We start from the raw sequence: 144,179 nt of genomic DNA, 5'->3' as shown, positions 1-144,179 counted from the left end.
GCTCTACCGAGAGGCAACCGTAATCCCGCAACTGAATGGTTGGCGGGGGGTGGCAATACCGGTCTGCTCAGGAGTGCGACAAGGGTGCCCGCTAAGTGCGCTCCTTTATGTGCTGGCCCTTGACCCCGCTTTAGCACTGGTCGAAGCATCAGGGTTGGTGGGCTTCTCGGCACAACCGCCAGTACCCCGCCCACTGTTAAGGGAAGAGTGCCCAGGGACGGTGTCAGGGTCGACACAAGAGCCGCTGCAAGAAAGACCAACAGAAACTACAGCGGCTTGGGTGGGACTGGTGGCGCATGCGGACGATGTCACCGTCCTCATTCGGAACCGCACTGAAGTGAATGGTGTTCTAGAGGCCCTTCGTGCCTATGGGTGTGGCTCAGGTGCTAAGGTCAACCTGCACAAGAGCTTCGCCGTAGGGTGGACCTGTGAGGGAGCCGGTGAGCCACCTGACCTGACCGTGCAGCCTCTGACGGCCATTCTAGCGGATGAAGTGGGAGAGGTGACCGAGGGACCGAAAGAGTTGCCGGCCAGAGTGGAGACGGTGGTGGAGGATGTCTCTATATTGGGAGTTAGATACTCACTGGCTCACGGGGGCAACGGCTTTCGAGAGTGGGAGCGCTGGGTGCAGGCCGTCGATGCTCGATTGGAACTGTGGCGGCACTGGCGATTAGGCATCTTCCAAAAAGTCATCTTCCTAAAGACCTACCTGTACCCTATCGCCATGGCCCTAGCTAGAGTTTACCCTATCCCGGAAATTCTGCTCCGGCGAGTAGATCGCTTGGTGCTTCGCTTTCTCTGGGGGACGGTCCATTTCCCTCAGAGCCGAGCGGTAGCCTCCCGCCCGCACGAACAAGGCGGCCTGGCGCTCCCAGCGCTAGGTCCAGCCTGCTTGGCAGAGTTTCTCGCCCAAAACTTTGGGGCCTGGCGGGATTGGGAAGAAGCCACGGGAGCAATTGCGCAAGGAAGGGGAGTGATGTCACCACCGCCGCCAGCCTGGGTGGCCGCTTTTGCCTCGGGATGGCGAGATACGGCATGGGCGGAGAAATGGTGGGACACGGACCAGCTAGCCTTTCGCGTGTCGCCTGCTTGGCGGGCGACCGTGCCAGCCTATCTTATTCCGGTGCTCTCAGCAGTAAAACAATGGGTAGCACACGCCCCATGGGTCAGGAATAATTCGCTCTCCGGCCGCCACTTGCGTCGTCATCTGTACTGGCGCATGGTGGAGGAACGCCTGTTTCACCCTGAGGCAGAACGTCGGGCCGCCCGAGTTGACCAGTCCCCATATCTACGGGAGAGCCGGTACCCGATCCCCCTCTTTCGAGAACGACGGGTCCCACTCTACCTGTGGGATATTCGTTGGCGGTGGTATCACCAGGTAGCGGATATAGCGACGGCCCGTCCGTGGCTATCGGAGGAAGCCCAATTATGCAGACGGCTCCGATGTGTCACTGAACGCCGAGGGGCGGGGATGGTGTTGGTGGGCGGGGAACCTCGAGAGACCGTGCAACATGTAGTGTCCACCTGCCCTGCCTCCCGATGTGTATGGGAAGGGCTGGCTCAGGCGCTGCGCTGGCCGAGCCTGGCCCATCAGCACTGGGAAGCGGTGATCTCTGGGGAAGAGCAACCGGGGCTCCGGGGTCCCGAGCGGCCAAGGGGGGCCCGGGGTCAAGAGTGTTGGCCGGTTCCACCCTCCACCCTCCGCCTTGTCAATCTCACTGTTAATCTCACTGTTCTGAAGGGCCTATGGGGGGCGCGCCATTGGGAACGGATTACGCAGAAAGAAAGCAGGTCAGAGGGCACGGTACGCTACATCGTGGCATCCCTACGGCGATTAGCAGGCTATGAACGGGGGCGGATGCCATCGGGGCGTTGGGCCCGCCTTTGGCCCTGGATGACGGACACCCCCCCACCTATTACTTGAACTATGGCCTATAAGCCTTCTGGCCCCATTCTTTTGGACTTTAGGTTTTGGTTTGTGGACTCTGACCTTCGGGTCCTGGACATTGTATGGACATTATATGATTTCCTGTATTTCCTGGATTTCCTGTGTTTCCTGTATATATTTCTGTATATATTTCTGTATTACTTGTTGTTGGTTTTATTATTATTATTGTTCTTGAATTTCTTACTGTTATTGGATTTGGATATTCAATATCAACTTCCGGATTCTGGACTTTGGACTGCTGCCTCTGGATCTTGGCTTCTGGACTGGACTTTGGCTCTTGGAATTTACATCCTGGTTTCTGGACTTGGACTTGGACTTGGATGCTGTTCCTGTGCTGAGTACTTTTGGGGGTACCTTGAGGAGTTAATGATGTTGTTGTTGCCTTTGGTTTCGGGTTTGTTGGTCTTCAGCCGTATATGTAATGGCTGAGTACCTTTTTTGTAGTATGGCTTATATCTAATAAAAAAATTTGATACCTAAAAAAAAAAAAAAATTTGATACCTAACCCTAACCCTAACCCTAACCCTAACCCTAACCCTAACCCTAACCCTAACCCTAACCCTAACCCTAACCCTAACCCTAACCCTAACCCTAACCCTAACCCTAACCCTAACCCTAACCCTAACCCTAACCCTAACCCTAACCCTAACCCTAACCCTAACCCTAACCCTAACCCTAACCCTAACCCTAACCCTAACCCTAACCCTAACCCTAACCCTAACCCTAACCCTAACCCTAACCCTAACCCTAACCCTAACCCTAACCCTAACCCTAACCCTAACCCTAACCCTAACCCTAACCCTAACCCTAACCCTAACCCTAACCCTAACCCTAACCCTAACCCTAACCCTAACCCTAACCCTAACCCTAAACCCTAACCCTAACCCTAACCCTAACCCTAACCCTAACCCTAACCCTAACCCTAACCCTAACCCTAACCCTAACCCTAACCCTAACCCTAACCCTAACCCTAACCCTAACCCTAACCTTGGGGAGTTAATGATGTTGTTGTTGCCTTTGGTTTCGGGTTTGTTGGTCTTCAGCCGTATATGTAATGGCTGAGTACCTTTTTTGTAGTATGGCTTATATCTAATAAAAAAATTTGATACCTAAAAAAAAAAATTTGATACCTAACCCTAACCCTAACCCTAACCCTAACCCTAACCCTAACCCTAACCCTAACCCTAACCCTAACCCTAACCCTAACCTAACCCTAACCCTAACCCTAACCCTAACCCTAACCCTAACCCTAACCCTAACCCTAACCCTAACCCTAACCCTAACCCTAACTCTGTTTTCAACGAGGAAGGACGTGTTTTTCCAGAGCTCCTGCGAGTTTCTTGGGTGAGCGCGATTTACCCCCCTGGGGGGGACTGGACTTCTCCAGATTTAGTATCTTAACGTTCCTAAGACTGTGGGGATTCTTTTAAGACCACTTGAGGACCTGGGGGACTCTCGGGGGGGGAGCTATAGGGTTCCCCCCCAACGGGGCCTAATCAAGCCCAGCAGCCTTTAGCTGTAATTAGACCCAACAACACAGAAATGCTGGCTGCTACTGCAACAGCCACAGAGGATGAAGACTATATGGAACAGGAGGGAACCCCCTTTCCAAGGCCTATGCGAGCCCAGGAGGGTGTCCTACAGTCACCAGAAGATTTGAGACAAGAAGTAAAGGCCTGGGAGAACAAACAAACGAAGGCAGGAATTTCTGTAGGACTTGGGGAGCCTGCTGGTGCCCTATGTTTGAGAACCTCTGAAAACTACCTTCTTTCCCTTGTGGGGGGGGAAAAAGCAGGCCTAGCTATGTTGGAACAGTTTGAAAATCACCAGCAGCAACAGGGTGTGGCTGAGGCCTCTAGAGAGGCCTGTTTGCCTGCAGCAGCTCTGCCTGCAGCACCTCTACTAGATACAAATGTAGCAAATGCTGACCTGAGCTGCAAACAGCTTGCAAAAGCTTGCCTGGAGCAAAATGCTCCTGAGCAAATGTGTATGGAGATAGAAGAGGAGTTGGTGTCTGTTACTGAGGCAGCTGAAACAGGAGCGGCAGCAGGGAGTGGGGGTGCTCTATTTGGGGATGGTGGTGCAATCCCCTCCATTAACCCTCTCCCTGCCTCGCAAGTCCCACCCATGTCCCTCCCCTCGACAGCTATTGTAGAAGCCTTTCTTGCTGCCTCTTTTGAATCACAAAGAGGGCAGCTGCAAGGAGAAGGAGAGAATGAGACTAGGAAAGGGGAGAACCCCTCTTCCCCCTGGGATCATCGAGGACACTCCCCGATGAACCCCCCCTTACTTCCCCCCTCCATGAGGACTGTAGAAGCTGTCTTTGCCAATCCTGCCTGGTCAGAGCCAGGAGGAAGTGAGAGGAGTGCAAGCACCCTAAATCTTTCTAAGAATATGATAAGCGGTGGTGCCACGGTGCGCAAGGATGATGATCCAAAAGGGGGCAAACACACCCAGACTTCAGAGTGGAGAGCGCAGACATCTCCAAGAGAATTGCTTCAATCGGATTGGATCGCCCCAGCAGTCATGAAGGCGATGATAGAGTCCCAGAGCGAAACCTTAGTTTCTCCGACGCCCCCTGGGCCACTTAGTAACCCTGCTAATGAGGGGTTGAGCCCCTCCCCTGTGTGGCTAAGGGAAATGGAAGAGGAACAATCCGGAGGGCACTCTGAAGAACTTTTTCCAGTGGAGCCCCTACGACCCTTATCAACTGCTAAAGACACAATAGTTGACTCGTGGGTACAGCCCCCCCCCTCAGAGTCAACACCTGAATCTGAACACGTGATGAATAGTGAGAAAGATGGGGTTGCAGAGGGGCGACCTGCCCCTCCCCCGGCCCCTAGAGATGTAATAGAGAATTTAGAGAGCTCACAAGCTTCAGTGAGCTCCAGTGCTGAGTACAACACAGCTGATAGGGCTGGAGACATTGCAAACGCAGGAGATGACACCGGGAGTCTAGACTATGAGATGGAAGACTATGGCCCAGATGGGCCACTACCGGCCATCGGGAGACGAAGGGAGGCTCGCATCCTAGATCGCTGGCAAACCAACCTGCAGTGTGACTGGGGGTGGCTCCTGGCTGACCCGGGAAACCGCTTGGACATGCTCAAATTGTGGGGCTTCCTGGCTGCCCACCTTGCGGTCTTACCCGCACCTACGGGCCCATGCTTAGCCAAACTCAGTCGCGACAAAATCCTTGATTGGCTGGATCGAGCGCACCCTGCTGTACTTGCAGCACTACAAGGCAACATCCAAGGCACGATACAAACTCTGGCAATGCATAGATCAGTGACATTGGGTGTGGTGGAGCGGCTGCTTATAGGGCGCCGTGCACGCACATCCACACGAAGCCTACCGGACTGGCTGGAACCTGCTGCAATGGAGCGAATGGTCCAAGAACTAATTCGCATCTGGGAGGAGCCTACCTATGCCTCCCGCTACCCCCTCATTTGGACTGAGACGGGCAGACCGACCTCTACTCCACGGCGTCAGGACTTTGTGGACTGGCTATGGCGCCTCGTTGGGCACCTGAAATTTTGGCAGCGGAATGCACGACAGCAGAAGGCTACTACCCAGGGACAAAGTCGAATGCTGACCACAGAGACGACGACGACACCGATGGCCCCTCCGGCGAACCCTCCGGCGAATCCTTCGTCTGACAGAGCTGCGTCATTGGTGACTGGCACTTCTGGAACTGGACAACTCAGAGTGACAGCGGAGGAGCATAGTGGCAGAGCGGACAGTCGGGAGCGACGGACAGTGGTAACCGGGGTCGGGCGGCGATCGGCCGTACCCCCGGACCCAAACTTGGAAATGATGGCCCGGAATTCTTGCCAGGGGACTCCCCCGGAAGGGGGGCCCCCGCAAATGGGTGAGGAACAAGCGGGGAGCTATTCTCTTTCTCTTTCTCATTCTCTTTCTTTGCCTTTAAAACAACGTGTTCCTACTTCTCAGGAGAATGGTGGGCAGCGGGGAGGGAGAGTTGGGGAGGAGCTAATGGATGTGATGTGGGTGGAGGAACAAGGGCCAGTGGGAGGGATGAGGGGACTGGAGGAAGGGGTGGTTGGGGAGCCTCGGACTTCGCCACGGTTGCCCTCTCCTGCTGTGCCCTCTCCCCCCTTACAGTGTGCTGATACTCGGAATGCGGATCTCGCATCTGTGATTACATCTCAGAACTCAACCAATGAACACTTACCCAAGAAACCATGTCAAAAATACCCACAAAAGCAAGGACATCCACAACAGCCTTTCTCGACTGCAGATCCTCGCCTCCCTTTGCCATCGCAACAACAACAGCAACAATTGGTAGAGGTTGGTACCCAAGGACATCAGAATCCCCAGACTGTACTGCGAGCCGCGGACAGTGCCTTTAAAACCCCTGGCCCTCTATCAATAACCTCAGATAGAGACGTAGGTACCAATCCATCTGGAACCTGTATCGAACCATCGCCTAGCACTGCTTTAAATATCGGTCCTTGCCACGAGATTGGGGAGGGAGAACCATCAATAGGCATAGGAGGGCCTTCATCAGGAAGGGAGGCAAGAGTCACGATGCAAGGATTGGGAATGAGACAGGAGGTGGGAGGTGATTCAGTGGCAACTGATGCCCAGAAGGAAGTTCATGAGGGCAGCGGGAGGCCATCGCCTGGAATGGGAAACACAGCGGTCCGGGAGGAGGTGCCTCGGAAGGGTCCTGGAACTCCTTTACAACGCCGGCGAACTCTCAGTAGGGGGGAGGGGCAATGCCCATCACAGCCGCAGAGGCAAACTGCTGGGGAGCCAAGCTCGTTACCTAGAGAGGAAGAGGGGCGGCCTACTGCAAGTGGATCGGTGGGCCCACCCTCGGCAGATAGAGCAGCCAATAACACCGGTCAGAGAGCGCCAGAACCCGGTCGCACCTATGCAGCTGCGGCTGGTGGAGGAGCTCGAGCGATGCCGAGAGCTATAGGGGGGGGTGTCGGTGGCTCCACCCGCGGCACGGCGTCAGGTTCGAAATTTGGGTTTGGATTCGATCTGGAAGCGGAGATCCTTGAAGATGCCCGCTTTTTGGACGAATTCTATAGCAGGGTAACACGACACCCCGACCCCAGAGAGCGCTACGTAGTCCGTCTGCGCTACCGGGGGCCCGATCCCGCCCGTCTGACACGGGAATATGTGATCGAACAGGTGCTCCTCGGCCGCCTGGGGATGCAAAGGGATCAGTTTCTAGCGGTCATTACCCCCCCCGGACTGACGGAGGTTGATGTCTGTTTCGCCTCTGAACGCGCGTACCAAGCCTTCTGGGATCGTTGGCGGACATCCCGCCGGCTTGGTAACCGCTGTTTTGAAGACTTTGATGTCGTTCCACTCTTTCGGGGCGAAAATAAGGTGGTGAACATTGGGTTTCGCACCACTGGGGTTCCTCCTGAAGATGTAGCGATCTGGTTGCGGAGGCATTGCACAGTCCTCCTTGACCCTGAGCGGCGTATCGATGAGTATGGCATTTGGACTGGTGAATACCGAGCAGTAGTTGCCCTCCATAGGAGTGTAGAAGGAGGACAGGTACTTCATCTGCCGAAGTACTTTTTTATGGGTCCGGACCGCGGAGTGACCCGCTATAGTGGTCAACCCCCGGCCTGCTTTCTCTGTGGCTCTTTCGCTCACCGCCGCCGAGACTGCCGATCGGCCCTCTGTGCGAAATGCGGAGTACGGGGACACGCTACGGCTGCCTGCCAACGGCCGGTCACCTGTAGCCTGTGTCGGAATGAAGGCCATGCATACCGATGGTGCCCACAGGCATGGCTAAATCAGCAAGACCCAGATGGGTACCAAGATTCCCTACGGCAGGCGGTAGGACGTGCCTGGGCGGCCCAAACGGCAGAGCGCCAAGAATCGGCACCGGCAGCGAATAATGAGGCAGATAGAGAGGGGCGGGCAGCACCGCCACCACCACCGCAGGAAGCCAGATGGGGAGATGGTCAACCTGAAGAAGGGGCCAAAGCGGGCCCCTGGGAGACGGCGAGAGGAACGCAGCGACAACGTCGCAGGTCGCCTTTGGTAGCTCGCCCACAACTGCAACTACATCTAGGCAATCGCTTCCTAGTTTTGGAAGGAAGTGTAGATAATGAGGAGCAGGACAAGATTACTGAGAGTGCTCAGGGAGCCTCCGCCGGGAGGGTGGGGACAGCAAACGCTCTGCAACCTGAAAGATGCGGGCCACCAATAGGTACGGGAATACTAGGCAGAGGAGTGGCGCAAGGAGGGATGACGAACAATCGTCGCCGTGCTGCCAAGAGGCAGGTCTCGGAGGCGGCCGGATTTGGCGCTGCGCTCCCACGTAGCCCTCCAGGTGGAACCTCCGGAGGTATCCCAGGCAAACGCAGCAAACGCAGCAAAGGCCTATCAGAAGAGGAGAAGGCACGTGTTCTATTGCGTTCCCTTCAAGGGGTGTCTGTGGAAGAGCTCCGCAGATCCTTGGCGGACGAACGAATCGAGCTGGAGATTCTGATGCAGCGGGAAGAGCACTGCCGAGAAGGGTGCCTCGAGCGACCAACTGAAGATCGTCTGGCTGAGCTGACGGCGGTTCGCGCTCGTTGCGCGGAACGGCGTTGGCGCATTCAGACGGTGGAGGATCAGCTTGAGCGGGTAGCGAAAGAGGAGAGGAGCAGGGAGCAGGGCAACTCTCAGCGAGAGGAGGATGCCATCGATGAGAACACCCCACAAGAACCTACAGCTGAAGTAATCCAAATGGATACTACTGCTAGTCCAGCTGGAGAGGAGGTGACCATTCGGGCTGTGGAACTGCCGGGGGCACCGGCTGTGCCTCCCCCGGAGCCACCAGATGCTCTCTCATCGCGGTGGCTGTCGGGGGTGGCTACGGTGGGTGTCACCGACATTCCACCGACCATAACAAATAGTAGGCCTGCACCTGCTGCGCTTGGGGCGCAGGAGGGGGCAGGAAAGCAGAGATTGGCCTCCTCTGAGGCTGCTGATAAGGAGCAGAGGAGCGGGGGTCCAGAGTCACTCTAATGGAGTCACTCCGAGTCCTCACCTGGAACGTGCGTGGACTCCGTTCATGGGAGCGCCGCGCAGAGATTCTGGGAGCCCTTCAACAGCTTGGGTCACAGCTCATCATTCTGCAGGAAACATGGTTCGCCTCCGAACGTGAGCGTAGCCACGCGCAACGCCTCTGGAGTGTGGGCCCGTCTTTCTGGAGCTACGAGCCGGGAGAACGGTCGGGGGTCGGAGTACTCTTCGGAGAACCACCCCCGGGTTCAACTTGGCGAGTAGATAGGGTCCTGGAAGCCGTTCCTGGACGGCTGCTAGTTGTGGATTTTGCTCTGCTGCCGACGGCTGGAAGGGAGCTAGAGGCCCCGAGAGGCGCATACCGCCTCTGCGGAGTCTACGCACCGACGGAGAGAGGGGCGGCGGCGTTTATGGCCCCGCCTCTTCCTTCAGAGCCATACGCGACGCCAATTGCTGGTAGCGGGAGACTTTAATAACCGAGCCCGCCCAGAAGACCGCACAGTACCAGTGGGCAGAGAACCGCCGTCTCTGACAGCGGAGGAGAGAAGGCTGGCAGCTGGCCTGAAAGAGCGTGGCCTAAAGGATACAGCGCTCCAGATACCCAATGAACTAGCCTTCTGCCCACCCGGGCGTGGCAAGCCCTTTAGTGATGGCGAGCGATACGGAGTGGCTAGGGGAGTGGGGGTGTCGGCGCGCTTCACGTTTCACCATCCGCGGGTGGCCAGCCGCGTCGATCGCGTATGGGCACCGACGGGGTGGGAAGTGGAGCGATGCCGCGTCCTTGCCTCTGACTGGTCCGATCATGCTATGCTGGTAGTGACATTCAGTCTTGCTGGCAACCAACCAGCTGCAACGATGAGAAAGGTCGGGACTCAAGGCCGCCCGCTCTGGCGGCTACGTCCAGCCACCCTAGATAGCAGTGAGGAACTACGCCAACAACTAGAAGGCATGGTGGCTGTCTGGGCCGCCCAGGTTGAGGCTGGGGATCCCCTGGATCCGGACCTCTGGGACAGCTGGCAATGTCTGAAAAGACTATTGTCGGAGCGCTGCCGCGAACACTCGCGACGGGGAGCTCGTCGTGAGGTGCGTGGCTATCAAAATGCTGTCTATACCCTCCTACGCTGCCACCGGTGGCGTGACGAGGGGATATCTTTTCAACCGGAGGAACTTCTTGAGGCACAGGAGACTATTTCAGCCTTTCACCAGGGAGAACGGACACGGGCTAAGCGGCACCGTGTCTGTCGCAGCCGTGGCCCAATGGTCGAGGCTGGAGAGTGGGAACGGTCCCGCTTGGCACCGTCGACCACTGCTGCACCGATGTCCTGCACAGGCCTTCGTGATGCACCAGAGGATGTGATTCAGAGCACTCCTGAGGGGATGCTGGCGGTGATGGAGCGTCACTGGCACAAGGTATTTACCCGAAAGCCCATTCCTGAAGAGGAGATTCAAACCTTCCTTGATAGGGTAGAGGCGCAGGTTGGCTGGGGACCGGGGCTAACGAAAGAACAACGACTGATGTTAGAAGCCCCTGTCACGACAGAGGAGGTGCGGATAGCCATTGGCAGGGGGCGGGCGCGTTCCGCCCCTGGGCCAGATGGGCTACCCTGGCGCTTCTATCAATGTTATGTGGCGCTCCTAGCCGGACCGCTTGCGCGGCTTTTCAACTCGCTGCTACTCCGAGATCAAGGGCTCAGGGACTTCTCACAGGCGCTGTTAATCTTCTTTCCAAAAAAAGGGGACCTCTCCCTCCCTGTCAACTGGCGGCCCATTGCCCTTGCTAATGTAGACAATCGCATCCTGGCTAGAGTTCTTAACACCCGTCTGGCGAATGTTGCTGACCGTCTGGTACGCCCATGTCAGACCAGTGCAGTCCCGGGCCGGCGAATGACAGACTCGTTGTGCCTCTTGCGAGAGGTGTTTGCCACCACAGCAAGGGCGCCGGGGCTGGGGGGTGAAACAGAAGAAAGAGCGAAGAGTGTCACGAGTCGCGGTGGCGGAGAGGGCCTTTTCCTGCTCCAACTGGATCAGGAGAAGGCCTTTGATAACATCCACCACGACTACCTTTGGGAGACGCTCCACCGAAAAGGGATCCCTACTCGCTTTGTCTCCCATCTGCAGTGGCTCTACCGAGAGGCAACCGTAATCCCGCAACTGAATGGTTGGCGGGGGGTGGCAATACCGGTCTGCTCAGGAGTGCGACAAGGGTGCCCGCTAAGTGCGCTCCTTTATGTGCTGGCCCTTGACCCCGCTTTAGCACTGGTCGAAGCATCAGGGTTGGTGGGCTTCTCGGCACAACCGCCAGTACCCCGCCCACTGTTAAGGGAAGAGTGCCCAGGGACGGTGTCAGGGTCGACACAAGAGCCGCTGCAAGAAAGACCAACAGAAACTACAGCGGCTTGGGTGGGACTGGTGGCGCATGCGGACGATGTCACCGTCCTCATTCGGAACCGCACTGAAGTGAATGGTGTTCTAGAGGCCCTTCGTGCCTATGGGTGTGGCTCAGGTGCTAAGGTCAACCTGCACAAGAGCTTCGCCGTAGGGTGGACCTGTGAGGGAGCCGGTGAGCCACCTGACCTGACCGTGCAGCCTCTGACGGCCATTCTAGCGGATGAAGTGGGAGAGGTGACCGAGGGACCGAAAGAGTTGCCGGCCAGAGTGGAGACGGTGGTGGAGGATGTCTCTATATTGGGAGTTAGATACTCACTGGCTCACGGGGGCAACGGCTTTCGAGAGTGGGAGCGCTGGGTGCAGGCCGTCGATGCTCGATTGGAACTGTGGCGGCACTGGCGATTAGGCATCTTCCAAAAAGTCATCTTCCTAAAGACCTACCTGTACCCTATCGCCATGGCCCTAGCTAGAGTTTACCCTATCCCGGAAATTCTGCTCCGGCGAGTAGATCGCTTGGTGCTTCGCTTTCTCTGGGGGACAGTTCATTTCCCTCAGAGCCGAGCGGTAGCCTCCCGCCCGCACGAACAAGGCGGCCTGGCGCTCCCAGCGCTAGGTCCAGCCTGCTTGGCAGAGTTTCTCGCCCAAAACTTTGGGGCCTGGCGGGATTGGGAAGAAGCCACGGGAGCAATTGCGCAAGGAAGGGGAGTGATGTCACCACCGCCGCCAGCCTGGGTGGCCGCTTTTGCCTCGGGATGGCGAGATACGGCATGGGCAGAGAAATGGTGGGACACGGACCAGCTAGCCTTTCGCGTGTCGCCTGCTTGGCGGGCGACCGTGCCAGCGTATCTTATTCCGGTGCTCTCAGCAGTAAAACAATGGGTAGCACACGCCCCATGGGTCAGGAATAATTCGCTCTCCGGCCGCCACTTGCGTCGTCATCTGTACTGGCGCATGGTGGAGGAACGCCTGTTTCACCCTGAGGCAGAACGTCGGGCCGCCCGAGTTGACCAGTCCCCATATCTACGGGAGAGCCGGTACCCGATCCCCCTCTTTCGAGAACGACGGGTCCCACTCTACCTGTGGGATATTCGTTGGCGGTGGTATCACCAGGTAGCGGATATAGCGACGGCCCGTCCGTGGCTATCAGAGGAAGCCCAATTATGCAGACGGCTCCGATGTGTCACTGAACGCCGAGGGGCGGGGATGGTGTTGGTGGGCGGGGAACCTCGAGAGACCGTGCAACATGTAGTGTCCACCTGCCCTGCCTCCCGATGTGTATGGGAATGGGAAGGGCTGGCTCAGGCGCTGCGCTGGCCGAGCCTGGCCCATCAGCACTGGGAAGCGGTGATCTCTGGGGAAGAGCAACCGGGGCTCCGGGGTCCCGAGCGGCCAAGGGGGGCCCGGGGTCAAGAGTGTTGGCCGGTTCCACCCTCCACCCTCCGCCTTGTCAATCTCACTGTTCTGAAGGGCCTATGGGGGGCGCGCCATTGGGAACGGATTACGCAGAAAGAAAGCAGGTCAGAGGGCACGGTACGCTACATCGTGGCATCCCTACGGCGAGTAGCAGGCTATGAACGGGGGCGGATGCCATCGGGGCGTTGGGCCCGCCTTTGGCCCTGGATGACGGACACCCCCCCACCTATTACTTGAACTATGGCCTATAAGCCTTCTGGCCCCATTCTTTTGGACTTTAGGGTTTGGTTTGTGGACTCTGACCTTCGGGTCCTGGACATTGTATGGACATTATATGATTTCCTGTATTTCCTGGATTTCCTGTGTTTCCTGTATATATTTCTGTATATATTTCTGTATTACTTGTTGTTGGTTTTATTATTATTATTGTTCTTGAATTTCTTACTGTTATTGGATTTGGATATTCAATATCAACTTCCGGATTCTGGACTTTGGACTGCTGCCTCTGGATCTTGGCTTCTGGACTGGACTTTGGCTCTTGGAATTTACATCCTGGTTTCTGGACTTGGACTTGGACTTGGATGCTGTTCCTATGCTGAGTACTTTTGGGGGTACCTTGGGGAGTTAATGATGTTGTTGTTGCCTTTGGTTTCGGGTTTGTTGGTCTTCAGCCGTATATGTAATGGCTGAGTACCTTTTTTGTAGTATGGCTTATATCTAATAAAAAAATTTGATACCTAAAAAAATTTGATACCTAACCCTAACCCTAACCCTAACCCTAACCCTAACCCTAACCCTAACCCTAACCCTAACCCTAACCCTAACCCTAACCCTAACCCTAACCCTAACCCTAACCCTAACCCTAACCCTAACCCTAACCCTAACCCTAACCCTAACCCTAACCCTAACCCTAACCCTAACCCTAACCCTAACCCTAACCCTAACCCTAACCCTAACCCTAACCCTAACCCTAACCCTAACCCTAACCCTAACCCTAACCCTAACCCTAACCCTAACCCTAACCCTAACCCTAACCCTAACCCTAACCCTAACCCTAACCCTAACCCTAACCCTAACCCTAACCCTAACCCTAACCCTAACCCTAACCCTAACCCTAACCCTAACCCTAACCCTAACCCTAACCCTAACCCTAACCCTAACCCTAACCCTAACCCTAACCCTAACCCTAACCCTAACCCTAAACCCTAACCCTAACCCTAACCCTAACCCTAACCCTAACCCTAACCCTAACCCTAACCCTAACCCTAACCCTAACCCTAACCCTAACCCTAACCCTAACCCTAACCCTAACCCTAACCTTGGGGAGTTAATGATGTTGTTGTTGCCTTTGGTTTCGGGTTTGTTGGTCTTCAGCCGTATATGTAATGGCTGAGTACCTTTTTTGTAGTATGGCTTATATCTAATAAAAAAATTTGATACCTAAAAAAAAAAATTTGATACCTAACCCTAACCCTAACCCTAACCCTAACCCTAACCCTAACCCTAACCCTAACCCTAACCCTAACCCTAACCCTAACCTAACCCTAACCCTAACCCTAACCCTAACCCTAACCCTAACCCTAACCCTAACCCTAACCCTAACCCTAACCCTAACCCTAACCCTAACTCTGTTTTCAACGAGGAAGGACGTGTTTTTCCAGAGCTCCTGCGAGTTTCTTGGGTGAGCGCGATTTACCCCCCTGGGGGGGACTGGACTTCTCCAGATTTAGTATCTTAACGTTCCTAAGACTGTGGGGATTCTTTTAAGACCACTTGAGGACCTGGGGGACTCTCGGGGGGGGAGCTATAGGGTTCCCCCCCAACGGGGCCTAATCAAGCCCAGCAGCCTTTAGCTGTAATTAGACCCAACAACACAGAAATGCTGGCTGCTACTGCAACAGCCACAGAGGATGAAGACTATATGGAACAGGAGGGAACCCCCTTTCCAAGGCCTATGCGAGCCCAGGAGGGTGTCCTACAGTCACCAGAAGATTTGAGACAAGAAGTAAAGGCCTGGGAGAACAAACAAACGAAGGCAGGAATTTCTGTAGGACTTGGGGAGCCTGCTGGTGCCCTATGTTTGAGAACCTCTGAAAACTACCTTCTTTCCCTTGTGGGGGGGGAAAAAGCAGGCCTAGCTATGTTGGAACAGTTTGAAAATCACCAGCAGCAACAGGGTGTGGCTGAGGCCTCTAGAGAGGCCTGTTTGCCTGCAGCAGCTCTGCCTGCAGCACCTCTACTAGATACAAATGTAGCAAATGCTGACCTGAGCTGCAAACAGCTTGCAAAAGCTTGCCTGGAGCAAAATGCTCCTGAGCAAATGTGTATGGAGATAGAAGAGGAGTTGGTGTCTGTTACTGAGGCAGCTGAAACAGGAGCGGCAGCAGGGAGTGGGGGTGCTCTATTTGGGGATGGTGGTGCAATCCCCTCCATTAACCCTCTCCCTGCCTCGCAAGTCCCACCCATGTCCCTCCCCTCGACAGCTATTGTAGAAGCCTTTCTTGCTGCCTCTTTTGAATCACAAAGAGGGCAGCTGCAAGGAGAAGGAGAGAATGAGACTAGGAAAGGGGAGAACCCCTCTTCCCCCTGGGATCATCGAGGACACTCCCCGATGAACCCCCCCTTACTTCCCCCCTCCATGAGGACTGTAGAAGCTGTCTTTGCCAATCCTGCCTGGTCAGAGCCAGGAGGAAGTGAGAGGAGTGCAAGCACCCTAAATCTTTCTAAGAATATGATAAGCGGTGGTGCCACGGTGCGCAAGGATGATGATCCAAAAGGGGGCAAACACACCCAGACTTCAGAGTGGAGAGCGCAGACATCTCCAAGAGAATTGCTTCAATCGGATTGGATCGCCCCAGCAGTCATGAAGGCGATGATAGAGTCCCAGAGCGAAACCTTAGTTTCTCCGACGCCCCCTGGGCCACTTAGTAACCCTGCTAATGAGGGGTTGAGCCCCTCCCCTGTGTGGCTAAGGGAAATGGAAGAGGAACAATCCGGAGGGCACTCTGAAGAACTTTTTCCAGTGGAGCCCCTACGACCCTTATCAACTGCTAAAGACACAATAGTTGACTCGTGGGTACAGCCCCCCCCCTCAGAGTCAACACCTGAATCTGAACACGTGATGAATAGTGAGAAAGATGGGGTTGCAGAGGGGCGACCTGCCCCTCCCCCGGCCCCTAGAGATGTAATAGAGAATTTAGAGAGCTCACAAGCTTCAGTGAGCTCCAGTGCTGAGTACAACACAGCTGATAGGGCTGGAGACATTGCAAACGCAGGAGATGACACCGGGAGTCTAGACTATGAGATGGAAGACTATGGCCCAGATGGGCCACTACCGGCCATCGGGAGACGAAGGGAGGCTCGCATCCTAGATCGCTGGCAAACCAACCTGCAGTGTGACTGGGGGCGCTATGACACCTGGCTCCTGGCTGACCCGGGAAACCGCTTGGACATGCTCAAATTGTGGGGCTTCCTGGCTGCCCACCTTGCGGTCTTACCCGCACCTACGGGCCCATGCTTAGCCAAACTCAGTCGCGACAAAATCCTTGATTGGCTGGATCGAGCGCACCCTGCTGTACTTGCAGCACTACAAGGCAACATCCAAGGCACGATACAAACTCTGGCAATGCATAGATCAGTGACATTGGGTGTGGTGGAGCGGCTGCTTATAGGGCGCCGTGCACGCACATCCACACGAAGCCTACCGGACTGGCTGGAACCTGCTGCAATGGAGCGAATGGTCCAAGAACTAATTCGCATCTGGGAGGAGCCTACCTATGCCTCCCGCTACCCCCTCATTTGGACTGAGACGGGCAGACCGACCTCTACTCCACGGCGTCAGGACTTTGTGGACTGGCTATGGCGCCTCGTTGGGCACCTGAAATTTTGGCAGCGGAATGCACGACAGCAGAAGGCTACTACCCAGGGACAAAGTCGAATGCTGACCACAGAGACGACGACGACACCGATGGCCCCTCCGGCGAACCCTCCGGCGAATCCTTCGTCTGACAGAGCTGCGTCATTGGTGACTGGCACTTCTGGAACTGGACAACTCAGAGTGACAGCGGAGGAGCATAGTGGCAGAGCGGACAGTCGGGAGCGACGGACAGTGGTAACCGGGGTCGGGCGGCGATCGGCCGTACCCCCGGACCCAAACTTGGAAATGATGGCCCGGAATTCTTGCCAGGGGACTCCCCCGGAAGGGGGGCCCCCGCAAATGGGTGAGGAACAAGCGGGGAGCTATTCTCTTTCTCTTTCTCATTCTCTTTCTTTGCCTTTAAAACAACGTGTTCCTACTTCTCAGGAGAATGGTGGGCAGCGGGGAGGGAGAGTTGGGGAGGAGCTAATGGATGTGATGTGGGTGGAGGAACAAGGGCCAGTGGGAGGGATGAGGGGACTGGAGGAAGGGGTGGTTGGGGAGCCTCGGACTTCGCCACGGTTGCCCTCTCCTGCTGTGCCCTCTCCCCCCTTACAGTGTGCTGATACTCGGAATGCGGATCTCGCATCTGTGATTACATCTCAGAACTCAACCAATGAACACTTACCCAAGAAACCATGTCAAAAATACCCACAAAAGCAAGGACATCCACAACAGCCTTTCTCGACTGCAGATCCTCGCCTCCCTTTGCCATCGCAACAACAACAGCAACAATTGGTAGAGGTTGGTACCCAAGGACATCAGAATCCCCAGACTGTACTGCGAGCCGCGGACAGTGCCTTTAAAACCCCTGGCCCTCTATCAATAACCTCAGATAGAGACGTAGGTACCAATCCATCTGGAACCTGTATCGAACCATCGCCTAGCACTGCTTTAAATATCGGTCCTTGCCACGAGATTGGGGAGGGAGAACCATCAATAGGCATAGGAGGGCCTTCATCAGGAAGGGAGGCAAGAGTCACGATGCAAGGATTGGGAATGAGACAGGAGGTGGGAGGTGATTCAGTGGCAACTGATGCCCAGAAGGAAGTTCATGAGGGCAGCGGGAGGCCATCGCCTGGAATGGGAAACACAGCGGTCCGGGAGGAGGTGCCTCGGAAGGGTCCTGGAACTCCTTTACAACGCCGGCGAACTCTCAGTAGGGGGGAGGGGCAATGCCCATCACAGCCGCAGAGGCAAACTGCTGGGGAGCCAAGCTCGTTACCTAGAGAGGAAGAGGGGCGGCCTACTGCAAGTGGATCGGTGGGCCCACCCTCGGCAGATAGAGCAGCCAATAACACCGGTCAGAGAGCGCCAGAACCCGGTCGCACCTATGCAGCTGCGGCTGGTGGAGGAGCTCGAGCGATGCCGAGAGCTATAGGGGGGGGTGTCGGTGGCTCCACCCGCGGCACGGCGTCAGGTTCGAAATTTGGGTTTGGATTCGATCTGGAAGCGGAGATCCTTGAAGATGCCCGCTTTTTGGACGAATTCTATAGCAGGGTAACACGACACCCCGACCCCAGAGAGCGCTACGTAGTCCGTCTGCGCTACCGGGGGCCCGATCCCGCCCGTCTGACACGGGAATATGTGATCGAACAGGTGCTCCTCGGCCGCCTGGGGATGCAAAGGGATCAGTTTCTAGCGGTCATTACCCCCCCCGGACTGACGGAGGTTGATGTCTGTTTCGCCTCTGAACGCGCGTACCAAGCCTTCTGGGATCGTTGGCGGACATCCCGCCGGCTTGGTAACCGCTGTTTTGAAGACTTTGATGTCGTTCCACTCTTTCGGGGCGAAAATAAGGTGGTGAACATTGGGTTTCGCACCACTGGGGTTCCTCCTGAAGATGTAGCGATCTGGTTGCGGAGGCATTGCACAGTCCTCCTTGACCCTGAGCGGCGTATCGATGAGTATGGCATTTGGACTGGTGAATACCGAGCAGTAGTTGCCCTCCATAGGAGTGTAGAAGGAGGACAGGTACTTCATCTGCCGAAGTACTTTTTTATGGGTCCGGACCGCGGAGTGACCCGCTATAGTGGTCAACCCCCGGCCTGCTTTCTCTGTGGCTCTTTCGCTCACCGCCGCCGAGACTGCCGATCGGCCCTCTGTGCGAAATGCGGAGTACGGGGACACGCTACGGCTGCCTGCCAACGGCCGGTCACCTGTAGCCTGTGTCGGAATGAAGGCCATGCATACCGATGGTGCCCACAGGCATGGCTAAATCAGCAAGACCCAGATGGGTACCAAGATTCCCTACGGCAGGCGGTAGGACGTGCCTGGGCGGCCCAAACGGCAGAGCGCCAAGAATCGGCACCGGCAGCGAATAATGAGGCAGATAGAGAGGGGCGGGCAGCACCGCCACCACCACCGCAGGAAGCCAGATGGGGAGATGGTCAACCTGAAGAAGGGGCCAAAGCGGGCCCCTGGGAGACGGCGAGAGGAACGCAGCGACAACGTCGCAGGTCGCCTTTGGTAGCTCGCCCACAACTGCAACTACATCTAGGCAATCGCTTCCTAGTTTTGGAAGGAAGTGTAGATAATGAGGAGCAGGACAAGATTACTGAGAGTGCTCAGGGAGCCTCCGCCGGGAGGGTGGGGACAGCAAACGCTCTGCAACCTGAAAGATGCGGGCCACCAATAGGTACGGGAATACTAGGCAGAGGAGTGGCGCAAGGAGGGATGACGAACAATCGTCGCCGTGCTGCCAAGAGGCAGGTCTCGGAGGCGGCCGGATTTGGCGCTGCGCTCCCACGTAGCCCTCCAGGTGGAACCTCCGGAGGTATCCCAGGCAAACGCAGCAAACGCAGCAAAGGCCTATCAGAAGAGGAGAAGGCACGTGTTCTATTGCGTTCCCTTCAAGGGGTGTCTGTGGAAGAGCTCCGCAGATCCTTGGCGGACGAACGAATCGAGCTGGAGATTCTGATGCAGCGGGAAGAGCACTGCCGAGAAGGGTGCCTCGAGCGACCAACTGAAGATCGTCTGGCTGAGCTGACGGCGGTTCGCGCTCGTTGCGCGGAACGGCGTTGGCGCATTCAGACGGTGGAGGATCAGCTTGAGCGGGTAGCGAAAGAGGAGAGGAGCAGGGAGCAGGGCAACTCTCAGCGAGAGGAGGATGCCATCGATGAGAACACCCCACAAGAACCTACAGCTGAAGTAATCCAAATGGATACTACTGCTAGTCCAGCTGGAGAGGAGGTGACCATTCGGGCTGTGGAACTGCCGGGGGCACCGGCTGTGCCTCCCCCGGAGCCACCAGATGCTCTCTCATCGCGGTGGCTGTCGGGGGTGGCTACGGTGGGTGTCACCGACATTCCACCGACCATAACAAATAGTAGGCCTGCACCTGCTGCGCTTGGGGCGCAGGAGGGGGCAGGAAAGCAGAGATTGGCCTCCTCTGAGGCTGCTGATAAGGAGCAGAGGAGCGGGGGTCCAGAGTCACTCTAATGGAGTCACTCCGAGTCCTCACCTGGAACGTGCGTGGACTCCGTTCATGGGAGCGCCGCGCAGAGATTCTGGGAGCCCTTCAACAGCTTGGGTCACAGCTCATCATTCTGCAGGAAACATGGTTCGCCTCCGAACGTGAGCGTAGCCACGCGCAACGCCTCTGGAGTGTGGGCCCGTCTTTCTGGAGCTACGAGCCGGGAGAACGGTCGGGGGTCGGAGTACTCTTCGGAGAACCACCCCCGGGTTCAACTTGGCGAGTAGATAGGGTCCTGGAAGCCGTTCCTGGACGGCTGCTAGTTGTGGATTTTGCTCTGCTGCCGACGGCTGGAAGGGAGCTAGAGGCCCCGAGAGGCGCATACCGCCTCTGCGGAGTCTACGCACCGACGGAGAGAGGGGCGGCGGCGTTTATGGCCCCGCCTCTTCCTTCAGAGCCATACGCGACGCCAATTGCTGGTAGCGGGAGACTTTAATAACCGAGCCCGCCCAGAAGACCGCACAGTACCAGTGGGCAGAGAACCGCCGTCTCTGACAGCGGAGGAGAGAAGGCTGGCAGCTGGCCTGAAAGAGCGTGGCCTAAAGGATACAGCGCTCCAGATACCCAATGAACTAGCCTTCTGCCCACCCGGGCGTGGCAAGCCCTTTAGTGATGGCGAGCGATACGGAGTGGCTAGGGGAGTGGGGGTGTCGGCGCGCTTCACGTTTCACCATCCGCGGGTGGCCAGCCGCGTCGATCGCGTATGGGCACCGACGGGGTGGGAAGTGGAGCGATGCCGCGTCCTTGCCTCTGACTGGTCCGATCATGCTATGCTGGTAGTGACATTCAGTCTTGCTGGCAACCAACCAGCTGCAACGATGAGAAAGGTCGGGACTCAAGGCCGCCCGCTCTGGCGGCTACGTCCAGCCACCCTAGATAGCAGTGAGGAACTACGCCAACAACTAGAAGGCATGGTGGCTGTCTGGGCCGCCCAGGTTGAGGCTGGGGATCCCCTGGATCCGGACCTCTGGGACAGCTGGCAATGTCTGAAAAGACTATTGTCGGAGCGCTGCCGCGAACACTCGCGACGGGGAGCTCGTCGTGAGGTGCGTGGCTATCAAAATGCTGTCTATACCCTCCTACGCTGCCACCGGTGGCGTGACGAGGGGATATCTTTTCAACCGGAGGAACTTCTTGAGGCACAGGAGACTATTTCAGCCTTTCACCAGGGAGAACGGACACGGGCTAAGCGGCACCGTGTCTGTCGCAGCCGTGGCCCAATGGTCGAGGCTGGAGAGTGGGAACGGTCCCGCTTGGCACCGTCGACCACTGCTGCACCGATGTCCTGCACAGGCCTTCGTGATGCACCAGAGGATGTGATTCAGAGCACTCCTGAGGGGATGCTGGCGGTGATGGAGCGTCACTGGCACAAGGTATTTACCCGAAAGCCCATTCCTGAAGAGGAGATTCAAACCTTCCTTGATAGGGTAGAGGCGCAGGTTGGCTGGGGACCGGGGCTAACGAAAGAACAACGACTGATGTTAGAAGCCCCTGTCACGACAGAGGAGGTGCGGATAGCCATTGGCAGGGGGCGGGCGCGTTCCGCCCCTGGGCCAGATGGGCTACCCTGGCGCTTCTATCAATGTTATGTGGCGCTCCTAGCCGGACCGCTTGCGCGGCTTTTCAACTCGCTGCTACTCCGAGATCAAGGGCTCAGGGACTTCTCACAGGCGCTGTTAATCTTCTTTCCAAAAAAAGGGGACCTCTCCCTCCCTGTCAACTGGCGGCCCATTGCCCTTGCTAATGTAGACAATCGCATCCTGGCTAGAGTTCTTAACACCCGTCTGGCGAATGTTGCTGACCGTCTGGTACGCCCATGTCAGACCAGTGCAGTCCCGGGCCGGCGAATGACAGACTCGTTGTGCCTCTTGCGAGAGGTGTTTGCCACCACAGCAAGGGCGCCGGGGCTGGGGGGTGAAACAGAAGAAAGAGCGAAGAGTGTCACGAGTCGCGGTGGCGGAGAGGGCCTTTTCCTGCTCCAACTGGATCAGGAGAAGGCCTTTGATAACATCCACCACGACTACCTTTGGGAGACGCTCCACCGAAAAGGGATCCCTACTCGCTTTGTCTCCCATCTGCAGTGGCTCTACCGAGAGGCAACCGTAATCCCGCAACTGAATGGTTGGCGGGGGGTGGCAATACCGGTCTGCTCAGGAGTGCGACAAGGGTGCCCGCTAAGTGCGCTCCTTTATGTGCTGGCCCTTGACCCCGCTTTAGCACTGGTCGAAGCATCAGGGTTGGTGGGCTTCTCGGCACAACCGCCAGTACCCCGCCCACTGTTAAGGGAAGAGTGCCCAGGGACGGTGTCAGGGTCGACACAAGAGCCGCTGCAAGAAAGACCAACAGAAACTACAGCGGCTTGGGTGGGACTGGTGGCGCATGCGGACGATGTCACCGTCCTCATTCGGAACCGCACTGAAGTGAATGGTGTTCTAGAGGCCCTTCGTGCCTATGGGTGTGGCTCAGGTGCTAAGGTCAACCTGCACAAGAGCTTCGCCGTAGGGTGGACCTGTGAGGGAGCCGGTGAGCCACCTGACCTGACCGTGCAGCCTCTGACGGCCATTCTAGCGGATGAAGTGGGAGAGGTGACCGAGGGACCGAAAGAGTTGCCGGCCAGAGTGGAGACGGTGGTGGAGGATGTCTCTATATTGGGAGTTAGATACTCACTGGCTCACGGGGGCAACGGCTTTCGAGAGTGGGAGCGCTGGGTGCAGGCCGTCGATGCTCGATTGGAACTGTGGCGGCACTGGCGATTAGGCATCTTCCAAAAAGTCATCTTCCTAAAGACCTACCTGTACCCTATCGCCATGGCCCTAGCTAGAGTTTACCCTATCCCGGAAATTCTGCTCCGGCGAGTAGATCGCTTGGTGCTTCGCTTTCTCTGGGGGACAGTTCATTTCCCTCAGAGCCGAGCGGTAGCCTCCCGCCCGCACGAACAAGGCGGCCTGGCGCTCCCAGCGCTAGGTCCAGCCTGCTTGGCAGAGTTTCTCGCCCAAAACTTTGGGGCCTGGCGGGATTGGGAAGAAGCCACGGGAGCAATTGCGCAAGGAAGGGGAGTGATGTCACCACCGCCGCCAGCCTGGGTGGCCGCTTTTGCCTCGGGATGGCGAGATACGGCATGGGCAGAGAAATGGTGGGACACGGACCAGCTAGCCTTTCGCGTGTCGCCTGCTTGGCGGGCGACCGTGCCAGCGTATCTTATTCCGGTGCTCTCAGCAGTAAAACAATGGGTAGCACACGCCCCATGGGTCAGGAATAATTCGCTCTCCGGCCGCCACTTGCGTCGTCATCTGTACTGGCGCATGGTGGAGGAACGCCTGTTTCACCCTGAGGCAGAACGTCGGGCCGCCCGAGTTGACCAGTCCCCATATCTACGGGAGAGCCGGTACCCGATCCCCCTCTTTCGAGAACGACGGGTCCCACTCTACCTGTGGGATATTCGTTGGCGGTGGTATCACCAGGTAGCGGATATAGCGACGGCCCGTCCGTGGCTATCAGAGGAAGCCCAATTATGCAGACGGCTCCGATGTGTCACTGAACGCCGAGGGGCGGGGATGGTGTTGGTGGGCGGGGAACCTCGAGAGACCGTGCAACATGTAGTGTCCACCTGCCCTGCCTCCCGATGTGTATGGGAAGGGCTGGCTCAGGCGCTGCGCTGGCCGAGCCTGGCCCATCAGCACTGGGAAGCGGTGATCTCTGGGGAAGAGCAACCGGGGCTCCGGGGTCCCGAGCGGCCAAGGGGGGCCCGGGGTCAAGAGTGTTGGCCGGTTCCACCCTCCACCCTCCGCCTTGTCAATCTCACTGTTCTGAAGGGCCTATGGGGGGCGCGCCATTGGGAACGGATTACGCAGAAAGAAAGCAGGTCAGAGGGCACGGTACGCTACATCGTGGCATCCCTACGGCGATTAGCAGGCTATGAACGGGGGCGGATGCCATCGGGGCGTTGGGCCCGCCTTTGGCCCTGGATGACGGACACCCCCCCACCTATTACTTGAACTATGGCCTATAAGCCTTCTGGCCCCATTCTTTTGGACTTTAGGTTTTGGTTTGTGGACTCTGACCTTCGGGTCCTGGACATTGTATGGACATTATATGATTTCCTGGATTTCCTGTGTTTCCTGTATATATTTCTGTATATATTTCTGTATTACTTGTTGTTGGTTTTATTATTATTATTGTTCTTGAATTTCTTACTGTTATTGGATTTGGATATTCAATATCAACTTCCGGATTCTGGACTTTGGACTGCTGCCTCTGGATCTTGGCTTCTGGACTGGACTTTGGCTCTTGGAATTTACATCCTGGTTTCTGGACTTGGACTTGGACTTGGATGCTGTTCCTGTGCTGAGTACTTTTGGGGGTACCTTGGGGAGTTAATGATGTTGTTGTTGCCTTTGGTTTCGGGTTTGTTGGTCTTCAGCCGTATATGTAATGGCTGAGTACCTTTTTTGTAGTATGGCTTATATCTAATAAAAAAATTTGATACCTAAAAAAAAAAAAAAATTTGATACCTAACCCTAACCCTAACCCTAACCCTAACCCTAACCCTAACCCTAACCCTAACCCTAGCCCTAGCCCTAGCCCTAGCCCTAGCCCTAGCCCTAGCCCTAGCCCTAGCCCTAACCCTAACCCTAACCCTAACCCTAACCCTAACCCTAACCCTAACCCTAACCCTAACCCTCACCCTAACCCTAACCCTCACCCTCACCCTCACCCTCACCCTCACCCTCACCCTCACCCTAACCCTCACCCTAACCCTAACCCTCACCCTCACCCTAACCCTCACCCTAACCCTAACCCTAACCCTCACCCTAACCCTCACCCTCACCCTAACCCTCACCCTCACCCTCACCCTCACCCTCACCCTCACCCTCACCCTAACCCTCACCCTAACCCTAACCCTAACCCTAACCCTAACCCTAACCCTCACCCTCACCCTCACCCTAACCCTCACCCTCACCCTAACCCTCACCCTCACCCTCACCCTCACCCTCACCCTAACCCTAACCCTAACCCTAACCCTAACCCATGTCATACCAGCGCGGTCCCGGGCCGGAGGATGACAAACTCGCTGTACCTCCTGCCGGAGGTGTTTGCGACCACGGCGAGGGCGCTGGGGCTCAGGAGAGGGGCAGAAGAAGAAGGGGCGAGCAGTGTAGCGAGTGGCGGTGCTGGAGGGGGCCTTTTTCTCCTCCAATTAGATCAGAAGAAGGCTTTTGACAACATCCACCACAACTATCTCTGGGATACGCTCCGCCGAAAAGGGATCCCTGCCCGCTTCGTCTCCCATCTACGGTGGCTTTACCGGAAGGCAACCATAATCCTGCAATTGAATGGCTTGCGAGGGGCGGCGCTGCCGGTATGCTCGGGAGTGCGGCAAGGGTGCCCGCTAAGCACGCTCCTTTACGTGCTGGCACTTGACCCCGCACTGGCACTGATCGAGGCGTCGGGGTTGGTAGGCTTCTCGGCACGGCTGCCGATGCCTTGATCACTGTCAAGCGTAGACTGCCCAGAGATGGCCTTTGGATCGACCCAGGAAGGACCGCAAGAAAGGCCGACAGCTACAATGGCGGCTTGGGTGGGAATGGTAGCGCATGCGGACGATGTCACTGTCCTCATTTGGAACCGCACTGAGGTGAATAGCGTCTTAGAGGCCCTCCGTGCCTATGGGCTGGGAGCGGATTACAATGAAGGAAAGCATACCGGAAGGCACGGTACGCTATATTGTGGCCTCTCTGCGGCGATTGGCAGGCTATGAACGGGGGCAGATGTCATTGGGGCATTGGAACCATCTGTGGCCCTGGATGACGGACGCCCCCCCCATCACTTGAACTATGGCCTATAAGCCTCCTGGCCCCCATTTCTGGACTTGGGCTTCTGCTTTGTGGACTCTAGCCATCAGGCACTGGACATTGTATATCTTTCTGCACATATTGTATATATTTCTGCATTTCTTGTTGGATTTATTTCTGTTATTGGATTCATTTCTGTTGTTGGATTTGGACATTAAATATCACCTCCTGGATTATGGACTTTGGACTGCTGCCTTTGGACTGCTGCCTCTGGCCTTCAGACTCAGTGCCCACCTTGGGCTGCTGGATATCGGTTCCTGGACTGGACCTTTGCCCTTGGACTTTACATCCTGGACTCTGGCCTTGGATGCTGTTCCTGTGCTGAGTACTTTTGGGGGGTACCTTGGGGGGTTAATGTTGTTGATTTTGGTTTTCTTCTTGTTGGTCTTAAGCTGCATGTGTAGTGGCTGAGTACCTCTCTTGTAGTATGGCTTATATTCAATAAAAAAACCATACCTAAAAAAAAATTAAAAAAAAATCATACCTAACTCTAACCCTAACCCTAACCCTAACCCTAACCCTAACCCTAACCCTAACCCTGACCCTCACCCTCACCCTCACCCTCACCCTAACCCTCACCCTGCCCCACCTGTGCCCTGGATGACGGATGCCCCCCACCCATCACTTGAACTATGGCCTGGAAGCCTCCTGGCCCCCATTTCTGGACTTGGGCTTTTGCTTTGTGGACTCTGGCCATCAGGTCATGGACATTGTACATATTTCTGGACTTCCTTTTGGATTTATTTCTGTTCCTGGAGTTGGCTATTAAAGATCGGTTCCCGGATTGTGGACCTTGGACTGCTGCCTCTGGCCCTCGGACTCAGTGCCTGCCTTGGGCTGCTGGACATCGGCTCCTGGACTGGACCTTGGTCCTTGGACTTTGCATCCTGGACTCTGGTTTTGGATGCTGTTCCTGTGCTGGGTACTTTGGGGGGTTAACATTGTTATTGTTGTTTATTTTGTTTTTGTTCTTGTTGGTCGTAAGCTGCATATGTAGTGGCTGAGTAACATTTTTGTAGAATTGCTTATCTTCAATAAAAAATTTCATACCTAAAAAAAAATTTTTTTTATACCTAACCCTAACCCTAGCCCTCGCCCTCGCCCTCGCCCTAAACCCTCACCCTCACCCTCACCCTAACCCTAACCCTCTTCTGCTTCAACTCACTGTTGTTCTTCCACCTCCTGTATTTCTTTTTGGTGTTGTTGTTCCAGCATTTTGTTTAAGAAGTCTTCATCTTCTCTTATATTCCTGTGGCCACCTGCAGGCCCAGTAGATCTAAAAAGTTGGTGGACCCCCATAGGGCTCAAGCATTTGCATAATGGTCTAGTGGGCTTCAAGTATCATGGGGTTTAGGTTCTAAAGGGGCACATCATTTATTTATTTAAAATATTTATATTCTGCCCTTCTACCCTACAATAGGGCACTCAGGGCAGCTCACAATAAAATCATACACAAAAAAACAAAACAAAAATTAAAATAAATAAAAATGCAAAGAATACAGTCAACAAATGTAGAGGAGTGATATTAAAAGGGACTAAAGAGGTAAAACTAAAAAGGGGGAAATAAAGTCAATTTCAGTCTCTACCTTGCAATTAATAACTCTAATTTAGCCTTTCTGTTGAACTTGTAATAACATCATTTCAGTTTGTCACAGTGTTTCTGTCCATATAAGTAGAATCTCCACATATTCTGCTGGAATGTCGCCCAGAGTGACTGGTTAGCCAGCCAGATGGGCGACTAAGAAATCCAAGAAATAAATAAATAATGTCCTCTAGAAACATTATCGGGGTCCAGAGAATCCACATATGGGCTGTAATTTCCCCACCTGGACTCGTTTCTCCATGAATTTTGGAGGACTCAATAAGGGAAATATGAGCAGCATACATTTGTTTACAGATACCCAGACATGAATGCTGTTGATGTGAAATAAGCGGGAAATACCCTTTAAGAGTTTTCTTTGATAAGCAGGACATCATAGCAAATATTTAGGGAATCCAGATGGTGAGCTCCATCTGCACTCTGAAAACAGATGGTCACTTCTCCCAACCCCTGCTGAGATATCCTGAACCACAGAATTGGCCATTGTGTTCTATGTTGCAATCATAGAAAAATAATAATGCAAGAGTCCTCTAAATTTAAAGTGCTGGAAATTCCAACCTTTTATTAACTACATTTTTGTGACTATATAAATGCTGAACCATTTTAGCAGTGAAAAGCATGATGACATCATCATTTGCTTCTTTTTTTGCTTAGCAAACACCGTCAATGATATTGTAAGTCATAAAGTGAGATCAGTAGCAAAGCTTAAAAATGAACATAAAGAAATCTAAAAACAGTGCAGAAGGTACACAGAAACAATTCAAAATAATGCCTAGTACATTATCATTTTCTTTTCTACAGACATATAAATATAGGAACAAATGCTTGACAAAAGAGGGAAAAGAGTAATTAGGGTCAATAACCTAACAGTCATTAACAGTAATTAGAGACAATAACCATATAGAAATTGAAATGCAGCAGCAATTCATAAGTGACCATCATTTTCTATAAAGAAAAGAAACAGCTTATTCTTACTTTTTTAAAAAAACTTGTTTTTCATTGTTGTGGAAGAACATTATCTAATTCAGGGGAAATACCCTAGGATTGCCTGATACTATAGCTGTTGATTGTCTTTTGGCTTCCTCTATATATTTCAAACAATCAAGCTAACTTGAACATGGAAACCAATTTGTAGAGAAACAAATAAACATTGGTTATTATATACAAGTTGTCAAGCTGCTGTGATTTAACAAACACATACAAATCATAATTTAAATTTACAACATATATTTAAAAAATAGGAACATATTTGTATTTGTACCCTGTGAAAAGGACATGGCCAATTCAACAAAAAGTCTTCAAACAAGGGAGAAGAATCCCTTTCTTATACTATTCAGTGACAGAAACAAAAGCAGCTGCCTTTCATCAACATTCTAAACCTATTTTGAAGAAAGATCTTCGATGGGTTATTGAGTAGTTCTGGCAAAATGGAGGGGGGAAATCCCAGTTCAAGGAAAACAACCCATACAAAGAAATCAAACCTTCAGAATAAATAAAATATAACTTTTTAAATAAACTTGACAATTAGCAAACTAGTAACTTCTGCCTTAGAGCATAGACTCTCTATACATCCCTAATGATTTATTATTATGAGGTATTTGAAGGAACTGGTAAAATAAGGCACGGCCTGTCTAAGTAGAGGACTCAAGCTACTTGCAAGGGAACAGAAGAAGAAACCTTCAGTTTGCCAGCAAGGAAGAGGAAATCAAAACAATATTTTCCCTTTGGTATCATAGCAAGGTTCATTGCATGATAGCATGGCAAAAAGCACCACGGTGAAGAATTATTTTTTATTTTTAATTAGTGGCCTTACTATTAGGCTGAGGTATTCAAAGAGGATCTATAGGGTGAGATATAAAGAGGTCAAGAGCGGTTTAACACTTTGGTTCAAGCAAGGCACTCATCCTAGTTTATAAAGTTTGCAACATGTTTGCCTGGAGCTTTATTGTCACGGTTGCCGTAGTGGTTGTGATAGCCAGTGTGATTATTATGGTTATGAAGACAAATTTACATACTGAATAAATGGAAATGGAAGTTTTAGCAGAATGAGTTCCTTTTCAGATGCAGGCCGTGCATGAAAAATCTTTGGTATTCTTTGGTTTCATCAATGTGATCAAAATCACCAATGGTAATTGAGTGAGGTAGCATCTTTGGTTCACACTATAAATAGTAGAGCTTTGCACACTTTTCCCTCTTTTCTTTTTTGTGAAACTATTCCTTACTTTCTGCTTTTTTTGTTTAAAGGAAATAGTTACAAAATGTATTGTAAATTAACCCACAATTAATAACCCATAAGGCCAAAGAAAGTCTGCTAATCAGCTTCTAGTGCCATTGAATGCCTCCTACACACAACTAGATAGAAAGGGGCAATTGGTTTCTCTTTGTTTGTTAAATGCATAGTGCTCACATCCAAAGGAGGAAGAAATGGGGAAATGGGTCTAACCCCTTGTGAAGAACAGGTACGTTCAACACCAGTGAAGGACTGCCTGAGGACTCTCATATAGCAAAGGAAATCATTGGGCGAGATGTTCATGTACACTCAAAACAGATTCTGCAATCTTTAAGGCCAGTCAGGCTGACACTGAACAATACATAAACACCTGACATGCCCTAGAGAACTGAATGTCATGGAAGTTTTCTTTGCCATCAGTGGGCCATTCATAATGTGAAGCCAATGTGCTATGTGGGCAGGTCCATGAGATGCAGCTGCACGGAGGTTACTCCATGCTGCAATCACATTTTTAAAATAAAGATGAAATTTTGTTATTCATTTTGCATAATGCATTAAGAAAAATGAATGCCTGTCTTCTTGCTTCATTGTTCAAAGTATGACACAATTAGCATTTGTATGGATTGAGAAAATTTGAGTTAAGAAGAGCCTGCTGGATCAGGCCAGTGGCACATCTAGTCCAGCATCCTGTTCTCACAGTGCCCAACCAGGTGCCTAGGCGAAGCCTGCAAGCAGGACCTGAGTGCAAGAACACTCTTCCCTCCTGAGGCTTCCGGCAACTGGTTTTCAGAAGCATACTGCCTCTGACTAGGGTGGCAGAGCACAACCAGAGTTAAATATAGGAGACGGTTTCACATTCTGATCATCACTCAATTAATCTAATTAAACCAGCAGTCTTTGCTAGTCAATTCTACATTGTTTTTAGGTTTTTATGATTTCACCAAAGTTATCACATAAGAACATGAGAAAACCAAAGTTCTGTCGAATCCAGCATTTCATTCCCCACAGGGAATATGAGAAGCCCCAATTGTTGTTCCCAGCAGCTAGCATTCAGAGGCATTTTGAAGTAGGTGTTTTAATGTTCCCATCTATATCAACTTTAACCAGTTTAGATGTTTTGGTATTGGCAGAGGTGCCTGGTATTTGTCTTCACAGAAACTCCAAGATGATAAGAAACTGGACATGCAACGTTATATGTATATATATATATATAAAATGCTAATTGTGTCATGCAACACTATAGGAGGAGAGCATACCAGCAGCCCACAGCAGGTTGACTGTAAAGATTTTTTGAGAGGGTAAAATGAGATAACTAACCTGATCTGCATGCCACTTAAACTATTTTCAGTTAAATTCTGGTTTGATGTTTGGCTTTACTAAAGATCCTTGACTGACCTGAAAGATTGCAAACAAACATGAATATTCAAAGTGCACTATCACAAATTATCCTGGGGGAAATGAAAAAATGTACAATTAAATGGGCCTGATCCATAGACTTGTGAAATGTGTTGTTTGGTAAGAGAGGAAGCCAGGTGCAATAGCAGCTTCTTTCACAGGATTATGTGCATGCAATCCAGCTACTGGATAGGGGTTAGGAAATGATGTGTGCAGAGCCCACGTACACAGGCTATTTCCTATCGGACAGGATTTGCATTCGGAAACTTCACTTTCACATGAATAACTGAGACCCAGTTGGCTCAGGGGCAAGTGTGTGTGAAAAGCTGTAAACTACATGGCCTGTGTTTTCAAAAGACACTTTCTTATAAATACAAGTAGCCCTGACATCTTCCAGTTATACATTTACATGGATAAGGAGATGCAGCTGGCAGCAATTTCTGACACTGTAACATCATTTTCCAGTTGTTATAAATCTGCAAATTGCTGCTGGCTGCTTCCATGCTTGCCCAGTTCACATATTACATTTGTCCATATGAGGACTGCCATGATTGCTTGTATCTTGAACAGAACATTTTGAGTGAATCAAATGATGTCTTGTGAAATCTTAAAAAAAAAAAATTACATCCAGCAAGAGACGCTGAAATTGCATAATTAGGTAAAAAGTGTATGCTGGTATTAGTTCTCTTTGGTTTTAGCATGTCTCAAAATACATTATGGTGGAAATAAGCCAATGGTAATGTAGTTTTAAAATTCTTGCATTTTTGAATTCTCAAGCTGTAACAAAAACAAGTCTGATTTTAGTAAATTGTAAAATTGGAAATGGAAATATTCACAAATCATACCATAAGTGAAAATTGGCTTGCCTATTTTTGAAATGAATCCAACAGAGGAACAGATTTAGAAATATTTGGAACTAAGATATCTACATTCAGGTTAAGTTTAGGTCCAATTGCCTGAGTTAGCTTTCAATTACTACAAACCCTGAAATATGTCCAGTCTCAACTATTATATGTTGGGTACTATATTTTAAAGCATTTATATAAGAGCTGAAGCAAAATGTTTACCCATCTGCCACCGCTGTACCCAGGCCAGTGTGTATTGAGTTGCAGTCTTAATGTCTTGATTGCAGTCCTAAACTCTGTTTAGCATAAAGTGGAAACTCTCATCCTGTTTCTTCTACATAGTTAATGGGCAATCCAGATATTTTGGAACAAAGTGAAAACATATTTTTGAAAATAAGTTAGACTAGAATCGTAAGTGCTGCCAGTAAGCAGCATCTTTAGGGGAAAAGGAGAATTGCAGTGGAGAATTTGGCTGAATTCCATAGCCAAGAGCTTTTCAAAATGTTCAAGTGCTCCTCAATCTCTATAGAGGTATACTACCCTTATAAAATGTTTAGCATTGTTATGTGGCTTAATTTCCCAGACTCGAATGAGGACAGATGCTTTGTCACTTTATGATTAGTGGCCCTGGATTATTCAAATATATCATTCAAAGTTACTTGTGAGTGGGTGAGACTTATTACATACATTCAAATAAGCTGTGTGTATTAACCTGCTATTGCAAGATTGGGACACTTATATTTAGTACCATCAATTGATACTTTTGTATTGCTTGTTCCCCAGTGCATGATCACTTGGTGAATCAGGATGCACGTAGGAACGTGGATGACATCATCTACCTACACTGGATTGCTTCCAATGGGCATTCTCACTCACATTGAAGTTTACTTTGGTTTTTGAAAATAACAAACCATGCATTTAATATGACAGTTTTTGTAGCTTGGTCCTGTACGGATCCTAACTCTAACCTTGATTTTCTAAAACAAATATGTTCCATAATGAAATTCCAGGATTTAAGAAATACATGTGCACATTTATATATCTATTGTCCTGTGTGTAAGAGATTTCAAGCCTCTTAATGTAAATACCATTGCTTCCATTACATAGAAAATGAAATTTTCATTATATGCTGAACATCTACTTACAATCATGTATTGGAAGCATTTCATTCACAAAATGACAATCCTGTTAAATAATATATATAGGACTGAAAGGCAGTATAATTTCTCAATTAAATAATAAAAGATGTGCAAGTTCCAACACAGCAATGGGCTTGATGCAGATCTAAATTATACCTACAAGAACTTTGTTCTTGGTTTCCACGAGATTAGGAATATATAATTTCCAAACAACAGGCTGAATGGCTTATTTGGGCTTCAATACAAATATACAATCTGATGCAGAACCAAGCTGCATAAAGTAGCTCGCAGTGATGCCATGACATTATTACTGCAACGCAAGGGTGAAATCATGGTGTTATTTACATTGTTCATGCCACTTACATTGTAAACAATAGTTCCAGTAGATCTGAGTTTAACTTGGGTTAAGTTTTCATGTAGTTGGTAGCACTCCAAGCTGCCGTTCCCTCTATAATCCTAAGGTGACACCTTATGAGGCTGACTTCCTAAGGGAAGCAACAGGGGTTTCTTCATTTACTTTCACTATAATAGAATTTAGTCTAAAAAGACTATTTCCCTAATCATAACCACATTTACTTAGATATATTTCCCCTGATTGCAAAATAGCTTACTTCCATTGGTTTAAGATCATGGACCGTGATCCCACACTAAGGTAAGTAAAAGCCACAACTCTGTGTTGCATTGTGGTTCACATTAGCAGGAACAGAAAATTTGCTGCCTGAATTTTAAACAATTAATTTAAATTTTGTGAGCAAAAATATATACATAAATAAAATGCACACGCTATTTGTGTGTGTGTGTGTGTGTGTGTGTGTATGCTCGTATACATATAACATTGATACTGTTTTGAAGCAATACATGGGGGCACTTCTCCATAATTTCTGGTAACAGAAAAATGATTGTTTGAGGCACATGGTCATCCTGAATTTCAGTGGGACATGCCTCTTTTATGACTTGAAGGCAGCCAACAAGTATTCATACTGGAGCTCAGGGATTTCAAATCAGCAAACGTAGGATCCTACCCAAAGTCTATTTTATCATCATATTAGCTCTATGCTAGTGTTTCATACCAGTTCAGTGGAAAAAAATGGTCACATTTGAAATAACAGTTGGTCTTGCTTACACCTTGATGCCTTACATAATTATATGTTTATAGCTACAGTTCTACATAAAATTTTGTGTAAAAATAGCTTTGGAGTATTAAAAACATTGCAACAAAATGCGTGCAATATAATTTAAAATGTCTTCTTTGGTACCTATTTGATATTTTTGCAATAAAATTGTGTTTTTTTAAAAAAATGGACATACTTCTTAACAAACAAAGAGAATGCAATTGGTTCAGGAAACATTAAAATTTCTTTGCCTTATTTGAACTTTTATCCAGGTATTGCTCCGGTAAAGAAAAATCACGCTATAAAAACAAACTCATGTACTCAATGTTGTTATGGTTGTACTTTCTGAGACCAGCCTTGGATAGGTTCTTCGCTACTGGTGTGTACATAGGAATGTTATGTACACCATTCACCTCAGTGGTGTTGCTGTAGAAATGAAGAGCTGTATCTGTTATCATTGATAAGAAGTAATCACCATGCTCCAGATCACTAACCAGCTATGTATGGCAGAAAACATTTTAGATGAAGGTGTAAAACCAGTGGCTGACTTCTTTATTCTTTTTCAGTCTTTTTCTTTTGCAAGCCATCATCCTACTAAAGTGTGTTTCTTAGAGCAAAGTCATAATCAGCTGAAATAAGTCTTTGGTTTCTTTGGACTTAATAAATAACATGTTAAAAACATTTTAAATATAAACCTACTTCACTGAAGTCCTGCTCATTTATTTTAAAGCTTTTCCACCGAAGATTAGTTTGTGGTCAATTCTTTATGCTTTGGTACAAGTGCTTGATGAAGATGATGAGCTGCCTGAATTAGAGCTGCCCTCATCTTGCCATTTATCTAGACTTCTCCTCCGTGCATTCATGAAAAAGTTACTGACAGTGCTGAGCTCCAGACCCAATTGCTGTGAAATTGTGATTTGCAAATCTTTGGAAGGGCGCTTATTTTCCTTGAATATTGCATGTAGAGTTCGACGCTGGACATCTGTAAAGACCAGCCTGGGTTTCTTGGCAGTGTTAGCTCTGTCCTTCCCATGTTCTTGCTCTTTCCGTTTGCAAGCTGAAATAAGAGAACACACCATGGCTTGACTTCAGTGCAAAGGATATGACACCTCTGTATCTATTGTGGGAAATATCAGAAATGTGATAATTGATGATATTTGCAATAGTTTTTGGACCTTTTAGGGTTTTTTTAAGGAATCTATTTTACCAATAAATCTGAAAACCATCATGCATGTTCAATAACTGATCTATTCTTATCTTCATTTCAATAGTTTATCACTAAATATCATTTATCAATTCCCACTGGTAAATATAGGTTTAGGTTCATTAAATTTATACTTTGTTTCTCACTAACAAAGTCCAGAAGTGATTTACAGCCAAAGTAAAAGAAATACAATAATTAAATCACATGAACATATTAAAAACAGATTGAACAGTAGAATATCATGTCATTGGTGCTATCTAAATGCCAAAAAAGAAAAAAAATATTGGTCTCTTGCAAGCACATAAACCCCAGCTGGAATCCAGATCCACAAGATGAGGTTTTAGCATGTCTGACAGGAAAAGGGGAATCCATTAATATAAAGAAACCCTTCACACCTCAGCAGGTGTCCACCCCATCTTACCTGTGAAACATGACTTGTGATCTGATTGAATGACAGCTGGCCCTGTAAAACTAAGCTATGGTATGCAGTCCTTTGTCTCTGGTTTGCCCACCCCAGAGACTGCTCCTCAGCTGACCATCAGAGAACTGGCATCATCATCTAAGTCATGTTACTCATGAGGAGACCTGAATTTAAGTAGCTGCTTAGGATCAGGTAGTTAGATGAGCTAAACAGCTTTTTATTTCAAAGTTCTTCTCTGTGCATTTGTCCTACTTCTGCCTCTTTTGTTCTTAATAAATGTTGTATAAATTGGGACAGTTGGGTCTGTGCTTGATTGGTTGGTGTTCTGCCTCCCTCACGCACCTAAGGCTCTTGGGATCACTGCTACCAGATAAAAGGATCTGGGGATGCTAAATAAAAGCAGACTCTTCAGATTGCTGGGAGTGACAGAGAGAGAGTTGGGTGCTGGCTTTAGCCCTCACAGTAAATTACAGAGGGATAATTATTTGTAATTGTTTTTATATATGCAATTGTTTTACCTGTTTATGTGTGTAACTGTTTTATATATGTTGTTATATTGTAAATTTCTTTGATATGCCTCATGGGAAGTGATTCATAAATGAATAAAATAAATAAATATACTTTAACCATATTATGTAAGATTCTTGCCCCCAAACAGCAGTGTCCTCCTAACATCCCATGTTAGAGTTCCATACATTTATAATCCAGAGCATTAACATAATATTTTATATTCAGCTTAGTTTTAATATTTGCATTGCCTTGTTAGCAGGGGTGGGGCAGGCATAGTGCTGCCTTGGGCTCCTCCTGGGAGGCAGGGTGGGATATTGAAATCTTTGCTCTGCAGACCTCCATGTTAAAAATACCTCCCCTATTCAACAGCCCTCCTATAAATCAACAACTGTGATGGTATAAAGGCAGGTAATGCTTCTTGGTCCTTCATGGGGCAAAGAGGGAGTGTTATTAAACTATTTTTTAGCCATGGGAAAGTCCCAGAATGCTCCAAAAAGAGCACCAGACCCACAGAAAGCAATGTGAGGTGCTGAATCTGAGTCTGAGTCCTCAATGAGGAAAGAGCTACTCTTGCAGTTTCAAACCTTCAAAAAGCAAACCATAGGCAGCTAGGCTGATTTATTGAAGCCCTTGCAGGAAAAAGTAAATGCTTTAGGATCTCATTTTGTGGAAGTTGTCCCTACTGCTTCAGAAGCATTTGATCTGAGTTTAGCTAGTGAAGAGAAAATAAAATAAAGATATATGCTTAACACTTGACAAACCTGAAAACAGGAGCCATAAAACTAATCTGCACTTTAGAAGGTGTCCTGAGGGGGGCTAAGGAAGGGTCTGTGAAGGAATTTATAGTGAAATGGCCCATAGAGTTACTACCTCATTTTGAATTCAGAATGATGGGCATTGAAAGAGCTCACTGTGCCTATCAGCAAAGACAAAAGACTCAGCCCCCTCACACCTGGGTCATTATTGTTTGCTTCTTTAGATTTGTGAAAAAAGAGAAGTTGCTGTCTATATTGCAGGGATTAAAAGAAGTGTAATATGAAGGCAACCTGGTCATGATTTTACAGAACTGGTGTTGGGGAAATTATATACAAACAATAAGCAAAAGATATTATTTTATAAAGCTATAAAGGTTTATAACATTTTAATAGTTTGGTTTAACATTTAATAAGTTTAATAGCCAACCAGAACACTTTTCTTCTTGGAGCTGTCTTCCTTGACTGTTTTGGTTTGTATGGAACAGCTAGAACTCTAAACAATTATGATAACACTGAAAAGACACTGAACATCTCTGAACATCCTTGTGCTCTCCAAGACGTAGGAAGGATTGCATTAGCTGGAATGCTTAGCTCACAGTGAAAATGTACTTTTATGTGAAGTACTGAACATTGCTAAATTCACCAGAACATGATGCAGAAAGTACAGTACCTGTGCAAGCCTACACAATACCTGTGCAGATGCCTGTGTAATACTGTAATGCCTATGTCATACTAATGTGTAACCTCCTAACTGGTAGATGCTAAAGTCTTTGTCCTGAAATGTATAAAAAACCCAGGCAGCCAGTGCCATGTTGCAGTTCTCCACTCACTCAGAGGGAGACTGATCAAGTGTATGCTTGTCATCCAATAAAGGTCTACCTTTTTGATGCAAGCCTGTGTTCTTTGATTTTACTCAAGGACCCCTAGTCCAATGAACTACAAAATTCCCCATCACTGGTCTCCTGAAACACTTAGAAAGTGACGTGAATTTAGACCAGCTGTTGTGACTCTGCAAGAGGCTAGCATAAGATATAGGTAGGCCTTCCCCTTTAGATTGGTAGTAACATATAGATAGATCACACACACACACACACACACAGCTACAAGTATGAGAATTTGGAGCAGCTGATACAGAGGATGAAGACAAGGAAGAGGACAACAACAGACCTAGATAAGGATGGCAGCAAAGGGGTACATCTGTCCCTAAAAGACTAGGTCCGTAGTCTGGGGGTTATTCTTGACTCTCAGCTATCTATGGAGGCTCAGGTTTCTGCTGTAAGTCAGGCAGCGCTATAGCAACTCCATCTGAATTCAAATTAATTTTTGAAGTTGTCTTTTGAAGCTGATAAACTGCTGAAATATGTATTCAGAATTTCTCTATATACTTTAATTAAGGAGATGTATTATTTTGTATATTTTGTATGTTCTATATAAAACATTGTTCTGTTATGATGGTGGGGGAAATTTTCATTATGTTCAAATGAATCTTCTTGGAGGGAAGCAGAGCAAAGGTGCTTTTACTGACATATTTGGAGCCTATCTCCAGTGATAAAGAAGGGAGTTTTTATTTATTTGGTCTTTGTGATTTGCACAAACACATTGCACAGTCCTAGTATCAGCAGCAGCCCCTTACCTGCAGAGTGTAATCATGAGTATATAAGGGGAAATAGGGAATACACTTTGAAACAGGCCTGTGGAGCTGCTAGTTCTGGGGTTTCTCTCTCTCTTACTTTTTAAGAAAGGGGAGAAGCATGTGCAGACATAAGTGCATCTATGCACAAAGAAAACAGCCAAAGTATGTACAAAAAATAAGTTGCATTGTTCAATATTCATGCCTCTAGCTAAATTCTTCAGGGCATTAATTCTAGCATGGTTTGCATGAACAAGCCTTCTATGTCAAAGACTGATGCAGCTCTGTCCAGCATTTGCTTGCACAGGGTGTTTAAAATTCAGCTCAAACATTCTAACTCTCAATGTAGCAGTACACCATTTCTCTTCACCATGATTGCCAACCCGGGGTGTAGTTGGCCAGGGTCATGGGGGGGGGATCGTAGACCTGTTACTTTTTTGGGAGCAGGGCCCCAGCCAGATCCCTCTGTACACAGCCAATCAGTATGAAAAGGGAGCATGTTAGCCACTGAGAAGGATCCTTGTCCTTTCATGCTGATTGGAGCCAAACAGAGCCCAAGGAGGCTAGCCAGCCACTGAGAAGATTCTTTTCTTCAGCTAAAACACAGCCTCCCCTTTCATGCTGATGGGCTCCTGGGGTCTGTTGAAGTGGAGTGTGGACTTGCAAGATGACAGGGAGAGCAAAGTAGATGAGGAAAAGTGGAAAATGGAGCATGCCTGTGAGGGGGTGTGGCATGATAATGAATTTGCCACCACATGGCTGTTGACAACACAACTATTCTTGGAAAAACAAATTTCTCTTCCCTTTTTTCACAATTTTAGATATACTTCAAATGTCATCCCTAAATTCCAAAATGTAGAGGACATTTTTAAAATAAACCACTTTAGCGCCATCTGGTGTTTCACAGAGCAACACTCTCCTGCTTTTAAAATAAGTTATCTCTTTCCTGGGTCTTCTTGAACAGTCCCTTTGAAGATGATTGGGTTAATTACAGTTAAAGTATGCTTGTTCTCTCAGGCTTGCAGTATGAAACATGAGCTCTGGATTATTTCTCCTCCTTTGCCTGCCAGCTCTCCCTGGAACTGTTTGCTTTTTCACAGTAATCATCCTCTTTTCTATTACATGCTTCTTTTAAGCATGCAATAGTCTAATCCAAGTTTTTATCTTGCTGTTCTAACACAGAGACAATAGTTTTGTAACTTTAAGATAAACTGCTTAATAAGAATAGCCACTTGTTCATCAGGGTTTATATTCTTCCTTGATAGTCTTAAATGTCTAAGAAGAGTCAGAAATCTATTAAAATGTTCTTCAACATTTTGATATGAAGTTATCTGCCAGTTAAAGAGACTTCCTTTCAGAAACATCACATGACTCTTACAGCATTTGTCATGTGTGTCCCTTAAGTTTCTGCCAGATATCCTTTGCATTTAAACTGTCAGCAATTAAGTTCCATTAGTTATCACCTGGAGAACAAATAAAAAAGGTCCACAGGTTTCTTGTGCTTTTGTTTCCATTGTTTGGTGAGTGGAGGAGCATCCTCTGTAACCACTTCAAAGAGTTCTCCTTGTTTCAGCCTGGATTTTGTTCTGCTAGTCCAAATCACCTATTTTTCTTTAGTCAGCTTGATCACTGGGACTTTGATTAGTTCAACCATCTCCCTTACTCTCTAGGTTTTCTCAATTTTTGGTTTCTAAGTCTTTTATGTAAATCGCTTACAGTTCTCACTCACTGCCTTTGTGTGATCACCCACAGTCTGTTTAGCTGCTAAGTTCCCACAGCCTGTTAGCAGCTAGGACCAGGGGCGTCACTAGGGTTGGTGTCACCCGGTGCGGTAACTCATGGTGTCACCCCCATGGACCTCCTCCCATACCAGACCATACAGAATCCTTAGTAATGTTTTTTGTACTAATGTTACTCGTAAATTGTAATTCCCATATATCACTGAATGCAATGGCAATAGTAGTGACACAAACAACTAGCAAAATTAAAATTACACCTTTAAATTACAATATCATACACACAGCCCAAATTCTTGCTGTTATCACTAATGGGAGTTAATTATCTTGCATATGCCCATAGTAAATTTTCAGATACTTTCAGACCCTCAGCAATTTTCAAGTGGTCTACGGAGAAGAAAAGTTTGGGAACCCCTGGTATAAGACATCTCAATCAATATTTATTTGTGTGTGGCCATAGGTCGTTGCACCATAATATATATATATAACCATTTTAAAAACTGACAAACATGATTTGGTTCTATAAAAATACAGGAAATACTTTTTAAAACCAGGAAACTTAAAATTAAAAAACATTTCCAGTTTGGAGACATAGCGAATTTAAATAGATTGCTCTAAGCTTTTTAGTGGCAAGGGCGAAGTTAGCCACGGCAGTTGTAGTCTGTTATTATCCATTAATAACTCGATTGCTAGTTTTTTGTGGGAGAGTTCCCTGGCAGAACGCAGAAAAGGGGCTAGAAACTTTTCTCTGGGATGTTGGTATAAGGGACATAAAAACATATAATGTACTAGGTCTTCAGGCATTTTATAGCCAAAAATGCAGAGACATTCTGCAAACGGGATGCCCTTATATCTGCCCTCTAAATTGGCTGTGGGCATGGATTGAAACCGCAAATCTGTAAAAGCTCTGCGCAACGGGGCACAGGTCAAACTAGTAAAATACGCAGCCGGGGCATGGTTAAGTTTAAATTTTGGGAACCATGGGAAAAAGGAGGCCGCAACAATTGATGCTCTGTCTTGGTATGCATCATGGTTGAAAATCCATTTTCGTAAATCAGAGGGATTAAGATTCAGTAGTTTGCTTAGGGAAAGATCATAGGTTGTTAATAGCTCTGTACATTTTGAGGCCCAATCATCCGCCCTCGAATGGTCTTGCCAGCAACATTTAACGAGGGAGGGACCCTCTGTAAGAGATACCCTTTTCCAATAACGCAGGAAGGCTAAATCAATCCTGGCTGCCAGGGAGGGTAAACCAAGTTCTGCTCTTAGATGGGCTGAAGGAGTACCTTTGGGGAGACCAGTTATCTGTTTCATAAATAAATTTTGGAGGACTTCAATTCTGACTTTTGCTGAAAGTCCCCAAAGCTCTGAACCATATAAAATTTTGGGAAGAAGTTTGGCCACATAGATTTTTAACATTGGGTTGATGAGTTGGCCTCCACGGGAATAAAAAAATTTCCTTAATTGGCCACTGGATCTTGGCGGCCATCAGCTTAGTCATCTCCAAATGTGGACTCCAACAAAGCTGATTATCAAAGCATATACCCAGATACTTAAAGGTGTTGACCTGAGCAAGTAGTTGATCATTTAAGGACCAAATAGATTTTGATCTACTATATTTCCCGCATATCATTATTTTAGTTTTTGAATAATTGACATGTAGATGTTGGGCCTCACAATATTCTTCTAACCGTACCAACATTCTTTTCAACCCAATTTTGTTTAAGGACAGCAGAACCAGGTCGTCTGCATAAAGTAGGGAGGCTATCTTCCTGGAACCCACTGAAAGGGGAAAGAAGTTAGTGGAGGCCATTGTGGGGATAAGGTCATTAATAAAAAAATTAAACAAGAAAGGAGCCAATAGGCAATCTTGTTTCAAACCTCTTCTAACTGGGATTTCACAAGAGAGAGCTCCATTCAAACCAAGGCGGACCCTTAGCCGGTTGTCTTGGTGGAGAGACTGGATCAGCCACAACAGTCTCTTGTCAATTCCTGCCTGGTATAATTTGTGCCACAGTAAGTCCAATTAGGTCAAAAGCTGAGGAGAAGTCATTGAATGCTAAATAAAGGGATTTATACACCCCGGATTTAGTCTTCTTTATAAGATGGTGTAAGACAAGTCATGGTCTAGAGTGCTTCTGCCTGTTCTAAATCCTGCTTGCTCCACGTGAATAAGGGAATGTTTAAGGTCCCAGTCTAACAATTTGTTTAGGAGAAAGCGTCCATACAGTTTAGATACTACATCTAACAGGCTAATAGACCTGTAGTTGGATGGATCAGAAGGATCGCCTTTCTTATAAATGGGCACCACTATACTTGTGCGCCAACCCGGGGGAATTTTACCAGTGGCATTTATATTGGAAAAGAGTATCGCTAGAATTGGACACCACCAGGAAAGGTCAGAAAGAAACAATTCAGGGGGCAACATATCTTCCCCAGGAGCTTTACCGGGGCGGAGAGTGGATATTAATTCCCCAATGTCTGAACTATTAACTGGTGGCCAAGGAGGGAGGGAAGAGGGAGAATCACTAATGAATGGGAGTGTGGAACTTGAGGTCTCAAAAATAGAGCGAAAATGCGAGACCCAAGATTCCGGTAAAACGGGGGGAACTTGGACGGAGAAATTCTGTGTAAGACCTCCTTGAAACAACCTCCAAAACTTTGAGTCGTTACCTTGAAGTACAGCCAGCCCCAAGGAACGCCAACTATTTGCAAAGAAAGCATGTTTTTTCTCGTTTAAGAGCTTCTTATATGACTTTTTGGATGAGAGCAGGCGAAGCATAGCTGCTTCAGAGTGTTCATATCTAGTAGCTCTGGTATGGGCACGTAGCTCTCTTTTCTTAATTTCACAATCCTTATCATACCATAGTTTACGGCCTTTACGGGGTCTATTTATGATTCTAGATGTCACTAGAGGTTTGAGAGCAATAATAGTGTCCTCGTAGGTCCTGTGTATGGTCTCTGGGGATGCTAGGGCCGTGTTACGTAGATCGACCAGCACTGGCAAAGACAGCAATTGCCTTACATCAGATGCCATGATTTCGGACCATTTAAGTCGTCTACACCCTTGAAGGTCACTGAGCAGAGATGTTGTTGTACATGAATTTGCATGGTGAAAAGGGTCCTGGAAAGATAGCCTCAGCGGAAGGTGGTCATTATCTGCTCTATCTTCCACAGAAAACTCCCTGACGAGAGTAGCTAGGGAGGGCGACCCCAGGATATAGTCCACCACGCTGGCTCCCCTATCTGAAATGAAAGTAAAATATCCCTTGGAGGAGTCTAAATAAGTGCCATTAAGGCAAAAAATGTGAAATTTAATCAACAGTTGAAACAGGGCGTGGCCACTTTTGTTTATAGTTTTATCCCTCGATTGCCAAGATAGTATGGCTGTCTCACACAGCGGGAAGGAGAGACTGTTAGAGATTTTGGGGTAGCTGTCTCCCATTCTAGCATTAAAATCACCGCTAATGAGCAAAAGGCATGAGGGATATACACAAGTGAGGTTATCTAAGAACCCATTAAAGTCCAGCCAGGCTAGCTTTGTTACATTAGGATGGGAAGGGGGGAAATACACATTTACACAAATAAAGGGTAGAGAATCGGGAGTTGATAATTTTAGGGCCAAGCAGGTGTCAGGGACTGGTTCTGGTAGTTCCACAACACGAATATCCAAGGTAGTGGCAATCAGGGTTGCTAAACCACCACTGCCATGCCCCATATTTGTTGTTCTCTTAGCCTGCTTGGACCAGATCTTGAAACCCTCAATGAAAAGAGAATTGGTATCAAGGAGCCAGGTCTCTTGAAGGCAAATTATATCAAATTTTTGGAGGTAGGAATTAAACTCCAGATCAGCCAATTTATTTTTCCATCCGGCTATGTTCCATGCCGAGGCTACTTTAGCTGGGGCGGCTCAGGACTTCATGGACTCCATGACAACCATGGGGCTGTCCCAATATGTTACTGGCCCAACACATACATCAGGGCATACTCTAGATGTTATTTTTGCTACTGGACATGGGGATGGTGATCTGGATGTGGGGAGTTTTACATCTCTCCCTTTGTCATGGACAGATCACCGCTTGCTGAGGTTTAGACTTTCAATGGCTTTTCCCCTCTGCAAGGGTGGGGGACCTATTAAATTGGTCCGCCCATGGAGACTAATAGATCCTCAAGGTTTCCAAAGGGCTCTTGGGGCTTTTCCGGCTGAGAAGACTGATGCTCCTGTCGAAGCCCTGGTCGAACTGTAGAATGCAGAGATGACCAGAGCTGTTGACACGATCGCTCCTGTGCGCCCTCTCCCCTGTAGAGTTCATACAGCTCCATGGTATACCCCGGAGCTGAGAACGATGAAACAAGATAGGAGACGGCTTGAGCGGAAGTGGAGGCGAACTCCCGATAGATGCAATTATGATTTGGTAAGTGCTTCAACCAGACTGTATTCAAAGGCGGTGCAGGCGGCAAAAGAACAACATTATGCAGCCATTATTAGGTCATCTCTCTGCCGCCCAGCGGAACTTTTCAGAATTGTCCGAGGGCTACTGTATCCTGTCCCTCAGGACATGTCTGAGTCATCGGTGGCCCGCTGTGAAGAGTTTGGTGGACACTTCCAAAATAAGATCTCTTGCATCCGTCGGGACTTAGACTCCCAGTTTATAGCAGCTGATCCAAATGAGGTGTCTGGAGCACAGTCTTGTCATGTTTTATTGCATGAGTTTCAGTTTGTTCAGCTCGAGGACATGGACAAGGTGCTTGGACAGGTACGGGCAACCACTTCGATACTGGATCCTTGCCCCTCTTGGCTAATAAAATCTAGCAGGGATGGAACAGCTAGTTTGGGCCAAGGAGGTGATAAATGCCTCTTTACGAGAGGGAGTGGTACCTGGTTCTCTGAAAGAAGCAGCAGTGAGACCACTCCTGAAAAAACCTTCCTTGGACCCAGATAATTTCAACAGCTACAGACCAGTAGCGAATGTTCCATTCCTGGGCAAGATCTTGGAACGAGTGGTTGCTGGCCAGCTCCAGGCACTGTTGGATGAAACCGATTTTCTAGATCCATTTCAATCGGGTTTCAGGCCTGGTTTCGGCACTGAGACAGCCTTGGGCGCCCTGTACGATGACCTATGTCGGGAGAGGGATGGAGGGAGTGTAACTCTGTTGATTCTCCTAGATCTCTCAGCGGCTTTTGATACCATCGACCATGGTATCCTTCTGGAGAGGCTCACGGAGTTGGGAGTTGGGGGTACTGCTTGGCAGTGGTTCCGCTCCTACTTGGCGGGTTGTCTCCAGAAGGTAGTGCTTGGGGAACATTGCTTGACACCGTGGGCTCTCCAATGTGGAGTCCCGCAGGGGTCGGTCTTGTCTCCAATGCTTTTCAACATCTACATGAAGCCGTTGGGTGCGGTCATCAGGAGTTTTGGAGTGCGTTGTCATCAGTATGCTGATGACACGCAACTCTACTTCTCCTTTTCATCTTCTGCAGGTGAGGCTGTCGATGTGCTAAACCATTGCCTGACCTCAATAATGGACTGGATGAGAGCTAACAAACTCAGACTCAATCCTGACAAGACTGAGATGCTGTTGGTGAGGGGTTTCTCTGATCAGATGGTGGATATATACCCTGTCCTGGATGGGGTTACACTCCCCCTAAAGGACCGGGTTCGGAGCTTGGGAGTTCTTTTAGATCCTTCCTTGTCACTAGAGGATCAAGTAGCCTCGGTGGCACGGAATGCGTTCTACCATCTTCGGTTGGTAGCCCAGCTACGTCCCTATCTGAGCAGAGAGGACCTTACATCAGTGGTACATGCTCTGGTAACCTCGCGACTGGACTACTGCAATGCACTCTACGTAGGGCTGCCTTTGAAGACAGTTCGGAAGCTTCAGCTAGTGCAAAACGTGGCTGCCAGACTGATAACAAGAACTAAGCGGTCCAAACACATAACACCTGTTCTGGCCCGCTTGCACTGGCTTCCAATTTGCTTCCGGGCTAAATTCAAAGTGCTGGTTTTGACCTATAAAGCCTTATACAGCGTGGGACCACAATACCTGTTGGAACGCCTCTCCCAATATGAACCTTCCCGTACACTGCACTCTTCATCAAAGGCCCTCCTCCGAGTTCCGTCCCACAGGGAGGCTCAGAGGGTGGTAACAAGAACTAGGGCCTTTTCGGTGGTGGCCCCCGAACTGTGGAACAGTCTCCCTGATGAGGTACGCCTGGCGCCGATGCTGCTGTCTTTTCGGCGCCAGGTTAAAACCTTCCTCTTTTCCAGGGCTTTTAATCTAACTTAATTCTGTTTTAAATTGTATTGTAATTGTTTTTAGATCTCCCATTCTCTGTACTTTGTGGTTCGTTTTATTGGATTTTATTGTATTTTGTATTAATCTGTTGTTCACCGCCCAGAGAGCTATGCTAGTTGGGCGGTATATAAATTTAATAAATAAATAAATAAATAATAAATAAATATTAGATTTATAGGGGATGGTGGTGTAGTTAAACCCCTCTCTAAAGATGGTTTAGGAAGAACAGATGGACCCAGAGGGACTGTTAGTAATGGGATTTTATCTTTGAAATTTTTATCATGTCAAATCGGGGAGTTCCCCAGGAATGAAATTTGATCTAAGTTGGAGTCCTGAATACACCCGTTAAAAGATATTTGTCTGTTGTTGTGTAGCGGATTGCTAGAGGGACATGTAGACTTAATGGGGGAGTCTAGTTCCTCAGGGTCTAAAAAGCATGCGGCTATCCAGGATGGGCCATTTAGGGGCTTAGGTTTATCAAGTAAGGGCCTAGTTATGGCTGCAATTTCAACATTCGGAACTGCATTAGTAGGTGAGGTCTGGTTTATTTCTGCTATTACTTGTCTGGTAGTACTCATCGGACAAGGTGGGTTGAACGGGTGGAGGGGCTTGTCCAGATGTGAAGCCCAATCAACAGACTTAGCCAGCATGGACTGCTCTCCATTCTTAGCTTGGTTGGAGTTGTTAATCTGAAGGTTGGACAGTCGCTCTTTAAGACGGTCCAATCTTCGTATTATTGTGGATTGTTCAATCTTAGGAAGATCACCGAAAGCTTCCAACAACTGGACATCTTCCGGTTCAAGAGGATCTTCTGAGGAGGTTATCAAGGAATCCATCGAGGAGTCTTTATCAAGGACATGATCATCCTGTAAAGAAGTAATATATGGCGACTGTAAAGTGCAGGCTGCAAGGCTGGCCTGAGGGCCAGCAATGATAGGAACCGCCCTATGTCTAGAAACTGAGGGGATAGGGTAAAAGGATTGTAGGGGGTGGGGAGGGGCCACATTCTCAAAATACCTCGTGACATAAATTCCAAATTTGGCTAGCAAGTTTCCCATGCCATACACCTTTCTCGCAAAGGATGGCTTTATAAAAGTAACAATAGCGCGCACAGTCTGGTATAAGACATCTGCTTATGTCCCTATGCTGCTATCACCCCTCATTTAGGTGCCTGGGATGCATGCGTGTGGACATACCTCCTTACAATTATGGAAAGTGATTCTTAATAAGTCTCCAGACACAAAGTTACATAGGTATTTATCAGTTGTTTAGTAGAAAATTCAGAAGTGCAGAGTCCCTTCATGATAGTTGCAGCCATATACACCCTTTTTTGCTCCTGGATTAAGAATGAGATCTTTGTTAATGCATTCTCTCACAACAAACATCTCTAGGACCCAATCAGCATGTAAGTGGAGAGCGTTAGCAACTGAGAAGAGTCTTTTCAGTGGCTGACTCACCTCCTTTCACTCTGATTGGCTCCAATCAGCAGGAAAGGCAAGGAAGCATGTTAGAAGACTCTTCTCAGTGACTAACACACACCCTTTTCATGCTGACTGTAGGATGCTTGGAGACATAGGGACCCTGCTTCCAAAAAAGCAGAGGGACTAAGACCCCCTGGGCAACTACACTCCTGGTGCTTATGGACATGACTGTAATATATTTTGTGACGTGCAAGTTCGATATTATTTATTAAATGTGTTTAGGATTACACTGATGGCATTCCCAAATATGTACTTTCACACAGACTTTGGTTTTCCATAACACAATGTTTGTCCAAGCCTCCACACTTGGGGGGCACTACTTGCACACCCCTTCCATAAGCACATCAAAGTTGGATACACACCTGAACAAGACCCAGACAAAAGGGCACTCAAAACAAAAAGGTAATTACAATGGCTGAGTAGATCTTGTACAGTGGTTATACTGACTGGGCAACCACTGTCCTTCATATTTTACAAAATAATTTTTCCTATACAAAGATTAAATTTCTGTGTATGAAAAAGTAATATATGAAGTGGTCTCAATAGTGAGAAAAGTAAACAAGTGAATGGTGATCCAAATGTTTTTCATTCTCACGTTATGAAGCTAGCTGCCAGATGATGTATCACCTTCCCCACGCATGCAGCGTAGACTGAAAAAACAGCACCCAAGCCACCATTCAATACGTGCACATGTTCTTTCCAACATGAATCTACAGGTCTCAAAAAGTAATGGGTGACAAAGTTGTCAAACACCTTATAACATGCCTCAAACATGGTCTCTTGTTCTTCCAGCATGCCTTCACACCATCACTTTGCCAAAACATAAGGATAGGTAAATTGCTTTTAGGGAAGTTCACAATTATGATTTCCTATCTATTTAATCTAAAAATATTTAAAATACATAAAAACAGCCAGGGGAAGATATTGGAGAAATATAAAATAAATACAAATAAAAAAAAGGGGGGGGAGGTGAAGAGACCTTAAATGTGCTACTCACCATCTCTCAGCCTATCCTACCCTCAGGATGAAAACAATGGAGAACCATGACCACCCCCAGGAAGAAGGGCACACTTAAAATATAGAGGAAAAAATAATCTACAACCATAGTGTGAAATCAAATACTTATTGGGACACAGTATGAAGAAATATTTATATAAACATGACTGTCAAATATGTTTATGAATTACACAATCTGTAAATATATTTATAGTGCAATCCGATGTTTGTTTACTCAGAAGCAAGTCCCAATGTATTCAATGGGGCGTACTCAAACTGGGAAGTGTGCAGAGAACTACAGCCTCAAGTGATAAGGAACTTGTTCTTTCAACTTGTTCTTTTAAATTGAGACCTTATCCCAATCTGAGTCTGTGGTGGAATTGTTTTTTAATGTTTTTAAGCCTTTTCTTTTTTTAAAAAAGATGTTTTTTAAAGCTTTTAAAAATATTTTCAAAGATGTTTTAATATATTTTAAAGTCTGTTTTTATGATGTTTTAAAGTGCTTTTAGTGCTTTTGTTTGCTGCCCTGGGCTCCTACTGGGAGGAAGGGCGGGATATAAATCAAATAATAAATAAATAAACTTGATTCACCCAACCCAAAATTCAGAATCATGCCTCTTTAGGCTGTTTTCCAACTGTTTATTCTTGCTTTATGGTTATTGGATTTTAAAGGGATTGTTGGAAAGACTCCATACACACACTGCAGATGTATAAATACATACAGCCCATATAATAGTTTATTGTCAAACCAGTTGGTCATTGCAGAAAAATCAGTATTAGTTTTTTAAAAAACAGTATTAGTTTCCTACAGAATAAAAACAGTAATACCTGCTTACTTGCTTTAAAATAGGACTGGAGGTGGGACAGAAATAGAACACAAACACAATTCTTTTTTACATTCACTCAAAAGTCCCATTAATTAACAGCACATTCATAACCATGTCTACTCAAAAGTAAATCCTATTGAATTCAGTGGGATTTACTCTGGGCATATGGGATTAGCATGCTTTTACCCCCACAAAAGCAAGTATTGGGAAGGTTTTGAAAACACTACCCAGGATCTGACTCCTGCATACAAGAGGAAAAAAAACTGAAATATATATACTTACCCAATTTATGAGATTTTCAGATAAACAGGGAGGGGGGAACCACCATTTTCATTTTCTAGACACTGCCCAGGTCAACCAAACTGCAAAGCCCAGGATGGTTGGTATGGGAGAAGGCACTCTGACAAATAGCTGGGCCCAGGGAAGGGCTGCATGAAATTAGGCGTAGGGCTGCATGAACCCTCAAGTCCACAGGCTATTCACTTCTAGAGGTCTTGTTGTCAGGGGTCTTGGGGGTCTTAGACTCCTTACTTCTTTGGGAGCAGGGTCTCAGCAGGGTCCCTATGTCTCCAGGGTCCTATGAGCCAATCAGCATGAAGAGGGGATGTGTTAGCCACTGAGAAGACTCTTCTAACATGCTTCCTTGTCCTTTCCTGCCGACTGGAGCCAATCAGAATGAAAGGAAGTGAGTCAGCCACTGAGAAGACTCTTTCCAGTAGCAAACACTCTCTCCTTTCGTGCTTATTTGATCCTTCTGTTGTTGTGGGAGAAGGCTTTAAGCCAGCAGCAAAAAAGAGGGGAGGGGCATGGCTGTGTCTATCGAGAAGGGACCCTGCACTTCTGATTTTACTTAACTCCCTTTGACAAAACATGATTTCAGCATCCCGGACATCAATCCACCTAACAAAGGAAAAGGAGGACTGTAACTCAGCAACAGAGCATCTGCCTTGCACGCAGAAGGTCCCAGGCTCAGTCCCCGGTGTCTCCACGTGGGGCTGGAAAAGCTCCTGCCTGAAACCCTGGAGAGATGCTGTCAGTCAGACTAGACAAGACTAATCTAGATGGCCTAACGGCTTCGTGCAAGGCAGCTTCCTTTGTTCCTAACAAGAAGGAACTACTGCAGGAGATCCCACCCCTTATTGCATCGAGCTCCTACCCTTCCTCCAAGGAGCTCATGGGAGCTTGCACTGGTTTGCAGGGTGGGGGTCCATAGCTCAGTGCCAGAGCACCAGTTTTGCATGCCGAAAGCCCCAGGTTCAATCCCCAGCATCTCCAGGTAGGACTGGGAATGTCCACTGTCTGAAGCCCTGGAGAGCTGCTGCCGGTCAGTGTGAAGAGTACTGAGCTAGATGGTATGAACCAATGGTCTGAGTATAAGGTAGTTTCCTGTGTCCCTCAGGGCACACACACCACAGGCAGGACTGTTTAGCAGGCCACAAAGGGCCACACTACCACAAGTGTGAGGCCACTTTGTTTCACCCAAGGGTGGCTTCATCAGCTGGGCAACAGGCAGAAATCAACAAGTGATTCTTTTCCCTGGTTTGGGGACACAGCACTGGGAAAGCTTTCCCTGTTGCACCTCTGCCTGTACTGTGGCTGTTAAAGGCACAGGACCCCCTGCCGGCTAGAACGATGGCCTGGATGGGCTCCAAGATGAAGGCCCTGCGGAGGGTTAGGGTATTGGAGAGCCAGAAGGGCTGGGCTTGTGCCCTGAGATAGGAGGTGGCGGCAGCGCAAGTGGGTGGGTTCAGCTCCCCCGGGTGGGTGGGTAGGTGGAAGGGAAAGAGAGGGAGAGACTCCCCTTAATGATCCCCCTCCCCCCCCCCAGCGTGCCCAGGCTCCTCATCCCACACTGCCCTTCCCCATCCACCGGACCCGTCGAGGGGGCGCTAGGACCCCGCTGCTGGCAAAGGTGCTGCCCGGGTGCTGCGCTGCCCACCCCACGATGGCAGGCGGCGACTGAATGGATTGTAGCAGCTACGGGTCCCCGTAAATACCCGTGGCAAGGGAAAGGAGGAAAGGCGAGACTTGGGAAGGGAGAAGGAAGTCGCTCGCCGGAGGCTCCCGCTCCGAGGCAGAGCCGCGCCCTCAGCTGCCTCGCCCGGCCTCGCCCAGCACCGGACTCGCTTCGCTTCCAATGGTAAAGTTTCACTTTTCCTGGACTCCTTTCCTTCCTTCGGCTCCTTCTGCCTTGTTCCCCGGAGTCCTTTTTCTTTCTCCTCTTTTCCCATCCCTCTTCATTCTATCCTTTTTTTTTTACCCCATCCCCTCCTTTTTGTCTCTTCTCCCCCTCTCCCCCTTTCTTCTTTGGCTTGGATTTACCAGCAAGAAGCGAGGCAGCGCAGAAAGCTTTTCAGCAGAGACCAGAGTGCAGCAGGGACAGCGATCGCGTGCTTGCGTTATGAAGCAGCTCTAGCCTAGCCTGCCTGCCTGGTAACAGGCTGCAATGCCGCTGGAGTCGAGGCCCCGTCGCATGGGAGATCCACCCGGCGCCCTTCCCTCACGCCTCCCTCATGTGCCTCAGCCTAACAGTCACTGCAACAACGCCCAGCACCCTACCCTCACGGTGCTCACGCTCACGCCTCCCTCACGTGCTAGCATGCTGCGTGCACGCCGCACGTACAGGGCAGCTCTCTGCCATCCATCTGCCCTGCTTCCTGGTGCCTAGGGGCGGGCGGCGGCTCTGGTGACACCCCCCTCTCATGGTGTCACCCTGGTGCGGTCCGCACTCCCTGCACCCGGCTAGTGACGCCCCTGGCTAGGACCAATAACGTGTTAGCAGAGTGATCTGATGAGCTGCAGGGCAGTGGAATTATGAGCAACTGTGTGACTTTACCTGTAGGAACAGACTTTTATTCTGCATACAGTCACTGAGGCTTTAGGCTCTGGAAAAGTAAGAAAAAGCTTATTTAAGGAAGTAGTTTCTAGTTCTGACTAAATAGCTATGTTGGAGGTGAGAGAGACAAACCAAATGTGTTCTCTCTCTTCAAGATATCAAGAAGAAGCAGGAAGGAGCAGCTGGAAAGTGTGGTCAGTGTCCCTAAGAGGTATAAGTGTATTTATTTATTTATTTCATTTGTATACCGCCCCATAGCCGAAGCTCTCTGGGCGGTTTACAACAATTAAAAGCATTAAAAATAAATATACACATTTAAAAACACATTTTCTAATTACAGACCTCCTGCATCAAGGATGATATCCACTCCCAATCCGCCTGTTTCCTCCAAACAGCTTTCTGTCAGGTCATACCTTCCATTTGACTCATCTATAATACGAGCCACAGATGGTGTAAGCCTCTCAACTGCTTGTCTTCAAGACTATGTATAGTGAAAATTACTTTGGCTTCTCTGTGTTGTGCTAGCTGAACAGCTATTGTAGCAAATGGACTTGCTCCATCCATCACCAGCACTGTTTTTTCTGGAGAGATGTAAGAAAGATAATGTAGAGCTGTATATGCACAAACACCATCACGAATGGTTCCTGCTGCTTCAAGCCAGGAGGCCTTTTCTGGTTTATGAGCTAAATAATGCTCATGAACTAGAACAACTTCACACAAACCAGACTCTTCTGAATCCAGAGGCAAAATTCCTACTACCTCATCATGAGGCTGAAAGGACACTTTATTTCCAGTCTCCAACACAACACCAGCAATTTCCCTCCCAACAGGAAGGAATTCCTTCTCCAGCTTGATTTCTGATAAAACCTTTGTATCAATCTGGCTAAGAGCACATGCTTTAACTTGCACTTTCACATAGTTGTCGCTCACAACAGGAAGGTTATCTTTTTCCAGGAAAACAAAACTTGTTTCTTCTCCAGATGAGTTCGGCTGCCAATATAAGCCCTTCATCCTGACCTTATGTTGTGCTTAGTTCTGGGGAACCTCTTCTTAGGCCTGTCTGTCTGTCTGTCTGTCTCTGTGTACAGGAAGGAAGATTTAGCAGGAGAACAAAGGACAGGTACAGCTTAGGAACCTGGAGGTCTCCTCTCTATCTCCCTTCAAACATGCAACCCAACTCAGTTTAAGTTGCATTCCCACAATTCCAAAAGTGCCAAAACATATATAAAATGAGTAAGTAGGGGTGCCCATCCCAGAGTGTGTTTTCAGCCAGGATAAACCATATATCAAAGAAAACAGCAGAGTGTCCTCTACAAGGTGCCAATGTATCCCATGTGGCTGAGAGCTTCCTGTGACTGCATGCCACATTCAAGTGTATCTATGCAAAACAAACATAACTCAATTTGGGGGGGGGAGATCTGGGAATGCCCATTACAAAATGTGCTTTGGGACATGACAAATCATACTCCTGCACAAAGGTAAGAGGGTCCTCTATGAGATGCCACTGTGTCCCACCTGGCCTAGAGCTTCCTGGGGGCACACGGCACACTCAAGGACTTCTATGCATCCCAACAATAGCTAAAACATATATAAAACTAAGTAACTGGGGATGCCCACCCCAAAATGTGCTTTGACCCAGGACATATTCAGAGCTTGGAAAAGTTACTTTTTTGAACTACAATTCCCATCAGCCCAATCCAGTGAATTGGGGCTGGGGCTGATGGGAGTTGTAGTTCAAAAAAGTAACTTTTCCAAGCTCTGGACATATCTCTCATGAACCAACCCGGTTCAGTCCCAGGACTCAATTCCCAAACCCATGTCAATGGATCCTGGCAAGGCACAACCCAGTGCCACCTTACCAGGGCTGAGTAAACCAACAACAACCCTGTAAGGTAGGTAGACTGCCACCACCTCTTAACCTGGTCACCCACTCTGGGTCAAGGGAAAACCCAAAGTGCTAGAAATTGACCTGCCAAGGATTCCAGCAGACAAGAGCCAAGTACACTCCTTGTCTTGGAGCCTTAGGCAAAATGTCCAATTATATGGTAGACTCTGGTCAAGTAGGCAAGGTACAGGATTCAGGGCCACACTACTCCTGCAATGAACACACACTGGCTCTGGGGAGTTTTCTGGCTGATAGGGCTGGCGCTCCTGCTGAAACCCTGGTCGAGCTGTGGAATACAGAAATGACCCGGGCGGTTGACATGATTGCTCCTGAGCGCCCTCTCCTGTGTAGAGCTCATACGGCTCCATGGTATACCCCAGAGTTGAGAGCGATGAAACAATATAGGAGACGGCTTGAGTGCAGATGCAGACGAACTCCTAGTGGATGCAATTATACACTGGTAAGTGCCTATGGTAAACTGTATTTAGGGGATGTAAGGGCAGCAAAAAACAATATTTTGCTGCAACTATCAAATCATCAATCTGCTGCCCAGCAGAGCTCTTCAGAATTGTCTGGGGGCTATTACACTCTGGCCCCAGGGACATGGTAGAACCATCTGAGGCCCGCTGTAATGAATTTGCTAGGCACTTCCAGGAGAAAATCTTTACCATCCGCCAGGACTTAGACTCCAGTGTTATAGCAGGTGAATCAAGCGAGGTATCCAGAGCACAGCCTTGTCCCGATTCCTTGGATGAGTTTCAGTTGGTGCAGCTTGAGGACGTTGACAAGGTGCTTGGACAGGTTTGTGCAACCACTTCTGGGCTGGATCCTTGCCCTTCTTGGCTAATAAAAGCTAGCAGGGATGGAACAGCCGGCTGGCCCAGGGAGGTGATTAATGCCTCTCTGCGAGAGGGGGTGGTCCCTGGCTGCCTGAAAGAGGCGGTAGTGAGACCACTCCTGAAGAAACACTCCCTGGACCCAGAAAAACTTAATAACTATAGGCCGGTAGCAAATGTTCCATTCCTGGGCAAGGTCCTTGAACGAGTGGTTGCGGGCCAGCTCCAGACACTCTTGGATGAGACTGATTATCTGGATCCATTTCAGTCGGGTTTCAGGCCTGGTTTTGGCACCAAAACAGCCTTGGTCACCGTGTATGATGACCTTTGTTGGGAGAGAGACAGGGGGAGTGTGACTCTGTTGATTCTCCTTGATCTCTCAGCGGCTTTTGATACCATCGACCATGGTATCCTTCTGGGGAGACTGGCTGAGTTGGGAGTGGGAGGTACTGCATTGCGGTGGTTCCGCTCCTACTTGGCAGGTCGCCTCCAGAAAGTGGTGCTTGGGGAACATTGCTCGGCACCCTGGACTCTCCAGTATGGGGTTATGCAGGGGTCAGTTCTGTCCCCCATGCTGTTCAACATCTACATCAGTGGTTCCCAACCTGGGGGCCGGGACCCCCAGGGGGGCCGTGAAGTAATCCAGAGGGGGCCGTGAACAGTAAAGAAATGAATTATTTATTAATTTTTTTAAAAAGTCTTCACTCCTTCTACACTGTCTGCTTCCCACTGCCGCTGCAGATGACACCTCCCCCTTGCTCCAAACGAGAGGGGGGACTTTTTGCTGAAGCACCAGAGCTTCTTTCAGGCGCACTAAGGGCAGGCATCTGCCTATAAAATACATGGCAGATGCCAAAGGAGGCTGAGGGTGGGGCTACCAGGAAGAAGAGGGGATTACTATCACTGATTCCTGTCTCCTTGCACTGCCGCTACTGGCAACACCCTTACTTAGAATGAGAGGAGAGGGCTTTTTGTGAAGCAAAAAGAAGCAAGGCTGCAAAGAAGGGCTGCTTTTCCCCTTCCTTCCTGGCAGCCAGCCTGCCTCCCTGGGGGGAGGGGGGTCACAAAAAATGTTCAGCTTATAAAGGGGGTCCCGTGCTCATAAATGTTGGGAACCACTGATCTACATGAAACCGTTGGGTGCAGTCATCCGGAGCTTTGGAGTGCGTTGCCAGCAGTATGCTGATGACACGCAGCTCTATTTCTCCTTATCATCTTCTTCAGGTGAGGCTGTCAATGTGCTGAACCGGTGCCTGGCTGCGAAAATGGACTGGATGAGGGCTAATAAACTGAGGCTCAATCCAGGCAAGACAGATGCTGCTAGTGGGTGGTTCTTCTGACCTGATGGTGGATGTCCAACCTATTCTGGATGGGGTTGCACCAGGGGCATCACTACCGGGGTGCAGAGGGTGCGGCCCGCACCCGGGTGTCACCATGAGGGGGGTGACACCCAGAGCCGGCCCACCCCGTGCTGTTGCCCGGCAAGGCTGCTCCAACTCCTCCTTGGAGGCGGGCGAGACCGTGAGCAGTGTCAGCGGGGTGAGGGAGGCACGCCGGCATTCCCAGGCCTTCTCCGGCTGGGTGCTCCTCCGGCGCGCGCTCTCCCAGGGGCATGGACGGGGGTGGCTTGTCCCTGAGCGCGCACATGCAAGCGCGTGCATACGCAAGCCCAGCCACCTTGCCCATGCCCCTGGGAGGGCGTGCGCCAGAGGTCCGCACCCCCCCGCACTCCCGCTAGTGATACTGCTGGGTTGCACTCCCCCTGAAGGAGCAGGTTCATAGCTTGGGGGTTCTCCTAGAATTCATCTCTGTCACTTGAGGCTCAGGTAGCCTCAGTAGCATGGAGTGCCTTCTACCAACTTCGGTTGGTGGCCCAACTACGTCCCTATCTGGACAGGGATAACCTGGCTTCAGTTGTCCATGCTCTGGTAACCTCCAAATTAGATTACTGCAATGCACTCTACATGGGGCTGCCTTTGAAGACGGTTTGGAAACTGCAGCTTGTGCAAAATGCAGCGGCCAGATTGGTAACAGGGACCAGATGGTCCAAACATATAAAACCGATTCTGGCCTGCTTGCACTGGCTGCCTTTATGTTTCCGAGCTCAATTCAAGGTGCTGGTATTGACCTATAAAGCCTTACATGGCTTGGGACCACAATACCTGATGGAACACCTCTCCCAATACCAGTGGCATACCTAGCGTATTTGACACCCGGGGCAGATCATTTTTAAACACCCCCCTCCTCTTAATAGTCCACTCCCACCAAGACACTCTGCAATTTTGAAGTGGTCCTTGGGGCAAAGGTTTGGGAACCCCTCTGCTAGATTCCCCCCCTCCATGAACTACAAACAGACATGTTTAAAAGTGGAAACATTTGACTCCTCTCTACTGGCATTCCCACAGTAACAACCTCAATGCTATTCCTGCCGCCGACCTCAAAACTGTCTTGGAATTTATTTAACAAGCTCCCATCCCACTTAAACCATGCGCGGGGGAGTACTTTATTTGCTTATATGATGGCATCACTGTGCCTAGTGCTTTACAGGGTACAAGAAGAGAGGTCCCTGCCCCCGGGAGCTTCCAATCTAAAACTTCCATGGGGGCTGGGGAAGCAGAAGGCGCCCCGCAGAGGGTTACTTACAGCAGGGCAAGGGAACTTGCGGGGGGGGGGAGATTGGCAAACCGTGAAGAGTGAAAGCACTCTGCACTCGCTCAGCCTCAGAGGCGCCTCTTTCAAATGGGAGGGTGCTCACTAGCGTTGCTGATGAGAAGAAGCCGCTGGAGCCGGCCAGCCCCACCGCGGAGCGCCCGCCCGGCCTGGAGCATGCGCTGCAGCCCCTTGTCCGAGGCCAGGTTGGCTGTCAGGCAGGCCCTACACGTGCAGTGCTGGGCAGGCGGTGTGCAGCTCACCCTCCAGCTTGCCCAGGGCACAGGCTGAGCAAGCCACCAGCAGCAGGGCCGAGCCAGGCGCCAGCCATGGGGCCAGCAGGCATGCCAGGCTCCAGCCCAAGCCCCACGAGGCGCCTGTCATGATGCACACAGCTTGGCTCAGGCCACCGCCACCCGGCTCGGCCTCCATAGCTGCACGTCCAGCTTCGGAATGAACACTCCATCTTAGGGTTGTCAGGTCAGAAGCATCCCCGAAACTGAGTTTTTAGGGGCAGGCCCGAGTATTGTCATGGGGGTGGGCCTGAGTGATGTCACACAGCGGGCCCGAGTGATGTCATTAAGCATGATACATTAAGCATCAATCACAGTTGCTTGGAGCATACAATTAAAAAAAAATATCTGATTGGAAATTAAGCTAGAAATCTTAGCTAAAAGATGGAGCCTGGGTAGGGAACATTTAATCTAGCCTACTTGCTTTTGGCAAGAAGGGTTTAAGTGCCTTCAGGCCAGGCCAGTCACCGGAAGGCCACTGTAGGAAGAAAGGAGCCTAGAGAGCTTTGGCTATGGGGTGGTATAGAAATTTAATTAATAAATAAATAAAATAATAAATAGTGTTGTGGAGATGTTAGAAGGAAGCATCCGGGAATAAAGATGGATGCCCCTGAAGGCTACAGTTCTAAACTCACGCACTGAGGGACTAAGCCCCATACAACTCAACAGGACTTACTTCTGAGCAGTTTGGATTGTGCTGTTGGTAAAGCTTGACTAGGGATCCTTTGCAAAGAGATCCATATCCAAGCAGGGTTGGCAACCCCCTGCCTGGAATGCCCTGCCCTTATCTTTTAATGTGGCTGCTCCAAACTCCTTTACAGATTTGACCCTTCACTTCAGAAAGAGGTCTGAGAAATGAGTGAGAGTAAAAAGATTCTTACCCTTTCTGTCTATCCTGTGGGCTGCTATAAACTCACTTTGACAGCCAACCCAATTCCAGTGAGTAATAATTGTCAGAGAGAAAACAGACAGCAGCTTGGGAACAACAACTGCAGCCACACTTTAAAATATGTGAATTCTCTTTTACCACTATTGGGCAAGAAACAAACTGCCATGCAACCAACAAGGTGCATCATCAATAGGTTTTAGGGGGTTGAGCTGAGCACATTCAACCACTGCTGTTGCTTCTATGGATGTAAGGGAGTGAGGTTAAAGGTAAATGAAATGCAAACAGAAGATGAAAAACAGAAGACAGTGATGCTTTCCTAAATGCAATACCATACCAACTACAACAAGATTCCTATGAGTAAGGCAGACAACTTAGCATCCCACAACCAGTCAGGATTCATAACCAAAAACTAAAAAAATCCTGGAGTGGCAGCCACTCAGTTAATGCAGAATGCTGGGGCATAATTGCTGACATGAGTGAGATCCTATCAGCACATAATATCTCTGCTCTGAAATCTGCATTGGTTGCTGATTTGCTACCAGGCCAAGTTCAAGCTGTGCTTTCCATGTTCCATGGGTGCCACATAGTACTTGTTCTGCTCTTGTAAGAAATCAGTCCTGTAAAGTGGCAGCATTTTGGATACTCTGTTCATAGGGTTTTCGTGGCAAGAGGTATTCAGAGGTGGTTTACCATTGCCTTCCTCTGACTTTGGACACATATCATACTTTGGACACATCATGAGAAGACATGATTCACTAGAAAAGACAATAATGCTGGGAAAAACAGAAGGGAGTAGAAAAAGAGTAAGACCAAACAAGAGATGGATTGATTCCATCAAGGAAGCCACAGACCTGAACTTAAAAGATCTGAACAGTGTGGTTCCTGACAGATGCTATTGGAGGTCACTGATTCATAGGGTCGCCATAAATCAAAATTGACTTGAAGGCACATAACAACAACAACGAAGTGGCAACACCTACGCTTTGGAACTTCTTGCCTCCTGATATTAGGCAAACACTCCTTTTCAGCACCTGCTAAAATAATTTTTCTTTAGGCAAGCCTATCCACGCATGTAAAAGCTATTGTGTTTTTAAATCTGTTTTTAACTCATTATTGGTTTTATTAATTTGAATGTTTTTCAATACGTCTTTGTTTTTGCCAATAATTTTATTGTTTTAATTCTTTCTGTAAACCGCTTTGAGATTTTTTACAATAAAGCAGTATATAACTGTTGTAAATAAAATACATAAATAATCAAAAAAGCTGTGACTCCAAAAATGTTTTAAATAAGTTTTGTTTTAAGATATTTTAAAGTCTGTTTTTATGATTTTTAAAGTGTTTTAGTGCTTTTGTTTGCCGCCCTGGCAAAATAAATAAATAAACTTCATTCACCCAACCCAAAATTCAGAATCATGCCACTTTAAGCTGTTTTACAACTGTTTATACTTGGTTTATGGTTATTGGTTTTTAAAGGGATTTATTTCTTATTGTGAGCTGTTTGGTTTCCAATCACCAACCCTACCTCACAGGATTGTTGGAAAGACTCCATACATACACCCATATAATTGTTTATTGTCAAACCAGTTGGTCATTGCACAACATTTTTTTAAAAGATCAGTATTAGTTTCCTACATTATAAAAAATGTGATACTGAGATAAACCCTGCCTAATTGTTTTAAAAATTGGATTGGAGAGAGAGGGAAAGATTAACAACACAAACACAATTCTTTGTTATGTTTACTCAGAAGTCCCATTAATTTGCAGCACAATCCTAACCATGTCTACTCAAAAGTAAGTCCTAATGAATTCAATGGGGTTTACTCCAGGTACATGGGATTAGCATTAAAAGCAAGTATTGGATTAAATACTTTCATATTGCCAAGGTTTTCAAAGCACTGCCCTCTCCAACAGCCCAGGGTCAGCCTGGGGCACACAAGAGAAAAAAACTTTAAGCCATATTACTGAAACTGAAGATCTGAAAACCACCATTTTCTGATGTTGCAATGAAGCCCAAGCACTGCCTGGGTCAACAAATCACAACCCTGGCTTCCCTTATTGGCTACAATCCTGAAAGGGTGGGGTTAGAGCCCCAGCTTGGGAAAGTTATTTTTTTGAACTACAACTCCCATCAGCCCAATCCAGTGGCCATGCTGGCTGGGGCTGATGGGAGCTGTAGTTTAAAAAAGAAAAATTTTCCAAGCTCTGATAAGAGCTGCTATACAGATCCATTAATAAACAGATTAAACAGTCGTGGGGGGCGGCTGACATTTTGGTGTATATCTCGGGAACCAGACCACCTAGAAACTTTTTTTTTAATTGAATCAGAGTCCGGATAATAAGGTACATTAGCCGGAGACCCAGAGGGGACCCCCCCAAAACCAGAAACTACTGCTGAAAACCAGACACCTGGTAACCCTACTCCATTTTGCACCCCCTTATTGCACCCCCTTATGGACTACACCTGGGGTGGGCCGCCCCCCTGCCCCCCCTTGGGATGCCACTGCCCAATACGAACCCACCCATACACTACTTTCAAGATCAAAGGCCCTCCTCCTGGTGCCTACTCCAAGGGAAGCTCTGAGAATGGCAACAAGAGAGAGGGCCTTCTCAGTGGTGGCCCCCAAATTATGGAATGATCTTCCTGATGAGGTGTGCCAGGCGCCAACACTGTTATCTTTCCGGCACCAGGTCAAGACTTTCCTCTTCTCCCAGACATTTTAGTATGTGTTCTATATTGTTTTAAATTTTTTAATTGTGTTTTAAATTGTTTTTAAAAGATGTATTTTAAATTGTATTTGTTTTTAGTTGTTGTAAACCGCCCAGAGAGCTTCGGCTATGGGGCGGTATACAAGTTTAATAAATAAATAAATAAATAAATAAATAAATAAATAAATAAATAAATAAGATGTTTTTGTTGTAGCTTTATTAAATAAAATATAAGTGCACAAATATAGCAGCAAATTGATTCCTTAAAACCCACATCCCTGAGGGCCAGGTAAAATACAGAGACTTACAGTCACAGACAAAAAATAACAAAACTGTCTAGCCGAGTCTATACTTACAAAGAGGTAAACAGCAAAATAACTTCATGGTTCCACATCTCCTCAGAGATGTATAGCCTGGATAGAGGCTAGTAAGATGGAACCTCAACATCAGGTAACCCCATCACACATAGGTTTGAATCCTATACTTATGGAAAAATCCCCAGCAACAGCCAGGAATTAATTAGCCAATCAGGGGACTTTCATATGATGAAAACTTTCTGGAGTTTTTGTGCCTAATGGTCACATACTCCCCAAACCTTCCCAGGCCTATGGCCTTGGTGTACCAGGCTCCACTGATAATAGGGTTGCCAGGTCAGAAGCATCCCAAAACCTGAGATTTTAGGGGCGGGCCTGAGTGATGTCATGGGGGCAGGCCCAAGTGATGTCACAGGGGTAGGCTCAAGTGATGTCACGGGGCGGGCTTGAGTGATGTCATTAAGCATGATACATTAAGCATCAATCACAGTTGCTTGGAGCATACAATTAAAAAAATATCTGGAACTTGAGCTAGAAATCTTAGCTAAAAGATGGAGCCTGGGTAGGGAACATTTAATCTAGCCTACTTGCTTTCGGCAAGAAGGGTTTAAGTGTCTTCAGTCACCAGAAGGCCGCTGTAGGAAGAAAGAAGCCTAGTGTTGTGGAGATGTTAGATGGGACCATTCGGGAGTAAAGATGGATGCCCCTGAAGGCTTCAATTCTAAACACACTTACTAAGGGACTAAGCCCCATAGAACACAACAGGACTTACTTCTGAGTAGATATAGTTTGGATTGTGCTGTTGGTAAAGCTTGACTAGGGATCCTTTGCAAAGAGATCCATATCCAAGCAGGGTTGGCAACCCCCTGCCTGGAATGCCCTGCCCTTATCTTTTAATGTGGCTGCTCCAAACTTCTTTACAGATTTGACCCTTCACTTCAGAAAGAGGTCTGAGTGATGAGTAAGAGTAAGAATATTCTCTACCCTTTCTGTCTACCCTGTGGGCTGCTATAAACTCACTTTGACAGCCAACCCAATTCCAGTGAGTAATAATTGACAGAGAGAAAACACACATGGTTTGGTCTACGTTCACAGGCAGCAGCTTGGGAACAACAACTGCAGCCACACTTTAAAATATGTGAATTCTCTTTTACCACTATTGGGCAAGAAACAAACTGCCATGCAACCAACAAGGTGCATCATCAATGGATTTTAGGGGGTTGAGCTGAGCGCATGCAACCACTGCTATTGCTTCTATGGATGTAAGGGAGTGAGGTTAAAGGTAAATGAAATGAAAACAGAAAATGAAAACAAAAGACAGTGATGCTTTCCTAAATGCAATACCATACCAACCACAACAAGATTCCTATGAGTAAGGCAGACAACATAGCATCCCACAACCAGTCAGGATTCATAACCGAAAACCAAAACTAAAAAAATCCTTGCAGCCACTCAGTTAATGCAGAATGCTGGGGCATGATTGCTGACATGAGTGAGATCCTATCAGCACATAATATGTCTGCTCTGAAATCTGCATTGGTTGCTGATTTGCTACCAGGCCAAGTTCAAGCTGTGCTTTCCATGTTCCATGGGTGCCACATAGTACTTGTTCTGCTCTTGTAAGAAATCAGTCCTGTAAAGTGGCAGCATTTTGGATACTCTGTTCATAGGGTTTTCGTTGTAAGAGGTATTCAGAGGTGGTTCACCATTGCCTTCCTCTGACTTTGGACACATATCATACTTTGGACACATCATGAGAAGGCATGATTCATTAGAAAAGACAATACAGAAAAACAGAAGAGAGTAGAAAAAGAGTAAGACCAAACAAGAGATGGATTGATTCCATAAAAGAAGCCAGAGACCTGAACTTACAAGATCTGAGCAAGGTGGTTTGTGACAGATGCTGTTGGAGGTCACTGATTCATAGGGTCGCCATAAATCGAAATTGACTTGAAGGCACATAACAACAACAATGAAGTGGCAGCAGCTACGCTTTGGAACTCCTTGCCTATTGACATTAGGCAGATGCCTCTTTTCAGCACCTGCTAAAATAATTTTTCTTTAGGCAAGCCTATCCATGCATGTAGAAGCTATTGTGTTCTTAAATCTGTTTTTAACTCATTGTTGGTTTTATTATTTTGAATGTTTTTAAATTCATGTCTTTAACTGTTTTTGCTAAGAATTTTATTGTTTTAATTCTTTCTGTAAACCGCTTTGAGATTTTTTACAATAAAGCAGTATATAACTGTTGTAAATAAAATACATAAATAAATTTTGGAGTCACTGTGGCCCTTGAGTCTCTTCCCACTTTTAGGAACAAAGGAATCTACCTTATACAGGCCATTTCGTACTGCATAACTCAGTACTGATGACATGGACTAGCATTGGCTCTCCAGGATTCCAGGCAATAGTCTTTTCCAGAAATTGAATTCTGGACCTTTCCATGCAAAGCATATGCCCTACCAATGAGCTACAACCCTTCCCCTGTTTAAAAAAGTATCTTTTAAAATTGTTCTTTTCAATTCACTCTTGAATGCACATCATACCTAGGGCAGATCGTCACCATTCATTTAAAGCACATTCAACACCCATTTGAAGCACATGAATCCCACCACAGAATCAGAACTGTAACTGTGAGAGAGAAATGAAGGATGTACTGGAGATGGTGTTGCTCTGTACATCAAAGAGGGCATTGAGTCCAGCAAGGTAGAAATCCCCAAAGGGGCAGGCTCCTCCATGGAATTGTTGTGGGTGGTGATGCCAGGCCCCAAGAATAATCTAGTACTGGGGACACGCTACCATTCCCTGGATCAAAATGTTCAGGGATATTTTGAGATGAAGAATGAAATAAAAGCATCCAAAAGAGGAAATGTATTAATGGTTGATGTCAACTTTCCTCACGTAGGCTGGCTGCATATGTGTTCCAGTCATGACAAAGAAGCAACATTTTTAGATACCTTAAATGACTGTGGCCTAGAACAGTTAGCCATGGAACTGACCAGACAGGTGGCAACCCTAGACTTAATTTTGAGTGGTGCCCAGGATCTGGTCCAAGACAGAGATATTATTTGCCTCGAATTCTCAAGATCAGGAAGTGGACAGATATCCTGTTCTTGATGGGATTGCAGTCCCCTAGAAGGAGAAGAGCTTTGGCTTGGGGATACTCCTGGATTCAACACTGTTGTAATGTGAGTAGGAACTCAAGTGAATTAGACATAGTTGTAGGGGAATCAGTTGGGGGTGGGACCAGTAGGAAAACAAAAGTAGAGCTCTGGGTTCTGCAGCAAGAGACTGTTGAATAAAGTTTGTTCCTTCTAAACAGTATTTGGAGTTCATTCTTGCAAATATTACATGGTGTCAGAAGACTACCTAAAAACATAAGGCAGTGAAAAATGGACCAGCTAAAGCCTCCAGGAATGTTGGTGTTTGAAGGAAATGCAGCAGAGAACTGGAGAAGATGGAAGCAAGGGTTTGAATTGTACTGCATTGCAAGTGGAGCAGATAAGAAAGATGAGACACTCCAGTCAGCATCATTTCTGCATGTGGCAGGTGAAGAAGCAAGAGAGGTATTTGATACATTCCAGTGTGAAGATGATGCAGATAAAAATAAAATTCAAGTTTTGATGAATAAATTTGAAGCATATTGTGTGCCCAGAAGAAATGTTACTTATGAAAGGCACACGTTCTTCACTTGAATACAGAGTGAAGGAGAAAGGATAGACTATGTGACTAATTTGAAGCTTTTGCCTCAGACCTGTGAATTTGGGGAGCTGTGTGATTCTCTTATTAAGGATCGCATAGTGTGTGGCATTCAGACAGACAGATTGAGAGTCAAGTTACTGAGAGAGAGTGATTTAACCCTTGAGTGTGCAGTGAATATATGCAGAGCAGAAGAAGTGGCTGCAAAACAGATGAAAGAGTTTTGGGCAACAGAAAAACAAATGGATGCCTTACAGGGCAAAAGTACCTTTGAAAAGCCAAAAGTAAGCCAGCCTCAGAGCAAATGGAGCCCTGGCACTACTACCAGCCCCCAAGAAAAGGAAATGCCACAGAGGCCTGTAGTAGGAGCAAAGGCCTGCTACAAATGTGGTATCAGTCATCTTGACATAAATGTTTGTCCTGCATATGGGAAGGAATGCAGAAGATGTGGCAAACTTAATCATTTTGCTAAAATGTGTAAAACTAGATAGAAATCTTCAAGGTAGTCAAATGTTCTCAGTAGCAAATACAACTAAAAATGCTCATGATTTCTTCATTGGCACATTGAATTCTACAGCTCTGGAAGATGAATGGTGTGTGGATCTTCTCATAAATGATCACAAGTATGTGACCTTTAAGATTGACACAGGAGCACAGGCCAATGCAATGTCTTTAAAAACATACAAAGCCTTGCAAGCTGAACCCCTTCAGCATTCAAATACCAGATTAATAACCTACTCTTGAGAAAGACTGCATGTGTCTGGTAAATGTAACCTGGATTGCAAATATAAAGATCAAAGAGCTGAGTTGGAATTTTACATAGTAGACTTTGATGCACAAGCTGTACTCGGTCTCCAGGCTGTGACTAATTTAAATTTGCTGCAAAGAGTTAATTCAATGAAAAGAGCTCCAGTAGATCAATGGGATGTTGCAGTTGAATACAAAGATGTATTTGAAGGCTTAGGTTACTTACCAGAGAAATACCCCATCAAAATCAACCCACAGGTTCCACCTGTAATTCATGCACCTTGGAAGTTTCCAGTGGCACTAAGGGATAAAGTCCAAACAGAATTGACTCATATGGAGCAATTAAAAGTCATAGTTAAGGTAGAAGAACCTACAGAGTGGGTGAATTCAATTGTGGTTGTAGACAAGCCTGGCCGGGACCAGATAAGAATATGTTTAGATCCAAGGGATATGAACAGAGCAATTTTAAGAGAATGTTTTCAATTGCCTACTGTAGAAGAAATTACCAGTAAGCTAGCAGAAGCAGAATTGTTTACGGTTCTTGATGCCAGTAGTGGATTCTGGCGAATTCAGCTAGATGACAACAGTTACACCTTTTGGCAGGTACCGATTTACAACAATGCCTTTTGGTATCTTCTTCAGCTCCTGAGGTCTATCAGAGAATGATCCAACAGACATTTGAGGGTATTGATGGGGTCACATGCTACATAGATGATATCCTCGTGTGGGGGAAGACCAAACAGGAACATAATGAGAGACTGAAGAGAGTTCTGGACAGGTGCCGAGAGAGGAATCTGAAATTGAACAAAGTGAAATGCAAATTTGCCATGACTGAAATAAAATATCTAGGACACATCTTAACCAAAGGACTAATACCTGATTCATCTAAAATAGAGGCCATCACTGAAATGCCCAGCCCAAGTAACAAAGCTGATCTTCATAGATTTCTAGGAATGGTGACTTACCTAGCAAAGTTTATCCCAAATTTGTCAACAGTAACAACCCTTTTAAGACAGCTGTTGGCCCAAGATGTTGAATTTTGCTGGATGTTGGTTCATGAAACAGCATTCACACAGTTGAAAGAACTATCAACAAAAACTCCTGTTTTGAAATATTATAATGTGAAAGAACCTGTAACTCTGACAGTGGATGCTAGTTCTACAGGCTTAGGTGCTGTACTATTGTAAAGAGGTGCACCTGTTGCATATGCTTCTAAAGCAATGACTGCAGCCCAACAGGACTATGCTCAAATAGAAAAGGAAATGTTGGCAATAATGTTTGGATGCACAAGATTCCATCAATTTCTCTATGGCAAAAAAGTGACTGTGGAAACGGACCACAAACCGTTGGAGGCAATTTTCAGAAAACCTTTGCATAATGCACTTCCAAGAATCCAAAGATGGCAGTTAACACTGCAGAAATATCAATTACAAGTGCACTATAGACCAGGCAAAGAATTAATCGTTGCTGATACCCTGTCCAGGGCATATCTTGGACAGGGTGAAGGAATAAGTTCTGAAGAAGCTGAGGTTGCTGTTAACCACATGTTATCTTATTTACCAATCTCCAAATCAAAATTGAAAGAATTTCAGGTGGCTACTGAAAATGATAGCATTTTGCAAATCCTGAAAAATGCCATTTTGCAGGGGTGGCCAGATAGAAGAGTAGAAGTTCCAGAGTGTATATGTGTTTATTGGAATTACAGAGAGGAATTAAGTGTTCATGATGGACTCATTTTTACAAGTGACAGAATCGTAGTACCACAAGATTTGAGGAAAGAGATATTGAATATTATACATGAGAGTCATCTGGGTGTTGAATTATGTAAAAAGTGGGCACGAGAAGCTGTATATTGGCCAGGTATGTGTGCCCAAATTGAAGAATTGGTACTGTCATGTACCACATGTCACACCTTCAGAAATAAAAAACAAAAAGAACCAATGTTACCTCATGAAATTCCAAGAAGACCTTGGCAGAAGCTAGGAATGGACTTGTGGAAATATGTTTGCTTGAAGGCACTACAAGTAGATCAGTAATTTTACACTGCAAATCTATATTTGCAAGACATGGTATACCTGAAGAGGTTGTCTGTGATAATGGCCCTCAGTTTTGCTCTAGAGACATTAAAATGTTTGCCAAAGATTGGGACTTTGTTCGCACAACATCCAGTCCACTATTTCCTCAATCAAATGGAATGGCAGAAAGAGCGATCCAAACAGTAAAGAGGATTCTTAAGAAATGTAGTCTGAATAACACAGATCCTTATCTTAGTTTACTGGATTACAGAAATACGCCTACAGTAGATACAGCCTCACCTGCACAACTTTTAATGGGGAGACATTTAAGAACCAGGTTGCCTACCTCAGCACCGTTGTTACTACCTCAGCAGGTAAAAGGTGACATACAGACACATCTGAAGAGAAGACAAGAAAAACAGAAGCTTTACTTTGACAAAGGTTCAAAGCCTTTACCACCTTTGCAGGTTGGTGATTCTGTTAATGTTTGGCAAGATGGAGTGTGGAAACCAACGAGAGTGACTGGACAAAACATGACTCCAAGATCATATTTGGTTCAGACTGATGATTAAGCTGTCTACAGACGGAACAGAAGAGATCTTCAAAGCACTTCAAGTTGTGAACCAAAAATGGATGAGACTACTGAGACTGCAACTGCACCTCCGTCAGAGGTAGACCTATCAGAGTCTCAAGAAAACAAAAGTGGAACAGCTGTAGCACAAAGTGCCAGTGATATACCAGAAAAGATTTTGGACTCTGAGTTACCTGTTACTACATCAAGAGGCAGAGTGATCAGAAAACCAATTCGATATAGACAGTAGTTTCTATCTTTTTCTTTAAAGAAAAGGGAGATGTAATGTGAGTAGGAACTCAAGTGAATTAGACATAGTTGTATGGGGAATCAGTTGGGGGTGGGACCAGTAACAAAACGAAAGCAGAGCTCTGGGTTCTGCAGCAACAGAATGTTGAATAAAGTTTGTTCCTTCTAAACAGTGTTTGGAGTTCATTTCAACTCTTGCAAATATTACAACTGTCACTGGAAGCTCAGGTGGCCTCAGTGGCTAGGAGTGCCTATTTTCAGCTCGGGCTAGTTCACCAGCTGGAGCACCTTTTGGACAGAGATGTCTTGGCCACTGTACTCCATGCTCTGGTAACCCCCAGACTGAATTATTACAATGTGTTCTATGTGAGGTTTGCCTTGAAGACAACTTAGTAACTTCAATTGGTCCAAAATGCAGCAGCCAGATTACTGGCTGGGGTTCCCACATATACTGTAACCCCATTTTAAAACAGCTGTATTGGTAGCAAGTTCAATTCCAGGCCCGATTTAAGGTGCTCATGTTAGTGTTTAATGCCCAAAATGACTTAGGCACCACATATCTGAAAGACTGTCTCCTTCCCTATAGTCCCCTTTTGGGGGATAAGATGAGCAGTGGGGGCCCTTGTGGTACCTCCACCACTCTCAGAAGCTTGGGAGACAGATAGCCTGGGAGAAAATATTCTCTGTGACAGACCCTAAGTTGTGGAACTCCCTATACAGCTTTCATCGTACACACCTTTTTGCCTTGGCCTTTGACACTTGAGATGTATATTTTTAGAACCCACAATATTGTTGTAATTGCAATTTGTTTTAAACCATTTTAATGTTGTATTTTAAATTATTGTGACCTGCCCTGGGGCCTTATGGTGAAGTATGAATAGAAGAAATAAAAATAATAAAAATGCTTCTGAAAACATCCTCAGTGAACAAGATGATGTGGAAGGTAGTTCTCTGAAGATAGAAAGTTTGAAATTCACTTAAAAAAAAACCCACTCCAGTTCCGGCTCGTAAAAGGTCCAATCCCTTCATCGCTTCTGGCCCAGGCAAAGAAGCAGTTGGCAATGGCAGGAAAATGTTTGGCTTGTGTTCTTTCCTTATTTCTCAGTGTGCCACAAAGGGCTGAAATAAGTATGTGTGCACAAGTGGACTAGTAATTGGGGGAGAGGCTAGAAACCTTTAGGTACCCCCCGTTATGCTGTTTTATTATGCAATAAAATCCACTAGCTTTACAAAGCCGGATCTCATCCAATAGCATTATTACATAGAGCCTAAGAAGATGCTGTCTGAACTTGAGCTCAGACTACAAAATTAATTATGTAATGATATCGCAATCCACTGCATCACATTATGACTTCATCTTAAGACATTAAAGATATTTATGATACATATCCGATGATCAATAATTCCATCCAGTGTCCCCAAGCTTTGATTACAGCTTTTTTTATTCTTCCTGGGCTAATGCCAAATAAACTGCCAGTAAAAGTGAAAGTGAGGGAGATAGCAAGGCAAAGAAGTGGGAGAGCCTGTAAGAATGACAAAGAGATATTGCAAGCCCTTATGTCTGCCAAGAGATTTATACTTTGAGCCTGGAAGGATAAACACCCACCAGCTATTATGCAATGGTCTGAGGATCTCACTGCCCTGGCTACATTACCCTTATGATTCCAGCAAAACATTTTTAGGGGCAGCTTGCCACCAAGAATCTCATCTCCCTTCCCTCCCCCCTACAATAAATAGGGCTCAATTTGACCTTATTTGGCCCTCAGAAACCAGATTCCCCTCTCCCCCCATGTCAGTTAAACATGCTTTTGGGGTAGTTTACTATGACTCCTCTCACTGAAATATCAGTACATATGGCAGTGATGAACCCAGAAGTTGAACGATGAATACATAGAGATATTTTGCTGATTTCAAATGCTGGGAGGCTGGCTAGCCACGGAATAAGGAAGAAAAGACTGTGCTTGTTGCTGCTTTAACCTGGTGCTTGCAAAAGGAGAGGAAATAGCCCAGTCTCAGAAAACAGCAACAAACAGCTTGCAAATACATGCATCTGATTGTCTCAGACTGAAATGCAGGGTTCTGAATGGTTGGTGAGGCTTTGCATATTCCTGTCCTAGCGCTATGGAACTTTCAGTGCATTTCTGAGGGATTCCTGATTGACTAGAATTTGTTCCAAGGGAATTAAAATCAAAATTGAGAGTCAGAAGGGGTCCCCTCACCTCCCTAAGCCACTCCTACTGGAATTTATTATTTAAACACATTTTTTACCCTTGGAGAAAAGGTGGAACCATAGGGATGATTGTGATTGGCTGTGCTGTCCATTGATAATTGGCCAGCACAGAAGATGGACAGAAACAAGTCCAGAGTGCCTCTAAATGTGAGGTACTGCATTGAATATGAATGTAAGAAACAGAGAACTGTGGTTGGGGGCTTAGGATGTGCAATGCCACACTTGCATTAATGAGAGGCCTCCACTGTCCCAACTTGTTACTAAAATACAAATATCAGCACAAGCCTTCTCTATACGCCTGCCATGGAACAGGATGTTGACACCACCTTGTTGAAGACCTCTTTCTTTTCCAATAGGCTGCCTTGCATCATTAAAACAGATTTGTCAGAACATTGGTGTTAACCCTAACATGACTGAAGATAGAGACCCAGGGCCTGCAGGAAGAGAACATCGCCGCCCAGGGAAGGAGAGTCTGCTGCTGCTGCTGCTGCTGTGGGATCACCACCTCCACCACCCTTCCCCGTGGGACTTCTGCCTGGTGGACCTGCATCCTGCAGGACCAGGCCCCAGGTACCCAGCCAGCTGGGACTGATTGCTACCACCTGTCCCTCTTTGGAGGGATACATAAGCCGGCTGGCTGGGGTGGCCTGGGTGTTTGTTTGTTTTTGTGTGCTGCTTTTTTTTTTGTGGGATTAAGGAGGATTAATTTTATGATATTTTAATTGGAAATTGGTTTTAAATTGTTTAGGACTGTGGTTTGTTTTTGTATATGTATATTATGTATAGCTTTTTGTTATTGTAAGTCGCCTAGAGTGTCCACTAACCTGGACAGATAGGCAACCAATAATAAAAAAAATAGGCATGAGTTGTTGTATGAGCTTTTCTTGCATGAACCTCTGCAACTTGCTCATGTGAGGAGGTATTAAGGTGCACTAAAATATATATATTGAAATTTCCAAGCCCCCCCCCTGGACTGGTGTTTTATTTCAGGTGCATTCTGAAACATGTTCTTGACACAATAATAGTGCATCAGTGGTGGATTTATTCTGCTTTAATTTGTTCTGCAATGTTTCCCCACTGCTACCACATTATTGCTTTCTGGAGGGGCTATAGTGCAACAAGCACAGGACAAAAATAAGCCAGAACATTTGTGGCATAAAGAGTTGCAGAATTTTGGCAGGAAGTTATAAGAGATGCACTAAGTAGAAATAAAGCAGGGTGATCAATCCAAAACATAAGAACATAAGAAGAGCCTGCTGGATCAGGGAAGTGGCCCATCTAGTCCAGCATCCTGTTCTCACAGTGGCCAACCAGGTGCCTGGGGGAAGCCCGCAAGCAGGACCCGAGTGCAAGAACACTCTCCCCTCCTGAGGCTTCCGGCAACTGGTTTTCAGAAGCATGCTGCCTCTGACTAGGGTGGCAGAGCACAGCCATCACGGTTAGTAGCCATTGATAGCCCTGTCCTCCATGAATTTGTCTAATCTTCTTTTAAAGCCATCCAAGCTGGTGGCCATTACTGCATCTTGTGGGAGCAAATTCCATAGTTTAACTATGCGCTGAGTAAAGAAGTACTTCCTTTTGTCTGTCCTGAATCTTCCAACATTCAGCTTCTTTGAATGTCCACGAGTTCTAGTATTATGAGAGAGGGAGAAGAACTTTTCTCTATCCACTTTCTCCATGCCATGCATAATTTTATACACTTCTATCATGTCTCCTCTGACCCGCCTTTTCTCTAAACTAGAAAGCCCCAAATGCTGCAACCTTTCCTCGTAAGGGAGTCGCTCCATCCCCTTGATCATTCTGGTTGCCCTCTTCTGAACCTTTTCCAACTCTAGAATATCCTTTTTGAGATGAGGCGACCAGAACAGTACACAGTATTCCAAATGCGGCCGCACCATAGATTTATACAACGGCATTATGATATCGGCTGTTTTATTTTCAATACCTTTCCTAATTATCCCTAGCATGGAATTTGCCTTTTTCACAGCTGCCGCACACTGGGTCGACATTTTCATCGTGCTGTCCACTACAACCCCGAGGTCTCTCTCCTGGTCGGTCACCGCCAGTTCAGACCCCATGAGCGTATATGTGAAATTAAGATTTTTTGCTCCAATATGCATAATTTTACACTTGTTTATATTGAATTGCATTTGCCATTTTTCCGCCCATTCACTCAGTTTGGAGACGTCTTTTTGGAGCTCTTCGCAATCCCTTTCTGTTTTAACAACCCTGAACAATTTAGTGTCGTCAGCAAACTTGGCCACTTCACTGCTCACTCCTAATTCTAGGTCATTAATGAACAAGTTGAAAAGTACAGGTCCCAATACCCATCCTTGAGGGACTCCACTTTCTACAGCCCTCCATTGGGAGAACTGTCCGTTTATTCCTACTCTCTGCTTTCTGATTCTTAACCAATTCCTTATCCACAAGAGGACCTCTCCTCTTATTCCATGACTGCTAAGCTTCCTCAGAAGCCTTTGGTGAGGTACCTTGTCAAACGCTTTTTGAAAGTCTAAGTACACTATGTCCACTGGATCACCTCTATCTATATGCTTGTTGACACTCTCAAAGAATTCTAATAGGTTACTGAGACAGGACTTTCCCTTGCAGAAGCCATGCTGGCTCTGCTTCAGCAAGGCTTGTTCTTCTATGTGCTTAGTTAATCTAGCTTTAATAATACTTTCTACCAGTTTTCCAGGGACAGAAGTTAAGCTAACTGGCCTGTAATTTCCGGGATCCCCTCTGGATCCCTTTTTGAAGATTGGTGTTACATTTGCCACTTTCCAGTCCTCAGGCACGGAGGAGGACCCGAGGGACAAGTTACATATTTTAGTTAGCAGATCAGCAATTTCACCTTTGAGTTCTTTGAGAACTCTCGGGTGGATGCCATCTGGGCCCGGTGATTTGTCAGTTTTTATATTGTCCATTAAGCTTAGAACTTCCTCTCTCATTACCACTATTTGTCTTAGTTCCTCAGAATCCCTTCCTGCAAATGTTAGTTCAGGTTCAGGGATCTGCCCTATATCTTCCACTGTGAAGACAGATGCAAAGAATTCATTTAGCTTCTCTGCAATCTCCTTATCGTTCTTTAGTACACCTTTGACTCCCTTATCATCCAAGGGTCCAATTGTCTCCCTAGATGGTCTCCTGCTTTGAATGTATTTATAGAATTTTTTGTTGTTGGTTTTTATGTTCTTAGCAATGTGCTCCTCAAATTCTTTTTTAGCATCCCTTATTGTCTTCTTGCATTTCTTTTGCCAGAGTTTGTGTTCTTTTTTATTTTCTTCATTTGGACAAGACTTCCATTTTCTGAAGGAAGACTTTTTGCCTCTAAGAGCTTCCTTGACTTTGCTTGTTAACCATGCTGGCATCTTCTTGGCCCTGGCGGTACCTTTTCTGATCTGCGGTATGCACTCCAGTTGAGCTTCTAATATAGTGTTTTTAAACAACTTCCAAGCATTTTCGAGTGATGTGACCCTCTGGACTTTGTTTTTCAGCTTTCTTTTTACCAATCCCCTCATTTTTGTGAAGTTTCCTCTTTTGAAGTCAAATGTGACCGTGTTGGATTTTCGTGGCAATTGGCCATTTAGATGTATGTTTAATTTAATAGCACTGTGGTCACTGCTCCCAATCGGTTCAACAACACTTACATCTCGCACCAGGTCCCGGTCCCCACTGAGGATTAAGTCCAGGGTTGCCGTCCCTCTGGTCGGTTCCATGACCAACTGATCTAGGGAATAGTCATTTAGAATATCTAGAAACTTTGCTTCTTTGTCATGACTGGAACACATATGCAGCCAGTCTATGTCCGGGTAGTTGAAGTCACCCATTACTACCACATTTCCTAGTTTGGATGCTTCCTCAATTTCATATCTCATCTCAAAGTCTCCCTGAGCATTTTGATCAGGGGGACGATAGATCGTTCCCAGTATTAAGTCCCTTCTGGGGCACGGTATCACCACCCACAACGATTCTGTGGAGGAGTCTGCCTCTTTGGGGGTTTCGAGCTTGCTGGATTCAATGCCTTCTTTCACGTATAGAGCGACTCCGCCACCAATACGTCCTTCCCTGTCCTTCCGATATAGTTTATATCCAGGGATAACCATATCCCACTGGTTTTCTCCATTCCACCAGGTCTCGGTTATGCTCACTATATCAATGCTCTTCTCTAAGACCAAGCACTCCAGTTCTCCCATCTTGGTTCGGAGGCTCCTAGCATTAGTGTACAGGCACTTGTAAGCAGTGTCTCTCTTCAAGTGTCTTTGGCACTTGTGGTTAGGCCTGTGGTAATTTTGCTCTTCTGAATTTATATCCTGTGCCCCTGCTCTCACAATGCCTACTTCTAGGCCTACCCCTTTTAAAATTTCATCATTTCTTTGGTTTTTATCCCAGGGGGGAGGTTTATTCCAAACTGGACCTTTCTCAGCTCCTGTCGGGTTTCCCCCCTCAGTCAATTTAAAAGCTGCTCTGCCACCTTTTTAATTTTAAGTGCCAGCAGTCTGGTTCCATTCTGGTTCAAGTGGAGCCCGTCCCTTTTGTACAGGCCCGGCTTGTCCCAAAATGTTTCCCAGTGCCTAACAAATCCGAACCCTTCCACCCGACACCATCGTCTCATCCACGCATTGAGACTGCGAAGCTGGGCCTGTCTGGCTGGTCCTGCGCGTGGAACCGGTAGCATTTCAGAGAAAGCCACCTTGGAGGTCCTGGCTTTCAGCATCCTACCTAGCAACCTAAATTTTGCTTCCAGGACCTCACGGCTGCATTTCCCCATGTCGTTGGTGCCAACGTGCACCACGACCACTGACTCCTTCCCAGCACTGTCTACCAAACTATCTAAACGACGGGCGATATCCGCAACCTTCGCACCAGGCAGGCAAAACACCTTGCGGTCTACACGCCCATCACACACCCCACTGTCTATGTTCCTAATGATCGAATCACCCACTACAAGGATCCCTCCACCCCCTGGAGATATATCCTCGGCACGAGAGGATAGCTGCTCATCCCCCAAGGAATGGGTCCCTTCTAAGGGATCGTTTCCCTCTTCCTCAGCTGGATGCTCTCCTTCCCCGAGACCGTTGTTCTCCATGAAAGCGGAAGAGCTATCATCCTTGGAGTGGGACACAGCTATAACGTCCCTGAAGGCCTCCTCCACACACCTCTCTGCCTCTCTCAGCTTTTCCAGGTCCACCACCTTGGCCTCAAGGAAATGAAGTCGTTCCCGGAGAGCCAGGAGCTCATTGCACCGAGAGCACACCCACGACTTCTGTCCAACAGGCAGATAGTCGTACATGCTGCAGGCAGTGCAAAACACTGGAAAGCCCCCACACCCCTGCTGGCTTCTTACCTGCATAGTTTTGTTTAAGGTTTATTACGTCAATGGGTTGGAGACTGCGGTTTAGTTGAGGTCAGGGAACAGACGGGCGGAGTGGGGGGCCCTGGCCTCCTCGCCCTGCCGCCGAACTCGCTCTGCTGCTTAACTCGCCTTGACGCTTTGCCAGCTGGGGCTCCCTCTAGCTCATAGAGCAGGCTCATTTGCAGGTGCAAACAGTATTGAGAGCAGAAATGTGTGTGACTGCTGTGAAACCAGCATGAGCACAAACCATCATAAATGCACATTAAAAAGAAGGTGCCCAAATGATGACAGAAGCTCAAAGAAATGCCTTTTAAAAAATTGGGCAAAGAAAAGGCTAGAATGTGCTATGGTAAAGTATGTGCTGGTGGAGATGCTCCAGACTGTAAAGTTGGAGAGGAGAACACATCAGGAGGCATTTGGGAATTTCCCCGTACATATGGGAAAACCCGCATTTCTCGCTAACTACACTGATACATAGCATTAATAATGCAAGAAAGATAAGGGCACCTCCAGGCTGTTGCTGGTTCCTACATTTAAAGTGGATTGAGATGCTCTGCTGCCCAAGTGCAACAAATACACTTTTTAAAAGCACTGGACTTTTGGGGGTTTGAAAAGTGATAGGGAAATGCATTGAAAGTCATGGGCATGAATGAATGACTAGTAGGAAGAAATGTAAACACCTCACAAGGAAATCAGAATGAATATTCAATAAATAGGTTATCTGGAGAGGCCCTGAATCAACCTGATTTGAACTTCACCAGTGAAATGGACCCTAAAAATACCTTTTGTGCCTTTCTGGTGCCATCTGTGACCAAGATTAATGTAGGAAAGAAACTTAAACATACATGTCAAGCTTTACATTTATATTATAGATTGACTGAAGAAAGAGTTGATTTGAGTGCTTTGCATGAAGTGCTCTAAGACTGTACAGACAACAGTAGTCAAGAGACCAAGAGGCAGCATGATAGAGGAGTCACTGTCATATGCATGTGCTCATGCATCCTGCCTTGCCATGGTCCCTGTGGAAGATAGTTATACAGGATTTTTATTTATGCCAAGTGAAACTGTGGAAAAACTGGACCTAAGCCCAAGAAGTGTGACTTACCATCCTTAAATATACATTTTCATGTGATTGATAGTTATGGCAAACTATTGGATAGTGCCAGTGCCACTCTTCCTTGCCCTCATGCCCAAACAAGTTTTGAACCTCTTCAAAATATTTTTTTTAAAGCTATCCATAAAAGCATGGCTCTGTACCTCAACAAATGTTCATGCAGACAAGGAAGAAGACTAGGAATGGTGCAATGCCCCCTACCATTCAAGAACATTGGAATGAAGATAATTGGACCAGCAGTTCCTTTCACTTGCTCTAGTCAAATTCACCACCCATACATGGGTCGGACTAACAGAACCTACTTCAGCAAGAAATTAGAAAACTAGAGTGGGTTTTTCAGCAAAGCAGGGAAGCTCTCCCACCCACCTCAATACTCCTGCCAGCTGGCTTTCCACCAGGCCCTACCCAGGGTGCTAATTTTAGCTCTTCATGGCCTATGAGTGGTGTGGTAGACAACACCACTTGCTGCAGTGTCAACCCTGTAGGGTAGCCCAGTAGCAATCGGTGTCCCATCTTTTCTCTCTCTCTACTTGCCACCATCGTGTATGTGTCACCTACAGGATGTGGGACACCACTGTCTTAAGGTGGTTTCTTTAGGAGTAGGAAAAGAAACAGCTGAATCCCAAGTCTCCCAATTCATGACTTCATCTCTTCTCTCCTCCCCTCCTGCTTTCCCAGGTGCTTGAAAGAGGACCATAGCCCAAGTGGTCCAAGCAACTGGGGGGGGGGAGACAACCAGCCCCTGAGTGTGTCCAGAAACAAGTACAGCCCGAGAATCCAATTCAGTAGTTTATTCAAAAGCAGTACATAAAACAGAGAAATTCAAAGGAACAGTGAGTATGCAAATCAGAATCAGACCATATACCAGAATGTTGATCTACTGTTCCTACACTAGGCTCTCCATGGTCACCTCTGGTACTGAGAACTTCTGGCGTCAGTTGCAGGCTGAGTGGATCAAGATGGACAAAGATTGGCAACAGTCCTGTTTTAATGTTGTTGACCCAGGTGGGTTCTGTTGGAAGTGGGGCAAGAGCAACTCCTGTTTTGTTAAGAACATAAGAACAGCCTGCTGGATCAGGCCAGTGGCCCATCATGTCCAGCATCCTGTTTTCACAGTGGCCAACCAGGTGCCTGGGGGAAGTCTGCAAGCAGGACCTGAGTGCAAGAACACTCTCCCCTCCTGAGGCTTCCGGCAACTGGCTTTCAGAAGCATACTGCCTCTGACTAGGGTGGCACAGCACAGCCATCATGGCTTGTAGCCATTGATACCCCTGTCCTCCATGAATTTGTCTAATCTTCTTTTAAAGCCATCCAAGTTGGTGGCCATCACTGCGTCCTGTGGGAGAAAATTCCATAGTTTAACTATGCGCTGAGTAAAGAAGTACTTCCTTTTGTCTGTCCTGAATCTTCCAACATTCAGCTTCTTTGAATGTCCACGAGTTCTAGTATTATGAGAGAGAGAAAAAAACTTTTCTCTATCCACTTTCTCAATGCCATGCATAATTTTATACACTTCTATCATGTCTCCTCTGACCCGCCTTTTCTCTAAACTAAGAAGCCCCAAATGCTGCAACCTTTCCTCATAAGGGAGTCGCTCCATCCCCTTGATCATTCTGGTTGCCCTCTTCTGAACCTTTTCCAACTCTATAATATCCTTTTTGAGATGAGGCGACCAGAACTGTAGACAGTATTCCAAATGCGGCCGCAACATAGATTTATACAACGGCATTATGATATCGGTTGTTTTATTTTTAATACCTTTCCTAATTATCCCTAGCATGGAATTTGCCTTTTTCACAGCTGCCGCACACTGGGTCGACATTTTCATTGTGCTGTCCACTACAACCCCGAGGTCTCTCTCCTGGTCGGTCACCGCCAGTTCAGACCCCATGAGCGTATATGTGAAATTAAATTTTTTTGCTCCAATATGCATAATTTTACACTTGTTTATATTGAATTGCATTTGCCATTTTTCCGCCCATTCACTCAGTTTGGAGAGGTCTTTTAGAGCTCTTCGCAATCCCTTTTTGTTTTAACAACCCTGAACAATTTAGTATCATCAGCAAACTTGGCCACTTCACTGCTATTTTGTTTATGTTCCAGAAGGGAGATAGAGTTAGGCTTGACTACCTTTACCTGTGATACTCTGACTGACTTCCTTCCATTGCGGACTGATATGCTTAGGGAAGCTTATCTGCCCCTCCTCCTTCCACCCTTTCTTCTTCTCTTCTTCGACTGTCCGAGAGAGAGAGGAGACATCTTTGTGGTTGTTCTCTCTGCTGAGTCATGAGGGCAATACCCACGTCTGGGCATTGCGCCTCCAACTTAGTTAGTTAGTTAGAACTAGGTATGCCTTTCCTATCATAGAATCATAGAATAGTAGAGTTGGAAGGGGCCTATAAGGCCATCAAGTCCAACTCCCTGCGCAATGCAGGAATCCAAATCAAAGCATTCCCGACAGATGGCTGTCCAGCTGTCTCTTGAATGCCTCCAGTGTCGGAGAGCCCACTACCTCTCTAGGTAATTGGTTCCATTGTAATATGGCTCTAACAGTTAGGAAGTTTTTCCTGATGTCCAATCGAAATCTGGCTTCCTGCAACTTGAGCCCATTATTCTGTGTCCTGCACTGTGGGATGATCAAGAAGAGATCCCGGCCCTCCTCTATGTGACAACCTTTCATGTACTTGAAGAGTGCTATCATATCTCCCCTCCTCTTCTCAAGGCTAAACATGTCCAGCTCTTTCAATCTCTCCCTATAGGGCTTTGTTTCCAGTCCCCTGATCATCCTTGTTGCCCTAGAGAGGTAGTGGGCTCTCCGACACTGGAGGCATTCAAGAGGCAGCTGGACAGCCATCTGTTGGGAATGCTTTAATTTGGATTCCTGCATTGCGCAGGGGTTGGACTTGATGGCCTTATAGGCCCCTTCCAACTCTACTATTCTATGATTCTATGAAAAACTTGGACACTGACCAAGCTACCTCAAGAAAGTAAAGCTGTAGGCTACAAGAGAAAATTCAAGAAAAAGCCAGATGCTAAAGGAAATGCTGAGAGATAGAAGACGTCATCAGAAAACGTCTGTATATCAGCACTGTTACCAGGCCAGATTTGGCGGCAGCCATGGGATACCAGTGCAGAAAAACCAGCTTGCCAACCAAGAAGGACTGGGAAGCAATCAAAGATGCAACAGTCTCATGGAGTCAGAAGAGGTGAGTTCACAAGCCAAGGACATAGACATGAAGCACCATTTAATTAGAGATACCTACCGCAGAGGACTACTCAAGATGGAGTATTATCCAACATAAGACATGACTGCAGACACTCTCATGAAGGTGTTGGGCAAAGTCAGACACTGCAAGCTGTGAGACAAGATGAACCTTGTGGGCTAAACCAAACACTCGTTGAGAAGGGGTGTTGGAAGTGGGGCAAGAGCAACTCCAGTTTTGTTATTTTGTTTATGTTCCAGAAGGGAGATAGAGTTAGAGTCCTCCAGATGGTTGGGCTTGACTACCTTTACCAGTGATGTTCTGATTGACTTCCTTCTGTCACAGACTGATATGCTTAGGGAATCTTATCTGCCCCTCCTCCTTCCGCCCTTCTGTTCTTCAACTGTCTGAGAGACAGGAGTCATTTTTGCCTTTGCTCTTTCTCCTGAGCCATGAGGGTAATACCCACACCTGGGCATTGTGCCTCCAACTTAGTCAGTTAGTTAGAACTAGGTATGCTTTTCCTATCTACTATGTATTTCTATAAATAAAGTAGCTTTTCTTATTTTACTAAGTCTTAAGTCTCAATGATCTCAATGCAGGGTAAAAGCCTCCTTTTAAGGTAAATACACACATGGGCACACACGCAATTCAGACCAACTGCCAATCTCTGCTAAAATATACAAATTTACATAAAAGGTTCTAGTTGACAGGTGGCTCTATCCAGCCATGTAGCCAGGAAAATGACCAGGGTCTAAAACCGGGTTTCCGGCCTGGTTTTGGTACTGAGACGGCCTTGGTCGCCCTGTATGATGACCTCTGTCAGGAGAGGGACAGAGGGAGTGTAACTCTGTTGATTCTCCTTGATCTCTCAGCGGCTTTTGATACCATCGACCATGGTATCCTTCTGGAGAGACTGGCGGAGTTGGGAGTTGGGGGTACTGCTTGGCAGTGGTTCCGCTGCTACTTGGCGGGCCATCTCCAGAAGGTAGTACTTGGGGAACATTGCTCGACACCATTGGCTCTACAATGTGGAGTCCCGCAGGGGTCAGTTCTGTCCCCCATGCTTTTCAACATCTACATGCAGCCGCTGGGTGCGGTCATCAGGAGTTTTGGAGTGTGTTGTCATCAGTATGCTGATGACACACAGCTCTACTTCTCCTTTTCATCTTCCTCAGGTGAGGCTGTCGATGTACTGAACCGTTGCCTGGCCGCAACAATGGACTGGATGAGGGCTAACAACCTGAGGCTCAATCCTGACAAGACTGAGATGCTGTTGGTGCATGGTTTCTCTGATCGGATGATGGATACATACCCTATCCTGGATGGGGTTACACTCCCCCTAAAGGAGCAGGTTCGTAGTCTGGGAGTCGTTCTAGACTCTTCCCTTTCACTCGAGACTCAAGTAGTCTCGGTGGCTCGGAATGCGTTCTACCAACTTCGGTTGGTAGCCCAACTACGTCCTTATTTGAGTAAGGAGGACCTTACATCAGTGGTACATGCTCTGGTAACCTCACATTTGGATTACTGCAATGCGCTCTACGTGGGGCTGCCTTTGAAGACAGTCCAGAAGCTACAGCTAGTGCAAAATGCGGCGGCCAGATTGTTAACAAGGACCAAGCGGTCCGAGCATATAACACCTGTTCTGGCCCGCTTGCACTGGCTACCAATTTGCTTCCAGGCCAGATTCAAAGTGCTGGTGTTAACCTATAAAGCCTTATACGGTGCGGGACCACGATACCTGTCGGAACGCCTCTCCCGCTATGAACCGGCCCGTACACTACGTTCTGCTACGAAGGCCCTCATCCGGGTCCCGACTCATAGAGAGGTCCGGAGGGTGGTGACAAGATCTAGGGCCTTCTCAGTGGTGGCCCCTGAACTGTGGAACAGTCTCCCCAAGGAGGTTCGCTTGGCGCCGACATTGTTATCCTTTCGGTGCCAAGTTAAAACCTTCCTCTTTCCCAAAGCATTTTAACTTTTTGCATTTTAATTTAATTTAATTTATTTTCTTGTTATGTTTTCTGTTATTGATTTTGATTGCTTTATTGTTATTGTATTATATTGTTCATTTTATTGTATTTTATTGTTCACCGCCCAGAGAGCTATGGCTAGTCGGGCGGTATATAAGTTTAATAAATAATAATAATAATAATAATGAAGCAAACAAGGTTGCTATGGCAGGGAGGTAGGGACAGTGAAGGTGCTAGACAGCAGCCTTTCCTCAGCATGTGCTAGGAACCTGGTGGGAATGACTTAACCCCTCTGCCTAGAGAGAATGGATGACAAGAGACACTGGGCAATCTTAGAGAGAGAGAGAGAGAGAGAGAGAGAGAGAGAGATAGAACTGTGCCACTGGCTGCCCATTTGCTACCGAACCAAGTTCAAGGTTCTAATTTTGGTGTACAAAGCCCTACATAGCTTGGGACCAGGATACCTGAAAGACTGTCTTATCCCTTATATACCCAGTTGATCACTGAGCTCTGCAGATGAGGGCCTCCTGCAGATACCATCTTATCAGGAGGTCCGTTCTGCACAACACGGGAAACGGCCTTTAGTGTGGCAGCACCTACCCTGTGGAATTCCCTCCCCTTAAATATTAGGCAGGTGCCATCTCTGCTATCTTTTCGGCACCTTCTGAAGACTTTCCTCTTTCAACAAACCTTTTAAGTTGGGACCTATCCCAGTCTGCATCTGTGTTAGAATTGCTGTTAATAGGTTTTTTTTAATGTTTTTAACCCTTTTTAAAATATGTTTTTAAAGCTTTTTTAACGTTTTGTTTTAATGTATTTTAAGGTCTTCATGATGTTTTAAAGTGTTTCTAGTGTTTCTGTTTGCCGCCCTGGGCTCCTACTGGGAAGAAGGGCGGGATATAAATCAAATAATAAATAATAAATAAAGCAGTATATCTGAGAGAGAATATCTCTCCCTACTGGAATAGTGTATGGTGCCTATTGGGAGTCGACATGCTTAAAACCAACAATATGGGGGCGAGGAGGCAAAGAATGGCCTTTGAACATACGAATAAACTTCTTGTTAGATCAGACCTAAGGCCCATCTACTCTGGCATGTTGTTCCCATATTTCCAACTAGATGCTTATGGGAAGCCCACAAGGAAGACATGAGTGCAATAGACTTGGCATGGCTCTATGAAAGGATGCTCTCTCTCCCCTGGAGGTTGGTGAACCAATGCACCTGCCTCTCCCTCTGAAGACACCTAGATTTAAAATGACTGAAAGCTTGGCTGAAGTTGCTAGGTTGGTTTTACTGATGCGGAAATGTATTTTATTTCTATTTTGCTATTGCTAGTTTATGGTTTCCAGAGGAGAAGCCATGTTAATCTGCTGCAGCTAAAGGAGTCTCATGGGATCTGAAAAACTAACAAAATTATTAAGGCATAAGCTTTCATATACAGTCCATGTCATCAGATTAAATTATGGCTATAATGTGTTAATTCACCAGGGTTTTATTTTTATTTATTTATTTTTTTAGAAAAATATGTTTGCAGACTACTTCCAGCATATGAAGCAGAAGGTGTTTAAGATAAAATAAATAAACTGTAGGTATATCAAGGTGTTCAGACTAGATCAGGGCTAATGTCAGGAAAAGGTGGTTGGCTCATTCCCATTGTTCACAGCAGGGATGGGGTGCTGGAAGTGTGGCAATAACAACTCCCATTTCATTCTCTTTGCATACCTAACACAGATAGGATCCTCCAGCTGGTTAGGCTCCCTAACTCTACCTGTGTGCCTCTACCTGTCTTCTTTCCATTGTAAACTGATACTCTCAGGGAGCTGACCTCACTCCCATCCTCTCTGTCCTTCTTCTTCTCCATCCGGCCAAAGGAGAGGAGACATTTTGTCTTTGTTCCTCTCCTCTAGCATGGGGCGAATGACCAAGCCTGGACACTGAGCCTCCAGTTTAGTTAGTTGGTGAGAACTGGTTATGCCTTTCATATCAATGATGTATTTCTATAAATAAAGTAGCTTTTCTTATTTTACAAAGTCTAAAGTCTCAGTGATTTTAATACAGAGTAGACGCTTGCTCCTTTCAGGTAAATCGCACAGCACGTGTAGCTTCATAGGAGACCCCAGACCTCCAGCTGGACTCTAACTATGGAGGGCTGAAGCTAGTCACGACATGGTAACAGATGGAAGCAGAGTTTGGCATCATCAGTTGGCAATCACAGGCACCATTTTGACATCTAATTACACTTTGGAAATGGCTAAATTCCCTGCCACACTGATTTCCTTGTATTAAGGAGTTCCATAGTTCACCTTTCTTCTAGCTAAGTGCAGACACTGGCTTTGACCTCAGATCCCCTATTTTAGACATAATTTGCTGATCCAGAGGCTTTAAGTGGCAAAGTACTTTTATATTTTCCGTCTCCCTACCATACCTCTCAAGGTGTTTTTACTCTTCTGTAATTTTATTTCCCCCCTAAGAACTTGTTTTCCCTCCTCCTTCCTTTTACATTCACTTCTTCCTCCTATAACAGCTTTCCCTTCTTTATCCCCTTCCTTCCAATTCCCAGTTAAAATTTTTAATATCTTATCTCTTTTTCTAATTGCATTTAACACCTCCTCTGGACCTTTCCCCTCAGAAGAGGGTGACCTCCCTCCCTGTCTGCCTAAACTTCTCTGTGTCCTGCCACCTTTGCTCAGCAGGTGCTGACCTCTGTCCAGCCAAATGACTAGGGGACCTGTGTGGGGTGGTGAGGAAGGGTGCACTGAGGCCCATCTGAAAGTGAACAAACAATGTTTTAAAAATAAAATAATCTTTGTGGCAGTAAAGTGCGGTAGGGGAAATTAGTAACGACAGCTAGGTGGCCCCCTTAGGCACCTTTGGAGGTGAAGGGTGGTTCCGGATGCCTGTCTCTCAGGGTTTTACGGCCAGAAACAATGGCAAGGGGCAAACGGTGGCCCTTGAAAAACCAATATATGTATTGTTGGAATATATGTGGTTCAGCTCCAAGTTGTGGGTTGAGGGTGCATTGGGTTAAAAAGGGTAGCTAGAGAGGAGACCTCTTGGTTGCTAGGCTATACCTGTCCTTTGATCTCCTGCTGTCTCTTCCTTCCTGCTAGACTGATATGCATAGGATGTTGATCACAGTTCCTTCCCTCCTTCTTCCTTCTTTCTCTCGTGAGGGAGATATATTCCTTTGTCTCTCCCTCTCCTCCAAGCACAAGGGCAAGCACTGGGCTCAGTGTTTGCAGCTCCAACTTAGCTAGTTAGATATAGGACTCTTTCATATCAAGTATGTACTTCCAGAATAAAGTAGTTATTTCTTATTTTAAAGCTTAAAGTCTCTGTCTGACTAATTTGCAGGGAAGGTATAATCTTTAGCAAGGATTCAAACACACACACATAAGCTCGCTCAGAACTCTCCGTTCCCAGCATCGTGACTCTCCAACATGTATTGCTGCAGAGGCTTTTACAATTAGTTTGCAGGTGGGACCCTTGAGTGAAAGTCAGAGAAGTTCCAGAGGGGAACCATGTCCAAGCCGCTGCATGTTTTATCATGGCTAGAAAGAAGCTGCAATTGCAAGAGGAGGGGAGCGCTTTTAATGTCACATGTGAAAACAGATGCTGCCCACAGCAACTCCCAAGAAGCTTGACAAAAACAATGAGCCCACCTCAAACCAGCCTTTAAGTGCACTGGAAAGAAATATTCTGTTTTACTGCAATTGTCTGGAAAAATCAAAAGAAGACACATTTTGAAATGCGTAAGAAATATGTCAAGAGAATCCTCAGCCTTTGCTCCTGCTCCAAGGATTCCTTCCTAGCTGAGTGAAACATTCACACGAAAAATAGAAGACACAATCTCAAGTTCTTTCTCTGGGTGTGTTTTCCCAAAGGTTTCCTCCCTGCCAGAAGGAACCTTTTATTGTGTTCCCAACTGTCAGTTGGTAGGTTTGGGGTCTGCCATTTCTTCCTTTATATTTTGCCAGGCTGTGTTCTTAAAACTGGGAATGGCAACTTTTCTTAACTTCACAAGCCTGCCCAGCCGAGCCCGTTCTCATCTGGCTTTTGTCCGGGCCAATGAAATTGAAACAGACTGCCTTCAAATCAATCCCTACTTATGGCGAACCTATGAATAGGGATTTCATGGTAAGCGGTATTCAGAGGGTGGTTCCCATTGCCTTCCTCTGAAGCTAGTCCTCCCCAGCTGGCTAGGGCCTGCTCAGCTTGCCACAGCTGCATAAGCCAGCCCCTTGTTGTTGTGTAAATTTGTATATTTGTTAGCAGAGAACGTCACAGTCTGAAATGTGTGTGTGCCAGTGTATGCATTTACCTAAGAAAGAAGGCTTTTACCCTGCATTGAAATCACTGAGACTTAAGACTTAGTAAAATAAGAAAAGCTGCTTTATTTATAGAAATACATGATAGAAAGGCATACCTAGTTCTAACTAGTTGGAGGCGCAACACCCAGGTTTGGGAGTCGCCCTCATGGCTCAGGAGAGAGAGAGCAGAGACAAAGGTGTCTCCTCTCTCGGACAGTTGAAGAAGAGAAGAGAGGAAAGGGCAGAAGGAGGAGCGACAGATAAGCTTCCCTAAGACATATCAGTCTAACAAAGGAAGGAAGTCAGTCAGAGCATCACAGGTAAAGGTAATCAAGCCTATCTATCTGGAGAACCCTAACTCTATCTCCCTTCTAGAACATCAACAAAAGAACTGTTGTGGTTTAGTTTAAATTAGTTTAAGCAGAGAGTAACAGCGGTCTGAAATGCTAGTGTGCCAGTGAGTGTGTGCTTTTACCTAAGAAAGCAGGCTTTTACTCTGCATTAGAATCTCTGAAACTTAAGACTTAGTAAAATAAGAAAAGCTACTTTATTAATAGAAATACATAGTAGATAGAAAGGCATACCTAACTACCTAACTAAGTTGGAGATGCAATGCCCAGGCGTGGGAACTACCCTCATGGCTCAGGAGAGAGAGAGCAGAGACAAAGGTGTCTCCTCTCTCAGACAGCTGAAGAAGAGAAGAGAGGAAAGGGCTGAAGGAGGAGAGGCAGATAAGCTTCCCTAAGACGGAAGGAAGTCAGTCAGAGCATCGCAGGTAAAGGTAATCAAGCCTATCCATTTGGAGGACCCTCACTCTATCTCCCTTCTGGAACAGAAACAAAAGAACAAAACAGGAGTTGCTCTTGCCCCACTTCCAACAGCCCTTCTTTGTCTGCAATTGCCAGCTGGGGGGCAACTGGGCTCCTTGGGACTATGCAGCTTGCCCACGGCTGCACTGGTGGCAGGGCAGGTAACCCCTGAGCCACTCACTGTGGGGGTGATATTTACCTGGCCCTTGACACCCAGGAGACACGAGTGGAGATTTGAATTCACAGACTTCTGGAGGCAGAGGACGTCACCGGAGATGGACCCACGGAGGCCGCGAGGCTGGGCTGGGCTGGGCTAAGCGCCGCCTAGCTTTTGCCTAAATGCCCTTCAGGGCAGCGAAATCAGTTTTGAGGGGTTGCTGTCGCTTGCCACATTCTCAAGGAGACCCTTTTCTTTACTTCCACACCCTGCTCCCCCCCTCTATTCTTAGCATTTAAAAAGTCGAGAAATATAAATAAAGATGTTAAAGAGCGAGTTACTGTGAGATATTAATCTGACCGATAATGCTTCTCTAAATGCCCGACAGCCGGTTATAATCTGAACGCGCAATTCCATTTGCGTTGCCTGGAGTAATTTACGATATTTTGAACTGTTGTTCATACATCAATATCAATCGGCGCAGTTCATCTCACATTTAAAACTTGCACAAAATAAAATCAATAGTTGATGCATTTGCCCCAGATTGCTTTGCTTTGCTTTGCTAGCGGCCAAGAAGAGCGTGTTGGGGGAGGGCAGAGCTGAGGCGGCGGAGAGAGCAAACTTCCCTAGAAGGCGGCCTTTGGGCAGCCAGTAGCGCTCGGGGGACCTCCATGACCCACCACCTCGCTGCCGGGAGGAGGCCAAGGGTGGGGTGTGGGCTAGGCCCGGCGAAGTACTGGTGGCGCCGCTTCCGCGTGGCCAAGATCTGCCCTGGAGCCGGGAACTATTGGCGCAGAGGGTGGACCTTCAGTCCGTGTGGTTACTCCGCTCACCGGTTCCCCGCAGAAATGATCAGGGAAGCGGTGCTGCTGTGGCTACTCACACGGGCAGGTTCCGAAGGGTCACTCTGACTTCCCAGCTCTGAGGAGGAAACCAGCGGGTCGATTCTTCTGGAGGAGGAGTGATGCTGCCGTCCTGGCGCTGAGCATCTTTCAGGGGGAGCAACCCCATGTCCGTCCCCTGGGGGGAAGGGGGCGGGCGGGCAGCGGAAAGGCGAGGGGAAAGAGGACATGAAAGGGAAGAGGGGAGCCCCACCATGCTCCCCGCCTCCCCTAGTCCCAGTCCCAGTCCCGAAGACTGGTTAGTTTGACCCCCTTTCCTCTAGGAGAAAGGACGTCTTTGTCAACAGAGTCTGAGATCAAGGATTGATTCCTTCCAGGATCGATCTATGCAAATAAGAAACGAGTCAGGCCCTCCCAGCACGGCAGTTCCAAACCAAAGTGAAATCTCTCCACTCCCCCGCCCCGCCGGTGGCAAGCGGGAGAACGGAAAAGGAACCACCCAGATTCGAGGAAGGTTTGCCCGTCCCCATCCACCCTCAGCCCGTTTCAGAACTAAATGCGCCCGAAGGCTGGAGCGCACGGGACGTCTACGGCGTGTGCATTCTCAGGGCCGGCTTTCCCGGTCTGCCTCCTGGCAGCCGCTACTCTTGCATGTGGCTCTCACGATGAAATGGCCATTTTGCCCGCGCCAGGGACGAGTCCAGAGCGACCTGTCTTGTCTCAAGTACCAAATCCTCAGGCGAGGACGACGTGCCCTCTAAATCAGATTCTAACAACATTGCACCAGGGAAGAAATCGGGAGTTTTAACCGCAGGCGGAATCCAGGCAGAAATAAGAACCGCACGGGGGGGGGGAACCAGCACCTCCAAAAGCCAGGAACTTCAGCTGGCTCTTGCAAGCGATGCGCGCCAGTCCCCGTGCCGTCTTAGAGCCCAATGCGAGGTTTTTACAACCTGAGCCCCAATTCCTCTATAGACCTGGCTTTAACCAATGAATTCAATCCTAATAATTCACACCTGTTTCTTTCTCCACACAGCCAGTCGTACTGCAAAGAGAGAGATGAACTTTTGCGCAACACCGACTCCTATGTAAATAAGCCGCGTGTGTCAAGCGATATATACAACCCAGAAGGAAAAAGCCGGGAGCCCCCAGACCCTCCCAGAGACCCTCTGTTCTGACCCTCTTCGCTCCGAATAGGAGGGGTAACCTATTCTATTCTAGGCCAACTCTCAACTCCCATCTCCTTAAGATTTTGTGGGCCAATTTTTAGGTCTCAATTGCTCAAAAACAAAGCAAAGCAAAAACGTCTAGAACATGTGAAATGATTGGTCCAAAAGTAATCACAGTAACGAGCTCAGGAATCACACACCACAACAGGAACTGAACAGTTTGCTCTAGAGATGTTCTCCGATGTGTGGGGTGCGCCTGCACACACGCACACTGTGATCCAAAGGCATCGGCTTCCACCACGTGGGGCATGAATCCGGATAGCCTGGGAGCAGCTGCCGCGTGTGGCTGCCTTCCACAGCTCCTACTAGACACAACGGCGCGCCTGTGGACACCAGGAGCGGGCGCAGAAGCCCCTGCAAGGGGAGGGGGCTTCCAATATGGACCCGATTGGCCTCCCATCTTGACACAACTACCCACAAACCTTGTAGCCGACCTGCGCGTCTGAACACCAGCCGGATCCCTGCCGGCAGGAAGCGACCGAAAAAGGCTTAATTCTCCTGGCGGGTGTGCCACAGTTTGGGAATCCGGGGAGGGCGGGGGAGTTTGACCGAGCCAGCCAAGGAGAACAAAGCCGAGAGAGCCTTTTGCTGCCCGGGTGCAAGTGCAGCCACCTTCGTCGCCCCCCCCCTCGCTCTGCACTGAGAAGGAGCTGAGCTCGAAATAAGTCCCCCCCTAGCCCCTTCCCCCCCCCGCCGCCTCCTCACCTGCCAGCCTGAGCGCCGACATCCGCTGGAATTCCGGCTCCTGGAGCCATTTCCACATCCTCCGAAAGGTCTCCCGACCGGATTTGAGTTTGCTCCAGGGCTTGGGGTTCCTCAGCAGGTCCGAGAGCGTTCCCTGGGAGCGGCAGAGGACTCGCTGGGCAAAGATGGCCTGAGGGATGCTGTAGCGCTTGAGCTCGGTGGTGATCCGCTGGGCGACCTCTTTGGTATTGATCTCCTCCATTTGCCCTGAAGCGCCCCCGCTGCTGACCTGAGAGGCCGCGACTCCCGGGTGGGGTTCCCTGGAGCCGGAGCCCAAAATCCGTCCCTGGCTCTGGGCGCCCAGGTGGTCATGGGGGTGGTGCGGGATCCCGTGGAAGGGCACCATGCCGGCAGAGGTAGGGGGGAGGTGCTGGTCGCCCTGCCTGACTAACATGGCAGAGTGATGGGCTTCGAAGCCATCGGGGTTGAGCATCTTCTCCGAGGCGGGCATGGTAGCCCCAGGGTGAGCGTAATGAGGGAGCCCTTGCTGGGCGCTGTGGAGCCCGCCTAGACCAGAGCCGGAGAGCGGAGAGAGGCTCTGCCCCATGCCGCTGACATCCTTGGGGCGGTAGGGCGAGTACAGGTTGTTCATGGAAGTGGCCAGGCTCCTCTCGTCGCGCATGAGGGTGAAGCTGCCACTCACGTTGCCTGCCAGCCGTTGGTGAGGGTGGTGGTGGTGGTGATGGGGGAACTTGTCCGACACGGTGGAGATGGGCGGCAGCGGCTGCAAAGGCGTGAGGGTGGTGTAAGTGCTGCTCATGCTCATGCCGGGGGGTGTCTCGCAAGCCATGGTCATGGTGGGGTGCAGTGGCCCGCCCAACGGGTGCTCCGTGGGGCTCCGGTGGTGGTGCGGGTGAGGCGGGTACTCTCCCGCGTTCAGAATGGAGGCCATGCCCATGGAGCGAGCGGGATGCACCAAAGGGTTGCTGCTGCTGCTGCTGCGATGGGCCAGAGAGCCACCGGTGTGGGGGTGGAGGTGGGGGCTGCGGCTGCTGATCAGATCGGCGCTTGTGGGGCCCAGCTCATGGTTCACCCCGTGGAGGTCGCCGAGATTCTCCATCGCTAGCGTGTTCATGGTGGCCAATCGGGCGTGCGTGCAGAGCGCACATCTATCTGCCTTGAGGTGGCTTGCAGGCACCGAGGAAGCGCTTCCCCTCGCCGGCTGCCTGGAGAGGCACCTTCCCGCCCCCGCGGTGGCGAAGGAGGAACCTGCCGCTCCGGAGGTTGCTCGCCCCGCGGGGCTCTTCGCTAGAATTGGGATGTTATTCTAGGGGTGCGAGGGATGGAGGTTCCTTTTGTTTTTCTAATGAGCCACTGGAAGGGCCGCATCTCCCTAAAGGAGCCTCAGCCAGGCCGGTAGCTGCCTGAGCGCCTCCCTCTCCATCTCCAGCGCCTCCCTCTCCATCTCCACCTCTCCAGCTTACAGTTCCAACGGCTTTGGCTAGACTCCGCAGTTGCAGCAGCCGGGGCTAGAAGAAAGCGGGCATGCGCGCTGAGGACTTTCACGGAGCCTCCCCCCTTCTCTCCCCTCCCCACCTGCGCACGCGTACACGCACGCACGCACGCACGCCCAGACACTTGTCCCTGCTGCCGGCAGGCGCGCATACAAGGGTGGCCGCCCGGCTCGTTCAGGTCTCAAGGTGGTTGGCTCCCGTCGCCCCGAGCTCTGAGGACCTTCGCCTGCTCCGCGAGCTAGAGGGAGCCCCAGCTGACGAAGCGTCAAGGCGAGTTAAGCAGCAGAGCAAGTTCGGCAGCAGGGCGAGGAGGCCAGGGCCCCCACTCTGCCCATCTGTTCCCTGACCTCAACTAAACCGCAGTCTCCAACCCATTGACGTAATAAACCTTAAACAAAACTATACAGGTAAGAAGCCAGCAGGGGTATGGGGGCTTTCCAGTGTTTTGCACCGCCTGCAGCATGTACAACTATCTGCCTGTTGGACAGAAGTCGTGGGTGTGCTCTCGGTGCAATGAGCTCCTGGCTCTCCGGGAACGACTTCATTTCCTTGAGGCCAAGGTGGCGGACCTGGAAAAGCTGAGAGAGGCAGAGAGGTGTGTGGAGGAGGCCTTCAGGGACGTTATAGCTGTGTCCCACTCCAACGATGATAGCTCTCCTGCTATCATGGAGAACGATGGTCTCGGGGAAGGAGAGCATCCAGCTGAGGAAGAGGGAAACGATCCCTTAGAAGGAACCCATTCCTTGGGTGATGAGCAGCTATCCTCTCCTGCCAAGGATATATCTCTAGGGGGTGGAGGGATCCTTGTAGTGGGTGATTCGATCATTAGGAACATAGACAGTGGGGTGTGTGATGGGCGTGTAGACCGCAAGGTGTTTTGCCTGCCTGGTGCGAAGGTTGCGGATATCGCCCGTCGTTTAGATAGTTTGGTAGACAGTGCTGGGAAGGAGTCAGTGGTCGTGGTGCACGTTGGCACCAACGACATGGGGAAATGCAGCCGTGAGGTCCTGGAAGCAAAATTTAGGTTGCTAGGTAGGATGCTGAAAGCCAGGACCTCCAAGGTGGCTTTCTCTGAAATGCTACCGGTTCCACGCGCAGGACCAGCCAGACAGGCCCAGCTTCGCAGTCTCAATGCGTGGATGAGACGATGGTGTCGGGTGGAAGGGTTTGGATTTGTTAGGCACTGGGGAACATTTTGGGACAAGCCGGGCCTGTACAAAAGGGACGGGCTCCACTTGAACCAGAATGGAACCAGACTGCTGGCACTTAAAAGTAAAAAGGTGGCAGAGCAGCTTTTAAACTGACTGAGGGGGGAAACCCGACAGGAGCTGAGAAAGGTCCGGTTCGGAATAAACCTCCCCCCTGGGATAAAGACCAAAGAAATGATGAAATTTTAAAAGGGGTAGGCCTAGAAGTAGGCATTGTGAGAGCAGGGGCACAGGATATAAATTCAGAAGAGCAAAATTACCACAGGCCTAACCACAAGTGCCAAAGACACTTGAAGAGAGACACTGCTTACAAGTGCCTGTACGCTAATGCTAGGAGCCTCCGAACCAAGATGGGAGAACTGGAGTGCTTGGTCTTAGAGAAGAGCATTGATATAGTGAGCATAACCGAGACCTGGTGGAATGGAGAAAACCAGTGGGATACGGTTATCCCTGGATATAAACTATATCGGAAGGACAGGGAAGGACGTATTGGTGGCGGAGTCGCTCTATACGTGAAAGAAGGCATTGAATCCAGCAAGCTCGAAACCCCAAAAGAGGCAGACTCCTCCACAGAATCGTTGTGGGTGGTGATACCGTGCCCCAGGAGGGACTTAATACTGGGAACGATCTATCGTCCCCCTGATCAAAATGCTCAGGGAGACCTTGAGATGAGATCTGAAATTGAGGAAGCATCCAAACTAGGAAATGTGGTAGTAATGGGTGACTTCAACTACCCGGACATAGACTGGCTGCATATGTGTTCCAGTCATGACAAAGAAGCAAAGTTTCTAGATATTCTAAATGACTATTCCCTAGATCAGTTGGTCATGGAACCGACCAGAGGGACGGCAACCCTGGACTTAATCCTCAGTGGGGACCGGGACCTGGTGCGAGATGTAAGTGTTGTTGAACCGATTGGGATCAGTGACCACAGTGCTGTTAAATTAAACATACATGTAACTGGCCAATTGCCACGAAAATCCAACACGGTCACATTTGACTTCAAAAGAGGAAACTTCACAAAAATGAGGGGATTGGTAAAAAGAAAGCTGAAAAACAAAGTCCAGAGGGTCACATCACTCGAAAATGCTTGGAAGTTGTTTAAAAACACTATATTAGAAGCTCAACTGGAGTGCATACCGCAGATCAGAAAAGGTACCGCCAGGGCCAAGAAGATGCCAGCATGGTTAACGAGCAAAGTCAAGGAAGCTCTTAGAGGCAAAAAGTCTTCCTTCAGAAAATGGAAGTCTTGTCCAAATGAAGAAAATAAAAAAGAACACAAACTCTGGCAAAAGAAATGCAAGAAGACTATAAGGGATGCTAAAAAAGAATTTGAGGAGCACATTGCTAAGAACATAAAAACCAACAACAAAAAATTCTATAAATACATTCAAAGCAGGAGACCATCTAGGGAGACAATTGGACCCTTGGATGATAAGGGAGTCAAAGGTGTACTAAAGAACGATAAGGAGATTGCAGAGAAGCTAAATGAATTCTTTGCATCTGTCTTCACAGTGGAAGATATAGGGCAGATCCCTGAACCTGAACTAACATTTGCAGGAAGGGATTCTGAGGAACTAAGACAAATAGTGGTAACGAGAGAGGAAGTTCTAAGCTTAATGGACAATATAAAAACTGACAAATCACCGGGCCCGGATGGCATCCACCCGAGAGTTCTCAAAGAACTCAAAGGTGAAATTGCTGATCTGCTAACTAAAATATGTAACTTGTCCCTCGGGTCCTCCTCCGTGCCTGAGGACTGGAAAGTGGCAAATGTAACGCCAATCTTCAAAAAGGGATCCAGAGGGGATCCCGGAAATTACAAGCCAGTTAGCTTAACTTCTGTCCCTGGAAAACTGGTAGAAAGTATTATTAAAGCTAGATTAACTAAGCACATAGAAGAACAAGCCTTGCTGAAGCAGAGCCAGCATGGCTTCTGCAAGGGAAAGTCCTGTTTCAGTAACCTATTAGAATTCTTTGAGAGTGTCAACAAGCATATAGATAGAGGTGATCCAGTGGACATAGTGTACTTAGACTTTCAAAAAGCGTTTGACAAGGTACCTCACCAAAGGCTTCTGAGGAAGCTTAGCAGTCATGGAATAAGAGGAGTGGTCCTCTTGTGGATAAGGAATTGGTTAAGAAGCAGAAAGCAGAGAGTAGGAATAAACGGACAGTTCTCCCAATGGAGGGCTGTAGAAAGTGGAGTCCCTCAAGGATGGGTATTGGGACCTGTACTTTTCAACTTGTTCATTAATGACCTAGAATTAGGAGTGAGCAGTGAAGTGGCCAAGTTTGCTGACGACACTAAATTGTTCAGGGTTGTTAAAACAAAAAGGGATTGCAAAGAGCTCCAAAAAGATCTCTCCAAACTGAGTGAATGGGCGGAAAAATGGCAAATGCAATTCAATATAAACAAGTGTAAAATTATGCATATTGGAGCAAAAAATCTTAATTTCACATATACGCTCATGGGGTCTGAACTGGCGGTGACCGACCAGGAGAGAGACCTCGGGGTTGTGGTGGACAGCACGATGAAAATGTCGACCCAGTGTGTGGCAGCTGTGAAAAAGGCAAATTCCAAGCTAGCAATAATTAGGAAAGGTATTGAAAATAAAACAGCCGATATCATAATGCCATTGTATAAATCTATGGTGCGGCCGCATTTGGAATACTGTGTACAGTTCTGGTCGCCTCATCTCAGAAAGGATATTATAGAGTTGGAAAAGGTTCAGAAGAGGGCAACCAGAATGATCAAGGGGATGGAGCGACTCCCTTACGAGGAAAGGTTGCAGCATTTGGGGCTTCTTAGTTTAGAGAAAAGGCGGGTCAGAGGAGACATGATAGAAGTGTATAAAGTTATGCATGGCATTGAGAAAGTGGATAGAGAAAAGTTCTTCTCCCTCTCTCATAATACTAGAACTCGTGGACATTCAAAGAAGCTGAATGTTGGAAGATTCAGGACAGACAAAATGAAGTACTTCTTTACTCAGCGCATAGTTAAACTATGGAATTTGCTCCCACAAGATGCAGTAATGGCCACCAGCTTGGATGGCTTTAAAAGAAGATTAGACAAATTCATGGAGGACAGGGCTATCAATGGCTACTAGCCGTGATGGCTGTGCTCTGCCACCCTAGTCAGAGGCAGCATGCTTCTGAAAACCAGTTGCCGGAAGCCTCAGGAGGGGAGAGTGTTCTTGCACTCGGGTCCTGCTTGCGGGCTTCCCCCAGGCACCTGGTAGGCCACTGTGAGAACAGGATGCTGGACTAGATGGGCCACTGGCCTGATCCAGCAGGCTCTTCTTATGTTCTTATGAGAAGCGAGGAGGCGGAGAGCGTCAGGCGCTGGTTAAACTTCGTCTGTGGACGATGGTCCCCGAAGGGATTGGCTCCTGCTGCCCCACGGCTAAGACTGGCCCGGGAGCTGAGCTTCGCGGCTGAGGAAGAGGCCGCCTCTGGCGCAGAACTCCGCGGGAAGGAGGCGGCGGCGGCTGTCCCTCTCCTTGGGCGACCTTCGCACTTCCAGTAGAGAAGGCGCGCAGCTCCCGGCGGCTAATTTGAACATGTTCTCTCCGGTTTCACGCCCAGGAGCGCCCGGAGGGAGCCGATTACAGTATTCAGTATTGCTGGTGGAGAGCAACCAAGCCAAGCAAGCTTAGAAGGTCGCTGCCCTCTTGTCCTTCCCCTGGAAAACGGAGGGAGGCGGGAGAGAAAGGGAGGGCAGGCGGGTAAGTGGCAAGTGCTGCGACTGCAAGGCTGCCATCCCATACTACACATTCACCTGGGTTAGCTTCCGCTCGCCCTTCTTCCCCTCCGCAGGGCAGGACCCACCCGCCAACCCACCTTTAACCTCCACAAGCCCAAATCCCGACGCTGCGAAGTGCCTTGTGTCTTACTGGTGTCTTTTGGGGAAGTAAGTCCAGCGGAGCCCAGGAAAGCGGGGTAGTACTGCTAGCCTTCCTCACGCTCCTCTTGACCGGTTGCTCTAAGGCAGGCGTGAGGGACCTACCTTGGCCCTCTAGATGCGGCTGAACTACAACTCCCTTCACCCCGGCCATTGGTCATGCTTGCTGGAGCTGAGGGGAGTTGTAGTTCAGCCACCTCTGGAGGGCCAAAGGAGAGGTCCCCCACGCCTTCTCTAAGGGACTCCACCCGCGGCTGTGTTGGACACAGTTTTGGAAACTTCTGTTGGTTCAGAGTGAGCAGCCAGCTGGAGGAGCGGGCGCGGCGGCAGAGGGGAATGAGCTCGTGGTGCGGCCGCCTCCCTTTTATGCCAACTGCATTGCCTTTCTATTTCTAAGCGCAATTAGAAGCGCTTTTCCGTGCGTTTATTTTCACTTACAACGGTATGGGACGTCTCCCTTCTGCCCTAAAAATGAGATCTGCAGAGGAGACCTTTCCCGCTGTCCTTTAGGTACTTACAAGGTGATGGCGGAGCTTTGCTGTGGCGCCTTGGCCTCGGTCTCTGCTTAGGGTGGCAGTTAACCAACGTTTCTTTTTAATCACGCTTTTGAGCGCTCCTGGATATTTTGGATCTAGCCCTGTCATCTGCTATTGTTTTGGATTTTTTTTTTTACCGTTTTATTGCATGCATCTCTGACACCTTAGGGAGAAAGAGAAAAAAGAAATGGTTTTAATTATTTTTTTAAAGGGAAAAGTGAGGAGTGCTTGGCCCCTCTTTCCATTTCACCCTTTTGACCTTTAACGCTGGAACACCCCCCAAAGGCTATGACTGGAAGGAGGAGGAGGAGCGGCCTTTGGGGGGTTTCAAGAGGAGGAAAGGGCACGCCCAGCCCCAGACGCTGTTGGGGGCTGCTCAAAAAGAAAGCCCTGGTGCACCAGAAAGGACAGATCTGACCATTGTTCATGTGTGCCAGTGTGTGCATTTACCTAAGTGGCAGGCTTTTACCCTGCATTAGGATCATAGTATATAGGAAAGCATACCTAATTCTAACTAAGTTGGAGGCTCAGCACCCAGGTTTGGGAGTTGCTCTCATGGCTCAGGAGGGAGAGAGCAGAGACAGTTGAAGAAGAGGGGAAAGGGCGGAAGGAGGAGGGGCAGATAAGCTTCCCTAAGCATATCAATGTGAGATGGAAGGAAGTCAGTCAGAGCATCCCAGGTAAAGGTAGTCAAGCCTAGCCATCTGGAGGACCCTAACTCTATATCCCTTCTGGAACATAAACAAAAGAACAAAACAGGAGTTGCTCTTGCCCCACTCCCAACACCTCTTCTCAATGATTGTTTGGTTCAGCCCACAAAGTTCATCTTGTCTCACAGCTTGCAACGTCTGACTTTGCCTAACGCCTTTGTGAGAGCGTCTACAGTCATATCTTCTGTTGGATAATACTCCATTGTAGAATATGTCAGAATTTTATTGAGTTGCATAGCAGAGTTGCGTAGCGCTGCGGAACAGAGAGTATTGAGCGAGCTTAGTGTGTGTGTGTTTGAATCTTTGCTAAGATTCTACCTTCCCTGCAAATTAGTCAGACAGAGACTTTAAGCTTTAAAAATAAGAAACAACTACTTTATTCTGGAAGTACATGCTTGATAGGAAAGAGTTCTATATCTAGCTAACTGGCTATGCTGGAGCAGCCTGCACTGATTCCAGTGCTGGCCCTCATCCTGGATGAGAGGAGAGTCAAAGAGAAAATGTCTGCTCCCCTCTCGAGAGAAAGAGAACACTGAGAAAGGTGGGAAGGAACTGGGATCAACATTCCTTTGCTTATCAGCCTAGCAGGAAGGGGAGAGACGGCAGAGGATCAAAGGGATCGGTATAGCCTCAACCAACAAGAGGTCTAGCTCTCTAGCTACCCTTATTAACCCCATGCAGCCTCAACCCACCAAGTTGGAGTTGAACCTCATACATTCCGACAGAATAGTCCTCTGCGGTAGGTACATCTAATGGAATGGTACTTCACGTCTATGTGCTTGGTCTGTGAACTCACCCCTTCTGTCTCCATGAGTCTGATGCATCCCTGGTTGTCCTCATGCATCACAACAGGCCCAGGTATAGACATGCCTAAATCTTTGAGCAGTTCAAGTAGCCTTTGCATATCCCACTAGTTTGGGATCTTGGGTAGCTGCTAGCTTCAGTTTAATGGTTGTAGAGCCCTTTAGATATCTCCTCACTCTCTTTATTGTTGTGTAAATTTGTATAGATATATTAGCAGAGACTGTCAATGGCCTGAGATGCATGCATGCCAGTGTGTGTGTTTAGTGTTGATTCTCCAGCCATCCTTTCCTATCTTTTGTTCTGCTTTTCTTTCTCTAACTTAAAGTCTCCTTTTGTTGATCTCTTTGTAAATCACACACAGTATTTAGCCTTTTTAGCTTTTAGGCACAATTTGCAATTAAACTTAGCTTTCCAGGCCCATAACCCTTTGTTGTGTAAATTTATATAAATATATTAGCACAGATTGTTAATGGTCTGAGATGCATGCATGCTAGTGTGTGTGTTTACCTATGAAAGCAGGCTTTTACCCTGCATTGAGATCACTGAAGAGTAAAATAAGAAAAGCTACTTTATTTATAGAAATACATAGTAGATAGGAAAGGCATACCTAGTTCTAACTAAATAACTAAGTTGGAGGTGCAATGCCCAGGTTTGGGAGTTGCCCTCATGGCTCAGAAGAGAGAGCAGTGACAAAGGTGTCTCCTCTCTCTCGGACAGTCAAAGAAGAGAAGGGGGGAGGGGGAGGGGCAGATAAGCTCCCTAAGACATGTCAGTCTGTGATGGAAGGAAGTCAGTCAGAGCATCACAGGTAAAGGTAGTCAAGCCTATCCATCTGGAGGACCCTAACTCTAGCTCCCTTCTGGATCATCAACAAAAGAACAAAACAGGAGTTGCTCTTGCCCCACTTCTAACATTTATTGCTTCCCCATCCTTCTTGGTTGGCAAGCTGGTTTTTCAGAACAGGTATCCCACTTCTACCACCACATCTGGCCTGATAACAGTACATTTTCTGATGGCTTGTCTTGTATCTCTCAGCATTTCCTTTAGCATCTGGCTTTTTCTTAAATTTCCTCTTGTAGCCTACAGCTTTCCTTTCTTGAGGAAGCTTGGTCAGTGTTCCAGTTTTACTCTTGTGTAGAGCTTCTAGCTCTTGCTTGGCTGCCTGCTTCCACCTCTCAGCTTCAGCTTTGGGTAAGGCTTCAGTCTCTTTCCAGGTCTCTGGCTCTGGAAGTTCACCTCTCAAGAGGTAAGCAAATCTCTCTGGTGGTACATCTCTGTTGGTGTGTTTAGAGTGTCTAGGTGCTGGTGCTTCAGCTGCCCCTTCTGGCTCTGATGCCTATTCTGGCTCAGATTCCTCACCTTCCTCTGCAGGGGTATTATTGTTATACCTTCTGTGGTGGAAGAATAACTCAGTTTCTTCTTCCATTTTGCTGTCATCTGGTTGGTGTGGTGCCCTTTCTGGATGGTGTGTGCACTTTCCTTCATCGAGTGGACAGCTCTGTATACTCCAACTTTGCCAGTTTTGGGATCTATTACTCGATATCCCTTCTACATTGAAGAATATCCTATGAATACTACTTCCCTGGCAGTGTTGTCAAGATTTGACCTCTTTTGTTTTGGGATGTGCACAAAGGCCTTCCACCCGAATACACAAAGGTGAGACACACTTGGTGTCCGATCATGCCATAGCACAAATGGCGTTTTGTTGGTTGCAGATGCAAGAAGTCGGTACTGCAGGTAGAAAGCAGTAACTGCTGTTTCTCCCCAGTACTTCTGTGGTAACTGTGCATCTTCCAACAAGGAACGAATCATTTGTCCAAGGGTCCTGTTCATGCATTCCGCAACCCTGTTCTGTTCAAGACTGTAAACAACTGTAGTCTGGTGCTCTATGCCTTCCTCACGGAGAAAGTCTTGCATAGCCCTGGACATATATTCTCCTGCATTGTCAGATCTTATGATCTGTGGCTTTCTGCCAAATTTGTTGGACACAATTCTGACATAGTCCTTCTATTTTTGAAGTACTTGACTTTTTTCTTTTAGCAGGTACATTGTAGTATACCTTGAGTAGTCATCTATAAAGGTCATCATGTATAAATTTCCACCCAGGGATGGCACTTTCATTGGCCCACAAAGATATGTGTGAATTAATTCTAGAACCTTTTTGGTTTTCCTCTGACTCTTCTTAGGAAATTTTCATTTCACACTTTTTGTCTTTATACAGCACTCACATCTTTCTGTACATTTGCATTGTCCCATTTTAATGCCTCTAGCCAAATCCTCATTCTCTAGAGCACTGACTCTGACTGACTCTGTTCCTGTTTTTCTCTAAAAAAACCTTCAAATATGATATCGTCTGATTCAAATTCTGGTCTGTCTGTTCTAGCACACAAGAGCTCAGGAGCAATGCTTTTTGCATCTCATCACATTTTCTTCCACACCTCTCCAGTTCACGGAGCAGTCCTGTGAATCTCTCAAGATGTGTATTGAGACTGTCTGCCTCTCCCAGAGTAAACAATTCCTTGTAAAGGAACATTGCATGATATTTAGACTTTCTGTCATATATTTCTTCCAACTTCTTCCACATTTCCTGCAAATTTTTACATCCTATGCAAACATTTAGTGCCTCATCTGATGATGCAGAAATAAGAAGAGATTTCACTTTTGCATGCTTATGTCTCCAGGATGCTAAGGCTGTTTTATCCTCTGTTCACGGCTCAGGATCAGTCAGGATTCCATACAGATCCTCTCCTTCCAGGAGTGTAGTCATTTGAAACTGCATAATTGTCCTTCTCCAGCCTCAGAACATTCCTCTTAAGCATTGATTCTACAGCCATGGTTTCTTATCTTTGTTTTGCTTTTCTTTCTCTAGCCTAGTTTCCTTTTTCCAATCTCTTTGTAAATCACACACAGTATTTAGCTTTTTTAGCTTTCAGGCACAACTTGAAATTCAACTTAGCTTACACTTTGTTATGTAAATTTGTATATTTTAGCAGAGATCGTCAGCTGTCTGAGATGTGTGTGTGCCAGTGTGCTTTTACCTGAGTGGCAGGCTTTTACCCTGCATTGAGATCACTGAGACATAAGACTTAGTAAAATAAGAAAAGCTACTTTATTTATAGAAATACATAGTAGATAGGAAAGTCATACCTTGTTCTAACTAACTAAGTTGGAGGCGCAAAGCCCAGACATGGGCATTACCCTCATGGCTCAGGAGAGAGAGCAAAGGCAAAAGTGTCTCCTCTCTCTCAGACAGTCAAAGAAGAAAAGAAGGAAAGGGTGGAAGGAGGAGGGGCAGATTAGCTCCCCTAAGCGTATCAGTCTGCAACAGAAGGAAGTCTGTCAGAGCATCCCAGGTAAAGATAGTCAAGCCTATCCATCTGGAGGACCCTAACTCTATCTCCCTTCTGGAACATAAACAAAAGAACAAAACAGGAGTTGCTCTTGCCCCACTTCCAACTCCACAGAGGGGAGAAGCAAGTCCAGGCAGGGTCAGGACAGCCAGGAGGAGATAATAGGGTTAGGTGTCCTCCCTGCTGCCACGGTCGAATATCACTAGGAGGCTGCTCCCACTTTGGGAACTTCGGGTCTTCATTTCCCGAACTCAGGTGATCCTGGAGTGCTTGAGAGGGAAAACAGCCATGAAGCTCACTGGGTGACCTTGGGTCAGTCATTCCCTTTCAGTCTAATTTACCTCACATGGTTGTTGTGAGGATCAAATGGGGAGGAGGGAACCATGTGTGTCACCTTGGGCTATTTGGAGGAAAGGTGGGATATAAACAAAATAAATGAATTTCACAGTAGACAAGGGCTGGACCAGTGTTATTTTAAGAACATATTTATGGGATTGATTGAGTTACATTCCTGAAAAGCCTAATTCTTACCCACTTCCCCCCTTAAAGATTCCTGACTTTGTGTACCCCTCTTAACCTTCTTGCAGACAGGCAAAAAAATCATACTGGCTACCATGGGGGGTATATTTGGACCCAAATTAAATTTCCAGTGGAAGGATGGAGTAACTTTGTCTCCAGAGACCATTTTTCTCTGTGCTGTCATCACAATTGTGCTTGACAATACTAGAGCACCTTGACCCAAACACACAAGCAAACAAAACACACTTATTCAGAGGAGGTAGAATTTTTCTGGGCAGTATTTGTTGGTCTCTTCTCCATGCATATTGAGTAAACAACACAGTTTCTGAGGTAATTTTTGGACTCCGGTGATTTTTTTGTTTCCAGAAGGAAATGGTAAGTGGTAACTGGCTGAGATTTGGGGACCCTGTATGGGTTACAGTTTGTGACAATGTCCTAGAAGGACAAGCCTGTAAGTCTACTCATGTGTGAATTACACAATAAAAGGAAGAAATTTGCCCCCAGGGCTTTTTGCTGGGGCATTTTTGGACTCCACTGTTTTTTTTGTTTCCTGAAAAAAATGGTAAGTCATACCTGACTGAAATTTGGGGATGTTGTACAGATTAAAATTTGTGACAGTATCCTAGAAGGAGATCCCCGTAGGTTTAATGTGTAAATTACACCATGGAAAGTGCACCTGAGGTCCAAAAGCATCCCACAAATCTGCAAGAAAAGAAAAGGAAGGGGAGATAATCCCATAGCAATCTCTGCTTCCTCAAGAATGCCTTCACACCTGTTTTCCATTGACATATATGTGCTTCCCAACACCAGACTGTTATGTAAATTTGTGTGGATATTAGCAGAGATTGTCAAGGCTCTGAGATGCTTGTGTGCCAGTGTGTGTATTTACCTAAGTAGCAGGCTTTTACCCTGCATTGAGATCACTGAAGAGTAAAATAAGAAAAGCTACTTTATTTATAGAAATACATAGTAGATAGGAAAGGCATACCTAGTTCTAACTAAGTTGGAGGTGCAACACCCAGGTTTGGGAGTTGCCCTCATGGCTCAGGAGGGACAGAGCAGAGACAAACGGATGTCTCCTCTCTCTTGGACGGTTGAAGGAGAGAAGGTAGTCAAGCCTATCCATCTGGAGGACCCTAACTCTATCTCCCTTCTGGAACATAAACAAAAGAACAAAACAGGAGTTGCTCTTGCCCCACTTCCAACACAGACACATGCTACCGCATGCATCTGTAGTCCATTTATGAAACAGTGAAGGATGAATCAAAAGACCAGCTGCACTGCCTGCCTCAGAACTACAACAATGCATGCTATGATTGGAAACTCTGCTTGAATGAGAAACGTTTGGAGGTGGCAATGGCATTTGGGGAGGAAGGAACCAAGTGGGGAAAGATCAGTGACAAGTTGCTATGCATAGAGGTGACTGAAGGGTGTGGGGCTGTACCTGGCCACAGGTCTTGATCTCCTTGGCATTGTGGCAGATAGTGGCCATTGAGACTAGTAGGGCAGAAGGCAGGTCAACTAGCAGTATGTGGAGCCAGAGCCAATGACAGGCAGAGCCAACTCATCCTACTTTTGTCCCCTTCCTCCTCCCTGCTGAGTTCTGCAAGGGCAACAATGAGACTAACAGAAGGAGGAAGCTGACAGCCACTGTGACCCCCTGGACCAGGCATAAATAAGAAGGCAAGGAAACAGGCAGGGGCCGGCTGAGGTTGGAAGGGCCATGCCCCATTTGCCCTAATGGATCAGCCTTCACTGCCTTGGCACCATTTGTCTATATATGATGTGATGGCGGTAGAAGTGATGCCATGTTACACCCACAGCACTTTTATTTTTGCAATTGAAATAAATGAGACGTTCCACACATGAAATACATTTTTGTTATGAGCACAACAATGGGGCAACAATGGAATTTCAACAGCTTCTCCACAATATTTTCACACAGACAATAAGAACATTTTGGGGGTTGTTATTCTTTGATCTCCTATGTATGTCATCTGAGTGTAAAATGTTTGGCAGGGGGGGACATTGTTAGAGGGTGGCCTTGGGGGAGGCAAGTCCCAGGCCTTTTGTGGCAGGTCCCAAATCTCTTACACCTTCTCCACCCCTTTTTAAAAAGCTTTCAAAAACATGTATTTATTTTATTTTGCTGATAGGGCAGCTTATAGGCAAACTACACAGCACACTGCTGGTGAGAACCCACCCACCATGTTGTTCTCCCAAAGGCATCTAAATTAGCATATACATATTTCATGCAAATTTGTATCATGGGTCTGTGCCCCAAATACCCAGCAACACACCTGCTGGTTGGTACCCTGTTGAAGACCTGGGATTTGCCTTACAATTCAAAAATAAACAGAACCGCAGTCAGCCCAAGAAGGTAACTGGGAAACCCACAACAAGGGCAGGAAGGGCAAGGGGTGGCCTCCTTCTCCCACTGTTTCTTCCACACAACTGACATTCAGAGGTTCCAAATTGTTCCAAATTTGTTAACTGTAATAGTTATTGCCTGTGATAGACACTGTTCTCCAAGCATGCCTGTTTGCCTTTTAATTGTTGTAACAGTTTACTGAGTCAACATTTTCAGTGATCTTCCCATCAGGACTAAAGATTGCTTTCCTGCATACACAGTCAATTCATACTCCATCAGTATAAATGTAAAGTAATGATTTACTTACTTATTTATTTGCCTCTGTGTGCCTCATTTTGCAGTTCCTTACATTGAATCTTATCTTCCAATGTGTTGTCCATTATAACCCAGTTCAGAGTTCCTTTCAGAGTTCTTCAGCATCTGTTTTGGATTCCTGTGTATCCTTGACTCCAGATCATGTATACGTGAATTAAATAGCATCAATCCCAAATAATATCCTCATTTCCCCCCTTATATTTATCACTAGATTGTCTAATGTAACCAGTTACTGACCCCTAAGAGAACCTTGTGGCTTCTCTCAGAACCAATTGGTGAGAGACTTTTTCAAAACCATTTGGAAAATCCAAGTATATAATGTCTGCTATGTCCATTGTCATGGACAAATCACACCCTGGTTTGTTTTAGGTTGAATGGCTCTACTCCACTTTGAAGATGGGGGACCCATTGAGATGGTCTGCCACAGAAATTTATGTAATCTGATGGATTTCTTTATTTTCTGTGGGATTTTCCAGTTAATATGGCTAGCTCTCCTGTTGAGACTCTTGCCTCACTGTGGAATTGTGAGATGCATAGAATCATTGTTGCAATTACTCCTGAGTGTTACCGCTGTCCCCTTGGTACTCCAGTGTGTATTGAATATTGAAACAGGAGGGCTGATGGCTAGAACACAGGGGGTGTAAATCCCAGTTTGAACCTGTCCAAACACAGGTGAGAGCTCATTATCATGCCAACCATGTGGTGGTGGTGGTGAAGAAAGGTTACTTCTCAAGTGCATCCACAAACAGGTGTCTGGCAGAGCTTTTTTGAGCAGTGAAGGGGCTTTTTGTCATGTGGCTGGGAGAACATTGCTGTGATAGCCTCTGAGGCCTGCTGTGACAATTTTGCAAGACACTTTAGGGATATCATGGCTCAGTTTGGGACAAAATTGGATGCCACTGGTAGAGTGAGTTTCATGGAGGTGCCCAGAACACTGTGTTCCATTTGTTCTGGATCAGTTTCAATTATTATGTCTGAGGTATGGACAAGCGGCCCGCTTCACACTCGCCTTTCTTGGTTTATTAGAGTTCATTGAAGGGTGAGGCCAGGTGTGAGGAGGTACTATCCACCTTAAACGAGGTGATGTTGCATCCCCTGTGTATATTTGTTTTAATGTTTTCAGTTGCTGTAAACAGCCCAGAGAGCGTCTGCTATGGGGCAGTATATAAATACAATAAATAAATAAATAAATAAATAATAAAAGAACATTTCTGTTAATCAGTGAATCTAATCTAATCAGGGCTCATGCATAACATGCAAAATTCCAGCCTATGCATCAATCTTCACTGGATCCATCAATCCTTGTCCATTTTGTTCAGCAGCAACCCAGCTGAACAGGGAGCAAAACATAATCCATGACTCAAAACCACAAACTCAAAACTTATAACTGAAACTAATACACTGGATTAGTGATGCACAAAACATAATTGTGAGATAATGAACTAATAGACAATAAAACAAAGATAATATTGGAATTACAGCAATGTAAAGTAACAGAAAATATCTTAAAGCAATTTGATATATGTGTATAAACTAATTAATGATTACTCATGAGATGCATTAATAGTAAAATAATATGAACTAATGGGATAAATCATATATTTTCTTCCTAACTAACTACAGCCTCACTATTCATATATTTTAGCTCTATGTTTCCTAGGATATTAAAGAAAGACATATAAGTCAGTAGGCCTGAAGCAGGAAGCAAGGCAGATAGAAGTCATCAAGAAAAAAAGGAAAAGTAATCCAAATGACCTCCCCCAAGACCTACCTAACCCAAAATGTGAATACCTTTTTACTAATAGCAAACTGGATCAGCAAGTAGGAATTATCCAATAAGATTTAACATTAATTGTAGTAGATGTGAGTGGACCCCATAATATGAAAGCACGTGTAGTCCATGAATTACCATAATCTGTCTGGGAGGGGGACAAACAAAAGTACTTGAGCCCTTCTGCATTTATGATTTTCCATGCAGAATCTTGAATCTTTGATCCAGTCTTTCAGCTTGCAAAAATATGTTATACTTTTAGACTGGTCCTCTTTTGTTTTGTTTTGCCTTCACATAGCTCTATACTAGAAATCCAACCAGCTTGCAAAAGTGACACAGACTGAACCAAAGTTTCATCCATTTTGTTGTTCATCATGGCTGCTCTATTCTGTATTTTATCCACTTTAACGTGATTGCCATATGCAAACCTAATAGGCACTGAATTAACAGTCTCTAGACCTCAAATCATTTCACAACTATCGTCCAGTCAGCGTCTGAGCTGCATGTGTGCCAGTGTGTGTATTTACCTAAGTGGCAGGCTTTTGCCCAGCATTTAGATCACTGAGACTTAAGACTTAGTAAAATAAGAAAAAGCTACTTTATTTAGAGAAATACCTAGCAGATAGGAAAGGCTATGGATACATAGAATGCTTCTGTATCATTGTGTAATTCAAATAGTTCAGCGTGGTCTCATCATCACTTGATGTTTTTGGTATATGTATATAGTGGTAATTAAAAAATAAATAGAAGTAAAAAATAAAACGTGACTGAATATGAGTAATTAACTCAAGCAAATGAGCACCACACTCTGTAACTATATTTTAACATGTAATGTAGCAATATGTGACTTCTAGAAAGAAAAAGTGTACATGTAAATGAATATAAAAAGAAGAAAAGAGGTAATAAGAAAAGATAGTGAAAGGACAGAGTAAAATAAAGATTTTTTAAATTTAATAGATAATAATTAAAAAGAAAAAAGAGGGGGGAAGAAAGAAGAGAAAGCAAAATAAAAAAATATAGCATAGGGGCAAAAAAAACCCTCCTAATTCAACCTCCTAATTAAATCACCAAATAAATTATAAGGATGGGTGTTCTCCAACTTCATAATTCCAGAAGTTTAGGAATAAAGTCCAATGCTCTATAAATAAAATAATAAATAAAATTTTATTTTTGAGTCGCCTATCTGGCTGAATTAATGGCCACTCTAGGCGACGTACATTTACAAGATAAAATACAATACAATAAAAAACCAATAAAACCACAAACAAAATTTAATATACCGGTATTAAAAACAAACCCCCCCCGAGAACCCATAGGCCTATAAACTTATCGTGTTGATTTTTAACTTCTCTGCTGAGATATATCATTTTAATACATATTAACACTTGCCATGTCTTCTGCAGCCAATTTTCTAATGGGGGGGGGGAGAAGAGCTGCAGCCTTCCATCTTTTAGCAATACTTCATGGTATAGTTTTTGGCATATGGTCAAGCAACCTTTTCTTCACTGTGGCCTTTGACACCTGAGATATATATTTTTAGGAACCACTCTTTTCTTCTGATTATAAATTGCTTTAACTGATTTTAATATTGCATGTTTACATTTTTGTAACCTGCCCGGGGATCTAATCTACATAATGATTATGATGATAACCCCTATCTAAATGTTTGTTGATAACCTTAAAAGAATTCTGAAAGTTTAGTGAAGTTGGCTTCCCCTTTGCAGACACTGTGCCAATTCTTCCCCAGGAAGAAATGGGGAAGTCCACAATTGTATATTATGCAGCTTCATGGCAATGAAATCTGATCAATAAATAATGACTCACACACAGACAGACATGTTGGAAACCAAGCAGAGCAACTGTAAATGCCCTTACTATTTTAAAAGTAGAATATTCATATAGTTTACATTTCAGATATGTTGTTCAATGTTTTACAATTTATTTTTCCATAACTCTGTTGATTCTCCTTGATCTCTCTGCGGCTTTTGATACCATCGACCATGGTATCCTTCTGGAGAGGCTTGTGGAGTTGGGTGTTGGAGGTACTGCTTTGCAGTGGTTCCGCTCCTACTTGACGGGTCGTCTCCAGAAGGTAGTGCTTGGGGAACATTGCTCGACGCTGTGGGTCCTCCAATATGGAGTCCCACAGGGGTCAGTTCTGTCCCCCATGCTTTTTAACATCTACATGAAGCCGCTTGGTGCGGTCATCAGGAGTTTTGGAGTGCATTGTCACCAGTATGCTGATGACACGCAGCTCTACTTCTCCTTTTCATCTTCTTCAGGTGAGGCTGTCAATGTGCTGAACCGTTGCCTGGCCGCGATAATGGACTGGATGAGAGCTAATAAACTGAGACTCAGTCCAGACAAGACTGAGATGCTGATGGTGGGTGGTCTCTCTGATCAGATGGTGGATACTCATCCTGTTCTCGATGGGGTTACACTCCCCCTGAAAGAGCAGGTTCGTAGTCTGGGAATACTCTTAGATCCTTCTCTGTCACTTGAGGCTCAAGTAGCCTCGGTGGCACGGAATGCATTCTACCAACTTCGGTTGGTGGCCCAGCTACGTCCCTATCTGGACAGAGAAGATCTCACCTCAGTTGTTCATGCTCTGGTAACCTCTCGATTGGACTACTGCAATGCGCTCTACATAGGGCTGCCTTTGAAGACGGTTCGGTTCGGAAGCTACAGCTGGTGCAAAATGCGGCGGCCAGACTAATAACGAGGACCTGGCGGTCTGAACATATAACACCTGTTCTGGCCCGCTTGCACTGGCTACCTATATGCTTCCGGGCCAGATTCAAAGTGTTGGTTTTAACCTATAAAGCCTTATACAGCGCGGGACCACAATACCTTTTGGAACGCCTCTCCCGATATGAACCTGCCCATACACTACGCTCAACATTGAAGGCCTTCCTCCGAGTTCCGACTCATAGAGAGTCTCGGAGGATGGTAACAAGAACTAGGACCTTCTCAGTGGTGGCCCCCGAACTGTGGAATAGTCTTCCCGAAGAAGTGCGCTTGGCGCCGACATTGTTACCCTTTCAGCGCCAAGTCAAAACCTTCCTATTTTATCAGGCATTTTAGCTTTTCTTAAACATGTTTTAATTGGTTTTAGATTGTGGATTTGCATTTATATTTTTTGTATTGTTCTGTGTGATTCTATTGTATTTATTGTAATGGTTGTACACCGAGAGCTATGCTAGTGGGGCAGTATAAAAATTCAATAAATAAAATAATAAATATTGTTTATTTGTTTCATTGTGCTTTCCCCCCAACACACACACTTTAACTTGTGATCTCAAACTAGCAAATATCTATGACCTGTTCACACACACATCCCTGCAGGCAAGAAGGCAGTACTAAAAGACAGCTTAAGCCAGTGACCTTCTCTTGCTGGAGTAGGGGAATATGTGAATGGGAACTGAGCTAGGCTCGAGACTGTGGAGCGTGGCAAAGGGGTACAAGTGCTACATTGTACTCTTCATTGCTCTTATGGGCCCCATAGCACCCATCCCATGGTACAGAAGTACCCATGGAGTACCCATTTGCTATCTCATCCTCTGTGTTTAGGAAGAGGGAAATCTGCATTACTTGAAAGGAAGGCAAAGAGAAGCACTCTTAGATACTTATGATCCATACAGAGGGAAACTTGGTCAAAGTTCAACATTGAATTCTTGGCTGCCATTCCCAAGGGTGTGGCTAATTTGGGGAGAAATGGTTCCTTCAAAATATCTCCACCTTGATGCTGCCTCTTAGGGGATTGCTCCAAACAGCTGGTATAGCGTAGTGGGGAGGAGAGCCTGTCTGGGAGTCCAGAGTCTGTGGGTTCAAATCCCTGCTCATGTCTCCTGGATGTCAATGGCCAGCTAAAGATCACCCCCACAGGGAGTGGCTCAGGGGTTATGTGCCCTGCCACCTGTGCAGGCGTGGGCAAGCTGCATAGTCTGAAGGAGCCCAGTTGCCCCCCAGCTGGCAGTTGCAGACAAGGAAGGGGCTGGCTTGTGCAGCTGTGGCAAGCTGAGCAGGCCCTGGCCAGCTGGGGAGGACTAGCCTCAGTCAGAGGGAGGCAATAGTAAACCCCCTCTGAATACGGCTTACCATGAAACCTTATTCGTAGGGTCGCCATAAGTCGGAATCGACTTGAAGGCAGTCCATTTCCAATTTTTCCAAGAGTCTAAACCTCTCACTTGGCTGCTTGAATGAATTGCTATTTCTGTCATCAAATACCCTGTATTTAACAGAATGACTTTACATTGCTTGTCTCTTTGACCATCAGTTTTGAGAAGAATCTGATTAGCTTGAATGCAGAGGCTTTTAGTTTCACTTCTGCTAAACTCAAGTGTGGTGATGAGGTAAAACCTGCAAATCCTCCACTTGAAATTCGTAGATGCTGCTCTGTGAATTGCTGTTGGCAGTGGGCTTAAATGAACAGCAAGGCAACAAAATGTCCAGATAATTATTAATTATTATTACAGCCACAGCATACAGGAGACAAAATCTTTTCCAGAGTATGTGGATGGAGGAGGAACAAAGAGTAGAGTGTGGGGCAGGTCAGTTCAATGGAAGTAAATATTCCATTGGTATTGTGCAACTTGCTGAAATCAGGTGGCCTTTCCTGGCCTCTGGGCTCTGCAAGGGCTATTTTTTCACAGCTGATAAGACTTTTTTGCAGTGTTTTGGTTGGTGACAGATTGCAGTGGTCTGTAGATAGAGGTCATTCCCCTTTGCAAAAAAAGATGTGTCAAAGGTGATGGGTTGAATACTCCAAACGTCAACAGATGCCAGAAGGAGATTAGCACTGGTGACACTTTCCCCTGTTGAGGAAAAAAAATGGTCAGGGCAAAAGTGGGGGCTTTACAATGGTGGAACAAATTGGGATGGTGGGGGAAGGGTACCCACATTTGATACAGCAGCAGTGGGTGCTGACAACTGGCCAGTGACCAACAAGGCTGAGCTCATTCTTGAGAGACTCTCCGAACCATGCAAGCCCATTTTCCCCAAGCCATGCTCACTTGCCCCACACCTGAAATAATTTATGGAATCAGGTGTCAAGCAAGGAAAGATGTGTCTGCAAATTAACAACTGGGAGCTTTAAAATGAGCTGCCAGTTGTTCCTTGGCAAATGGGGCTTGTACTCAGCACCTTTTAATTTGGCACCAAGTGCAACCTCCATTGCAATTGGTTCCCAGAATCTCAACTGGAGGTGTTCCCAAGTGGGAGGTGCCAAAAGCAGGGTTTGAAGACAGCACCAATCACATGATCAGTGGTGGCTTCAAGCCCCACTTGGAATGGCTGGGATCTTCCTTTGCAGCAAGAGTTGAATGCAAACCATGCTGCAAATGAAGAATGTCCTGGTTGCTGGAAGTGGGGCAAGAGCAACTCCTGTTTGTTATTTTGTTTATGCTCTAGAAGGGAGATAGAGTGAGGGTCCTCCAGATAGCTAGGCTTGAATACCTTTACCTGTGATGCTCTGACTGACTTCCTCCGTCCAGACTGATATGCTTAGGGAAGCTTATCTGCCCCTCCTCCTTCCCCTCTTTCCTTTCATCTCTTCTTCGACTGTCCGAGAGAGAGGAGACATCCCTTTGTCTCTGCTCCCTCCTTCCTGAGCCATGAGGACAACTCCCAAACATGGGCATTGCACCTCCAACTTAGTTAGTTAGAACTAGGTATGCCTTTCCTATCTACTATGTATTTCTATAAATAAAGTAGCTTTTCTTATTTTACTCTTAAGTCTCAGTGATCTCAATGCACACACTGGCACACACACACCTCAGACCATTGACAATCTCTGCTAATATCTATACAAATTTACATAACAATGCTGACACCACATGATTGACAGGTAGGCGGCTGAAAATATTCCATATCTCTGCCTTACAGTAGAGGAAGGATTGATGGATCTAGCCTTTCAGGCATCTAGATCTCAAAGCCCACTCTCAGAAGTCATGCCAATGCCACTTTCTTATAAAAATCACATGTAAGGCAAGAATACAATCCTCACAGGAGACAAAGAGCAAGCAATTCAGCTTCCTTGACTTTGGGCTGATTAGCAGTATGCCTGGCAGCCAGAGGGAGTCCTTCATACACCCCATACCTGTGGAACCCTGGTTGCGCCCATGCCCCAACTTATCTGTCTCTGTCAATGAGCATGTCCTATGGTCTTGGCAGGATACTGCTCTGCTGCTCACCACCCCTTCTGCACCTTGAACACGGGTTTTCCCCACTGCTGTGCTGGCTCGAAATTGTTGGAAGTGGGGCAAGAGCAACTCCTGTTTTGTTCTTTTGTTTCTGTTCCAGAAGGGAGATAGAGTGAGGGTCCTCCAGATGGATAGGCTTGACTACCTTTACCTGTGATGCTCTGACTGACTTCCTTCGGTTGTTAGACTGATACGTCTTAAGGGAAGCTTACCTGCCCCTCCTCCTTCCGCCTTCTCTTCTCTTCTAGAGAGGAGACACCTTTGTCTCAGCTCTCTCTCTCCTAGCCATGAGGGCAATTCCCACGCCTGGGCATTGCGCCTCCAACTTAGTTAGTTAGTTAGAACTAGGTATGCCTTTCTATCTACAATGTATTTCTATAATTAAAGTAGCTTTTCTTATTTTACTAAGTCTTAAGTCTCAGTGATCCTAATGCAGGGTAAAAGCCTGCCTTCTTAGGTAAACACACACTGGCACACTCGCATTTCAGACCACTGTTACTCTCTGCACAACAGCAGAAATAACCACCACCACTGCCTGGAGGTCCCAGCATGGGTCACAACAATATAAACAATTTTAAACAAATTGCGTTCACAACTAGAATGGTGACAGGGAGCTCTGTCCTGGCTTTTCTTGGCTTCCTCACAGTATCACGTCCTCCATTCTCTCTCCCTCCCCCTCATCTTAGTTACTGAGTGCCAGAAGCCAGTCCTCCAAGGGCTGCCCAGAGGAGAACATACCTCCATCTGAGGCTGCCGCTGCTGGCTCCAGCAACACATTATCTTTAAGAGACAAAAGATTCTGGCATATGCAAATATAACCCACATGATCTGCAAATGCAGAAGACAGGAAGTGAGAAACTACAACATGGAGCCATTCTATCCTCAGTGGCCACCCCAGAGCCTTAATTCCCCATAGCAGTAAAAGCAGAAGAGTTTTCAAGTTACACAGGTGAGCTACTGCATATGATGGGGGTTGTTTGTTCTGTTTTATGGTATTTATTTATGTTTTAATGTATTGTAAATCCCTAGCAGACCTTCAGGAAACAAATGACTAACAAGTCAATAACAACAACTGTTGGAATAGGTGGTTCAACTCCAACTTGTGGGTTGAGGCTGCATGGGGTTAAAAACGGTAGCTAGAGAGGAGACCTCCTGATTGCTAGGCTAATACCTGTCCTTTGATCTCCTGCTGACTCTCCCTTCCTGCTAGACTGATATGCATAGGATGTTGACCACATCTCCTTCCTTCTTCTTTTTCTCTTGAGAGGGAGGGCAGACATCTTCTGTTTGTCTCTCCCTCTCCTCCAAGCATGAGGGCAAACACTAGGCTTAGTGTTTGCATCTCCAACTTAGCTCGTTAGCTAGATGTAGAACTCTTTCGTATCAAGTATGTATTTCCAGAATAAAGTAGTTATTTCTTATTTTAAAGCTTAAAGTCTCTGTCTGACTAATTTGCAGGGAAGGTGTAATCTTTAGCAAAGATTCAAACACACATAAAGGCTCACTCAGTCTCTCCATTCCCAATTTCGCCACTCTGCGATGACAACAACAATGCCATGAACAATGTGTTTCTGTTAGGGACACGCATATTTGGATTGGAATACAAAATTACTTTTCCTGACAGTTTCCTTCACTGATGATGATGTATAAGCTGCTTAGGGGTTTTCCAGGGACTGATTAAGAGTTTCCTTTCATAGAACTGGCTAACGAAAAAGGAGGAATGTAGTCGCTGAACTATTTTCTTTTGCCTGCTGAAAAATTTCAGACTCCGTTAATTCTGTTCCCTCTCTTTAGAGTGAAGAGACCAACCCCCTCTGACAAGGACCTGATGCCTCCACCAAGTTTTCAAAGGGCAGCAGCCCTTGACAGGCAGCATCTTTGTACTTGAACCAGCCTCTGTGATGTTGACTCTGAACTCTGCATGTGCCTTCCTGTTGGGGTCTTGCTGATTGGCTGAAGAAAATGAGGCCAGCAAGTGGATGGTCATATCAGCAGCTGTGAGCCTCCCTGCTCCCCATGAACTTCTTGCTTGATCTGGTGACAAAAACACATCACGTTTGGGAAAGCATGCTCTAATAAGATCCAGAGCATGGAAAATCTAGTAAATTAGACAAGGAAAAATTGATTTCTTTTCTATTTTGTACAAATGTCTGTGCTGTTCTGTCTCTTGTAGTTAAACTTATTTTAAAACAAGAATGTTCTGACTGTAAAGATTCCAAAACAAACTGCCCATTACTTTCCTGCTCCTATTAGTACTAAGGAAGTTACCAAGTGTGGAAAGGCAAGACAAAAAAATGAACGGGCTCAAAAGTCCAAAAGGAAGTAGTACTCTCTGGTTGACGTACATAGCTCCATTACTCCTCTGATGCCTGCTTGGAAAAAAGAAAAGAAAAAGGAAGCATCTGCACCATTTGGAGCCATTCTGGAGTCTGTGGTTTATTCAGCATAATTTATTTTGCTTTGCACCAGGAATTCTGCTACCGCTCCCCCCCCCCTTTGAAGAGGTTATCGGGCTTTTGCCACACTCTCCCAAACAGCTTTTCACAGCTTAAAAGAGCTGAAAACTCTTCCGAGAGTGCTCGTTTCAGTGCCCCACGGCGACAGCCTTGGCTTCCCTAACACTTGTGCAGAATTGAGGAGTTAGCACTGTCGGAATTTCTCTATTGAGATGCGTAGCAGAGTTGCGTAGCGCTGCGGAACGGAGAATATTGAGCGAGCTTAGTGTGTGTGTGTTTGAATCTTTGCTAAGATTCTACCTTCCCTGCAAATTAGTCAGACAGAGACTTTAAGCTTTAAAATAAGAAACAACTACTTTATTCTGGAAGTACATGCTTGATAGGAAAGAGTTCTATATCTAGCTAACTGGCTATGTTGGAGCAACGAGGACTGGTCCCAGTACTGGCCCTCATCCTGGTTGAGAGGAGAGAGAAGATGTCTGCTCCCCTCTGGAGAGGAAGAGAACACTGAGAAAGGCGGGAAGGAACTGGGATCAACATTCCTTTGCTTATCAGCCTAGCAGGAAAGGGAGAGACGGCAGAGGATCAAAGGGATCGGTATAGCCTCAACCAACAAGAGGTCTAGCTCTCTAGCTACCCTTATTAACCCCATGCAGCCTCAACCCACCACGTTGGAGTTGAACCTCATACATTCCAACAAGGACAGCGCTATCTCCCCCCCTTTCTTCCCAAAAAATAAAGTGTCTACAGCACGAATAGCCAAACTCCGGGATTTGGGGCTGACTGAGAATTAATTCCGCTACTTTTCCAGGGAGGAGAGACAGGGAGATCTGCCGAAGGAGAAAACCGAAAAGGAAGGTTCAGAAATAAAGGTAAAACTTAAGAGGGATGCAATGTTTAATCAGTTAACATAGACTCGCCCTTTCATTTAAAAATTACAGCGCAGTTCTTGATATGTGTACCCAGAAGCAACTCACACTCCTAGGTAGGTAGTTAAAGACAGCAATATCAATTAAAATCACGCTATTCTTAAATACAAGTATTTCTAAAAACTACAGATGCTTGCAGGCATCATCTTGAAGGAAGGACTGTCCCTTTCCCCATCTCCCACAGGCCCAGGGAAAGGCCCTCTTGCTATGACAAACTCATGCATTGCCTAAAACAAAGCAAATCCGCTTTGCTTCAGAACTATTGCGTTTCATTATATGCAAATGTATGGAAGTTGAAGCGATCAGTCGGCTGATTAATTTACTAAAACCACACAACGAATCAGCTGAGATGTCTTTAATCAGGTGGTTGAGCTGGTTTGCAGATATTTAGAAATACTCTTCCCCAGCACGAGTTGTAGTGATGTCAAACGGAACAATAAGCAGGGCATCTTTGCATGCTTCTTCTGTTTTGTCGGCGTGTGCCGCTTTCATTTCGTAAATCTGTTTGTTTTCATTATTTCACATTAGAGCACAAAATCCCCCAATTGCTCCCTTTTAGCGATTGCACTGTGTTGGCGTTGAAATTCTCTCCGTTAGCCCAGCCCTCAACCGTATCAGACCGGTGCACGCTTGAGCCGCCGCACAGGCTCATGTTGTATCCCGCTGATACGTGCTCTTAGCCAGAATACGGACTGGCCTGGCCTCCTGCCTGTCTGCAGGGACATTCCTCTCTCAGCCCCCACCACCGACCGCTTCCTTCCTTCCTTCGGTTGCGGCTTCTTCTATTTCCATGAGGAGCAACCGCTTAGGACCACCCCCTCCCTCACCTGCACCCTGCTGTGTAGTCATACCTAAGCGGACTGCTGACACAGAAGGGAGAGGTGGGTTTGTTAAAAGAGACGGCGGGGCAGTTGCTTCAAATGGCATGCTCACATGCAGACTATTAGGGGATCTAATTGTTGGAAGTGGGGCAAGAGCAACTCCTGTTTTGTTCTTTTGTTCATGTCCCAGAAGGGAGATAGAGTGAGCATCTTCCAGATGGCTTGGCTTGACTACCTTTACCTGGGATGCTCTGACTGACTTCCTTCCATCGTTAGACTGATGAGGAGACACCTTTGTCTTCTCTCTCCCTCCTGAGCCCTGAGGGCAACTCCCAAACCTGGGTGTTGCGTCTCCAACTTAGTTAGAACTAGGTATACCTTTCCTATCTACTATTTCTATAAATAAAGTAGTGTTTCTTATTTTACTAAGTCTTCTCAGTGATCTCAATGCAGGGTAAAAGCCTGCCACTTAGGTAAATGCACACACCGGCACACAGCATCTCAGACCGTTGACAATCTCTGCTAATATCTATACAAATTTACATAACATTAATCACCTCAGCCACTATCCACAGAAGACACACAAGTCAGTCTCTATGCAAGAGAACAAATGGTCACAAGGATGACATCATCAAAATGGCAACACTGAGAAAACAGTGGGAGAACATTTAAGTTGCCCAGGAAGATGCTCTCCTCCTGTGGACCGCAGAGAAGTCACCGAACTTCAACAAAAAACACTTCAAAATAAAGAAACTGCTTGACTAGAATTTATCATCAAATTCTGTTTTATTCAATTTGGACTGAAAGGAATCGGGATGATGAGTTTCTTTCTCAGCGATAGGTGGTAAAATGTGCGTCTGACGAAGTGGCATCTGGTCTAGGACATGGAAGCCTTTTCGTTGCTTGAGCGGCAACAGCCCAACAGGTTGCCCTGTCGGACAATATACTGGAAAATTGTTTATTAAAACGGAACCCGTTGTAGTACTTGAAAAGCCTAGGGGCCTCCAAAATTCGGAAGACACTACTCACCTTTGGTTGAGCAGACAAAATGATAACGTTCATCACCACCACCACGCACGTGGTCGATAAGAGAGAGTGATTCTGTTACGCAGCACAATTATGGTCAGGATCTAAAGAGACCCATTTCATAGGTTTCAGCTAGTGTTTCTTGAACCACCACAATGCCACAAGAAAAAGGTTTTTTTAATCTGGGGCGCATCCTCGCGATTTCCGATATAGTCCAAGTATTTGCTGCTCACACAAAATAGCATTTTGAAATCCAGCTTCTGTTACCAATAACTCCAAAATCCGCAGCTGGGCAATATCTTTATTGGAACCATCCAAAATAGTGAACAAGCTGCTGTGTTCTTCAGAATTTGAAAGCTTGCTTACTATATTGTGACACTTTGGCTGGTCCTAATAAAGGTATTGCCCAGTTGTGAATTCCCCCCACTTTCCGGACCAACACGGTTATCTTTCCTTTTTATATTCCCAACGAAATTATTCTGTTGCATGGTTTAAAGCCTAGACACAAAGCTCTGCACTATATCTTTATGTAGTACACCAATAATATTTTTTTCTTTTAATGGTCCACTGCCTGGGAATTGTAATCTATGATCATGGTCACCACTCAGCACAAAAGCTCACAGACAAATCCTCAATACGGAGACAGCACGTGTCTATGTGAAGGTGTTCCATACAGTCTCACCTACACATCAGAGAGAGGAGGGGACGGTTAGGGGATGGTTAGGGCAAAGCCAGCTCTGTCGGGAACTAACCGCCTTCTCGTCCTCCTAGACGCGTCGTCTTCTCCTATACATTATGTAGAAGTCTGTTCTATACATTCTATCTTGGACGTCCTGGTACCAGCGAGATGGTTGTAAGCGCAACTAGGTATGCTGTTACCCTCTTCCCCTCCCCAGCCTCGCCTAGCCCGCCCTACCCCATTTTGATAATGAAGGAACTTATGGAAGCTTGCAAAACACTGTAAATAATTTAGCATTGTATTTCAGGGGGAAATCGCTATCTTAAATCACCCCCCTATAAATTGCAGACTTACAGTAGGGGCTGGTAACCCTACATTTGTAAAACAGCAACATTCAAAGAGACATTGATGTCTGTATTAATTATTCATCGGCTGGTGCCTTCCTTCGTTTCTAACTTATTATTAATTAGGCGCCTCCAGTCTTTTCGCAGAAAGCTCCGCAGAGTCAGTTGCAGCTTTAAATATGAATTAAAAGCAAATCCGAGCGACTGTAATGCGAAAATTATTCCGTGTCTTCCTTGGCAGAGATGAAGAGGCCCGTGGATCAATACTGTGGAACTCGGCTCCAAACGACAGGGGGTTATTGATGGCTTATATCCATGACGTTAATGACTGAAAAAGGGAAACAAAAGCCCAACCCCAACTTATAAACTTTTTATCGGCCAGAGCTCCAGCCCATCAAGCATCAAGAATTAAAGGGGCTAGGGCGGGTGATCAGGACGTTATTTATGACCGAACCGGATAAATTCCTCTGCTCATTCGATGCCTTTGAACTTCTGGGTACCTCAGCTCGACTAATGAGGTTTCTAAGGCGGGATTGAAATGGCCGGCAGGGAGGCAGAGAATGGGCAGAGCTCTGCTACACCACCCCAAACAGGAAAAACCGGAGCGTTGAAATCTAAGGAGGGCCGGGAAGAAAGAGCCGAACAATTGGCCGGTGCAACTCAAAAGTCACCCGAGCGGAGGGGGAGGGGCAGGAGGAGGGAGAGACTCAGCGCTGTGGAGCGTCAGAAAAGCCGGAGTGAGTCAGAGTGAGCCGGAGTGACTGCCCGGTCGACACAAATTGTATAAAAAAGAAATCGTATAACATGTCAAACATTCATCACCGGCTAGAAGGTGTTCTTCGTGGGTCTGAAGAACCGCAGAAGGCATAGGAGCTAAGACTTCCGGTTCTAAAGCGAAGGCGCTCCCCACGCGAGCTAGTCTGGGAAATGGGCAGAAATCAAGGATCTGCTTACAAATAAAAGCCAAATTTCCTCTCCAGGCTCACTGAGAAATCTTGGCTTATAGTCTCGACATTGTAAATTCATTCATTCATTAATAATATTTCTGTGCCCGTTTCAATCTTTCTTGCTGACTGTTCTTCATTCTTTCAGTACCAGATTTGATTTAATTTAACAGGTAAAACACAGAGACTACCCAATATTTACAAGAGATGCAAAAGTTGAAAGGGGAGGGAGGAAACGTCTGGGGTTTTGAGTTGGCAATCCAGTAAACATCAGCATATCTGCATGTAAACCGATTTAGCTCCAACGGAACTTGGTTGAAGGAGCTAATTCAGAACCTGTTCTGCTCTCAGCCAAGTGCGAATGAAGAGATGAACCGACGAGTCAGAAAGGGATCACTGAAGGAGGATGCTTAGAACACACACACATCTTCCCTGATTGTTAGAGGAACAGCCACTGGTTCAAATAAACAGAGCAGTAGCTCACTCGTCCCGTCGATTACCCTTCCACGAGACGGGGACGGGACTCGCTTTCTCTATGTCGCGCAAGCACCGTGGCGAGGGAGGCCGCCGTCTCTTTTCTCCGCGGAGACCTGGAGCCGCCGGGAATCCCTTTGTTGCTCAGGAATGCTGACGGCTGGGAGGGGGGGAGCGGTGAAGTTCCCGGGTTTCCTTACCCACCCAGGCACAAGTAAACGTAGATCTTATAACCAGTCAGCAAACAGGCACTATGTGTGCTTACAAATCTCTGACCGGATCTTTCTTCCCTCAGTTTAAAATATGTCAATACAACCAGTGGTGTAGTAGTCTGGGGTCGCGGGAGTCTTAGACCCCTTACTTTTCTGGGAGCAGGGTCCCTACAGCATCCTATGAGCCAATCAGCATATAAGGGGAGTGCGTTAGTTGCTGAGAAGAGTCTTCTAACTGCTGCCTTGTCCTTTCCTGCTCATTGAACCCAATCAGAATGAAAGAAGGCAAGTAGTCCACAGAGAAGACTCTTCTCAGTAGCTAACACTCTCCCCTTACATGCTTATTGGCTCCTAGGGATTTCTGTTGTTGTGGGAGAAGGCATTTACAAGGATCTTTTTCTCAACCCCACAGCAAAAAAAAGGGGGTGTGGCTGTGACTATCATGAAGGAACCCTGCCCTTCTGAATTGCCCACTATGCTACTGAATACCACTGTATCCACAGATCTGGCTCATGAAAATCCATCTCTCCTCTTTCCTCCACAGAAAAAGCAAAAGCCTTTTGAGGTGCAGGATCCTTAACACCACTCGCTTGCTTGTGGGGGCCCTTCTCAGAAGTCTCACTGCTGCGAACAAGGCAAACTAGTCCGAGTTAACGATTTCTTCCACCTGCACTTAAGTCAGATTTTAAACGGCAGAGGTAGTAAAATCCTTCTTTTTAAAAATAGTGCCTGGTTCTCATATTTTTGCCCACTGGAGACTTAAAATGAAAAAACAAAACAAAAAGTGTCTCTCTGCATCTTCGGAGCTATGGCTAGGGCCATTTCGGAGGCTTCTTTGTTGTTATGTGCCTTCAAGTTGATTAGGACTTATGGCGACCCTATGAATCAGTGACCTCCAATAGCATCTGATATTAACCTCCCTGTTCAGATCTTGTAAGTTCAGGTCTGTGGCTTTCTTTATGGAATCAATCCATCTCTTGTTTGACCTGCCTCTTTTTCTACTCCGTTCTGTTTTTCCCAGCATTATTGTCTTTTCTAGTGAATCATGTCTTCTCGTTATGTGTCCAAAGTACGATAACCTCAGTTTCATCATTTTAGCTTCTAGTGGCAGTTCTGGTTTAATTTGTTCTGACACCCCATTATTTGTCGTTTCTGTGGTCCGTGGTATCCGCAAAGCTCTCCTCCAACACTGCATTTCAAATGAGTTGATTTTTCTCTTATCTGCTTTTTTCACTGCCCAGCTTTCACATCCACACATAGAGATTGGAATACCATGGTCTGAATGATCCTAACTTTAGTGTTCAGTGATACATCTTTGCATTTGAGGGCCTTTTCTAGTTCTCTCATAGCTGCCCTCCCCAGTCCTAGCCTTCTTCTGATATCTTGACTATTGTCTCCATTTTGGTTAATGACTGTGCCAAGGTATTGATAATTCTTGACAAGTTCAATGTCCTCATTGTCAACTTAAAGTTACATAAATCTTCTGTGGTCATTACTTTAGTCTTCTTGACATTCAGCTGTAGGCCTGCTTTTGTCCTTTCCTCTTTAACTTTCATTAGCATTCATTTCAGATCATTACTGGTTTCTGCTAAGAGTATGGTATCGTCTGCGTATCTTAAATTAATGATACTTCTCCCTCCAGTTTTCACACCTCCTTCATCTTGGTCCAGTTCCGCTTTCCGTATGATGAAGGCTTCTAGGCAGGCTTTTTTGGGGGGGGAGGGGACTCCATTTGAGGGCACAATTGTATCATTCCCCTGGAAGTATTTTGGAAGGGCTGGTCTAACGTTGAACCTGCTTCTCCAAAGACAGGGAGGAAAAGAAACAGGTTCTCAGGACCCAGATAAAGAGCTCATTTTTTCCCGTGGCTATTTAAAGAGCAAGGTTGCGACTCCGCCTCGAGCAACGGGGATTTTACTAGCAACGAAAAGGACACAGTCTCAAGACAGGCGCATTAAACAACGTGAACACCTGAGCTAGAAACATTTCTAGAAATGATTTCCTGTTTATTTCAGTGGAACTTCCTTGCGAGGGAGCGAGGCGGGAGTGTGTCTCCTTTAGGGAAGGGGAGAGTACAAGTAATGTGCCTTTTCCCCTAAAACATGTAAACCGAAACCGACAAAACCGTACCCGCTTTAAAATCCTCCATCAAGCGCACTGTTTAGTAGGGATGCTTAGGAATATGGTTTTTTTCCTGATAGGCTGAGAATAGGGTGGGGAAAACAGCTGTAATTCCCTAACGTTAAAAGTTCGGTAGGGCGAGGGGGGAGAGAAAGAAAATGGGGGGGAAATAAAAATTATGTAATAAATGTAATTATTTATTTATTGTTAAGGGGGGCCAAAAAATAGAGAGGTCCGGGCACCCACCCCTGGCTATGGTCTGCTCTTTTTTGTGTATAAAATTGAAATTATCCTGAAATTTTAATCGCTAGAGATTGCTCATTACGCAGGTAGTAAAATTCATGTTTAAAATATTATGCCGGTAGCACTGCATAACAATATTTGGATTTCATTTGCAATGTTAATACTTATGAAAATTTACAATATTTGGCACTTTTAAACAATTAATTTTCTAACCCTTCATGTTTTAACATCTGTTGAAGGAGACAGAACTTTTTTAAAAAAGCAACAAATAAACAAAAGACATGTGTGCTATCACATAATTCTTACAAAAACCAACAGCAATATGGTATTGGATTTGTTTTGGTTGCACAGTGGGTGCTTTTATGTTACTGGGCGGGTTGATAGGGCGGGGATGAAGTTCCACAAAGAACACCCTTTTGCCCCTCAGGGTGCTTCTACGAGGTTTGATTCGTTCTGTTAAATAACAAGCGATTGGAAAGCTGCCACTGCTGGTGATGGAAATAACTTTTTGAAATATGAGCAAAGATTCCCGCAGCTCACAAAAAGCAGCCGGGGATGGGGAGATGATTTCTTCAGCCCTGCATCGGAAGTGCCCTCTCAAGCGGTGAAACTGGAGAGTGGCTTTTTCGCCACAGTCCTTCCATCCTCTCAAGAGGCAAACAAAAGCAGCGTCTTGCCCACCTGGCAATTGTTAGTAGACTGCGGGCAACCGCGGTGGGCAGGCAGGCAGGCGAGGAAGCCACAGGTGAGCAATTCACCGAGAACCAGGAGTCAGGCATGTTGGAATATGTGGTTCAATTCCAATTTGTGGGTTGAGGCTGCATGGGATTAAAAAGGGCAGCTACAGAGGAGACTTCTTGGTTGCTAGGCTATACCTGTCCTTTGATCTCCTGCTGTCTCTCCCTTCCTGCTAGACTGATATGCAGAGGATGCTGATCACAGTTCCTTCCGTCCTTCCAGTCTTCTTCTTTCTCTAGAGAGGGGAGCAGACATTTTTCCTTTGTCTCTCCCTCTCCTCCAGCATGAGGGCGAGTACTGAGCACAGTGCTTGCTGCTCCAACTTAGCTAGTTAGCTAGATATAGGACTCTTTCCTATCAAACATGTACTTCCAGAATAAAGTAGTTATTTCTTATTTTAAAGCTTAAAGTCTCTGTCTGACTAATTTGCAGGGAAGGCTTAATCTTTAGCAATGATTCAAACACACATAAAGGCTCACTCAGAAATCTCAGTTCCCAGCATCCCGACTCTCCGACAGGGCAGATCCCCCTTCCTCCCCTGCCAGCCCCTTCAGCTCCACAGAGCAGGGATAGTGGTGGAGGATCGACCCTGGCCGCTGGCTCTGCAGGAGAAACCCGCGAGTCCTCCAGCCGCCCAGAGCGGAGCCCGAGGCCCCGCCACCGGCCACTTTCTCCTGCGGGGAAGGCAACGCTCGAGCAGGTCAGGGCAGAAGGGCGGCTGCGGCCGAGGCCTCGGCTCTCGGCTCTCGGCTCTCGGCTCCTGGGCAGCTGCTGCTCTTGCCCGGCTGGGTGAGGTGGTCGGAGTAGCCTGTGCTGAGGAGGAAGGGCACCGCCCCGGCTTGCTGGTCCGAGGTGGCGGGGAGCGCTTCACATTTCCAGCCTCCAGTAAGGCACCTCTGTCCTTCCCTGGATATTGGAAGGTTCGTTTCCGTTTTAGAGCCGCCCTTCCTCTCTATAGGTACAGAAGCCCGGCCCTTTGATAGTCTACTACATCTAAGCTGCCCCCTTGCTCTCTGGGACTGTTATATTGGGATAAAAGCACGGCATGCTGGGGGCGGGGGAGAAGAGAGGAGCGGGAGGGGTCGCTGCGGGGAATGTTTTATTTCAAAAGGTCCACCCGCGACGAATATGGGAGTGGGTGTGAGGAGGAGGAGAAAGATCCCTCTACGAATTCACAAATGCCCCGCCCGCTGCCAGCTCTCTTGATCGCGTCACGTGCGGCAGGCCAGGAAGCCTTTGCCAGCCCCGAGCGAGCAAGGCTGAGCGGCAAAGCCAAGAGGCGCTTCAGACAGGAAGGGAGCCATGACCCCCGCCCCTACACACACACAGGCCTGGTTCACCGCGAGGCTCAGGTCGAATTCTCCGCCGGCTTCAGGGGCAGGCGGGAGCGCAGAAGGGTTTCTGCAGATTTGCGCCCTACGCGTTTGTTGGCAAGCAGCTTCGGCTGGGGCAGACCGACTTGGGGCTGGAATCAGTACTGGGGTTGCAGTTCTGAGGGCCCCTTTGCGCCCAGAGGTTCCATCTCCAACTCCAGAGCGTGCCTGGATGAGCTTGAGGTCGCTGCGGGAGGTCACTGTACCCCGGAGAACGCGCCAGGCTCCAGAGAGGACCCAGTCGCCTGCCTCAGGAGAAGCCGTTCTTTACGCACATAGGACAGGGGCGGGATGGTACGGGAGGGGATCCGCTGACCTTCCAGCGGCCGTGCTTTGGAGGATCGGGGCGCAAGGGGAGCGAGCGGGCACCTCAACAGAGAGGGGCGACGCAGCGGTCTTACTCGTTTTGTGTGCGGGAGAGATGGACGGACGGCTGAGAGCCGAAGCGGGACAAAGGATGTCAAACGCAATTTCGGCTTTGCCAAGCGGGCGGCTAGCACCGAAGCTCCAGGGCCACCTTCATCTCCACGCCGAAGGGACTTTCTAAGCAACCCAATATGGCGCCTGAAAGCTGAAGGATGGGAACGACGGGGGTATCTTACTCCGCGCAAGGCACTTCCAAGGTACCTGGGAGCCCGAACTGGAACATGGAGCCGGAGCGTTTTCCTTGCCGGAGCAGTCCGGGCTAAGGTAAACAGTACCTCGGCTGTGTTGTCTGCGGAGTGAAGGATGGACGGCGTCGAGAGAGAGAGAGTCCCATATAGCGCCCTGAATTATGGATGAAAGAAAGTGAGCGAAAACTTCTACGCCTCGAAGAGCAAGTGAAAGGCAGAGGGCCTGCACCTCCTTCCGAGAAGCTTGCAAAGGTTCAAGAAAAGCGGCCGCCTTTGCCCAACGAACTCCTCCTGGGAAGGGATCGCCTGCCAGGCTGGGGGGGGGAAGGGAATGATTCTGCCACGTGAGTGGGATCAGCACACAGTGTAAAAAGCACGGGGGGAGACCAATGGGACATTCTCCCAAGTCCGGTTTCGAGAGTATCTGGGCTCCCCAGGAGAAGGTTTAGGGACTCGAGGAGAGCTTCGCTTCCCATTGGACCCCCGTGTCTCTTTGCCGCCACCGAAAACTGCCGCATTCCTTAAGGCTGGGTGGTGGTGGCAGTTGTCAAACGCCTTGTCACACTCGTTAAGAATGGCGGCGGCGGCGGCGGCCCACCCACCTTTGTCCCTATTTGTTTCAGCCATTACTCGAAGCTCGCTCCAACCGTCGAGAGCCCTGTCCTCCCTCGGACCAACAGTTCTCAGTGAACGAGGTCCGGCGCTGGACTCTCCCGGGATCCGGTGGCCTCCCGCTCTCCGCCGTCCCCCCGATCTTGACCCCAGAGTTCAGCCTGCGCGCCCTCTTGGACGTCCGTAGGGGCCCGCCCAGCGACTTGCGGAGGCGCGGCTGAACGCCCTGGAGCCTGCGGGCAGCTGGCAAGGGGGCGTTCAAGACCTCTGTCTCTCCTGAGCACAGCAGGGAGCGAGAAGCCCCCCCTTACCCTGCGGTCCACGCTGTGGCACTTGAGCAGCCTGTCGGTATCGGAAGGCCCCGTCCGCGCATTGCACAGGAGAAGGGAAGTCCAATCCATCCCGTCGGAAATGGGGCGTCAGTTCTAGACGGGGGCCCGATGCATCGCCAAGCTAAACCCCCGGAGCCAGCCTCTTGAAGGACAGCTCGGAGCCCGAGCCAGTCCTCTCCGGTCCAGCCACCTCGAGGCGGTTCCACCATCTACCTGGCCTGGCGACGCTCCGCTCTCTCCCTCGAGTGCGCAGCCACTGACAGGAGAGGCCTCCAGCGCCGGCCCTGGAAGGCATTTGACACCCTCCTTCCACTGCCGACTTCTCTCTCCTGGCGAGCAGCGTTGTTTGGCCAGCCCAGCCTTGCCTGGGGAGGCGCGGCGTGCTTGTGACCCGCAGCCCGCCTGGTTATGGATCTGCGAGACTAAGCGAGGGGATCGGTATGCAAATATGCTGCGTTACAATCGAAGCGCTCAATACCGAGGAGCTGCTACTCCTGCCCGAGGGAAGGGGCGGTCAAACTGCCCGGAGCTGCTCGCCTGGGCTGCCGCCCGCTCCCGCCCCCCTCCCGCCATGCCAGGCTCTGCGCCGGATTGTCATGGGGCAATGAAACCACACGCGCAAATACTGCAGGTCTCTCGCCTGCATTCGGCGCGCGACCGCAGCTGGGGCTGGCTAGCTGATGCCCTCGGTGATCGGATGAAGAGCAGCACGTGCGAGTGCGCGACTCGGGCAGTGCTCCCAGCCGAAGGCGCAGCGGAGAGGGAGGATGGGGCGGGGCCTCTGCCGAGGTGCCGGTGAGAGGCTGCCGGGCGCTGCGGCTAGATCAATACAGGCGCGGTAATTGCACAACAGCATCAGCGCCGCGGAGGCTTCACCTCGACCGCTGGGACTGGGCTCGCGGGGGGGGGGGAGCGCGAGGAGAGAGCGCAGGCTGGTTCAGCCAGACGCGGAGTCACCTCAAGCGGAGGCAATCGAACACCGGCACTCTCCCCCGCCCTGACATTGGGGCTCTTTACAAAAGCCTCGCGTGTGTGTTCCAGAAGATCCCCCCACCCAGGGGCGCAATTGTCCAGGTTCTCAGGGAGTTTTATACCCTTAACTTTTGGGGGAGGCAGGTCCCAGCAGGGTTCCTATGTCTCCAGCTCCTATGAGCCAATCAGCATGAAAGGGGAGTGTGTTGGCCACTGAGAAGAGTCCCAGTAAGTGTCAATGGCAAGTAAGCCTTTATTACTGTAGTTCCTAGTTGAAAAAGCCAAGACATGTTGTGCAGAAGAAGAGACAGTGAATCCCAATGATAGCATCTATTTACATCATTAAGCAGTTTGGTAGCAGCAGGAGAGAAATGTATAGACACTGAATTCAGTAACTGAAACCATATGTCTGACAGTGGGAAAGGACAATCAAATAGTGACAGTGATAGCGAAGCAGAAAGCAGTATTTGAGCCTAGCCAGATTATGCTATAGTCATAGAAGGTTGTATAATCTTAGGAGACACGGCTGTGACTATTATGAAGAGACCCTCCACTTCTGAATTTGCCACTACACTACTGGTCCCCCCCCAAAAAACCATCTATCTCGGATGCTTACTGGTTGTCACCTTGTCCTGCTAGTTCATCTGCAGCCAGTAGCCTCCCAGCAGCTGCCCTGACCTCTGGCTCTTCCCTGGACACTGTCCATAGACAGAGGTTCCCTGCCCTGTAGAAAACTCCAGGGGAAGCCTGGGGTGGGCCACAGACCCACAAAGAGAGTTTGTCAGGCATTCTGCTTTTCCTTGGTTCTTGCAAAGTCCCTGCCATCCAGGACAGAGATCCTTGTAGCCATTCAGCAGGGAGAGAGTTCCTTCCTCTCTGATTGGCCGCTATGAGAACAGGATGCTGGCCTGGATGGATCTTTGGTCTGATTGGCAGCCAGCATTGGGGAGGAAGTCGGATCAGACCCAAGAGAGCCCATCTATTTCAGCATGCTGTTCTCATTGTGGCCATCCAAATGCCCCAATGGGAAGCCCACAAGCAGGACCAGAGAGCAAGAGCATTTTATCTACCTGCGTTTCCCAGCAAGAGTTACTTCTGATCCTGACGGTAGCATAGCCATAATGACCCATAACCAATTATAGCCTTATCCTCCACCAGGAATTTGTTTAATCCCCCTTCACAGCCATGTAAGCTGGTGGCCATCTTGTGGGAGTGAATTCCATAGTTTAACTATGTACCGTGTGAAAAATTACTTCTTTTCTGTCCTGAATTTTCTAACATTCAGTTTCATAATTCACCTAGCAATCAGAACTTCACACAGTATTCCAAGTGGGTCAAACCATTTATCTATATCAGTGGTTCCCTAACTTTCCCACCCCATGGGCCACTTGAAATTGCTGATGGTCTTGGCAGACCACTTCATGATTTTTATGCCTGTTGTCGCAATTGCAACATGCTGTGGTAGATGCTGTAAGATTTTTAATTGTATTTGTAATTGTATTTTTACTGTCACGCCATGGGTCACCTGAGCAAAATGGCAGAGAAGGAGTCTGGGGGCTACTGGTCTGAGGTCTGGGCTATACTAGACACTCTTGAATTTTGCACAACCGGCTTTAATGCAAGCCTCCTGTTCCTATACAGGAGCTCTTTTTTGCAATCCTGCTACTTCATACAGTTAACAGGCATAAAGATAGAAACCAGAAACCAGAAAGGAGCAGGAGAACCATGAGCAGCCACATGTTTGGCAGCTTCATCTGCTCGCCTGTTACCTAAAGAAATGGGATTAGCTTTGTTAGTAACAAAGAGGGTTGACGGAAGGAGAATAGCATCCAAAAGAGCATGAATCAAATGTCCATGAGACATGAAGGAACCAGAAGAGGTCAGGAATCCTCTGTGTTTCCAAATTGGTCCTATGGAATGACAGACACCAAAAGCGTATTTAGAATCAGTATAGATAATTGCAATGTGGCTAGAAGCTCTAGTACAGGCTTGGGTGAGGGCAACAAGTCCAGCTGCTTGAGCAATTCTGGTACCTGGAAGAGAGTGAGTTTCAAGAATAGCATGATCAGAGACAACAGCATAGCCAGCAAATCAAATTTCCGAAATCGTCACATTTACAAGAACCATCGGTATAAAGTACCAGATCAGGGTTAGGAAAAAGAACATCAGAAAGGTTGGGTCTGGGTGTAGCAGTCATTTCTACCAAGGCAATGCAGTCATGAGGGTCCAAATCATGAGGTTCACCATCTGTGGAAGGGGAAGCAAGGTAGTGGGGTTAAGGGCTGTACAGCGTACAATGGTAACAGCAGGGGAACATAAAAGAATTTTCTCATGGGTAGTCTGTCTCTGATTAGAAATGGGCTGAGTGCAATTTCAAGTGAGCAAGGCCTGAAGATAGCCATATCCTTTGTGCGCTTTTAACATTCATTTTTCCAGTGCCTGGGGCAATGGCAGTAATTACAGGTAGAGTCAATTTTGTTGCCGCGGAGACTCAAAAGATTTCATAGGCCCTCCATAGTGTCCTGCTTGCTGCCTTGGATGCTGTTGGGGTTGACCTTTGTTCTGTAAGTCTGTGATCTGCATGGCCATGAGTGTGGTATTGAGCTCTTTCTTCTTAGTCCTTTCATTCTGCAGATTCTCCCAAAATCGGGTAGCTGCTTCCAGGATTTTTTTGTGGAGTTTTGGCCTTCCAGCCAATTAAATTATTTTTAATCTTTTCAGAGATCTCCGGTTGCAAGTTATCCACAAGAGTAGTGATCAACATGGAAAGGAAACTCTCTGCCTCAAGGTCAAATGTAGTATGCTTTTTAAATGCTATGGTAAGTCTGGCCTGAAATTTCATGGGATCTCATCTGGCTTCTGTCTGCAGGAATGAATCTTTGTCCAGTCCAGTTGGATTGGGAAAGTTCAATAACAGCATTCAGGAGACCCTCTAAGTCACCTGCTAAGTGAGCATTGTCATTTTGATTTAGTGGTGAGCCCCTAAAGGGATCTGGTGCCCAGACATTATCCTGATGTACTGAGTTGCCCACTGTTCTGCATGCTTGCTGCATTAGAGCGGCATAGTCATATGTCTCAAGGATGCCCCTTAGAAGCCAATCCACAACTCTCCAGGTTGGACTATATACATTAAACAACCTCTGGAGCTCAAGCTGGAAGCCTCCAGGGTCCTCACTAATCTTGGGTAGCATATTTTCAAATTTAGGATGTCCCCAGCAGTCCAGGGGACATGCACCACAGTGGGGTCTCTTCCATTCAGATTTGGAAACTGGCAGAGGGGCATCACTTTTTTATTTTTTATTTTTATTAAATTTATTAGTCGCCCATCTGGCTGGTTATTCAGCCACTCTGAGCGACGTACAACATAAAAACATACAAATTACATTAGAGCATTAAAAAACTCAAACAGTGATAATAAAACCTGTTTCATAATTCTTCTTGAAGTTTTTGTATGAAGTTATATAAGTGACTGCCTCTTCCTTGGGAGTTTCAGTGTCTTTGGGATCACAAGTTTTTCATCCTTGCCTTTCTTAGAATTGGCAAAAATACCAGGAAAAGTTTTAGGAGTGTAATCAAGTGCCTGTTTTGTCCCGGTTGCATCTAGGCAGTAAACAAGCCCATTACTGAGGTCCACTGAAGTGACTTTCACATTCAGGGACTTCAAGGCGGGGTGCAGGGATTTCTAGGGAGTTGAAATATTTACATCCTTTAAGAATGCCAAAGCAGACATATAACCAGATTTGGGAGGGAAGTTTCAGTAAGGGACCAGTTAAAAAGACCAGCACCCGCAAACAAATCGGTAGCAAAATCATGGAGAGAGTGGAGAGCATTGGATATCGGGGAACCCCAATCAGACACAGACTCATGACATGCTTTAGGTGTGTGTGTGTGATGGATGCAATCATCCTATTCAGTTTTAAACTGGCTGGCAATTTACCAGGTTGACTATAATTTTTTACCATTTTGTCCAGGGGTGTTCCCGGTGAAGGGTCCACCCTAGACCCCTTACTTTCCATGTGTCCTTGTATCTGTTCAGGTTCAGTCTGTCCAAGCCTGAACTGGGGCTTTTAACAGCTGCCAATATCTGTTCCTAGCCTCTCCAAGACACACATCATTCAAACTTCAATCACTCTGCCAGTTCAGGAGTATGTTCACTTAGGGAACTACTTTCTGGATTGGCCTCTTTCAAGGAGGACATGCCTCAACCTTCACCAGGTCAACAAGTTTGCCCTAGACATTGGAGTGGGTTGTCTTCCCCCTTTCAATCACTCAACAACACTCAACAGCATTCAGGTCCACATAGTTCCAGAGCTCAATTGGATTCCTGCATTAAGCAGGGGGTTGGACTTGATGGCCACATAGGCCCCTTCCAACTGTACTATTCTGTGATTCAATCAAACCAGCAATGAAAAAAAAATACAGCGATGCCCCCACTAACAGTTTGCCACAAGCCTGTATTGATTAACATAGGGATGGACTGTTACAGCCAGTGAAACGGGAGTCCGGAGGAAGGGAGAGAAATGGACAGCGGTGAGTGAGATTTTGGAAATGGATCTCTTACCGAGCTCTAGTGAGGTGCCTCAGCTGTCCGGTTTCCCCTGCTCCAATCTGGTCTCGGCGTTCATCTGGTGTCCCGACTGCATCCCACTGCTAACACCAGAAATGATGGGGAATATTGAGTTCTTGGACCAGGGGTCCTGAAGGAATTAGAAAACACAGGCTTCAGGCAAAGTAGGCCTTTATTCTATATGAGAGCACGCAAGGACAGCCTCTCCAGAAAAACTGGGAAGGACTGTAATGTGGCATTGTCTGCATGGCCTTTTATACAGTCAAAGCACAGCACGTGACACTATTTCACCAGTTATACAACTTCCTTAAAGCATTACATAAAAGTTACACCTTTCTGCAGTATTTCTAAACCAATCAGATAATATTAGGCAATTCTAACATCTTCATAGAAAAAACTGAGTACAGGTACATTTCCATTGTCTGTATGCATAGTCCTACACCATTGTTCTGCTGTCCTCTTGACTGATGTTCTTGAGGCCACTTGCTACCAAGCATACCATGGTATCATTGTTCCTGGTTTGCCAAGCATACCCGACACGCTGTAGAAACATTTGCTACACACCTACTGCATTTAAACAATATAGTGGTTAATCATTAACAGGCCTGTTGCTCTTTATAATTTCCCTTTACTTCTTTTAGTTCTTAACATATACTTCCTAATTTATATATGGATGTATATAAATTCCCCATTACATGCATACATTGTCAAACTCTGGCGTATGCATCAAACTTCATTGGACTCTGGGTGGATTCTGGCTGCCGTTCCTTCTAGGCAGGGGAGTCACGTAGACAATAGTGAATAGAACTACTGTAGCAGACTGAACATGTGCCAAAGATACAGATATTGCAGGAATGCATAGAGGAGGGTAGCTAGTATGGGGGCAGAGCATCACAGTAGCATAGAATAATTGGATGAGACCATTGCTATGGCTATGACAAATGTAGCCGTATATACATGTCTGTACCCAACCGCCATTTTTTAGTCAAGTTATGTACTTTGCTCCAGTAAAGTGCTTTGCTGAATAAATAAATTTTAAACAGGCTTTGGCTTTGTTACTGAGTCTCCTCCAGAAAGAACCTAGTCATAAATTCCATGACAACTCATCACCCTGGTTCCATTTGCTCAGCAGCAACTCGGTAGAACAAGGAGGAAAACACAATCTAAAAACCATAAACTCAAAATTATAACTGGAAAAAAATACACTGGTTTATTAAAGGTGTGATGCACATAAGAATTAGATTCTGTAACGAAAACCATAATACAGTCATAAATGATGGAACAAAATAAAACAACTGAAAGTTACATTATTATTATTATTATTATTAACTTTATTTATACCCCGCTGTTTTTCCAAATTGGAACTCACGGCAGCTTCCAGATAAAAAACAGATACAATTACAACCTACCAAAGTTAAAAGCATATAATACATAAGTAAATAAATATAGACAGATATAATTAAAAAATGAACTCTAATTTAAAATAGCATTAAACTGTTTCTGATATTAAAAACTATACTCATAAAATCAGGATAATTAAAAAATAAACAAGCAAGAACAATATGACCTCCTTTTGGGCCTATCCTTAGCCACCTTCAGAATCAAAGGCTTGCTGAAATAAGAAAGTTTTTACCTGTCGACGAAAGGACTGCAGGGAAGAGGCCATTCTTATCTCCTTAGGGAGGGAATTCCAAAGCCTAGGGGCAGCCACCGAGAAGACCCTATCTCGTATCCTCACCAGTTGTACTTGTGTGGATGAAGGTATTGAAAGAAGGGCCTCTCCTGAAGATCTCAGGGCCCGGGCAGGCACATAGATGGCGATGCGGTCTGACAAATAGCCTGGACCCAAGCCGTGTAGGGCTTTATAGGTCAACACCAGCACTTTGAATTGTGTCTGGAAACAAACTGGCAGCCAGTGGAGCTTTTTTAGCAGGGGAGTTGTATGGTCCCTGTAGTCAGCCCCAGTTAGCATTCTGGCTGCAGCACGTTGTACCAGCTGAAGTTTCTGAGCAGTCTTCAGAGGCAGCCCCACGTAGAGCACATTACAGTAATCTAAATGGGATGTGACTAAGGCATGTGTCACCGTGGTCAAGGAACGGGCGCAGTTGGCGCACTAATCTCAAATGTGCAAAAGCCCTCCTGGTCACTGCAGAAACCTAGGAATCCAAATTTAAAGCTGATGGCAATGTTTGCATTAAGTTTACTTAATAGTACCATAAGGACTAATAGAAAACAAAACAAAGATAATACCGTGACATTATACCAAATTACAGTAACTTGGAAAATATCTTAAGGTGATGTGATATATATATTTGCATAAGCTAATTAATGAAAACAATAAAAATATGAATTAACAGAATAAATCATATATTTTCCTCCTATCTCCCTCCAGCCCACTACTTGTGTATTTTTATTCTAAGTTCCCTAGAATATTAGAATGAAGACATAGTTGCCTACAAGTGGGTACAGGAATACTCCGCTTTACGGACCTTCATTTTACGTACACTCGCAAGTATTGACATACTCCATACTCCACCATTCCTCTGTTTATGGACGCTTGCTTTGCACTTATGGACACTTACAGACACTGACGCAACCGCCCAAACTTGTGTTCTGTACAGCACATGCCTCGTGCTTTGCGGCAGCAGCATTAGCGTCGTCTTCTCCTTTGGGATCTGAGTGATTCTGAGCGACTCCTGACCTGAAGGCTAAGCGACTCCTTTACATTTAAGTTCAATTTTACTGTACAGTACATTGGTCTGAGCGACTCCTTAAGTTCTTTACAGTATTGTACTGTACAGTCCCTTGGTGCAAGCCGTAGCGGTCTGAGCCTAGACAGCAGCTGCTGGCTCTGCCTGCGTGTGTGTGGGGGGGCACCTCTTGCTTACAGTACAGTAAGTACAACCTGGAGTCCAGGAGTTACACGGGCCCCCTGATTTCATTTTATACCTCTCCATTGTCCCATCAGAGTTATTCCTTTCCTGCTTTATTTCATTGTGATACAATTTTAAAAAAATATTTAAAATTAAAAAAATTAAAAAATAATTAAAAATATAAAACAATTCTAGTTTTATGACTTGAAGAAAAGGCTTCCCTCCCCCAAGCTAGTTGAGAACAAAATAGCAGAAGTCTGCGCTCTTGCTCTCTCTCGCTCTCTGTAGCACACTAAAGTACAGTAAAAAAGCAATTGTGTTCACTTCTTGCATAGGATTGGGAATTTTACCCTAGTGAAAATTGAAGCAGGGCAGTCTTTATTCAGAATTAATTAATCCAGAATATTTTTCTCTCTGTCTCTGCCCATCATTAGTTCTGGCTTTTGCCACTGCTGGCTTATGACTCCCAATAGAAACTGCAAGCCTTGATAGGGTGGTTTTGCATGTGTGTGTGTGGGGGGTGCCTCTTGGTATTGTTTTCCCTTGTCTTCAATTGTTTGGCTTCACAATTTCATGCAGTACAGTACTACAGTACAGTACAGTTCAGTACAGTAGTACAGTACATACAGTAATGGCAGATAAAAAGAAAAGTCGTAAATCCTATTACCTTAGATATGAAGCTTAAAATGATAAAACTGTCTGATGAAGGTGTTTCTCAAGCTGAGATAGGCCGAAGGCTAGGCTTTACTCGAACTACAATTAACACGGTCATGAAGAGTAAAGAAAAAATTCTTGTGGAAGTTAAGAGTGCTATGCCAGTTAACACAACAACAATTAGAAAAAGGGATAGCGTTGTTAGGAAATATTTTATTTCCTAGGCCCCAAGAGTTGTCAAGAGTTGTCAAGAAACGCTACATTATTGCCAGAGCTAGTGCCGCAATGAATCATGGAACTTCGAGAGGGTGGGGGACATAAGACTCTAACTTTCGCTCTTCTCTCATGAGAGAAGAACACCCAGAGGCACCTGTAAGGCTGTAACATCTTGGAAAAAGAGATAAAGTGTATCCCCTCTGACTATACACATCCTGCACATTGTAGCTAATTCAGCACAAAGCGAGAAGTATTCTCAAAATACCTTATTAGAATTGTATCTATAAGATTTACGTCACACTGCTGAGTGGATAACTTTCACAGGCATACTAGCAACATCTGTATCTCTTTTGGTGTCAATCTAATTCTTTTCCTTGCCTTTTCTTAGTTCTTATCTCAAAATAAGTTTTCTTAGATTGACAAGTGTATGAATTCTTTATCAATCTCTTGCCTTTTTAGAATTATAAGAAATGTAACAAGAATAAACAGATGCGCTTGCTTATCTCTGTAATACTGTATTCCCTTTGTTATGATTTTAATAATATTATACTTTGTTTTGCTTATGAAACTTATATAAGGGTGCTTTCAATTAATAAACAGTGCTCTCTTCTCTGTCAGACTGCTGTCTGTGCAGTTTAGAGACCCCTCTTGATCAAGTAGTATTGTGTGTCTGCTTTATGTTTGGTATCTGGCTGAGCCACTGAAACAGGTAAATTGAATTGTCAAACTCACCCTCCTATTCAGGGCTGAGGGGTGCGTTAGCTCGCCCTTTCTGGGAAGGGGAGTGAGCTTAGATTTGGACCCAACAGCATTGTTGCAGACATGGAGAGACTCTTAATAGTTTGGGTAGAAAATCAGACTGCACGCCAGGTTCCTGTAAGCCAGGCAATGATTCAAAATAAAGCCTTAAGCCTATTCAATGACCTGAAGGCTAAGAAAGGTGAGGCAGTATTATTATTATTATTATTTATTACACTTATATACCGCCCGACTAGCAAAAGCTCTCTGGGTGGTGAACAACAGAGAATATAGTAAAATACACATATAATACAATAAAAACATATAACATATAACAGTAAATGATCAAAAATCAGTTACAACAAAAAAAATCAATAACTTAAGTTAAAAATGCATTGGGAAACAGGAAGGTTTTAACCTGGCGCCGAAAGGACAACAGTGTTGGCGCCAGGCGCACCTCCTGGAGGGGACTGTTCCACAGTTCGGGGGCCACCACTGAGAAGGCCCTAGATCTTGTCATCACCTTCCAGGCCTCCCTATGAGTCAGAACCCAGAGGAGGGCCTTCGTAGCAGAACGTAGTGAATGGGCGGGTTCGTAGCGGGAGAGGCGTTCCGACAGATAGCGTGGCCCATGCTGTATAAGGCTTTATAGGTTAATACCAACACTTTGAATCTGGCGCGGAAGCATATTGGTAGCCAGTGCAAGCGTGCCAGAACAGGTGTTATATGCTCGGACCACTTGGTCCTTGTCAGCAATCTGGCGGCCGCATTTTGCACTAGCTGCAGCTTCTGAACTGTCTTCAAAGGCAGCCCAACGTAGAGCGCATTGCAGTAATCCAAACGCGAGGTTACCAGAGCATGTACCACCGATGTAAGGTCCTCCTGACTCAGATAGGGACGTAGCTGGGCTACCAACCGAAGTTGGTAGAACGCATTCCGTGCCACCGAGGCTACTTGAGCCTCAAGTGATAGGGAAGAGTCTAAGACGACTCCCAAGCTCCGAACCCGGTCCTTTAGGGGGAGTGTAACCCCATCCAGGACAGGGTATGTATCCACCATCTGATCAGAGAAACCATCCACCAGCAGCATCTCAGTCTTGTCAGGATTGAGCCTCAGTTTATTAGCTCTCATCCAGTCCATTGTCGCGGCCAGGCAACGGTTCAGCACATCGATAGCCTCACCTGAAGAAGATGAAAAGGAAAAGTAGAGCTGCGTGTCATCAGTGTACTGATGACAACGCACTCCAAAACTCCTGATGACCGCACCCAACGGCTTCATGTAGATGTTGAAAAGCATGGGAGACAGAACCGACCCCTGCGGAACTCCACATTGGAGAGCCCACGGAGTCGAGCAATGTTCCCCAAGCACTACCTTCTGGAGACGACTCGCCAAGTAGGAGCGGAACCACTGCCAAGCAGTACCTCCAACTCCCAACTCCGCGAGCCTCCCCAGAAGGATACCATGGTCGATGGTATCAAAAGCCGCTGAGAGATCAAGGAGAATCAACAGAGTTACACTCCCTCCATCCCTCTCCCGACATAGGTCATCATACAGGGCGACCAAGGCCGTCTCAGTGCCAAAACCAGGCCGAAAGCCCGACTGAAATGGATCTAGATAATCGGTTTCATCCAATAGTGCCTGGAGCTGGCCAGCAACCACACGTTCCAAGATCTTGCCCAGGAATGGAACATTCGCTACTGGTCTGTAGCTGTTGAAATTTTCTGGGTCCAAGGAAGATTTTTTCAGGAGTGGTCTCACCACCACCTCTTTCAGACAGTCAGGGACCACTCCCTCTCGTAAAGAGGCATTTATCACTTCCCTGGCCCAGCCAGATGTTCCATCCCTGCTAGATTTTATTAGCCAAGAGGGGCACGGATCGAGTATTGAAGTGGTTGCACATACCTGTCCAAGCACCTTGTCCACGTCCTCGAGCTGAACCAACTGAAGCCTTCAGCTTGGCAAAATACAGTATGCAAAAGCAGAGCAGAGAGCAGCAAGAAGTGAAGAAAAAGTAATTCAAAGACAATACTCCCCCAAAAAAGCTTTTTCTAATGTGTAAATATTGGTACATCCCTTTATATCATCCAGCAAACTTGGATCAGGAGGCTGGAATGATCCATGAATTTCAGTAATTGTGGGTGGCACCCCACAATACGTAGACCATGAATTACCATAATCTGTCTGGGAGGGGGATAAAATACCTGAGACTAGTGTTGCCAAGTGAGACGCATTCCAAATCCTGAGATTTCAGGAGCAGGTTCTAGTGATGTCATGGGGCAAGCCCTAGTGATGTCACTGGGTGGGCCCTAGTGATGTTACAGGGGTAGACCCAGTGATGTTATGGGTTGGGCCCTAGTGATATTATTAAGCATGATACATTAAGCATCAACCACAGTTGCTTGGAGCATACCATTCAAACAAAAACTGGTCTCTGATTGGAAGTTAAGATAGCCTGGGTAAGGAACATTTAATCTAGCCCACTTACTTCTGGCAAGAAGGGTTTAAGTGCCCTCAGGCCAGGCCAGTCACCAGAAGGCCATTGTAGGACGAAAGGAGCCTAGTGTTGTGGAGATGTTAGATGGGAGCACTCAGGAGTAAAAACAGATGCCCTTGACGGCTGCAATTCTAAGCACATTTACTAAGGGCCTAAGCCCCATAGAACTCAATAGGACTTACTTCTGAGTAGTTATGGTTAGAATTGCGTGTTGGTAAGGCTTGACTTGGGATCCTCTGTGAAGATATCCATGTCCAAGCAGGGTTGGCAACCCCCTGCCTGGAATGCCCTGCCTGCCTTTTAACATGGCTGCACCAAACTTTTTTACAAACTTAAACCTTCACTGCAAAGAGAAGTTTGAGAAATGAGTAACAGTTAAGAAGATTCTCTATCCTTTCCTGCCTACCCGTGGGCTGCTATAAATTCACTTTGACAGCCAATCCAATTTCAATGAGTAATAACTGACAGAAAGAAAATACACATGATTTGATCTACCTTCAGAGGCAGTAGCTTGGAAACAGTATTGTAGTAGCAAATTTAGAAGACCAGGGTCCCATCATGAGTCATCAGGATCAATCTCACAAGCCATATTATTTATTTATTTATTTATTATATTTGTATGCTGTTTTTCATCACCAAGTGACCTCAAAGTGGCTTCCATAGGAAGAATAAAACAATATAATAAAAACCAGTCAGAACATAATAATAATAAAAACTTCAACAGTATCAATAAATAACACCACAAAATATCACAGAACAAGCTCCTATCTCAAATCAATCTAGTATGCAAAAGCTGAACAAATATATATATATATATATATATATATATATATATATATATATATATATATATATATACAGAAAGAGAGAGAGAGAAAAAACAAATATACAGTAGAGCCCCATCATTGTATGACCATCCATGTCTCCAAAATGAGAACGTTACACCACTGGGGCACCATTATAGAGAGGACCCTTCTCCGGAGAGAGTGTTGCAGCCTCCCATCTGGTGTTGGAGATGTTCTTTCAGGCATTCTAATGAGCACACAACAGCAGCCATCTTGCTTCCAGTGGCCACCCCTACTTATAAGCTTAAGTCCTTACTGACACCAAATGGGCAGTGCCCAAGGCCACTGCCTTGGACTCCTACAGGTAAAGATCTTGCTGGGCCACACCTCTGAGAGCTGCAGGTGGAGACAATTCACCTGGCAAGTAGCAGGCAGGCAGGCTGGCTGGCTGGCAAGGAAACAACAGGTAGGTGCTCACAAGGTGCAGCAGATGGTTCCCAGAGTCCCTCTCCAAATTGGACAGGTGACTGGGGCCACCCACTTGTCAATCACATGACATCATTATCCAACACACTTATTAAAACCCATTGCAGGGAGTTCCCAAGCCACAACATCCTGTTGGCAATCAGGTGCTTGGAAATAGCTGTCATGGGGTGTTGCTAGCCCTGTGCTTGGAGCGTCTCAAAGCACCACACATAGAGCTAGCAAAGTGGTTGTTTCTCCCCATAGGGGTGAGGACAAAGAAGCTGGTATTCTATACGCATTGCTGCTGGCAAGAAAGGTCCCTCTCATAGTTGATTTGCAAAAAGAGGTTTCTTCCCCCTGCAGTTTGCATATCAGCTGAGAGAAGGACTTCTCTCACACACACATGATGCCTGTAAAATGCAAGAGGCATTGCTTGACAAGTATTTTTTTCTCCCTTTGCTCAGACTCACTGCAGCCAAAACAGAGGGTGCATGGGGAAAGAGAGAAAGAGAGCTAAGAAGAGTGGGTGGAGAGTGAGGTGAGGTGGCATTTCCTCGCAAAGGAAGGCTGAAGAAAGGGAGAAGAAAAGCTGCCTGTAAAATACAAGGGGAATTGCTTGTAAAGCAGTTCTTTCCCCCTCAATTGTGCTTTTTGCAGATTGTCTGTGAAAAAGTGGAGCAGGGGAAGAGAGCCTCACGGAGGGTGAGGGAAGACAGAAAGAGTAAAGGGCTAAGAAGAATGAGGCTGGCTATATTTTACAAGGGGAAGAAACCTGCTTTTTGTAGATCAGCTGTGAGAAGGAGTTCTGTCTCATGCAGTGATGTCTGTAAAATACCCCCACTCTTCTTAGACCTTTCTCTCCCCCCCACTTTCTCCCAGACAATCTGCAAAAAACATCACAAAAGGAGAAAAAATGCTTTACAAGCAGTGCATCTTGTATTTTACAAGCAGCCTTCCTTCTTTCGGCCTTCCTTCCTTCATACCCCTTTGTGAGAAAATGCCGTTTTGCCTCACTCTTGTCCCCATCTTCCCTCCCACCCCCCAGTGTGGCTGTCCTCACCTACCCTCCACATCGGCTGCTATGGGTCTGCTTGGGACTGTTTGAAAGCTCTTCGTTTTAGTAAGATTCTGATGCAAACCACTTCTTTACTCAGGCTTGGTTGTTCCTCCTCTTCTCAATGAACTTCCCTCTCTGAATTCCTGCTGGCTCTCTCCCTCCTCGCATTTCTCTCCTCTCCACAACAATAGATGATGGGAGCCAGTTAGCATGCATGGAGATTCAGACTGCGCATTAGCTGTAGTGACTCCTGACCTTGCTGGATTCTCAAGCATACACTCCGCGTTTGGGAGTTGCAGTGGCTTGATTGACTCTAGAGACAGAGGGACTCCAGCAGGGGGCCAGGTGCAAAAAAAGTAATGGGTCTGCATCCCAGAGCATTCCCCCCCCCCAGGAAAACATACCAGTTTGGGAACAACAGCAATTGAAGCCCCATTTCCCAGAATGTGAATTCTCTATTACCACTATTGGGCAA

The 144,179-nt window shown here is 47.0% G+C and overlaps 1 protein-coding gene and 1 pseudogene across 1 annotated transcript; both read right to left on the bottom strand.

Moving 5' to 3' along the window:
* Window positions 1–35,068: 35,068 nt before the first annotated feature.
* Window positions 35,069–93,070, bottom strand: ONECUT1 (one cut homeobox 1). Its single transcript, XM_061595132.1, has 2 exons — window positions 91,788–93,070; window positions 35,069–35,375 (listed from the first exon to the last, which is right to left on the bottom strand). Exons 1-2 carry the CDS (start codon window positions 92,899–92,901, stop codon window positions 35,083–35,085), a joined length of 1,407 nt encoding a protein of 468 aa, XP_061451116.1. The 5' UTR covers window positions 92,902–93,070; the 3' UTR covers window positions 35,069–35,082.
* On the bottom strand, window positions 53,343–54,070 carry LOC133369977 (quinone oxidoreductase-like protein 1; annotated as a pseudogene).
* Window positions 93,071–144,179: the final 51,109 nt, after the last annotated feature.

Source organism: Rhineura floridana, chromosome 14 (assembly GCF_030035675.1).
Source record: "Rhineura floridana isolate rRhiFlo1 chromosome 14, rRhiFlo1.hap2, whole genome shotgun sequence".
Classification (NCBI taxonomy): Eukaryota; Metazoa; Chordata; class Lepidosauria; order Squamata; family Rhineuridae; genus Rhineura; species Rhineura floridana.
Note: the sequence above shows the minus strand (reverse complement) of the source record. Positions and strands in the feature narration are given on the sequence as shown.

What these genes read in the sequence shown, in the direction of transcription:
- ONECUT1 (XM_061595132.1), bottom strand. Translation starts at nt 92,901, where the DNA reads ATGAACACGCTAGCGATGGAGAATCTCGGCGACCTCCACGGGGTGAAC. An exon ending in GTCGGCGCTCAGGCTGGCAG is followed by an intron (nt 35,376 to 91,787) that starts GTGAGGAGGCGG and finishes CTCTTATTTCAG; the next exon opens with CTTGCAAACGGAAAGAGCAA.